Here is a 142,854-nt window from a genome sequence, read left to right as displayed (position 1 = left end):
AAATTAAAGTTTAATAGTCGTATATCTTTTACTAAATAATTTAAACTATTTAAGCCTTTTCACTATTGTTGAATATTTATTTAATTAACAGAACATAATTTAATGTTTATGATTTAATTTGTTGTTTTAAAGAAAAGACAAACGATAATAATGATTTTATATAATATTTGTATGTATTATAAGTATAAGTCGGACAGTTTAGCCTATTTCAGTCCATTACTAGATATACTCCCCACCTTAAGTTCGAGAAGACATCCGGGTTTTCCGCAATCTTCATCCAGCCCAAAGAATCGAGAACCTTCTTCTTTTTTCTAAGTCGGTTAGTAAAATCAAAATAGAACATAAAAAATGTTCAAATATCTATTAAAAATATTTATACATTCAATAATTGTTAATGAATTACTAACTATTTCATATCTTCATAATTTCATTATTATCCTTAAAAAAATTTGGATGTCTGTAAAGCTGGTTTACGGACGATAGTTTAACGTGACAAAATCGTAACAAAACATCTCCTCGGACGCATAGGCCAATCAAGTGGAAGAGAGATAGATGCGGCGCAAACGTAGAATGAGCGTAACGGGGCCATGAGCGTAACGCTACAATGAGTCATCCTTTTTCGTGCATGCAGCCGGCGACGTCATGTCAAAATGTTAACTAAAGTAAAATTCATTTTTGGCCATAATATTAATTAAAGAGCGGAAGAACGAAACGTGTTGACAAGCTAGCGCGTCACTCTTACCGACAGCGTCAGCGTCCGGTTGATAAAAAAACATTAATTTTAATGTACTCTGACGCCATTGACGCTCATTGTGTAAGATATTGATGTGATAAAAAGTGTCACGTTCCTCGTCAGCTTGAGCGTGTAAGCGAGAGCGCAGAACAAGTGATAGAGAGGCACGATCGGCCTAAGCGTTGGCTTGAGACATATTTATCTCTCTTCGCTCGTGACGTCAGAGCTAACAATTCGAAATAATTCAGTGACAATAATTCAATTTAATTCATATAAGTATGCATATTTTATCAATGTTTCTTTATGACGCTATCACGTGAAACTGTCTGTAGACCGATTTTACAGACAACCAATTTTTTTTATGTCACTAGGTCGGCAAACAAGCGTACGGCTCACCTGATGGTAAGCGATTATCGTAGCTTATAGACACCTGCAACACCAGAAGTATCGCAAGCGCGTTGCCAACCCAATCCCCAATCCCCCCAGGAGCTCTGGTCACCTTACTCACCAACAGGAACACAATAATGCTTGAAAACAGTATTATTTTGCTGTGATCTAAGATATTTGATCTAGATTATTTCTCAAAAATAGTGAAGCTTATTTATTCATCCCACAGCTGGGCGTAGGCCCCTTTCTCCGTGTAGAAGAAAGATCGAAGCTTAATCCACCACGCTATTCCACTGCGGGTTGACGAATCTATTCCGTACTATGAAGCTATCAAGTGTATATGACCACATAACACGATTACGTGACCGACACCTTAACATGCTCGTCGAAACACGGACGAGATGTTACATCTCTATATATGAAATAGCGGCACACGGTTAAAAGTCATATAATATAAAATCTAATCATTCTATGGTAAGGTATTATATATTTTACTTACTGGAATGGAAATAGAATCATTTGCAGGTATTACTTTTTTTTTACTCGCAACCGGTGCAGTTGTAACTGAAATATTGAAATTGCTACTTTTATGAGCGCACCGCGCCGAGAGGCAGAAAATTGCCGGCAATTTTTTATAAACGATGCTCTTATCAGCGCATACTACTAAGTTTTACCTGAAGATAACCTGAAAAATTGTAAAAAAATGCTATTACGATATTATATTTATATACTGCTGTTACTTCATTTGACTGTAATACATTCGTATTTTTTAACCGACTTCAAAAAAAGGAGGAGGTTACTCAATTCGACCGTATATATATATATATATTTTTTTATGTATGTTCGGAGATAACTTCTTCGTTTATGAACCGATTTTGATAATTCTTTTTTTGTTGGAAAGGAGATATTCATAGTTTGGTACCATGACAAGGAAACCAGGATCTGATGATGGGATCCCAGAGAAATCAAGGGAAACTTTCAAAAATCGTAAGGGTGACTAGTAAATTTAATAATGTTTTCATTAAGTACTATAAAGCACTACTATTTAATAAAGGTCTGGAGTTGATCTGATGATGGAGAAGAAAGATAGTCGAGGGAACTCTCCAACAATTTATAGCAATTACCTGCTTTTTGAACTTAATTCGTTTCTATTGATGAGAACTTTGCACCTGTATGGGTTATAAGTGCCATTACAGTCTGATGATGGAGACAAAAGTTAGTCGAGGGAACTCTTTAACGATTTATAGCAATTACCTGCTGTTTGAACTTAATTCGTTTCTATTGATGAGAACTTTGCATATATATGAGTTATAAGTGCCATTTCAGTCTGATGATGGAGACGAAAGATGGTCGAGGGTACTCTTCAACGACTTATAGCAATTACCTGCTGTTTGAACTTAATTCGTTTCTATTGATGAGAACTTTGCACCTATATGAGTTACAAGTGCAATTACAGTCTGATGATGGAGACGAAAGATAGTCGAGGGAACTTTTCAACGATTTATAGCAATTACCTGCTGTGTGATCATCCATGAACACTCGAGGGAATTTCTCAACAATTTACAGCAGTTACCTTTTGCTGTTTGACGACCGCTTTGATATAATGGTGCATGTGCCGTGTCAGCGGCGCCTAAACACCGACGGTCGCGGGTTCTATTCCCGCTCGGAGTGGATATTTATGTTTATACAAATATTTATTTTCGGTCTAGTTGTTAATCCTTGTGGTTCTCCCAACCTAGCCTCGGAGAACACGATAGGCTGTCAGTCCCGGTTGTTATTACGTACACCTGATAGCGAACTTTACTCATAGTATGTCGACGCGTTAGCGCAGCGATCACAGCACCGGCGCTGGCGTTAGTGGGTTCAATCCCCGCGCACGACAGACATTTTTATTGGCCATATAGATGTTTGTCGTGATCTGGGTGTTTGTGCTTGTGTATTGTGTATGTTTCCGAACCCCCGACATAAGAGAAAAAGCATCCTTGTTAGGTCTACCCATCACTAAAAATTGTAAAATAAAATAATTTTTAACAAAAAAAAAACCGACTTCAAAACTGAAACTAAAAGGTGAAAAATAAATTTACTTAGTACAAAGTAATTCGTATTTTGATTTAGTTAATCAGAAATGATTAAATAAATATTTTATAATTTTGAAGTTGGTGCCAAGTAAATACTACAACAACCTGGCTACAATAACAAATACAAACAACACACACACAACAAACAAGTACAAAAAATGTTATTAGATATGTCAAAACAATAACAGAATAATAACAGTATTCAACCTAATAGTCAATGAAACAAATTATGAAAGAAAACTGAATACAACTTATGAGTAGATACTAGAGTAGTTATTGTTTTACTTGGCACCGACTTCAAAATTATAAAATATTTATTTAATCATTTCTGATTAACTAAATCAAAATACGAATTACTTTGTACTAAGTAAATTTATTTTTCACTTTTTAGTTTCCGTTTTGAAGTCGGTTTTTTTTTGTTAAAAATTATTTTATATTTTAGAAATTTGGTTTTTAGGATACCCTGAAATTGATATAAATAAGGTAATGTACAAATATAGTTATAAGTAGCTGTGCCCGCGACTTTGTCCACATGGAATTTAACAAAATAATGACTATTTTGTTAAATTCCACGCGGAGTTAAGCGCGCTTAAGAGCCATTTCACAAAAATCGGTAACAATCCGCGAAATTGTAATATTTTGACGTCGTTAATCTCAGTGTTGGATGCAATAATGTAATTTATATTCTTGAAATATAATAGAGCAACCTTTGTTGTAGTCCATAGTTAGATCAGAATTTTGATTTATATTATGTGTATAAAATTATTAACCTTTTCATCAGCCTCCTCCCTGGGTAAACGGTCGCAATGTATACTTTGAAGTCCTACTTTTCAATAACCTCTACGTTGAAACCATTTAAAAAAAATATCATAATATGTGGAATATAATTTTGTTGTCCACTATCATAGATTTTTATTCCATTTGTATCCCTATTAAACGATAAAAAAAATTTAAAGTTACGAATATTTTCCAAATAAGTACAATTTTAAAAGCGATATTTCTCTTAGAAAACTAAGAAATTTTAACGAACTATCTTCATCAAAGTAAACTTACATCATTAAGGAATACAAAAAAAATAATTAAAAGATGTAATTATTTTTAATGCATTTTATATTAAATAATAAAAAGATAGTATATATTGCCACGCATCAAGCCCGGTAAATCAGTCGAGCGCTAGCGCTCTTAGAGGTAAGGTCCACGCCAAATTCTGCGCAGCCGTCTCTTTCGCTCACACGCGCCAAGCGCCTGTTGTTATAGCGGATAAAACGCATTTGATACTTTCATAATAAAATATAAATAAAATAAACATATTACGAAAATGACTGTAAAATAATATAATGATAATTTCTGTAAACAAATGTATAATTTAATTTTCTTTTCTCACACTATCAATACAAATAGGCATTTCAATCTGTTTGTCTTGTTATTTGTTAATTAATATGTTTGTCGGTGTCGATGTCATAAAATGCTATTTTATTCATATCGTAAATATTAGATTCATTCGTAAACTGAAAAAACTAAATCAATTTAAAAAAATTGTTTCATAAAATTGATTTTTTATTTTTATTCAAAATTTATTAACTGTTGTTATATAACATACTTGAAATTTTTAACAAATTAATTATATAAAAAACATTTTATACCATAGTTATTAATTTTTATTATACATTAGAAAATGATCATGATGGTCTTTTGGTTGTCACACTATACGTACTAGCACAAAGATCGCGCGGCTCGTACGACTCGCGCGATGCGACCAAATTTACCTAAACTTGCAGAGCGTAAAATTGTGAAATGGCTCTTAAGTTCGAGGAGTTATAAAATAAATTTAAAAAAATCTGCCGCCCAAAAGTTAGAATACTGAGTGTCTCCAGAACTTAAAGAAAACTAGAAGAAAATCGCCTTCAAATTTCAATCAGCTTCTCAATATCTCGGCCGCCATGAAGCAACACGTGGTAATAAAAAGCGCTTTTTGTACCGAATCGTCACGGGAGATGGAAAATAAACATGAAGCAAAAAAGAATGGGGAGCTCCAGGACGTATGCCAAAGCCGAGAGTTAAGTTTAATCTCCATCCAAAGAAGACCATGACCTGCGTTTGGAAGGACTGTAAGGGCATGGTCCACTGGGAAATTCTCGAAATGACTGTCACGGTCAACAAAGAGCTCTACATAGCCCAACTACGAGTACATCGCGTGAAAGAGGCTATTCGACTGAAAACCCAACCCTGTTTATCGACAAGTCGTTAAAGCCGTACTCCAAGAACTAGAATGGGAGATTCTTTAGCATTATCCGTATTCTCTTGAGCTTCCACTGACAGATTACCATCTTTTCTTTTCCCTGCTGAAAGGATTGATGGGTGCTACCCTCGACAATAAAGAGGACCTTAAAAACTGGCTCAACTACTTCTTCGATACCAGGCGGAATAATTTTTGGCGGAACGGCATCAACAATTTGGTCGAGAGGTGGGAGGGGATCGTAAACAGCAACGACGAATACATAAGTTATTAATTCATTTGTGTAACTGTTGACTTTTGTTTAAATAAAAGTCTTTAATGAAAACGCTACGAACTTATTACCCAACCCAATAAGTGTGATAGCTACTTTTGTTCAGAAATATCTAAATGTTCACCAAAAGTACACACGAGGCATTACAATCTGTTACATGACGTCAATGACGGAATGATCAAAACTATTAAAGGTTTTATATCACGATAATGTAAATAATACTACTTGCTCACGTCATCATCATTACTTCTTGAATCTCGTTTTATATTTGAATGACGTTTGAACGCTGTTTATGCCATTTTGTATTTTTGTTTTTTTTTCTTTCATTAAGTGTTAATTTTTTTTATTACTTTATCTCTATTTTCTTTGGTATTCGAAATTGAAATAAAATTTGGAAAAAAACCAAACTAATTTTAAAATTTCAGTGATAATTAATACTCGCATAATATTAAAACATTCCAAATTTACTAAATATTTATTAGAAACAGTTCGTTTCTCTTAACATTTCTTTGAACTCTCTAGTTCATTTTTGATAAAAACTTTGTTCTTATTATTTATCTTATTTAATTTCAAAATGTTCATTACTTTAGAACAAGCTAAAGACGCTGTAAGCATTCGTTGAATTCCAATACCGAAGTTTCGGAATCGAAACTATTTCGTTTGTACGAGTAATTACTTGTCTTCGTCCTCCGTACTCTAACAATGGGACGTAAAGTATTTAAGAAATGGTATAATATAAAAAAGGTCTAACCATATATATAATATGAATGTGTCATAAATTTCATCAGCTGATATTTAAATACCAAAACTGTAACACTTATGGACATATAATATATATATTAAAAAATACTAAAAGAATTCGCAATCTATACGCAGTATATAATTAAAAACGCTTCAAATTAAACGGCCCCTAATAGGATAAATACAAAATAACAAAGATCAGAAAACATACAGCACAGAGATAAACGCCATAATATGACAGAATCTATGGATTACCACTTGCCAAAAACGGAGATCGAACCTACGACCGCTTGTAAAATACTTCAGTTACTTGCTAACTCGTTGTCATTTCATATATAAAATCAAAATAATTTTATCGCCAATATTTTATCCATACTTTAGTATTTACAATTAAAGTATAATATTAATAATATGAACTGCATTTCTGCTAAATAATAAGATTAGTTTCGATAAAGAGAAAAAGGAGGTTGACTTTAATTTTGGTAGTTTGCTTGTTGGAATATCGGGCTTAAAATCTGGAGCAGCCCGTCTGGGGAAGTACCTCAACGTTACAGATCACAGCTAAATAACATTGCACTCAAGCAGTGTTGTGTTCCTCTTGTAAGTAAGGTGGCCAGAGCTCTGGGGAGACCGGTACGGTAACCGCTTACCATCAAGTGGGCCGTGGGCTTGTTTTCCGGCCTAATCGTATAAAAAAAGTGAATGAAGTAGTGTCGTATAAAAAAGTAGTAAATGAGGATTCGTTAGTGTAAACGCATATACATATTTATCATTTATTTTTATACTTAGGTAAAGTCGCTTGCTTCAAAGACCTGACTTCCAAGTATTAATCAATAAAAAATCATTTCATAAATGTCTAACTGTAGTACTGTAGTCAAGAAAACAAACATAAACACACACATACACACAACATTTTGATCTTTTTGTGGTCATGAATGTGTTTATCGATAATTATCTCAAATAATTCAAATATACACGATTCTGTTTTCATATGTAAAATACGAGAGACAGACGAGAGAATGACAATGACGATAAACATATCAACACGCACAGCTGACAAGATTTCCTTATCTTAAAGATGCCACAACGCGCCGCAATCGACGTCAACCATCAACTCAAATATCTGCTATTTACATGTAAAAGAATCTCCTTTTATCGTACGTATTCAGAGTAGTGGATAAAGCTCAAAGATTTCCAGCAACTTACGACCATCTCTGACCTAAATGGTTATTGTCAGAAACATATTATTAAAAACCTTTTATTTACAGATGATACATATTCGTATATACTTTTTAATACTTTCAATAAATTTATGTAATAACATGACAGCAAATAATGGTTTGCTTTTTAATATTATTCCTCTTAAATCTTATTTGTATTTTTGAATGCTTTAATTTTGTTTGCTTAAAGCTATTTTATCTATATTTTATTATACTGTATTATCATTTATATGCACTTTTCAATTTTTAGCAATCAACATTTGTTTTTATTTAATTTTTTATTATGGATATGTACTTGTGATCATGGTTTAAATTCAGCGTGGCCGAAATATCTGGAGTTTCACAATGACAATCGCGGTAGGTCCCGTATTAATTAATTAAGCGGAAGTGGCCTTAAAAATTAAAAAAACTTGTACTGTAAAATATTATATAATTGTAAGATTTTATGTTCAGTTAGCGATCTTTACATAAATAATTATATTTTGAATTAATATATCTTATAGCATCCAATAACAAGATTCAATCGCATATAAAATTTCTTCCGCGGTGAGATTCGGTTTCTCGTGCGGTCGACTCGACCCCCAACCCTCTTGTAGCCCGCGCTGCGTCATCTGCCATTGTTTCCACTTCGTATACTCGCAAACAGTTTGACATATTGATTATTTTGTATCTAAGGGTCTTCTTCTTCTTCAGGTTAAAATAGCTTTGGCCTTAGTGTGATCTACATGACAGATCCCTAGATTTACTTTTTCGAACTGATAGATTACTAACTTTTTAATTGTAGTTGTGTTAGGTTTTACATTAAATAATAACCATTTTACTCCGCCTCTTAATGTATTCATTTTCTTGAATGATTGATTGGTTCAGTCTATAACGTTCCACTGCTGTAAGCCTCTTTATCACTGTTGAACCTCCTTTCTCCTGCTTCTTAACAGAACGCAATAAAATTATAAATTTGTGTTTCCTCTTCACCCTCACACCTGATACTGTACATTAGTTGTCTGGCTCAAAATGTGGCTAATTACTTCTCCTAGACACGAACTCAGTTTACGTCGCAAGTTGACAATGCTATTTTAATAAAATATTAACTAAAAATGATAATATTTTACACAGGAGATACCATCCAACATGACTTAATACGAACTAACTATTATAAATTATAAAACCTAAACGAGCATAGTATATTTGATAAGAATAATAGAAATATAATAAAAATAATATTAAGAGAATTGTTATCTTATTTCTAAAATAATTAATAATACCGATTAATTTAATGAAAATTGTTTAGACTCACTTAAATTGTCATCATTTTCCTGTTTCGTCATCATACGATATATTAAGATTTTCAAAAGATTTCGATCCTAAATGACAGTGGAATTAATTAATACCAGACGAATATTGGTTCCAATCCAGTTAATGTGGCTTACCACAGCCAGTTTTCAAATCCTATTTTTTTTTTTTCTTAAAATTAGTGTTTTTAAATATATTGCCAATTTTTTAAGAAATACGAATAAAGTGTGTGAGTGAATAGATTGTCAAAAACGATTTGATAATATTTTAATGGCTGAACAGATTTTTTTTCATACCGAGTAGGTACAAATGTTAATCAAATTAACTTATGAGGAAAACAACTTGGAAAAATTTCAAAAATCGTTTGTAAACTTTAACATAGACAGAGATTCAGACCTTTACAAATAATAACAGTACCCATGGATTATAAAACCGAATTTAAAATCTAAATGTAATAATCATTTACTGTAAAAAGTTCATTTACGCAAACATATCCCTCAATTGATTTTCAGTTTAACTAAACTTGTTAAAACGTTTACAACTCACATATATGATTAAAATAACGTGATTTGCTTTACATGCTTCTATTTTTACGCTGGCAAGTCAATATAGGAAATTGTTTTTTAAGCCGACATCAAACAAGGAGAAGGAAGTTCTCAATTCAACTGTATTTTTATGTCTGTTACCTCATAACTTTTTACTGGATGTAACGATTTTCATGATTCTTTTTTAATTAGAAGTTGTCCCATGTCTTGTGGTCCCATTTAAATTTAATCGAGATCAAGTACTACTTACTAGTTAGTAGAAGTCGGTTTGTATTTTTCGTTTGCAAGCAAACAACAACAACATTTTTATTTTTTTTTCTGTACCTTTTTCATTTTGTTTAAAACGTAAAAAAACATATTTAAATACAATTTCAATCTAATCAAGTATTATTGTTTGCTTTGGAAACTAATTGGTGATTTTTAAAAAAACGTATATTTATCCGATTCGTTGAAATTAGTGAGTGTGTATTGGAACATATCAAATGTCACCGTACCTATCCTATGTGAAATGGATTATGGATAACCTATTATTTATTTTACCTAGCAAGCGTTATTTATGTTGAAAGAATATTTTTATTACTTACTTTAGAACTCAAATATAAACAAAGCTGAATTGTACTCTAATGTGTCGAAATAAGAATGAAATTCCTTTCAATGTCCAGAGCATTTCACTTTGCCGTATAATATATTAGTCCCATGTATACTTCACTATATCCATTTAATTTTCATGTTTCTTTTTCTGTATTCCGATTCTGTATGGTATGTGGTGTTGGTGCGACCGTGTTGTCACCCGACGGCTCAAGCGGAAGATCGGCGCTGACAGCTCTGCCAGCATATGCCGAGCTTGAGACCGGGTTTGCAATATCCTTATTGTATAATTTAAATGTTTAGCTTAATGCATATGTATTATTGATTTGTGTGGATGTTGCAAATAAAAAAGTATTATTATTATTATTATTATTATTATTATTATTATTATTATTATTATTATTATTATTATTATTATTATTAAACACAATTATTTTTCACGGAATGGACATTAAAACCGCGTAGTCGTGTTTACACTGAATTCTATGTTTCTTTCAAAATACATTACTGAGGCATCGTGGAGTATGTCATCACGGCCCTTATCATTTACAAAGGAAAAGAAAATAATGAACTGAAAATTGAACCCACAATTGTTTGTACGGCATTTAAAAATTATAATATTTATTGATTTTTAACCGACTTCCAAAAAAGGAGGAGGTTCTCAATTCGACTGTATTTTTTTTTTATGTATGTTACATCAGAACTTTTGACTGGGTGGAGCGATTTCGACAAATTTTCTTTTAATCGAAAGGTGGTGTGTGCCAATTGGTCCCATTTAAATTTATTTGAGATCTAACAACTACTTTTCGAGCTATATCTAATAATGCGTTTTTACTTGACGCTTTTTTCGTCGACCTACGTTGTATTATACCACATAACTTTCTTCGATTTTGATAATTCTTTTTTTGTTGGAAAGAAGATATCTCAAGTTTAGTACCATGATAAGGAAACCAGGATCTGATGATGGGATCCCAAAGAAATTGATGGGAATTCTTGAAAATCCGCAATAACTTTTTACTGGGTATACCGATTTTGATAATTCTTTTTTGTTGCAAAGGGGATATCCCTAGTTTGGTACCATGATAAGGAAACTAGGATCTGATGATGGGATCCCAGAGAAATCGAGGGAACTTCTGTTACTTGACTATTTTTTCGTCGATCTACGTTGTACTACTCGTCGATGTAATTGAAGTCGGTTTTTTTTCGTTTGCGAGCAAACACAATTATAAAATAAGCTAGAATGGTTGTAATATTAGCGGTCTTACACAAATAATCTTTTTATGTTAACATTAAACAATTTGCGCTGAATCTCACGTTAATACTTACAATTATTAATTCATTTACAGGAGTAGTGATGTGATAATTTTTAGTCTATGGTCTTTTAAAAAGGCCTATAAATTGATATGAAAATCCTATATCAGTAAGTTAAAACATCTCTTCAACTTTTCATATATACATATATATACAATGCAAATAGTAAATAGGGTACAAGATCTCAATAAAAAATATGAAATTAATAAATGAAAACATTAATTATATAATTTTAAAATTACATATATAAATATTGATTTTTATTTAAAATTTCGTCTGGCCGCATCTAGTTAAACATTTGAAGATATATATGTATATGTGTTTCGTCGCTTATCTTTTTGTTACTTTTTCGATGTAGTACGTTTCTACCCTCACTTTTTTGCTTTTTGTGACGATATCGTATAATGACTATTGTATATTACCGACACGCTTGGCTAGAATTATTGTAAACAAAAAAGGCGAGAGAGGAATAGGGTGTGAAGTCCCTCATCTACCATCGCAGAGGGAGGATCCTCCAAGCTCACAGGCTCGCCCAGACCTTTTAGAGATTTATGGACGAGCTTGAACAAGGTTCGGATTTCTTCTGTTTTCCATAAATCGATGACATTTTAGTCGCATCACGCAATGAAGAGAAGCATGGACAAAAATTACAGAAACTCTTCTCTAGACTGAAAGAACATCACGTCGGGGTCACCAGTTTGGGGGAGCGTAAGGAACAGAATGTGAAGTTCCTCATCGACCATCGCAAAAGGGAGGATCCTCCGACCTGACGGATTTTTGTGTCTGTGTCTACTGCCCCGACGGTTGTTGTCGGGTTCTTGTACAAATGTTAAATCTTCGGATGACTTTAATATCGCGATGTAGGATACGTCAGTTCTTAGTTCTGTAGTTCGAATGTCACGCGATAGATGTCGCCAAACATATAGCTATTTAAAAATGTATTCTTTCTAATGTATTTCTCATATAAGTGTATTGTTATTTCTTATGAGAATAAATCTTTGACCAAATGCCTGTGTTTTCGATATCAACCGGTTAATCTACAAAATAATGTATTTTAGCACACTTTGCGTATGTTATTGTGTTTAAAAAAACCCCTAAACCATTCATCGCTTGAATTAATTACATCATTGTCTATACTTATATTAAAATTCTGAGATATTTGTTTAAACGCGCTAATCTCAGGAACTACTACTTTGATTGAAAAATTATTTTTGTGTTGGATATCACATTTACCGAAGAAGGCTATAAGCCTTTTTTTTAAATAAATGCGTGTGAAACTGCGGAATACAGCTAGCTAAACATATTTGATTTACTTAAATACATAGAACGAGTAACAAAACTTTCTTCTTTTTTCTTCATGAAGTTATCTTTAGGTCGTGGTTATTTGGGAAAGTTAATGGAATAATCGTTCAAGCGAATATCCGATCAAAGTTATCTTATGTGTATCACATACGAGTACAAAATCAAATTACTAGCTTAGCTAGTTTGACTGGTCGAAGCACAAAAGGTGACCAGCAGACTAGTTGCGGACAAGCACCAGTTAAACGCATAGCTTCATGTTATAAATATACAGGAAGTGGTAATGAAATTTGTTGAATATGAAAATATATTTTATTTAATCATTTTTATTGAATTACTTATTATACTTATAATAAGAGGAAGAATAAATATACTAAAAATTCGTTTTAAGCCTATTTGAAGTTGACAGATTAAAAATTTAAAATTCAATAAGCAAAAACAAGTACGTTAATTTAATTATATTTTTTATTAAAATAACAGAAAAATCGTCGCTTCAATAAAATATCATTGAAAATCGGTTTCAATTAAAATCGATCTAAAGGTCGTCGAACTAGTTTCAAGCCATGATTGCCTTTTATTTCAATCCGTACACACACTTGTATGTAGTAACAGAAAACGTTTTGTAAATATTGCCAGACTCAGAAGCTGCGCTGCATATAAAAACGAAGGGCCTTTTCAATTTTGCAATTTACATGCGCATCAAATGCTACTCGTATCAAGAACAAAGTCACGTCTCTTCCAGTTAATATATTACGCTTATTTAGCACTACGCTCGTCCTACATTCACCCCCCTTCTTCGATCAACCGTCTGACATGACGGCCATTACCTAACCGGCTGCCTTACAAACTCCGCGCAACCGCATCAAAATATCAACCGTTAAATGTAAATAAGGCTTTAATACGCCGCATTACGGTTAAAAATAAAACAAATAAAATGCTAAGGTGTACGAATAAATTGGTATAACTAGTCCTCGCTGTTTGCTCGCCTGTCGACGATCATCATTTAATTAATTCGAAATTCGAAAACACGCGTTTGTCATAACGGAGTTTGTTTATCGTGTTTATTTTATATTTAATCAGTATATGGCTTCGGATTTTAAAATATGATAAAATATTGCGCGAAATTTTAAAAGCGTTGTAGAATAAACAATGCAATATCGAGCGAGTGCTCATCATATCGTTTTGTATTTGTAATGTGTGTGTGTAAACGTGCACTGTGAAGTACTTAGGAGTGAAATGACCTATAAAATGGAAGCAGTTTTAATTAAATATGATTAGAAAAAATGTTGGCCAGCGAAGAAGCTAGTATCGAAATAGTGAAATGGTGGTTACAGAGACGCAACAGTGATGAAATTGAAACAGGTGATGATAATTTAAAAAGCCTTTTTATTTTATTTTTTTTATTAAGAAATAAGGTTTTATAGTCCCTTTTTATAACATGAAAACGTTGCGAAATGAATTTTATGTGACCTTATTAATATTCGTTTACAGTCCTCAAAGAACAATGGCGAAAAAGTTGTTGATAGAATTCCTAAGCGTCTATAAATGTCTTAATGTCAAATGTAAATAAAATAATTTCTTACGTTTTTTCAATATATTTTTAAGATCTGTGTAAGTCTAGGAAAAATATCATTTTTAATGAAAAGAACATTCGATTATTGTAAAAATGATTTGACATGTCATTGGAATATGAGGTACCTAGCGATAGTTCCGTTGAATGTTGCCACATGGTAATAAATCTTCTCTTAGTAACATAAATGAACTTTTTGCCTTTAAATAAATAATACACTTTACACGTATTATATTGCATCAAGTTACACGATTTATATTGTATAAACCTGAAACATTGTTTTATTACAAAGAATAACGCGTTATTTACTTATTTGCTAAGCCCAATTATTTCATAAATACAATAATAATTCGAGAATGGCAAAGGTAAAATAGTATGATAGCCATGACAACACTTGAAAATCATAACTGTCATAATTGAGCGAAGGACTAGAATCCAGCTTTTAATAAAATATATAATTATAAAAATAATGTACCCGGTCGAGCAGGAATAGTAGAGTACTGTTGTAGTTGTTTAGTTGGAGGAAGGACTGTTGGATGTTGCGCGCATACAATGACTTTGGTATGGTACCTTGGTTGGGCGAGACATCAACAAAATATCACAGCACCGGCAGGGTTTCTGGGTGACATTGTTATTAGGGACGATGTAGAATATACGTAATAAGAAAATAGTGTTGTTTTATTTTATAAACAGGACTTTCTTCTATTAGAAAAAATGAGCAGATACTCTGACTGACTGTAGAGGACCACTGTCTTTATGCCACGCATCTGTATATAAGTGGTTTCTAGAGTTTGCTTTTTAACCTAGAGGCCGCACTTTCATTTTTTGCAGGGAATAACCATTTTGTGTGCCATTGTAAACTGTTTCTTATTTGGTTAAGACCTTGCAGGCTGCTCATCTGATTATCTGATAAAAAGATGATCCCATACTGCAAAGGGCACGATAAGTGGATGGTCCTGGTAACTATCTATGGTGATTATCATTAAAGATAAATCTAATCAGAAGCGTGGTCTAGAAATTCTAAGAGCAGGGTTTATTAGATCTGTTGACATACAGCGCTCATGATTTAAGAAGATGAACATCTTTGTCGATCGTCGATTTTATATCACCTACAGCTAACGTTGATGTACCTACGTAGGAAATACCTAAGGACAGGTAACAAAGAAAATCCCCGAATATGAAATATTTTAGTCCTAAGGTTTAAAACAAGCGTCTAAGAAAAATATTTTTCTTTATTTTATTTTTATTTTATACTTTATTGTACACCACAAATATATTACAAACAAAGCATAAAAATAGTTACAGACAGTGAAGTACAATGGGCGGACTTATGGCTAATTAGCCATTTATTATTTTGCTGTAAGTGCGTCGATAGTCTAAATATATCTACTACAAGGTTTTGTAATCAATCTATCTAGTTATTAAAAATGTAGTTTCTGACTATATTTAACATATATTTGACTAAGTTTTTGATCAGGTACCAACAAGTTGTTGACACATAACCTCTAAATGTTCAACCTGGAATATCTTCAATTCATTACTTCTTTCGGTGGTGCTTCTTTAAGCAAAAGTGATTAGGAATTTAAGTACTATTTTACTACATATTTTTCATTAGTAGACGCTAAAAATTTATGCCAACAAAAATTTGTTAGTGGATCTGCCATTGTCCTTTGTATAATTTTATTGCAGATTCCAAGAGATATTAAAAATACATTGGATCTATAAAATAAAATACTTAAAAACATAAGCTAACTTATAAAATGCACGGATAAATTAGAATATATATTTATTTATATGTCGTTTTTATAAAGAGGATATATACATTTTACTTACAATAATAGTATCTAAAAATCACTTAGGTTTCAGCCTGTAGTATTACGAGTTTATTTACAATTAAAATTTAATATTTATTTATCTATTTATATAAAAATTGTTTTTACTATAACTTAGCTATTTTAATAACATAATTATAAAAAAAAACTTGTAAAAATAAATTGACCTTATATTCACATCGATTGACATCAAAAAATTTGATTGAATATTCATAATGTTTAAATTTAATGTAGTAAGTAATAAAAAGCAATTTATTCCTAAAATATCCGTTATGTATCCCTCGAGCGGATATTAGACCTGTTTAGACAAGAAATTTGTTACAAAGTAGGTCAAACGAGCAAACAAAATGTGATATTTTAATAAAATAAATTAATCGAGATTTGAGAAATATTTTTTGAGATATATCTAGTAATGCGTGTTTACTTGACTAATTTTTCGGCGACCTCCGGCGACATACCTTATAACTTTTTACTGGGTGTACCGATTTTGATGATTCTTTTTTTAACCACAAGCTAGTTCTTGTCACGTGATCCCTTTTAAATTTCATCGAGATTTGATGCGAACTTTTTGAATTATCTGGAATAAAGCGTATTTGCTAGACTTTTTTTTTCGTCTACTTCGTTGATTTCTTTTCGGTGTAATCAAAGACGGTTTTTTTTTCTTTTGCGGACAAACACAATTATTATAAGATATAACGTGCTTGAAATTTTACTAAACCAATATTTACCGTAGCTTAATAATTTATTCGCTATCACAACATGGTTATGCAAGCAGATTATACTAAAGAATCTCCGTTTACACTCGCATATTTGTAATCAATCCATGAAGTGTTTATTGTCATGTTTTGTATTTAATCTAAATAAATAAAAAGTTTCTTTTTTATGGTAAAGTCCCATACAGTAAACTAATGATATGAATAGCTCCGCTTCTCACTTCACTTCAGCCTATCGCAGTCCACTGCTGGACATAGTCCTCCCCAAGTTCGCGCCACACATCCCGGTCTTCCGCAATTCTCATCCAGCCTACACCGGCAATCTTACACTGCGTTTGCCAAGACGCGGTCTCCACTCTAGGACCCGTCTACTCCAACGGCCATCGGTCCTGCGACACAGATGACCAGCCCACTGCCACTTCAACTTGCTAACTCTGTGGGCTATGTCGGTTACTTTCGTTCTCTCGCGGATAGTCTCATTTCTAATCCTGTCTTTGAGAGAGACCTCAAGCATAGCCCGTTCCATTGCACGTTGAGCGACTTTAAACTCGTGGACCAGTCCCTTCGTCAGTGTCCACGTCTCGGCTCCGTATGTTAACATTGGCAGGATGCATTGCTCGAAAACTTTTGTCTTCAAGCATTACGGAAAAAAAAAAGTTTTCGAGCAATGCGTCCTGCCTTTCATTTCAATAGCTCCGCTTATCTCGATAATAATCAACAGAATTGATTCCAATACCTACATATTGTTTTTTCTTTTTCAATTTGTTAAGATTTCCTTTTATTAAAATTTCCTGGTATCCCGTCCATGTATGACAGGAATGTACCATTGAGCCGTAATAGGTGGACATTCTATATTTACCGGTATATTACCACAACCGCTATTACGACAAATAATGAAAAATGAACATAAAAAACGAAGTGTATATTTGAGACCTAAAAGATATTGCTACGTTATTAGTTGAGTTTTAGTATTTTTACGTTGGTGGGGAAGTCTTCGTATGTAAATTCGACTCGAACTTTCTATATCCTTCAATGTCTCTAATCAAATTGGAAAGTTAAAACGACGCTTTTATCAAGACAGTATATTTTAAAGTAATATATTATTAAACTAAATTTAAGTTATTACTACTACTATATAAGCACTGCGCAGTTTCACGTGTATCTATACCTACTGATATATATGATTTCCTATTATAAAAAATAATTAAAAGTTTTACAAACAAACACCAATCAAAAATTATTCAACATATGATGATGATAAATTAAACATAGTTTATATCACACCTAATGTTTTAAAAATAAAGAAAACAGTAAAAGAAAAGAAAGTATTTCATGGAATTTTATCCGTCTGCGTTCTACTTTGAAACTGACTGGTCAGCCGACTTAGTTAATCGATGATTCTAAACCGTCGACGGACAGATCGAAGTCTAAAAAGTTGACACGATTAAACAATATTCTGTGATTGTTATTTATCTTTGTTGATAATTGAATAATATAAATTTGATAAAACTAATATTAGTTGACTTTAAGATATTGAATTGTAAAAGGTATTAGGTAATTAATAAATTAAGTAGTTAATGAAGGTATTATAAAGGTAAAGGAATAGAGACGCCGCTTCAAAAACCACACCCTGCTAAAATAAGTTGACTGAAGGATTTAAAACAATTTAAGGAGAAGCTAATTTATTATATTAGCTAATTAGCTGTTCTTTATCTTTATAAAAATACCTAAAGCCACAGAAAAGCAAAGAGGCACGTACATTAAAAAATAATTCTAAAAAAAGGAAAATCTTGATAAGTTATATTTTCAATAAATATTTTAATCTCATTTTTTTTTTAATTATGGATAGAACCATGCCATAACTTTAAACTGTCTCTAAAAAATTTTTAAAGGTTAATGAATACAATATCAAAAAACACTGTAAGATGAAACGATAAATAAGAGAGATTTGGAAAGACTTTATTTTAAAACTATTTTCCAGAACGGTGTAAAGGTTAAAAGCAAAAATGGTAAAATAAATGAGCATCGAAATTACTTTTATCTCTAGTTATTTAAAATTTCTACAAACAAAATAAGATTATATTATACAAAATGTATTTCGTTGACGTGTTTGAAAAATTGTTTGTTGGCTTACAAGTCTGCAATCTCATTGTTAACTGTTGTTATCTCTAAAAATTGTCGATAGATACGAGTTATTATTGAGTAGTTATTTCGTCGTTTGTTAATTGATTTCTGTCAAGTTACGAATGTTTGATTAGGTTGTAAAAATGTTATTTTAATAAAGAAAACCTAGTCAAAATTTAACCCATTAGCGTCGGATTTTTTTTTCTAAATTTTACCAATATTTTTGAAATACATGTTCATTGGAATATATTTAAACTTCATGTAATAGTAACTTTCATAAAAAAATAGGCTTTTGTAGGCATTTAAAAAAAGTTACGTTTTCTTGGTATGTTTTTTATTATACGTAAAAAAATACAAAAATTAAATAAATAGATATACGAATAAACGACAAAACGATATAACGAATATTATACATATAATATATCATACTTATATTTAGTATGAAAATGAACAAAACATTTGTCAAACAGCAAGCCCTACATGACACTTTTGAATGTAACTGAAAAACATCAACGCATCAAACACCATTGCAAAGCGTACCAAATGTCCAAAATTGTCAAGACGTAAATCTTAAGGCACCCACTTTTATCAGCTACACATTTTTCGAAGTAGGAGACCGACCAGACCCTATTAGTGGGTTTTTATACTTTTTCTTAATAGGCAGTAAGAATATAATGCCAAAATGCGTCCTGGGAAATGATATTTCCTTTTATTATCATTTAACTCAAAAATTTTTCATAACAACGGTCAAAATCACTTAAACATAGATGTACCACCACATATCTAAATCAACAAAATCACCTGTGCTTGATTCCATTGCTAATAAAAAACTAATTTCACACCCCAAGTCGTTATTAATCATATTGTTCATATTTCTAATCATATTTTAAGAAGTTCTCAATGTAAATCAATGTAAATGGGACGCGATTTATAGCAATAAACAAATACCCGTATTAGCCAGGATCATACAAACACGCACGGCGCTAATGGGTCAAATCGAAATCTATTTTTATTTCGATGCTGGCAGTTTTAACACTTGGTATTATTTTGTCTTACTTGTTAACTTTTTAATTATTGCAAAAAAAAATATTTAAAATGTTTTGTCTAAACTTTCCCTTGTCTATAAAATTTTTTGAACACTCCGTTCAAAAACAATTCAGTATATATTCCGTTTTTTTGGAAGAGTCTTATTTGGTAAACAAACCCCTGTCAATCGTAATTCACGTTTTTTCCGCATTTATCACTCACTTTCACAACATATTAGCTTACGGACACTTGTAAAACTCCATTTACTATTTATTTCACTAAAAACAAATATTAATTTATCATTTTAAACACATAAAAATTATTAAAATACGGATTTCGAGCGTACAGATAATTAATATTTTCGAAAATGACATTTTTATATCTTTTTTTGTGACGCAAATAGGGATGTGGTCATAATATTTTTAGAGGTGGATGAGTATAACAGAATGAACGGCATGAGCGATAAAATGGGCCATGTTTTTTACTTATATTTTAAATTTTCACGAATCATAATTTGATAGTTAGAAGTTATAAAACAATGTTACCGTAAAGTGATTTGTTATTATTTTTTAGATATTGTTTTTTTTATGTTGAGCGTAAAAAATGCTGACAAAATATTATAAATGTCAATCGTTTATAGTAGTGTTTATTGTAAAGGTTTTATTTTATATTATGAATATTTCTGAATATCAATTTCACTCTGAAAATTTTTAACGCTATCCCATATAATATAAAAGCACATAGCATTGGCATAAAAGTTTATTGTAGTTCACAGGAAAATTTTGTGGGACTTTAGTGTGAGACTTAGGATTACCCAATGAGAGCTACCTGAGCAACAGTGTTATCAATCCTTTTGTTTACATGTTATAGAGTGTGCCGCCGGCGCAAGGCTTTATATTTATTGTGAATACAAATAATGTGAAAATAATACTAAGTAATCTTTGACGGTTCGCAGGAAAGTGGACAAAAGGTGTCAATCAAACCACTAATTGCAAATTCATGCGACGTTTCGATCCTTTATTGGACCATCATCAGGCATCTAAAAATACATACAAACATTGAAGAAAGCCGTACAACTAATTAAACAAAACAAAGGGAACTAAACCATCAGTACCTTTACATGCAGCAGTCAATAGATATCTCCTTATTAAAGTTCTTTTATTATGTAAGATACCAAATCCAAATACATTATATATTATTTTTAAGTTATGTTTTAAGCTGTATTATATGAATTTTGAAAATTTCTACTAAAACATTTAAATTTGATAGGTAACAATATGCACAATTTTAAGTTATTAAGTTTTTTTTGGTTTGTACAATTTCAAGGCATCAAATTCTCCGAACTTGACTATTGAACTGCATCTAAAACATCAATCATATATGTACACACAAAATCATCAAAGACTGACAATGTCTACACAACGATCACAACTAGAATTTTTATATTACCTTTACGTATATTTTTTTATTTTTAAATTTATAATTTCTTTCTTCCTATTTTTAATTTTTTTTCCCACCCACATTTATTTTTCTTCAATGTTATATATCATTTTTCATTATTAATCATTGCAATTGTTAAGTTTTAAACAAATTTTAGTCATATCTTATAAAAATATGTCATTCTAAATTAGCTAGTTAAAAATTTTTTTACATTACAATTTCTATTTAATAATCATTACTTGTTGTATTTACATCATGTTTTCAAAAATTTTTTCTTCTATTATCGTGTCTACAACAACAAAAGTACGTACGTGTACAGGCGGTCCCCTATTTTGTTGTAAATTTTATTTTTGACGTCTTTTTTACCGACCATTTTACATAAATGAAATATAAATTTGTTGCCTTTTATGCTCGATGCTCGATTAATATATATATATTTTTTTTTTCGTAATTCTGTACCTCTACTAATTCTTAGAAAAAAAATTCCATATATTATTAGGTTTTGAAACAATTTTAGCAATATGTTAGCGTTAAATATTTGAACATAAAATGAATTTTACTTTCGTCTATGGCTTATTAATATTGTTCATTCATTTGCTCTTTATGTCACTTTACTATACTTAAAATGTTACTCTATTGTCTGTGGTCGGAAGTACGCCATATTTGTTTACTATTTAGGACTTCCAAAAAAATAGAATATACGTTTTATAACGTCGGGCAAGTACTCAATTAAATATAATGAATTTAAAAAGCCTATGAATAAAGTGGAAATCCACTGATTGCTTTTATAAATGAATTATTCTTTTACAGTATATGTCGACCTATTTAATAAACGAGTTTAATAATAATTAATTCATATGCTAACAATAAAAGCTCTTTTCTTTCATTTTAATGACAGTTACTTCTTTTAATTTTATCAAGAAATCTTAAAAAATGAATGCTTGTAGTAACCAATTAATGTGATAAGACTTGAATATCGAAACAGGTGCCATATTAACTGTTATCTATAATAAGTTTGTTTATTAAGGTTATTGTTTAAAACCAATAATAATGTAACGTGTCCATACAAAAAAACGTAAACATTACAAACGATCGTGTGATCTTATAACCAATTTTCAAGGCAATCTTTGAGGGTAAAGAAAAATGGTAGATCGTTTTAAGCGTGAATAAATTTGATCAGTTAAACATTCGAAATAAAAATAATTGTGTTTGCTCGCAAACGAAAAAAAAAACCGACTTCAATTACATCGACGACAACATACAACGTAGATCGACGAAAAAATAGTCAAGTAACTACGCGTTATCAAAGATTACTCAAAAAGTAGTTATCAGTTCTCAATAAAATTTATATGTGACCACATGACAAACATCAGCTTTCGATTAAATTAAAAATTATTAAAATCGGTACACCCAGTAAAAAGTTATTGCGGATTTTCAAGAGCTTTCCTCGATTTCTCTGGGATTCCATCATCAAATCCTGGTTTCCTTATCATGGTACTAAACTAGGGATATTTTCTTTCCAACAAAAAAAGAATTATCAAAATCGGTACACCCAGTAAAAAGTTATTTCGGATTTTCAAGAGTTTCCCTCGATTTCTCTAGGATCCCATCATCAGATCCTGGTTTCCTTATCATGGTACTAAACTAAGGATATCTCCTTTCTAATAAAAAAAGAATTATTAAAATCGGTACATCCAGTAGAAAGTTATGCGGTATAATACAACGTAGGTCGACGAAAAAAGCGTCAAGTAAAAACGCCTTATTAGATATAACTCGAAAAGTATTTCTTAGATCTCAAATAAATTTAAATGGGACCAATTGACACACACCACCTTTCGATTAAAAAAAATTATCGAAATCGGTTCACACGGTCAAACGTTCTGATGTAACATACACTAAAAAAAAAAAAAAAAAAAAAAAAAAAAAAAAAAAAAAAAAAAAAAATAAAAAATAACCGTCGAATTGAGAACCTGCTCCTTTTTTGGAAGTCGGTTAAAAAACCATCAAGTCAACATATATTGAAATTAACAGATTTGAAGGTCAATGTAGGAAAATTAATATAAATTGAAGTAAATAGATAATTCGATTAGATAAGATAAACTATAGATGACTATGATCGATAAACACGCTGTACCTACTAAAAAGTCAACTACCACTTCAATGTACAATAGTATAAATACATTACAATATTTTGGTAGTGACGAATCTAAATTTAATGTTTAGCGAAATAATTGGTTTACACGTAAAAATGAAATTGATAAAAATATTGTTTATATCGTTATATATATATATATTGCAAAAATATTATAAGCCTTGAAAGTTTATCAGTTTCAGAATAACTGAGAGTTAATAATTAATTGAAAGTTAAAAATACCTATATCTTAAAAAAATATAATGACAAGTGAACAGATATTAACTGAATGCGTACATATATATGTAATATAATTTAGGTCGTAGAAATATATTTACGATTATATGATGTATATACGATTATATATACGACTTTTTCTCACGTGGATCGTGATCTATAACACCCACAGAACCCCCCATTTGAAGGAAAACAGTTAGGAGTCGAACAATCTGTATAATAAAAATATTTATTTGAAACAAAACATAATGCAAGTATATTACTTGCAAACAGACATACTGTTCCAAACTTTATTTTTATAAATAAACAGTTTTATACAATTGTATTTTATAACTTTATAATTTATGTAGGTATATAGTTATCAAATGAAACTCCTAAGAAAGTTAAGTTAAAAAATAATAATGATATAAAATTACAGCTCAGATTTCCTCAATTATAAAAATTTATTTGAAATAACGCTTTGTAAGTTAAAAAAAAGAAGACTGCACTTGAGGTACGGTCACCAACCCACCTACCTACCCAGCGTGGTGATTATGGGCAAAACGCATGAGTTCACGCCTTTTGTGGCGCGATCTTGATGTATGTGTGTGTGTGTCTGTGTATGTTTTTGTGTTTGTGTGTGTGTGTGTGTGTGTGTGTGTGTGTGTGTGTGTATACTTGAGGTAAGTATCCTTACCTAAAACAGTTACCATCATAACAGGGTACCGTACACAAAACTTTTGTATTTTAAATAAATGTTGAGATGAATAGACGGACAGCGGAGTCATAATAATAAGATTATGTAAGCAACACTAACCATAAAATAAATCCCACAAAAGCCTATAGTAGCCTACTTCTTTACTCTCCCATTACTTTGAAGTGGACGGTCTTACTGCTCCGGGTGTTGTGAGGTCAGTTTACGTATGAGTTATCAGTGTATACATTTATTTCACAAAAATATGTATCTATAGCGACTAAAACAATTATTAGCCTTAGGAATTGACGACCGCATATAATAAAATCAACGCATTCGTTTATTTAAAAAATATATAAAAACTGGTTCATAATTGGCGAATATCATCGCTAAATTGACCCGAAACAAAAAAGAAAAAAAAAAAACAAAAACAAGAATCGAAAACGTTCGTTTTAAATCCGTTAAAAGCAGAAATAAGCAGAAATTTTTATTACGGTTAACAGTTATACCAATTAAATACCTCTGAGCAATTGCTAGTATTTTGCAAGTGTTGAGCGGTTCACAACTTGAATGCTCTGCCACTGGACGACCTCGGTTATCTAATATTGCTACATGCCTTGTGTTTAAACAAGTATTGAAGTGTTGGTACATGAGACATTTAATACAAACGGATTATACTTTGCACGGTGTAATGAACTCGATTTTACACAAATAAAACATTTTATATAATTACATATTTTGACGTTTTTACGTGCCATTCTAATATTATCAACAGCACGATTCAAGTTCTAAAGTATCGGAATTGTGCTGGTAAATATAAAAATTAAAAAGTGAATATCTATCTAAGATATTCATTCATACGTTGATATGCAAATTTATCGAAGTAAAAAGCTCGAATTCTTTTCTCTCTCAATAAACTTAAATTGTTTGAATACCAAGTAATGAAAATAGGGATAGCTGATTTAAAATTCCGCCATTTCCGAAGCCTAAGGTTTCAAGACTACCTAAATTCAATATCGAAGATACAAATGAGAGTCCTTATGGTTTAATGTTATTCTAACAAGTTGCTTCAAATAGGTACAGTAAGTTGCATTTAATATTAATCAAAAGCTAATTTAATTTTCTATCAATTGACATCTTATAAAATATAACAAATAATCAAATGATAAAGTGTAAAGCCAAGTAATATGTAATATAACTTAACACCCTATAATATAAATAGTTAAATAATAAATTCTAGGGACGGCAAGTAATGTCTTATTGTTTGTCTTGTTACAGGCAGTTCTAGCGGATCTCCAGGCGCTCGCGCTGGAAGACGCTCATCGCTTGCTCTCACGCCTGAAGATGAACCACTAGTCGACATCGCCGTAAGTACATTTTAGATTCACCAACAAAAAAATAGCTAGACATCTTCTGCTACTAACGATTGATCACGCTGCTCCACTGCAAGGTGATTGACGTGCAGATCGCGAGATTTTGCAAATGTCTTCTCACAAAGCAAATCAAAATTTTAGAATTATATATATATTATAAAAAAAAAAACTAAAAACTACGTAACCATCTCTTATCACTTATTTTTAATGAAGGGTGTATTGTTTTTACAACTGAACTTGATAGAGACGATGTACTTGATGTACCTGGGTGACCGAGCTTAGCTCGGTATTTTTAGTAAATCGCGTTTTTTGGAAATCATATTTAAATACGAATTACATATTTATAAAATATGAATATTTTTTTTTTCGATTTTACAGACAACAATAAAAAATATGAACTGGTTATTTCAATAAAAAATCACGAGTGCAATTAGAATTAAAAAAAAAAAATATATCGACCTGGAGACGTAGGGAATTGAACCGTAGTCTTCTCAATTGTTTGCGACCGGTCGATTTTACCGAGCTATTACAACTTTATTGACCATTGCAAAATTTACCTTCGTATTCTAACGATATTGTAGCCAATTCCATTGCTTAAAAACAGGGATAAAACGACATTTTCTAAAAATGAATCCTAGCTAGATGGATTTATCGCCCCCGAAACCTCCTATATACTAAATTTCATGAAATCATTATTTCATAAAATCTTTTAATCAAAAATTTCACTAAGTAAAATAATATACTCGAATACACAGCGATTCAACGGGGAAATGATGCCAGTACTCTTGGCACAATTCCACGCGGACATGATTTATACCATCGCTCGCTTCAGCCGGTAATATCCCACTACTGGGCTTAGGCCTCTTTCCCCGTGTAGAAGAAGGATCAGAGCTTAATTATTATTCACTAATATGAATAACGATCGCTATCAGGTGTACATGATAACAACCGGGACCGACGGCTTAACGTGCTCTCCGAGGCACGGTGGGGAGACCCACAAGGACTGCACAAACACCTAGACCACGGCAAACACCTGTATGACCAATACAAATATTTGTCATATGCGGGGATCGAACCCGCGACCGCCAGCGCAACAGGTACAATTCATGACACACGTAACCGTTGCGCCAACGCAGCGTCACCATAACTATCTGTAAATATTTAGTTTTTAAGTTGTGAATTGTAAATATGTATAATGTTTAGTGAACAAATAGAATAATATTATTATATATTTATATATAATAAATATATTAATTTATATATTATTGAAACGATTACCCCACATAAGCAGTTGACTGTAACTTTAAACAATGCATTAATAATAAAAACATTAGCAACGTGATATAATTTAAATTTTATTTCAATACAATAACGCATCCGTCGTATAATTGTTGACTACATTATTTGTAACTTTTTAATCAGCAATTCTTTTATAACAAACACGATATACTAAATATGTTAAAAAATATTTTGAACAATCATTTCCTTATGTTACAAGTGGCGGCGACACATATTTATTATTTATCAGACGTAGATATATTTAAAAATTCACATACTTGATTAAGCCTTATCAATGATCAAGAAATTATACTTTTTTGTTTATTTTTCTTTGTACAATTGCTTTCAAAGAATTTCGATTGGCAAATCTTGTGTTTTTATTTGTAGGATTCGATGTATTGTCGATAAAGTTAGATATTCTGAACTTATGATGCAAAACAGCGTGTTTCTTTCATAAAATAAATCATACACACACACACACAATAGTATGAAACAATCAAATCAAAAAGTAATTTAAAATAATCACTCGTACACTGATTGATATAACTTTAAAATAACGATTTGTTATCATTCCTATCTATGTAGGCGATACGACACCTATTGCCAGTATTGTTTTAGTTTCAGCAGAGTGTTTGTATGATCGTGAAGTGCGCAAAACATCGCGTTTTAGTTTTATCAGCGAGTAAATATCATTTCGTAGTACTGAACACATTTGCTGTAAATTTGCAATAATTATGACCAAATGTTAAGTAGGTGATTTTGGTCAAGAATAAAATTGTTAAAGTGAATATGTTTATAAATTTACATTACTTTAGTGTTTGTTTTTTAGAAACAGTAACAGTGACGTAGTATCGCAAGAAAACACAGAAATAGGAAGTATTATACTATCAGATAATTTCAACTTAGCCCCGTGATTTTATTGATTACTTTAATTTATCATAGTTAACGATGTCTCTAAACAGTCCATGATTAGACTAAAAAAGCGATAAAAACAATAAAGAATTGAAATGAATATGGATCTTAAAAGTACAACAGTAAGCGACAGAAGTGAGGTAGACGTGAGAAACGATGAAAAAGTAAAAAAAATTGGATGTTGGGCCAGATTTAGAAGTTTATTCGAGGATAGGGGTTTCGATTTGGAGTTTGAATATAATAATGCGACTCCTGGTGTTATAAAAGAGAATCAACGAGAAACAGAAGGATATAGAAAGCTTGATGACAGAAAATCTATTGGCAAAAAGCCTGAAGAAATTGATATAGACGGTGAGTTGTCTGGAGTTATACACTTTTATGAACAGTTCGCTACTTTGAACGATGATCCTAAAGAAGAAGTATTTGATACTAAAAGAAGATCGACTATACGTCATAGAGTATCGATGAGACCAAGTATGTTGTTGACTAACATTGCAGAAGAAACGGGCGACGGTGAAATCAATGACGTAGAGGAGGTAAGAATTTTCTGACAGATTGATATCATATACATATCTGTTAAGATATATTAATTTAAAGATTACTGTGAATTGCTTTTAAAACTGTGTCCTTTCACAGTAGATAATGAGAAAAAATTTGATTTATACGTTACGTCTTTACGCAATACGTCATGCTAATAAAATGATAATACTTACGATATTATTTTTACAAAGGCGTGATTAATTTACAGATAAATGAATCAATATAATTAATTTACAATAACTACAACTATTGAAAATAGTTTAATTGAAAACAGGTACCAAGCTTGAATCTATAATTTTAGAATATTGAATAATTTTAAATTATTTGTAGCTAGTTTTTTTTTCAAACTTACAGAAATTTTCCTATTTACTGCCTGTTATTTTTTATCGGAACGTTTCATAATATTACGATTAGCAATAATATATAAGATATTTTATAAACCGATGATAAACCATCTCATCTCTAAATTTTCATAACCTTATCACTTTATTGTAAATTTTAAGTCATATATGGGGGACTAAAGTTCTAGATTAAAATGAAATATATTATATTCTTAAATCATTCAGAACCTTGCATTTTAACGATTCTAGATCTTAGTCTAAAATAGACACATTGAGATATTACTACTCTTATTATATTTCAAAGACATGAATACGTTTATGAATTCATATTATTCTACAGAAAATCAATTCTATCAGCGATTTCACCTTTGCTCTGTAACAACACTTCAGATATTCATATCTGGCTCTGACGAACAATGCGTCCCGAACAAAGCCTTTACAGGACGTTCACGAATACGTGAATAACTCGTTACTTATGATTCCCTAGTACTTGAATGGTTGAAATGCCTTTTTAGTATCAATATTCTTTTTCATATTTTAAAACATTTTGTTTTCATATTTTATATCAGTATGTTAACAAACAATTTAAGGTATTGCAAACAGACATCAGAGATACGCTTTATATTTATATCATAATAAATTGTGTTAAAAAACATGCTAACTTCATTGTTTAAAAAATTACTTTTAAAAAAGTATTTTTTTTTTCTCTTTTTTTATATATAAGGCTATCCCTACAACTAAATTTACTTGTTTGATTCGTATAAATCAACGCGGTAAATTTTGTGATTTTTTTTTTTTGTAACTTTGAGAATATAATCTCTAGAACTACGAAACCGATTTAACGAAATCATTTACTAGTAGAAAGCTACATTATTCTTGTGTATTGTAGGCAATATTGCTTCCATAATGTAGAAATAACTGTCAAAAAATTATTAATATTTAGAACATTACTATTAACCGTGCCATATTAATTCTAATGATAAATAATGAATACTAAAAGTTACTTCGTTATCAAAACCTATACACAAAGATAAATTTGCCTTAAGTTGTATGTTGTTTGGACGCGTAGGTTTACAGATACGGGTAGATGAACCTTAACGTGCGTTAAATACACTGCCTTGGGGCGGAGAAAAAGTACAAGCATAGTGGCCAGTGACCTAATTTTAGTAATTTTTAATATAAGTAAATATACCAACATTCAAAAAATATTTATATATCCATCATAAACTAACTGCTGTTTAATACAGTAAACTGCTGTATAACAATAAAACGTAACATTTCAACGTGTCATACGTTTGTCACTACATAATTGCTTGGGAACATGTCAATTGAAATATCAAATGTGGGTATTATAGCAACGCCGTCTATGCCACGTAACTATGTGATCTGAATTAAATAATCAGTTCCTTAATAAATATAGAACAGACAATTCGGAAGTAGCATCAATAAATTTCTTATCATATGAATAAACATGAGGACCGTATTATTATCCTCTAACAAATTTTTACAATTAATCGTAACTATATATTATGAAAAATAGAACGTTTTTACGATTCAAATTGTAATTTGCGTACGATAAGATTATCCCCCAAACACGTACCATTTCTGCTATCTTTCCAAGCCCGCAGGCAGCCAACCAAATTGAAATTTATTTGCCGGTGGATTTCAGTGTCTTCACGATTTTTTCATTTTCTTGGACGAATTGTTTCTTTATAAATCAAATCTCTAATACCCAAGTAAACATCTCATTTACAAAACAGAAGGTTTTTTAATTTATTTATTTTGGTATTTATATAAAAAAGAAAAAGTTTTCATGACTAATAAAGTACTGTACCCGCCGCTTGTACCCTTTGGGACGCACTAGATACTAAGAGATTACTACTAAGCATTGGGATGCTAGTCTCTTACCCTGAGAAGGGCACACACATGTAAGTAAAACATAAAACGTACACGTAATAAATTCTGATAGTGAGTCAAGACGGCCTTTGGACCCACGGCGGGTTGTGTTATGAGGTACCGGGGCGTTAGCCAATTAACTGGAGCAGGACAATGCTTTCCATATCGATTTTAAATCACGTAGAGAAAAAAAATTAGCATAACTTTTCGTTTTCTAAAGTATTATATAAGTTACGACTTACGAGTAGATACAAGAAAAATTAAAAAAAATTAACTTCAATTCAGGTAAAACTAAAACCAGTACATTTGAAATTTTCGTCACAGACGCGAAAAATGTACAAGAAGCGAACACAATGTCTTAAAGAAAAAATTTCAAAATTGTAGGGTCAACGAGATCCCCTCATACATACCCTAAATTTTAAAATTATGTAATAACAATTTATTGTACAATTTTTAGACAATTTTCAATCAAACAAGGCAAATATGCGGTGAAATTTTTCCTTGGAATGTCATCAACATCTTAAAATGAACAAATATTCTGTTAAATTTTAAACATTGACACAAATTGTTTTCTTACTCATTTAACCCTGTGGGTATTTTCAAGTATTTTTCAAGTTTTTCCTCATTTTAGATGTAAAAGCTATGTACAGTAGCTGTATTCAAAGATTAACTTTTCAATTATGTATTCAAAGATAAATTTCCAATAACTAAAAGTTTAGTGTCAACCTGTCAATGTTTCCTGGACCAAGGCATCTTCTTTTTTTTAAGATTGGCTTCATAAGATTAATTAGATTCTTGAATTTTCCTATGCTTTCAACTATATTATGAATTCTAAACATTTTTGAATATCATATCAAAAATTGACCGCTCCAGCGGGATTCGACACGGTATGTCGAAGACGCGGGTTCGAATCCCGCTGGAGCGGTCAATTTTTGATATGATATTCAAAAATGTTTAGAATTCCTAATTGTGGGTAACACAAAAATAAAAATCGTACATATATTATGAATTTTCACATAAACTAATGTCCTTAATTTTCATCACTGGCAACCCGTGATTGAACCAGGGAATTCTAAGTGAAATATGTAGAATAGCAATCAGTTTATGATAGGATTTTATTAAGTCAGAACTATTGAGATAGGCAAGATGACCGAATGAATGTAATACTTAGGCAAAAAAAAGCCTTTTATTTAATTTTTTTCTAGAATTACTGACTTTTAAGTGAAAAAAATCTGACACTCGGGCCGTAGTATATATATATAGTGAGGAAATACATGTTCATTTCAACAGTGCCAAAGCGGTACGGATGATTTCGCCAATGTCAGGAAAAACATAATTTAAGAGAAGTTTTAAAACATATATGTACACTACATATGGAACTGGGATTAATCCATAATCAAATTCTAATTAGTACAATATAATACACACAGGCTACAGTTTTATTTACATAAGATATTTAATATTAAGGCACGAATACAAAATACACCCCTATAAGGGATAACTAGATGGAATCGTATCGAACGATTAGACACAAATTGAAATTATTAATACATTCCTAAGGTAACCCAAATTGAAATAACATTCGAGCGAGTACGCTCGATAGAGATCTTATCTGGTAGCATTTGCATTGTAATGTCGAGTACGCACAAGCACTCCACTCGTTGCACGTGCGTGATATGCGATAATAATACTTATCCCAATGGCATAAAGATAAAAATTGTTGACAACTGTAAGCAATAATATCATACCAATAACAGCTGATGAGGTATTATTATTTAATATTACTCGCTTGAACGAAAAAGGTTGTGTTATTCACTTACGTTAACTTTTTCTCCTTATGCCTATAAACGGTCTAATTCTGAAGTTAGATAGGTTAGGGTTATATTTTTTTATTCATGTCATGTTCATCACTTCAATATATTTTTATTTTCACTTATTTATTGTCATATAAAATAAACTGAATAATTAAATATTTTTCGTATATAACAGTAACTAAATAAAAATAAAATATATTTAAGTAAAAAACATAACATGAAACAAGGCTGTATGGTCTTAGACCTTTGCCTTTTACAACTATTTAGACAAAAACAATGAATTTATGCTTACATTGCTTTGGAGCGAAACGATAAGTGCCGCGCCATTTTTTTTAAAGCATCTAGGTATATCTCAGTCGCTAAACATCAGTTGTATCGTTTGTTACAAAACCGTGTGAAAACGATAAATTAACGTCTGAAATGTTAATATCACGTGCGAAATGTGAATATAACATGCGAAAGCTACGGAACTAAGTATGGTTACAGCAAGTAGTATCGTTTGTTGATCTTGCAGTCGTGATCGTTTTTAATTACTCCTGTTCGAAAACAACTTATTAAAGTTGCGAAACGGCGCATGGGTGGCTCCTCGCAGCGCCGGAGCTAAGGTGAAGTCAGACGCGAAGCTCAAAGGTATTATAATAGCTTTAAATTCTTCCTCTAATCTCAAAACTTTAACCATGGATATCTCCATAACCATGGAGTTTCGAAGTGTGGCAGTGTTACTACTAGTATAGTATAGTTTTGTTACTTACATTGATATCTACTTTAATTAACAATTTTTAAATAACAAACTCCTAAAATATAGCACAACAGATTTCAAATACCTTGTTTAGGAAACTAAATTGCTTTTCAAATACTAAACAAAGACAAATGCATTGATCTATGGCAGCTCCATAAACTTTTTGACAATAGATAATATATATATGTATATATATGTATATATGTTTATATATATGTGTATGTATTCAATATACATTATTTTATATTATTAATTTTGAATAAGTTTATAGATTTATAATTATTATATATTATTAATCACTCTTGCACTACTGTGCTCCGCGGTAACATCAATTCTCACCACCACGTGTAGACTGGTAAAGATCTCTTATAGAGATAAGTTCGCCCTTGCCAATTTTCTTTGTAAATATGATTTATACTTGTTTCTTTTTCTGAGTGCAATAAAGAATATAATAAATATTTTTAAATTGGCACAAAAATACAAAAAGGTGTTTTTTCCTATATTCTCAAATAATTACTGTAGTTCTACATTAACTCCTTTTGTTATTTAATTTTTTTATTGCATCTTCTCATCTCATCTTTCTGTATATTGCAACTTCAAAGAAAGATATTATCCTTGGTTCTGTCAAACTCACAAAGTGGCGGAAGGCAGCGGACTCTTAGTAAATATGACCTTTAATGAAACTTAGTTACACTTAAATAGTTTTATATAAAATTTAAAAGATTGCGTGTCGTGCAATCTTCCAATATTTTTTTGTTTCGGTGGGTTTTTTTTTTGTTAATTTAAATACTTTTCCTTTAAAAGTAATACAATCGATATATTATTCCATTATATCAACATTACCCACTCAAAGTGATACCGAGTATTCGTAATGAAAAAAAATATTCATAGAATTTCAGAACATTCAATTCGTATTGGCCACAGCATCTATAGTAGATGATTGTTGCAGCGCTAGCGGGTTAGTAGGATCCCACATCGTCGTTGATGGCTATAGAGCCCTATTGCGGCCCGGCATTTCATGCCACATCGATTGCACTCAAATCGCGAATCCGCTGGAGGACATGAGGCATAGCGCAGCTTTTTCTGCCTAATATTCTCGAGCCAGTCTTCATCGTGCTTGGCAACTCCGATTTTGATCACATGGCACCTTTCAGATCTCATTTCGGTCGGGATCCGAAAGCCGATCATATCCCGCCTGCAGGAGTCTTTAAACCCATAGATCAAGTAAAAATAATAGATAACGCACTTAGAACAAAAAAGTGAAGCCACTTTTTTAAATATGTGTGAGTGAGTGAAGTGTTGACACTTTTTAAAAAAAGTCCCTGAAAATTTTATTAAATGGGATTAAACACAATTAATTTAATATAGGTAAAATGGGTATGCGAAAATAAAAATCTGTTTATAGTTTTAAATATATTTACTCCTTTTTTGCTTCAAATTGTTAAATAAATCTATTGCAGCCATGTTTTGATTTAATGAATTATATAAATCTGTGTCAATGAAAATTGCGTTTTTAAGTAATTGATGATTCCTCTGAAGGGCAAGTTCCTGTTTTAAAGACGTCTAACTCTTTGCTGTAATGATTTAATTTTTTAAATTTTTTTTTTTAAATAAAGTTCCTGCTTTTTTAACTTTTCTCTTAGTTTATGTTTTCTAGGTGTATCAAAGATTGAATCTTGGTTAACGACTATTTTAAGACTCATCCGGTAGGTCCTAGAACAAAAAATTCAACATTAAAATACCTAGTAGTAAGTAGTAGTATATACGTGATGGTACTCTGCGAAGTCAACGTTTTGTACCGTACATGTCAGCTTTATCAAAATGGTTTGAACAAACCACACTAGATGAGGACGGCTGTCGTTGTAGTTCATTTCAGCTCAGTCGCACAGCAGCTACCTATTCTATCTGTCTCCTATTAAAATATTCGTAGGAAACCTAAAATCATGATATTTAGTAGTAAAATATGAGGAGTTAATTCACAAATTTAAACAGACAAAAACGAGTTAAAAATTCATATTGACTTCAATTTAGGTAAAACATAAAATCACACGATAAAAAAAAACACAATAATGATGTCTACTTTCTACTTAATTATTTTTCTATGATTGCCTACAATTTACTTACCCGCATTTTGGGCTAATGGAAATAAAAATTACTGGTAACACTCCCTCGGTACGTCATTTCGGGGCATAGAAATTATAAGTTCCGAATAACCTCAATATTATTTTGGAATAACAAAAAATATAAAGTTTTGTATGTATTTACATGTGAAACGATATTTCTTCAGACTTTTTGTTCACTTTGGTATTGTTTTTGCACCATTTAATTACAAAAGAACGGCATTTTATAGGCAAAGTTACTTAACGAAAATGAGCGTAGTTTGATGCATATGTGTGCGTGAGCGCGTGTGTTTACTTAAAGGAGCCGAGTTTTGTGGCTTCACTAACAACAAAGGCCGCGCATTATCTACTTTTTTTTTACTTCATCTATGTTTAAACCATAGCATTGGGCGTCCCGCGGGTCTCTTCGCGTTCGCTATCTGACCCAGCATTACTTGGCGTGGAAGTCTCTCAGGGGCCATTCGATGTACGTGGCTAAGCCAACGCAATCTACGTTGTTTCAGTATTGCGGTGATGCTACAGCAGCCTGTCTGAGAGAATTGCCTCGTTGCTCATTTTGTCTCTCCAAGTGACCCCAAGTATAGTCCTCAGACAGCACATATGCAAAGCATTAAGTTATTATTAGGAAAGATAATAAAAATATTTGCAATAAATTTCGATTTCCAGCTATATACCATAAGATATTTCATTAATTGTTGTTAATTTTTACATAAAGAAAAAAAAAAGAGTATGGTGACATTTCTCTTTGTGAATTACAATTTTATTAACTATTTTCACGTTACATTATTAGAGAGATTAGATTTATTTAGAGATTTTTTTTGTTTTTGTTAGTAAAAAATATTCTCCAAAGCCCTTTATCAATATATAGAGCCCTTTATAATATTAGATATCTTAAAATTGCATCTGTATATTATTTCAAAGTGATTATAAGATATTACTATATCGCTGTATCTGTTTCATCGATTGGCTAAGAATTGATTAGAGAAAATATACGCTTTGTGAAATAAACCTTATAATAAATTCATTTGCTTTGTCTGTTGCAAACTAGAATAAAATAAAATAAAATACACAATTACTTAACACAACAACCACAGATTCGAAATGTCTGTTTCTATCGAGACAGTTTAATTGAAAATTAAGCGAATTTTTTAAATATTTAAACATATAAAACGCTTTGTAGTAATTATTTATACTTTACCTATTTCTACACAAACGTAGAAACGAATTAATTAATGAGTGTGCATTTGTATAATACATGTAAATAAACTACGAGTGATGTATAAATACATATAAATTTCTTCTTTTTTATGTAATACTTTTTATTTATATTGTGTGGTTTCTGTTTTTATGTACATAGTGATTTATTTCAATTATTTTTATAAATAACTCTTTTCTAAGTCAGCCCTTATTTACTCTACTGCATTTTCTATCAAGTGAAGTTGTTGAACCTAATGAAGTTGTCATTATGTGAAAGATAGTACGAAATATTATAAATACACAATATATAAATAAATAATCAACGCTTCACACTCAACGGCCACCAGTAGGATTTTCTCCTCCTTCGTTATATAATAAAAAATTATATTGCAAATAGTCCTAAAATGAACTATTTAGGTTGCAGTTTTCTATTTATGAGAGAATGACTAATGATAATGAGCATTAATATATATTAACTAGCTGTGCCCGCGACTCCGTCTGCGTGGAATTTAACAACAAAGTTATTGTGGAGTTCGCACAGTTATAAAATAAATAAATTTCTAAAATAAAAGTAGCCTAACTTACTTCCTACTATATCAGCTATATGCCAGTGAAAGTTCCACCAAACTCGTTCCAGTTGTTTCAGAGATTAGCCGGAACAAACAGACACACAGACAGACAAAAATTGTAAAAAAATATATTTTGGTATATGTACCGTGCATACAATTAAAAATCACATTATTTTAATATCACAAACTAACACTTCAATTTTATTTATTTGTATAAATATACGAGTATACTACAATCGAACAAAATTGTCTTAATGGCATTATAAATGCAAAAATTTACTTTGATAGATGATTCACTTCAGCCTATCGCAGTCCAGTGCTGGACATAGGCCTCCCCAAGTTCGCGCCACACATCCCGGTCTTCCGCAATCCTCATCCAGCCGACATCGGCAATCTTACGTATATCGTCGGTCCAACGGGCCGGAGGACGTCCCACACTGCGTTTGCCAAGACGCGGTCTACACTCTAGGACCCGTCTACTCCAACGGCCATCGGTCCTGCGACACAAATGACCAGCCCACTGCCACTTCAACTTGCTAATTCTGTAGGCTACGTCGGTTACTTTCGTTCTCTCGCGGATAGTCTCATTTCTAATCCTATCTTTAAGAGAAACCCCAAGCATAGCCCGTTCTATTGCACGTTGAGCGACCCTAAACTTGTGGACCAGTCCCTTCGTCAGTGTCCACGTCTCGGCTGCGTATGTTAACACAGGCAGGACGCATTGTTCGAAGACTTTTGTTTTCAAGCATTGCGGAATCTTCGAAGTGAAGACTCGACGAAGCCTGCCAAACGCCGCCCAGCCCAACCGAATCCTCCTATCGGCCTCCCTCTCGAAGTTGTTGCGGCCCAGTTGGATAGTATGGCCTTGGTAAATATAATCCTGAACAACTTCGAGAAGGGTACCATCGACTGATACCGGTATCGGTATGACTTGGTTGTTAAACATGACTTTCGTCTTATCCAAGTTCATACAAAGACCGACACGTCGGGAGGACTCGTTTAGGCCGGCCAGCATTTGGCCTAACTCATCCAGCGTCTCAGCAAAGATGACAATATCGTCGGCGAAACGAAGGTGAGAGATGAATTCACCGTTGACGTTGATGCCTCGTTCCCCCCAATCTAAGGTCTTAAAAACATCCTCTAGCGCAGTGGTAAACAGTTTCGGTGATATTACATCCCCCTGTCTTACCCCGCGCCGGAGGGAAATAGGTCTTGTTCTTTGGTCATTGACATGAACGGTCATCGTCGCCGCGTCGTACATAGATTTCAGTACATCGATATATCGCCAGTCGACATGACATCTCTGCAGAGAGTCCAGGACAGCCCAGGTCTCGACAGAGTCGAAGGCTTTCTCGTAGTCCACAAATGCCATACACAGCGGTTGATTATATTCTTCCGTCTTTTGAATAATCTGCCGAACAGTATGGATGTGGTCTACGGTGCTGTAACCATTTCGAAACCCAGCCTGCTCCGGTGGTTGGAATTCGTCGAATCTTCTAGCGAGACGATTCGTAACAACCCTCGAAAACAGCTTATAGACGTGGCTCAGAAGTGAGATCGGTCTGTAATTCTTTAACAGAGACTTATCGCCTCTCTTAAAGAACAGCACCACCACACTCCTGGACCACGTCTCCGGCGTGGTACCTCGGTGGATGACGGCGTTAAATAGTCTTGCCAAGGCTTTCAGGACTGGTCGCCCTGCGGCTTTAAGGAGTTCAGTGGTAACTCCGTCATCCCCCGGGGCCCTCCCGTTTTTAAGCTGCCCGAGCGCTGCACCAATCTCATCCTCTTCGAAGTCCGGGATACACTCCGAATAATGGCGCAACAATGGTGCCCGTGGATCTTCGGTGTCCCAAGTCGCAGGCTTGCGTGCGCTCAATGAGTACAGCTGTCCATAAAATTTCTCAACCTCTCCTCGGATCTGAGGGCGAGAGCAGACGGTTCTGCCATCCGCTGTTTTTAGCTTCGCAAGAAGGCTTCTCCCCAATGGTCTTTGGAAAACTTTGGACCCCCTATTCTGCTCAATCAGAGTAGCAATCTCTCTCGTATTTGAGCAGCGGAGGTCTCGTCGTACAAGCTTCCGTATCATTTTGGAAAGAGCCCTCTGTTCTGGCGAAGCAGCCGGCAACTAAATGGCTTAACGGATCTGAATCTTTGGCACAGAAATACATTAATGTCTTGAATAAAATTCTAGTGAATGATCATGATATATGATAACATTAAAATCCACGTAAAATAACAGAAAGAAGAGCTGATCCTTATCACGTCAGAACATCTGAACGTATTTGGACCTATGTCACAAAGATAGGTTATAATATAGGATATCACAAACTACTTTTTATTGGAGAAAAATGCATAATCCAAAAAGGTACTTTCTTCCATTATAAAATATTAGTCCAGTACTACTCTACTATTTTTTAATCTTATTCTTATTAGGAGCTGTTATATTTATAGACACATAAACCCCGCCATACTCTGATTCTCACTATGTCTATTAAATGGAAAGAGATTATTATTATTATTATTATTATTTAAAAATCGATGACCATACCGATTAAAAATCAACATCAAAATACTCACACATCTTTATCAACTACTTCCTACTTATTATTTCTTGTAATACATATTCCTTCTAACATAAGATACTAAGTCAGTAAATATTAATATGCATGAAGACCATAAACCAATTAGAATAGGATATCTTACGCTCATGTATTTACTGATATTGCATGCAAGCCTCAGCTGAGAACAATTTATTTAACTTACAACATGAAGATGGGATACACATTGGGATTTATGTTGTAATATTTTCTAGACTCTAGACCGAGTTGTAAACTTAAAATAAAGATTTATTTTTACCTTACGCTTGTAAAGTTTTTACAGTAGTTGTAAAATTTTTAATGAGTATTTTTAAAATAAATTCGTTTCTCATTCCACCCCTTAGTTGAAGTTGTTGTTTTAATTACTGTGTATAGTGTAATTTTTTTGGCAAAGATCGTAAAATTATTCTTTATTAAAACAATGACTTTTCAACAGCATTTACTTTATTGTAAGAAAAACATTTTTGAAAATTGTAAATCATAGCTCAATGTTTTAAAATTACCATTTTTTAATAAAATAACCCCAAGCACAACGAACCCTAATTGAGAGTAGTGCGTATTATTTGGGATTCTTCCTGCCGCTCGATTTTTCCAATAATACTTATTCGTTAATTGATATAAAATAATGAATGATTAAGGAACGTTTATTTAAATTAATTAAAGTATAATATAATAAGTAAGTTATAAGTGACGCCGCGTTCGTGCAACGGTCACAGCCATGGACTGTGCCTGTTTCGATGGCGGTTGCGGGTTCGATCCCCGCACATGACAAACATTTGTATTGGCCATACAGGTGTTTCCGTGGAATGGGTGTTTGTGTAGTCCTTGTGGGTCTCCCTACCGCGCCTCGAAGAGCACGTTAAGCCGTCGGTCCCGGTTGTTATGTACACCTGATAGCGATCGTCACTCATAGTAGGAAATATATCCGCCAACCCGCATTGGAGTAGCGTGGTGGATTAAACTCTGGTCCTTCTCCTACACGGGGAAAGAGGCCTATGCCCAGTAGTGGAATGTTACAGGCTGAAGGGATAAGTAAGTTATTTTACATATAACTTATTTTGTTGTAAACACATTATTCTATTATCCAGAAATAAATTGTATTATTGTTATAATATTAATTGAGGAAGGATACAGCAAGAAATTTCCTGCTCAATATTGAGTAGCCCGACTGGGGTAGTACCTCGACCTTATGGAAGATCACCGCTAAATAATATGTACTACTCACGCAGTGTCCTGTCTTCCTGTTGGTGAGTAAGGTGACCAGAGCTCCTGGGGGAAATTGGAGCTATCCCCAACTAGGGTCAAATATAGGGTCGGCAACGCGCTTGCAATGCTTTTGGTATTGCAGACATCTATAAGCTACGATCATCGCTTACCATCAGGTGACCCGTAAGCTTGTTTGCCGACCTAGTTATATAAAAAATATATATAAAACAAAAATTAATTGCGTACTATTATTTGTTACGCAGTGTTATAATTATCTTGGTTTCGTCTGCTCCACATCTACGGGGCTCTTATTAAGAACTCAGCGTTACATGAGACTAAGAAACGGGTCATTACCCCTTCGTTAAATGTTTCCCTAAAGATTGTTAGGCTTTTAAAATTCGATTAAATCTACATTTCACACAAAATTTGCTTAGAATTATATTAACAATCTTATTTAGAACTACATTTAATTACATAATAAAAAAAATGTAAAATTTCATTAACTTTATACAATTTTTAAATTAATATTCTTCATACATAACTGCTATAAATAAATTTTTGTATATCTAATTAAGTATATAAAATTTATAGATACATTTTTAGTCTTAGTATTTAGCATTTTATTTAGTTTGCAAGAATTTTTTGTTATATATACATAATACGCCTAAATAAAAAGCATGTGGTGTATATCTGTAATTAATTGTACAAACAGCACAAATAATTTTTGCCGTAGATATAAGTAACATTGTAAATTGCAAACCTGGTGTCTGAGCCAAACATTATTGGAGTTACCAAATCCCATGGTTGCGGTGGCTCAGACATGTCGAACGCATGGGGGAGGATCGAGCAGTTAAGAGAGCGTATCTGGGTCGACCAACTGGACGTAGACCGATGGATCGCCCCTGATACCGCTGGAGGGACGTGGTTGAAGCAGACTTGAGTGAGATCCAAGCCAATAACTGGCGAGAAATCGCGCAGGATCGTGCGAGGTGGAGGGATCTTGTTTCGGAGGCCAAGACTCACTTCGGGTCACTGAGCCAGATGAGTTAGTTTAGTTAGTTAGTAACAATCGTTGGTGTACCAGATACATGAATAAAAAGAGGTCTACCGTTGCGCTCGCGGTGCAGCAAAAATATTGAATATAATTAACTTAATTTACTTAAGTTGTGTTTAATATGCCTTACCTGAAAAATATATCTCTCTAATTTAGTTTCGTTAAAAAGTTATTAAATATTTTAGGAAAAACGTTTTTAATAAGCATCTCGTGTCATTGAAAACAGGTGTTTTAACAAACTATATTATTACTGGCAATCGTTAAATAAATATATAAATATAAAAATTTAAACGACCCATAGTCAACAGCACCCGTTTTTCTCCGGTGTCGGGAGTCCAAAAACACATACAATACACAAACACAAACAACCAGACCACAGCAAACATCTGTATGGTGATATATCACATGTTTATATTGATAATGCAATAACGCTGACACTAATTATGTTATACATAATGCTATATAAACCAGAACGCAATTAAATTATCACGGCTACGATACACCCTGCGGTTCCATCGACCTGTATAAGTTCCTCTACACAGATGAGCAGAGACAAAAGGAATTTTCTGAGACATAACACATTTGTCAATATACAGCTAAAAAATAAAAAAAAAATACGAAAATGTAAAAAACACGTCATGATTCTAAATATTATTCTAAACTATATAATATTATATGTAAAATATACTCACAAATTAATAAATAAATAAAGTAAAATAAAGTCATAAGCTCACTGAATAATAGAAAATAATACACATGTAACGCGAAAAAAACGATAAATTACTTTTGAATCTAGTTTCAACGTCGAATAACTTTGAAATGAGTGAATTTAATTAAAAATATTGAGAATATTTTTTTTTTTTTTTTTTTTATTGTAAAGCATTAAATTTACTTTGAAAATAGGTATTGTAAACCATAAAAATATTGATATTTCTGGTCGTTACAAAACTCAATGTTTAAGACACTATTACAAAGAAACCACTTGTTTTACATTAATTTACTAAGAAAGTTTTCTAGGAAATTTAATTTCCTCTAAGAATACACATCGTTCAAAATTTTTAGACTAATAATTGATGAGGTTTGAGTAAAACAATGGGATAACTTTTAAAACCTAAAGTCGTAACGATACACCGCTTCATATTATTATTATGGGCTTAAACTTTCACAATAATCTTTGATCACCATGAATGATATTTTCACAGTATCGTTAAGAAAAAAAAATAGTCTCTTTTTTGGCCCAGTCTAATATAAATATATATTTAACTAGTTTTTTAATTTAAACAGCATAGAAATGGTATGATATTTTTAGTGTCGCTCGAATTTATCTATAATATCGCTGTGTGTATGGTATACATCGGTAAACCTATAAAATAAGTAAATTTTTCTCGTGTCTAATAACAGTCAAATACATATGATACAAATAACTTGACGTCCCTTGTGGTTTTGTTTCGAGTTCCGACCCTTATCACGTTCTTCAACCGAACTTTATGCCTGTCAAACGCACATACAAACAGTAATAAATATCTCTGTCTCTCTCACTCTTTATGATATAATCATAGATAAGGGCTTACATTTATAATAAACTAGCTGTGCCCGCGGCTTCGCCCGCGTTGAAATTAGTGTACAAAGTTTTTCCGGCAAACTTCCAGTGAAACTCTCATCAAAATCGGCTTAGGCGTTCCGTAAACCTTCCTCTTAAAGCCCTCTCTCCATTGGTGAAACCGCGTGAAAATCCGTTCAGTAGATTTTGAAGGAATCGATCACATACACTTTTGGGGACTTTGTTTTATAATACACTAACTCCCGTTTTACCCCCTTAGGGGTCGAATTTCGTAAAATCCGTTCTTAGCGGATATCTACGCCTTATAAGGAGCCATTCTGCCAAATTTCAAGTTTTTAGGTGTTATAGTTTCGGAGATTTCGTGATGAGTGAGTCAACCTACCATCCCCCGTTTTAACCCCAAAAGGGTATTGATTTCTAAAGATACATTATTTGGACACCTTCTCATCATCTATAGAGCATACATTTTAAATTTCAAGTCTCTTACTTCAAAAACATAGGACTTTCATACAAACTTGCAACCCCCGTTTTACCCCTTTAGGGGTCGAGTTTCGTAAAACCCGTTCTTAGCGGATGCCTACGTCTTATAAGGAGCCTACCTGCCAAATTTCAAGTTTGTAGGTGTTATAGTTTCGGAGATTTCGTGATGAATGACCTTTATTTTTAGTTTATATATTATTTTATATTTTTTTAGTTTATATATATTATAGATTATAAGTTATACTTCTTAACGCACGCTTGGGGAGTAGGCTGGTGTATGCGTGACGAGAGCGCTACTAAAAGTGAGATCGTACTAGCCGAACGGAAATTAGTGAGGATAGAAAGAGAGAGAGAGAGTTACGTTTCGTAAGTTTTACTATGTCTGGTGCAGATTTCATCTTGATACACACTTTGCTACTTGATAAACAATCTAAGTGAAATCGTAACAGTCATTTTATTACACACATAGCACACACACATACACAGATAAAGTCATCATATCAGCTGGTATTATATAAAAGAGAATATGTCTTTATTGGTCATATCATGCCTAGGTATACTAATAGCATTTTCTATTTGAACCATTTGCTGATAACCTAGAGCGGTCTGACTATGGAAATACCTCAGCCTTACAGAGAGAAGAAGTTTTTTTTAATACCCCCAAGGAGTACACTAAATATTTAAACCTCATTTTAACTAAAGTATGCCATTGGCTAAATTTGTAAAATCAATTCTCATATAATTTATAGATTCAACCCTAACTACGAGTATTTATCTAAAACCGCAATATAAATATTTAGAGTTTCGTAGAATACTCTTTTCCGCTTGTCCTTCACCAAGTACAATTATTCAAAAGGACGAATTTAGGGATAAAATTAATGATCTTATTCCGTCACCCTTCCGCGTTTACTTACAATAAGAACAATGGAAGCCTTCAAAATAACCCTTAATTGTCATCTAAGGTTAACAACTGGGAGAATTTACAAACTGAGTGCTTTGTACTTAATCCTACCTACTTATTGAAGTTATTCAGCTCATATTTAAACTTCTTAAGCTTACTATATAAGGTTGAGAAGTTTGAATTCTCACGTACAGATTCCGTTTTTATTTATTTAATATTTTATGTTGGCACTAGAAACAGATAAATACGCCTTCTTATATTAAAGCTCTTTATTATCCTTAATCTCAGCTACTTATCATTAATTTCACTGAAACAATGGATACAAATTCATTTAAACGAAATAACGGAATCCACTCAATTTCCTTTGATAGCGTTTGCCCGAAATTCTGAAATGATCCAATGCTCAAGGATTATAAACAACAATAAACATTACAAATTAATAAAGTTTTTAAATGAATTTTAGAAATGTAATTAATTTTAATGTATTAAATTAATTAAATAATTTGAAAGGATTTTCTCGCTATCTCAGTGTCAATCATCTTGTCATTAATTAATTAATTTGAAAAGTTATTTAACAAATGAATTTTGTTTTGTTTTATTTGATTATATTAAAATTTATTTTAATTATAAATAATCAAGTTTCAAGTTTAATAATTTTAATAAGTTTTCCTAAGAATTAAATGCTTTTTACCGTTATCCCTTACTCTTAGCGTTTCTGTGTTGAAAAAAATAACTTTATTTAGTAGTACGAGTATAACATAATAATAAAAAAATGTAATCTTTTATATAAACGCTATCATTAAACTGACGTTCTTTCGCTTAGGGCCTTATATAGAAATACGTGGAGGCATACCATAGCCGAAATTTTGCGTAAAAAAAGTATTAAGTACAGTTCATTACTACGTAACTTTAAATCGACAAATTGTAAAACTAAATATTTTTTTATAAATATACATAGAAATAAATACCCAGACTCAAGTGGGAGTCAAACACACAACTCACGAAGCAGAAAGCAGGGTCACTACAAACTACGCCAATGGGCTCGTCGACACGACTTGTGTTTAACGTACACGCGACAGTAATTTCAAAAATAATTCTTATTAAATAATTATTTTTATTATATATATTAAAGCGTTAGGGCAAGTAACTTGCATATATAGGTTATAATGTTGATTCTGATATCGCAACTAAATAGAAGGACACTAGTCTTTGTATAACCAAAAATTTCATGCATCTCGATTGGATTTTTACAACACATTCGTTATATTTAGTTAACAAAATAACTCGTCAATGTATTGATTTATAAATTTCACTCAGTCTACATACTAAGAAACTTGTACAGTGTCAAGGACGAAATTATTTAGGTCAGCAGTACGCTCATGTCCTTGAAAGCAGTCCGGATCAGGGTGTACGCTAGAATTTACATCTTTGAAATAGAACATTAAATCCCGGACCGCTAGTCTGGAAATAGTGGTTAGCTGTAGTACAGTATTATATTACAGGCTTATTATCTTAATGTAATCCTAGGTTTTAAGTAGTGGCATGGATAGTCGGTAATTATGGCGTCCTATTTTTTTATTAAAATTTAATGTGAAAATAAAAAAAATTACATGAGTAAGTATAACTAGATATGATATTTAGATTGTCAATAAGATTTTAATAATGTGTACATGTTTATTAACTAAGTTACATTATGTTACTACAAATAAGTTTAGCGACAAAGTCCAATGGCGCGAAATACAGGATTTATAAACGGCAATAGATTTAAATCCAGTTGTAGAATATTTAAAAAATTATAAAGCTATTTATCTTCTTAGTAATACACAACCCAAGTTAATATTCGACATAAGGTCAAATAATTTTTTGATTGATCTTGTGTATAATTTAAACTAGTAATGATAAATTGCATTAACGATTTTATTTCAAAACATATAATAAATAATATGTAAACGACCTCTGTAATATTAGAAATACTAAGCACTGCTTTTTCAGTACTAAAGGGGAAATATCCTCACGAGACAGTTGCCATTGACGTTGCCAAACCCGTGTCGTCCTTACAGTCTGTTTGAATATAAAGTATACCTACGTTTGTGTAAATGGATAGTCAATACAGAACTTAATTGACTCGTACTTTGTAATTATAATTTTATCAATATTTCTACTGACCAAGATCCATTTTATAAAATGTCTAGATTTTGTTGCTGTTCATAATATTATTGTCTATATATATATATATATATATATATATATATATATATATATATATATATATATATATATCCTATATATATATATATATATATATTGCTTCTACAGCAGGAAATCTAGGAACAAGATAGATAACTTTTGCGATTTTGAGCTTCTCCTGGTTTACTTTTTAATTTATTACAACACATAAATTCAGCAGTGTCAGTTAAAGTTTGAACTTCTGACAATCTGATGTTGTGCACTTGTCGGTCACGTGTTTTAAAAACTGGGCAATTCCAAACCTATGAAAATGAATTAAGTTAATGCATACTTTTCTTTATACAAACAATTATAAGCAACAAGGGTTTATGTCAACTCCGACGCACGACTGGAGTTTACGCCTTCAGATCGACTTTCTAGATAGACACAAAAAAGGCTTACTAGTCTAAAAAAATATTAATGCCAAAAAATATCAAATGGTAAATAAACGAATCAAACAACGCGTTATTAAAAAACGTCGTAACGCCATTTAAAGCCCTCCCCCCTATAACACTATTGGGTTACGATAAATGGTGTTAACAAAAACATAATTAGGTCATGCGTTCAGTAGATTTTACTCCTCATATTTTTTCCACACCGGGGGGGGGAGGCTTATATGAAAATCAATTCTTAAAGAGTAAACTCAAAAAAATTAAGTATCAAAATAAAACCCGTTTTTTTTATCGTGTAATTCTTACAAAATAGGGACTTAAAACCATACTCATACTGTTCGTATGAACACTTATAGATATAAAAAAATTACTTAAGCTTCAAAAGCACTGTACTTATTCAAAATTATATACATTTGTAACAAATTAATTCAAGTTAGGAAGAAGTTACCGCCGATTCGTAATGTAGATTCAGTGACTCAGTCGAGAAGAAACTCCGCAATTACTCTTTTTATTTACAATAATCGCAATGTAATTAGTGTCAATGTATATTACTCAGAGGCTTCTCTTTGCAGAACAGGTCGCCGCCGCCCTCAAACATCCCCTCCGCTCTGTTCTACGCGCCCCCGGAACCCTTAGAGGTAACCAGACTAATATTAAAATATTATTTTTACCTTTACCTTATGCTATGTTTGTACATTGTACATATGGATAGAACCCGTATATGTATATGTCATCTTATTTAACGTTGATCCAAGAATATAAAATAAGTTCACTATAATCTTTAAAAAAAATATTAGTTAATCTATGCTATGTCATTATATGTACAGAGCAAACATTTGATTTTTTGTATATACTAGACCGATTAAAAATTATTATTTAACCATGAGTAATGGAGTATACTTCGTTATCTCTGAGTAGCATTGGCTACGTTTTAGAGAAAAAGGAACAGCAAAAATATCTAGTAGATTATAAAAGTACGTGTGTCAAATCATAGTATGACATATCATATAAAAAAAATTTTAATGAGCTTTAGACCACACGACTGAAGTAAAACTTCTTCAGTTGCCCCTACAGTAATATACAAAACGTAACTCTCTTTCTTTCTATCTTCACTAACTTATATCTATCTCCCTCTCAACTTCCGGTCGCCTCGCCTAATTACGATTTTCGTAAAGCTCTCGTCACGCACCTGCGGTGAATTGTGTCGAGAGCTTGATGTTCTATGGGCGTAAAGAAGTTTTACCTCAAAAATATTTTTTTCCAGTTACTATGCGTTTTCCCGGAGCGAGCCTCGCGCGTTTGCGCCGCAGCTTGCAACGCGGCTGCGCGGGCCGGTGGCGAATCGCGTGCGGTTCGCGGACCGAGGGAAGCGCTGGACGCGTTCCGTCGCGACGCAGACACGCGGCTGCCTCACGTTGTCGTCATTGATGCCCGACAACCGCAAATTATGGATCCGACATTATTAGTACGGTGAGTTTCTAATGCGTATATTTTTGTATTTATTCGTCACAAGACTATTCGTGCTATATGTAAATACAACTTCTTTAAATCAAAATCACTTTTGAATCGTTGGTAAATAAGTTAGTTAAATAATACAAAGTACATCTTTGGAATATTGATTCAATCCACAATAATTTAGTTATGTAATAATTTATCTATTATATTTAATTGATGAAATATGAACTGAAGCCAAGCTATAGTTACATAATCACAAAACGTTTCCTTGCTATGTATTATTTCTAGAGTCGTACCTGTAATAATTTGCTATGGAAAATTTTTTTTTTACAAATTATGTCATTTTAAAAATCTAATCCAAACTGAATAAAACGTGAGTATCATTAATTACACCCATACATTAATCTAACAAACCATTAAAGCTACATTACGGTACTAAGCAACAATGCATTTGATTTATCAGAAACGAGTATAAAGGTCATCTTGACTCATGGAATAATTAATACAAAGCCATAAATCATATTCCAGTCGGAATATTTTAAAATCAAATCTTTTTAAAATGTAACTTGAAAGCAATTAAGGATCCAAGCATATTCAATGCGGTACCGGACAACGCGTAAACTCGTATGAACTTTAAGTATCTTTACTATAACGAACGCATTTTATGTTTTTTTATTTTTGTTATTGTTACTCGCCTGAATAAATAAAGGAAAATAAATTATACGCAAAACTCATTAAAAGAAGGATTAAAAAGTAAATATAATTTCTTAACAGCATAATACAAAATTATAATGTACGTATATTTCCTATGAAATTGGAAATTACGCAAGTAAAACCGCGGTGCAAATGCAAGGCAAAGCTATAGTAAAAATAAGTGCCATAAACGCAACACAGACTTCTTAAAATCTACCGATTCCATGAAACTGTTCTCATTTGGCTAACAGTCCGAACTGCGCCGAAACGCATTCGTTGTGTAGATCTCCTAATAAATAATCGAACCTAAGCGTAATACATCGTTAATATTCAGACAGATTAAGAAACTAACACCAACTGTAACCTGACCTTGTTTATGATTCAAAATAATTAAATATTACATATCGATATAAATGTTTGAGCAGGTTTTTAAGTATAATTAGTTAAAATGAGATTATTTTTTATGCGATATGAGCTGACACGATTTTGAACTGTCTAACAAATGATGAAATTCGTTAAATTGAATAATTGAAATTATTTTAACTTTTACAAAAGCAAAGTATAAAAATTTTTAAATTAAAAGATGAATGAAAGCAGTAAAACGATTCTCATGTTATATCGTGGCCAAAAGAAATAGGAATTCGTTTTTTACGAATATAGATTCTGCTAATGACCTATCCACAATTATTTCTAGATATAGTAAAAGCAATGAAAATACTAAAGTACATTTAAAATTAGTTTTATTCAATAAATAAATTTTAAAAAATACTTGTTCATATTTGGCTACTTAAAAATAGCTTAATATAAACAGCTGATAGAAACGGAAATAACAAAATTGACCAGACTTGATGAATAAATTATTTCCTTATTAAACTATAATTTTTACATAATACTGTCTAAATGGTAAGGCTTACTAAATGTATTATATTTTATTAAATTTTCAGAGAAAGAAATCTGATAAAACTTTTTTTTATATATTATGATTTACAAATTTATGTTAAACTAGCTGTGCCCGCGACTTCGTCCGCGTAGAATTTAACAAAAAAGTTATTGTTCAGTTCGCAGAGTTATAAAATAAGTAAATTTCTAAAAGGAAAGTAGCCTAAGTTACTCCTTACTACATCAGTTATCTGCCAGTAAAAATCCCGTCAAAATCGGTCCAGCTGTTTCAGAGATTAGCCGGAACAAACAGATAGATAGACAGACAGATAGACAAAAATTGTAAAAAATGCTATTTTGGTATATGTACCATGTACACACATCCATATCATTTAGTAAAAAGCGGTTATTTTCTTATTACAAACAGACAATCCAATTTTATTTATTTGTATAGATGTACAGATTTCGTTTGACATTAAAACTCTCCTTATTATTAATCTATGTAAATAAAAAATAATTTTAGTCTATATTCCATTTTACAATTACTTTTCCTAATTTAAGCATAGAACCTCTCGTAATAAACGTTTTTTGACACATTTTTGTTTCTAATGGCATTAAACAATTCTCTTATTTTCAAAAAAGTTGAAAAAATACACAAACGACATTTTCTACTTTATTTTATCAAAAACATTTCCAAATTAAAACAATTACATTATGTTTTCTTGCGAAAACAAATAACCTAACAACAAAATAAAAGATTGACCTCAGCAGTGAATTGATGACTCTAATCTAAATTGTTTGATCGTTCGTGAAAGCGATTCCGTACAAACAGGACAATAATGTTTTGTCGATAGCTCTGTTGTAGCAACAGCGAATCGAGCGATCAAAATAAAGTCCAACATACCCTTACCTAAGCAAATTTTAATAATAATGGTTTTCGTTAATGTTTGTACATAAATTTAAAAAACAATGTTATGTTGACGACAAATTTGCGAAGTGATCATTCAAATGCCATAATAGAGATCGTAAGACAAGTATTTACTCATGAATAAAAATTGTAACTAGAACAGTGATTTCTTCTAGAAAATCTTGGTTTGGGCATTTGTCGGTGTGTTGTGTTTTATGCGGAGAGATGTTTATCTTATTGAGGCTCATTAACACTAGAAAGACGGCTAGGGGTCTTTTGACCCTAGAATTATTCACCATGGTATTTGTTTTACTTTTTTGACAAATATTGTATATATCTGTAAGTGTACGAAATGCAAACTCAACCGGTCGACCATTTTGTAGTAAAACTGCTCCCAAGACGTCACGTGATGCGTCGACTGACATCAGAATTGGTTGGGCTAGATTATAGAGTAATAATACACTCGAATTCGTTACTGGTTACTGCCTTTTCCAAGATGTCGAATGTGTTGCGTGCGCTATCTTGCCAACGCCACGAATTATCCTTTTTCAAAAGATTCGTCAAAGGACTACTGTTTCATAATGATTAGGAATAAACTTTGATAGAAAATTAACTGCACCTAAATCTTTTCTATCCTTTGGAACCTGCATTTCTTTAATTGCTTTAATTTTTGACTATCTGGTCACATACCGTTTACATTAAATACGATAAATATTTAACTTCTTCAACAAAAAATCGACATTTATCTTTATTACACCTCAAATTGATTTTGCCTACCTCTATTTAAAAGTGCCTTTTATCGTGTATTTCTTTCGTCGTGTTTTCTATCGTGTATTTTTTACCCCACAGAATAATATCATCAATATAATTTTCAACATCATCAAGATTTTCTAAAAATTACTTTAATTTTCCATGAAAAACTTCTAATGCACAATTTATACTAAATGAAAGACAAATGTTTCAAAATTGGTGTCTACCGAAAGGTGTGCTAAACGTGCACAAACCTAAACTCTCGTCGTCTAACGCCACAGTCCAAAACCTCGCAGTACCATCGAGTACAGAGAAGAATCGTACTCCGTGCAACTGAGATTCCAGTTCAGATACGGTTGGTAGATAAAAGTGTAATCGTTTCACCACCTTATTTAATTTACGATGATCTGAACGTATACGAATACCCATTATTCTTTTAACGACTAAGACTAATGGGTGAACCCATTGGGTTTGATGAGTGACCTTTCTAATAACGTTCAGTTCTTTAATTTTTTCTAATTCAGCTTCCAAACGATCTCGTAAGCTGTGAGGTATTTTTCTACTAGCGCATATAACAGGTGCACTAGATTTATTAACAACTATGTGTTACTTGCTAGGTAAGCATCCCAATCCTTTAAAACCGTCATCATAATTCACATTTCAATATAATAAATACATTTTACTAATCCTAACATTTCACATGATTTATAACATAAAATACTATTACAGACTATGTCAGCTATTGCTAATACAAGGTTATAAATTACATTTTTTTAAGTCCAAGGAATAATACAAATGCCTTTAGGAGATAAATTCCTTTAAGGGATATATATATAGTTATGATTGTAAAGCTATTGCCTTTTTTATTATTATTTCGCCATTAAAACCTAACTCCTTAAACCTGTTATAAGATATTATGTTGTAATCCGCTCCTTATTCCGCTTAGTTATTGATTATTATTCATTTATAGTTAGGATTGAAGTCGTACGTTTTGAAAGAAAGTTTTGTGCTAGTAATACAGACATAAAAAAATTATCAGTCATCACATTTCTACATTTATTCATATGAATAAAGATACAAATATAATACATGGTTACATCAGTTTCATAACAATATGTTCACCAAGGCTAAAATTTTCTGGGCGAAATTCACCTATTTCAAGATATTGTAATGTATAAAATGGTTATTTTGATTTGACGTCTACAAATTTACTTATATAATCAAAATATATCAATCTACCCGATATTTCAAACATTTACGCTGCTTATTTATATCTTATTATCATATGACTATGACCTCGCTCGTTTTTACAGGTAGATTTTAGTTTATTAATTCATCAATCTTTATAATTCCACATCTTCTCTTCTGTTTATACATTGTGATATGTAAGCTTATGCTATTTTATTATTAATTCACGAAATATCAGGTTGTAAAAAAGCATCAGAACAATCGGCAACGAAATTTCAAAATGGGTCATTTGACCCCTTTCCGTCTTTTTAATGTTTTAGTGGCGCTTTACATATTTGTGTTTATTATTATTAAATAAATATATTTTATCATTTTTTTTAGAACAATTAAAAAAATAATTATCTTGTTAATGATCAATTTACTCGAATTCTTGTCGATTTCTTACAGGAATACACAAAGATATAGAAAAAGCGTTCTTAAAGAACATATTAAAGGAGACAATAACGCTCTCGTCTCCTTCAATATGTTCTTTTCTGTATACAAGTCCTTTGTTTTACTTCCGAGGGTCCTTCATGTGAGAGTATAACCAACAGAAATATTTCCAAAAGCGCTGACACAAGCACTAGATATAAACGACATGATTGAATAACGGTATAGTAAATAAGCCTTCATTGTTTATTGGTGAAGACCGACGGTGTGGGTAGAAAAATAAAGTAAAAAAATATTTATTGAATTGATGGACAGACTATTCTTAAAATTTATTATGAGATTAAAATATATTAAATACTATGAACATATTTTATTTTGAAAGCAATATATTTATATTTGATGTTATAAGACAGAAAGTACACGAGGCGTGTGTTTGAGGAGTCCAATTGTCATTTTTTTTTTTTAATTTTCTTGGTTTAAGCGCCACTAAAGCGTTATAAATTAAAATTATTTTAATTTAATAAATATAAATCAGCTCAGTCAGGTTTTATATAATTAAAATATTAATCATAATTGATATTAAAGTGAATAAGAGATTTATATTAAAACATTGAAATCGATTTAATGTTCACTAGAAGTTGATTGTTCTAACTTTTGCTGTCACAAACATGTCTATCGATAAAGCGATCAGAGGGTGATGTTAACAAATGTCATTACTTGTCAACGTAGCTATATTAATTATTGATCAAGTCACTAGGAACGGTTTCTACTTGTTCGATAGTCATTAGACGTTAACTATTTAAGTATAACATATGAAACATAAATATTGAAAGCAATTCAAAAACAGTATTTATTTAAGTATACTTCAAAGTTTGAAGGGATGTTAAAGATACGGCCCGCGATCGGGCGCTATTTTGAACTATTGTATATTATAAACAATTAATTAAATAAATAAAATATTATAATAATTCAGTATATTTTTTTTATTTGAATGTGGCCCGTCTACACATTCTAAATTTAATATATGGCCCTTTGCAAAGTTGAGTTTGACACCCCTGTTCAAACCATCACAACTACCAACCAGTACTCGTACACTTGACATCGATTTGCGATGTTAGATTCTTCTGTAAAAAACCGCTAACAAACTTAACTATTCCTTTTTTTAAAACATTATTCAACCATTATAAATTCAACCATACTTTTCTTGTGTATAATCTTTAAGTTTTTGTGTTGGCAACACTGTTTTTGTCGTCATTTGACAAGACTTTTGCACTTCTCGATTCAACATGTAGGAGTACATGCCACTGCTAGGCATAGGCCGTTTTCTCCTTGTAGGAGAAGGATCAGAGCTTAATCTACCACGCAGCTCCACTGTGAATTGGCGGATATATTCCCTACTATGAGTAACTATTGCTATCAGGTGTCTATGCTAACAACCGATACTAACTGCTTAACGTGCTCTCCGAGCGAGGCACGGCGGAGTAACACACATGACCACACCAGAATCCCGAGCTGGAATTAAACCGACAATCGCCGGTGTATGAGCGTCCAGACGGTACACGTACCACTACATCAGAGTGACGTCAACGTTTTTAGATTTGTAAACCACTAAACGGAAGAGAAAAGAAACCACTGAACTAATTATTGTTCCAAACAGGAACATTTTAAAATATTTTTTCGGTGTATTAAAAATAACTTACCTCCTAACACAAAACAAAATTGATTATCCAACCATTTCAAGACGGTCAATCTAGACCATCAACAAAGGCGTTATTAGGGTGAATTGTATTTGTAACAAATGAGACGTGGTCATTTGACGTTGATCGAGGGCTGACCCAAATAAACTCAGATCATTTGTGGCCATGTCAGCTCTTCCAACAAATTTGACGTACACTTTGACAAGTATTGACTTGTCCTTATCGACTAACAATACTACTCCAATTTTTCTGCTTTTTTAGTTAATTTAATTTTAATTGGAATTTACTTTGAAAAATGATTAAAATCTTGTGAAACAAAGAAATAGTAGTGACTCTGGGGAGTAAAACTTTACAGTGCTTTGAGCTGTAGTAAGATAAAGTAATGATTTAGGAAGGAATAGTATACCGGCTTTTACTGTGCAGATACGATATATGTATATTTTCTTTTACTTAATTTTTTAATAATTTTCATAATAAAGTTTTCATATAATATAAAAAGTCAGATAACTTAAAATACACCTACGCAGTTTCATTTTGTAAACAAATTCAATAAATTCCAAGAAATTTTGAGTTATACAATAGTCATTGTTACAAAAATTTGTTTCATGCCGAAGATATTTCTCTGACAAAAAAACTGAAAATAGCCTAAAGATTTTCTTTGGAAAATTCTTTCGCATAACTCCGGCAGTCACAATGGAGACTAATTTAATACCTATTAATATATAGAGGACTGTAAACATAACTCCTTTAAACTTAATTTCAAGAGGAGACTTTATAACTTCTATTAAACATCGAAATAAAGGTATTTAAAGTAAAATAAATCTCTATTTTATTTACATTTTAAATTTTATTAAACTCGTGACTCTTAACTTTATCATGCTAGCAATATTAACGACATTTAACTGCTTTCCACTATTTACGTAAAAAATTAGAAATAAATGTTAGAGTTTAGAGTTATGAATATAAAACTGAATATTTTCATCATTCATATTTTTTGTTGTTTTATGGGTCGAGTACTCGTAGATATACAAATACAAACATATCAGAACAAATATTTTCTAAATTCCCTACAGGATGATATAATGGAATCTCAAAGTTTACTTAGCCATTTCTTACATATAAACCGAATGAGACTATGAAAAGAATTATCAAATATATTTATTTTTTTGTTCAAACATATCAACTTGCGGTGCAGTTTTATAACGACCATTAATATACTTTAGTATACTAGCTACTATATTCGCGTGCTTATCTGAAGGGCTTACTTCAAGTGGTCCATATAAACAAGTTGTTCTAATTGTGAGTTTGATAAAGAGTCGAGGCTGAACTAATTTACAGCGATGAGTCGCTATTTTCTTCAAGACTAAAATAAGATTTCTTTAGGAGGAAATATTTTTTTTTTATTATTTATCGTTGTGTCCATTTGTTATAAGTATTCTTTGACGGTTCGTAGGAAAGTCGTTGTCCACTTTCCTGCGAACCGTCAAAGAATATTTTTTTTATTAAATTATACAACATAGAACATACACACACGGTCATATGTTCCTAAAGTAAGAAATTAATGCTCGTGTTATAGGTAACACCCGACTGGTATAGTACATCTTTTTTTTTCGATAAACATACATATAATACATATATAAATAAATATATATATTACACCCAGACTCGTGGTGAAAATCGAACCCACAACTCCCAGAGCAGATTCGGGGTCACTACAAACTGCGCCAACGGGCTAGTGGATATAAATTAATCGTGAAGTAATTACTATAAACTTAAAAAGAAGCTATTTCTTACAAAACACAGATATTATGAGTCAAAAAATAAATAAATCAGAAATTACTTTATTCAAGTAGGCTTCCAAGAACTTTTGATCAGTTATTTTACAAATAAAAAAAAAAAAACTTAAATCTACAATCTACAAATGTTTAATTTTACTAGGATTACGCTCTACCTACCTCAGCTCTTAGATCTTTTACATTAATGAATTCGTCATAAATATTGAAATATCCTCCAGATAGATAGATCCCTACGGCTGTTTGAACACCGCGCTCGCAAAAGGTTCACAATATGAAATTTGACTAGATATATATGATTATAGATTATATATGATAGATATGTGATTTTAATTTATTGTAATTATAATTTAAAAAAACATTGGAATCATTGTGTATAATATTTTAATTTTATATTTTACTTTATTTTTTGTAATTAAAAATAAGTTTGTACTTAAAAAAATTAATTTAATTTATTCTAAGTAAAATTTATAACGACAAATATCGTAACTGAAGTTAATAAAATGTTTTGACTTTACTACGGGTAGATTAATATCTAAAATTTTCCTATCCAGTCGTTGTGTTGTCTAACTTTCTTCCCGTTATCAAACTAAGTAACGTTTTGGTAGACCAAATGCCGTCACGGATCTCGGCTTAAAACTCAACGAAATAATCAATCTAACATCGTCCCACACAATACACCTCTTTTGCAAATCTATACGTATACATACTCGTATACCCGATGAACTAGCCGACTAGTTTCTGCTTTTTGTCATTGAGCTAGGAATACAGATGTTTTTTTAAACTATTTCCTTAGGTGTTCTAAATACAACTTCGTATTAGTTTTTACAAATTAGGTATGCCTCAACTCAAAAGTCAAAATCAAAAATTACCTTATTCAAGTTGGCTTTAAAAGCAGGTTGAAACCGTCAGTTTACTCATTAAAATTATATTCGTTTAAAAAAATTAATTACAGTTTCAGATATCTATTCGGAATGTAGATTCTCCAGCAAAGAATAGTCAAGAAACACCACAGTTACTTTTTTTTGTAAACTGTATTTTGTCATAAATTGAGTCATGTCTGCATGAAATACAATACCGCTATCCACAAATCTTAACCATCAATATAATTTTAAACCAAGCAAATTTATTTTCTAGCAATTGTAAAAATTGTTTGTGGTATTTTTTATATATTCGAATACTAAACATAAATTGGAGACATTTACTTTGCGAAACAAACAACTTTTACCTGTTGCAATGCATTTTAACGTCGATGCTCTCGATTGGGGATCGTTTTTGACTATTTACGATGAATTGAAAATAAAAACTCTATCTTCTTAATTTTAAGGAAATAATGGTGAAACGATTCATCACTAACAAAAATAGTATTATCGTCACAAGTAGAAAAATACATTACCACTGTATCGTTGCATGGTTTATTTTTATTTTTCGTTATTCGAAAGAAGTCGTACCATAAAAATCATCTAGTATTTATGAGTGACTGCCATATCTGGTATAAATACTATCATATTAAAAAAGGCCGACCGACAGGATAACCATCCAACTGCTACTTTCAAATACATAAGAAGTAAACAAGGCAAAAAGGGCAGCAGCGTCTTCGATACAACAAAGCCATAGCCAGCCCTGCGGTCACCAAACAGCCCTGCCCAACGAAAGCAGCCATTATGTCTGGCACGAACTTGGCGATGCCTATGTCCAGCAGTGGACTGCGGTAGGCTTAAATGATAATAATAAATGATAATAATAAATAATAATAATAAATATTCTTTGTTGCACACCAAAGAAAAATAGGAACAATATATTAAGATAAGTCTTAGCTTTGTACAATAGGCGGCCTTATCGCTAAAAAGTTTTTTTTTTGATGAGTGTTGATATAAAAAAAATACCTATTCCTTAGCTGGTGTGTCAAATTTTCTCGTTGTATTTTTAAGGATAATGTGACTTCCACTTTATTTACGTGGGTGTCCGATACACAGTTTTTGATTATGCCCTGAAAAACTGTTTTATTTTGTAGCCACCACAGAATTGGATTTTATTATATCCGTCCTCGTGTTTCCGGTGACATATATGGAAAAAAAATAAAGAAAAACAAAACCTACGTTTGGCACGTCTGTGGTTGATTGGTTCTTTCAAAGGCATTTTTATGTAAAACGTTATATTTTTATTATATTCTAAATAAATATTTTTATAATTTTAACACATTTAACAAATTCAACTTTTGACGTCTATTGTTCCATGGCGACGGTAGCATGTCTCTTTTATGTTTTATTTAGTTTTTATTTAAGATTGCATTTATAATAAAACTTCAAACAAACTTAACGTTACACAAATATGTTAATAAAATATTTTTCATACCATCTAAAAAACATCATTTAATTTACATATTTTATTACGTACCATTAACTAAAAGAAAACGAATGCTCTCGTTGTCGTAGAGGTTCTTTGAAGAATATTATTATATCTTATAGAATAAATAAATATAGAAACTCTTAAGATTTTCAAAATTTAATGACTAAAATCTTTTTCTTTATTCTTTCACAGGATTTAAATTTTTAGAAATAAATAAAATTAATGAATAATAAATTTTCAAATATGGAATTTATAGGCTTTCAAACTTTGATAAAAAAATTGAGCTCAGATAGGATAAATGTTTTAAAATACATTAGCAAGACTGCCCAAGTCTACGAAACAATGGTCGCTAGCCCTCAATTCCATGTGAAATAAAACCATGTAGAATCATATTTTCAATTTAATTTCAAACTTAGAATCATCTAAAATTCAAAAACTATCGTTAAAAATAAAATTAAATCTTGGAACCTCACCTTGTTCTTACGAAGTGAACGGAAAACATTGCGTAACGATTTTATTTAAACTTTACACATTGGATAGTTCTCAAGACAGAGCACCGTCTTTCGGTTCAGTTAGTTTTTATAAAATCCTAGTTGCTGTGGCTAATCGTAGTTTGCTATTAGTAATAATATAATTGGGTTTGTTATTTAAAATAAGTACTGTGTGGCTACGGTACTAAAGAATATAGCCACCCCCTCTCATCCCGTGGCTGTCGTAAGAGGCGACTAACAGATAACACAGTTCCGCTACCACCTTAAAACTTAAAAAGCCGACCAGTGGCGGGATAACCATCTAACAACTGCTGGCTTTGAAATACACAGACCGAAGACGGGCAGCAGCGTCTTCGGTGCGACAAAGCCAGTACTGCGGTCACCAACCCGTCTGCTTAGCGTGGTGACTATGGGCAAAACACATAAGTTCACGTTATTTTTGGCGTAAACTTGTGGAGGCCTATGTCCAACAGTGGACTGTATAGGCTGTAATGATTATTTAAAATAAAGCGGCTTCAATTAACATTGATAAATATAGTAAAATACACATCACTTATTAGGGATAACTTAAAAACCACTCGTAAGATCTCGCTCTTATGTGAATGAAATAACATGACAAGTACCTCCTATCAAATATAAAAAAAAACATCAAAATCGGTACTTCCAGTATAAAGTTATGAGGTGACATAGGTACAGCAGTACTAGTTTACACCCGCACAATTCCTATGTATGCCAAATAATTTTACATGCTACTGGGATTTCGTACCACTTCAAATGAGATCGGTCGATGCGATGTGTACTCCATTAGCCGCCGTATTGATTTTAACTCGATTTGACAGTGTTTTTATTGGATAGGGATTTAAGCGGACCGACACACGCGACTTGGGGATTACAAGCTGTTTCATTTAAACATTGTGTTTGATTACACAAAATACCACTAAATAATGTTTTGTTGTCTAATTTATTGTAAAGTAAATAAAAAATTAAACAACAAAATTTTACATTCATCTATAATTATTATAATACTGAATTACATGATTTTTTATGTGTGCGTGTGCGTTTGTATTTTTGGGAGGAGGTTACTCAATTCGACCGTATATATATATTACAGGAATATATATATATAATATATATATATATATATATATTACAGGAAAACTTACAAAATAACATGGATTTAAATATACAAATAGGTACATAAAGGCCAATTAAAAGTTTCCACATATAGGTATACAAGTGAACTTAAATATAGGACAGACACGTGCACTAATGCGCTAACAAAAGACTAGAGGACTAAAGTTTAAAAAAAAAATTGTTTCCCTATACCAACAGTCTATCTATGGTTAAAAAACTGATCAGCGATAAGACTTGTAGTGTTAAATAGGTCTAAATCCAGTTTATCTGCAGTCTCATTGAAAAATCAAATGTAACAAAAATATTATGTATGTTCCGGGATAACTTCGTCATTTATGAAGCGATTTTGATAATTCTTTTTTGTTGGAAAGAAGATATCCCTCGTGTGGCACCATGATAAGGAAACATGGACAAATCGAGGGAAACTCTCGAAAATCCGTATAACTTTTTACTAGGTGTACCGCTTTTAATGATTTTTAATTTAATCGAAAGCCGATGTTTATCATGTGGTCACATTTAAATTTCATTGAGATCTGATTACAAATTTTGGAGTAATCTTTGATAATTCGTATTTACTTGACTATTGTTCGTCTACCTACGTTGTTACTTGTCGATATAATTGAAGTTGGTCTTTTTTCATTTGCCTGCAAACACAATTATTATTGTATGTGTTATAAAAAGTGTAAATAAAATTGATTATAACTGACTGAATGTACGGAAACTGCAGAGTTTTGAGTGTGTATAATTTTATTAGTGTAAAAAAAGTTTTTTTTCTATCAATAACAATTATAGTTTAATTAGTTTGAAGCATTATATTCCTTATTGTCCTGTATGTGTATTTTACTGAATCCCTCAACCGCTGTAAATATGTGAATGAATATTTTGCATTTGCTAAACATTCTCTAAGTACCTAGATAAGATTTACAAAACAACTAAATATATAGGAAAGTACCATCAAATAGATTATGAATCTCTGTAACATGTTAAAAGCTGAACAATATTTAAGAGACTCGTGTGCCGTATAAATTAAATAAATCACGTTAAACGGGCCAACGGATAAATTAACTATGAATTGCTAACATGTGCTGCATTTTCCGCCACGTCCACCCTCGTTTGGTTAAAACACTTTCTCGTAATTTTAGCTAACGATGTTAGTGATTTATTTAATACTTTATAACACACTTTAAAAGTACATGAAAAAAAATACAATATACAAACTAAACAAAGTGCTAGCGGTTTTATTATTGATATTGATGTCTTAAACAACTCACGTATACAAAGCAAATAATGGTAACATGACATGTACATACCAACATAAATTCTGTAAACTATAAACATTCAGCAGTTTATAACAGCATTTCTGAGAAACATTTTGTATTAAACACATTTCTTTTAGCTAGCTTAATGGTTAGATGGTCCTGTGAATAGCAAAACAATGAAGTCACTTTACCGCATGACTTTTCTTGTTAAATTCGTAAAGCACACAATAAATCGTTACTTAAACATCATCATAATCATAATCATAATCATCAGAGTAAACAATTTTTATTTTTTACCTTTCTGAAGTAATTTTATATACCTAAAATATCTACAGAATATAAAATAATCATTTAAATTGTTTCATATTACGTTGAAGTGTGGCAAAAGATACCTAAGCAAAAAAAAATAGAAAGACAAAAAGACTAAAAACTTGCATCTTGGAAGTCGGTTAAGTAATGTAAATTTTGATTGAAAATAATATTATAGAGGTCTCAATACTGAAGACTGTGTGGAAGTATTATTAACTCAGCGGGGGCGATTCAGACCCATTGAAACGGCATGAGTTTCTAAATAACAATTTATAAGGTTAACAAACCTATTGATGTCTTATTTTTGTTGTTAACCTTTTTTATATAACCTCTATTTATCGTCTTAAAACATATATCGAATCGTTCTTAAAGGACGAAATCTTCTTTATATAAGTGTACAGACACTTAAGAATTTGTGACGTCTTGTAATGACGCATATTTTGTTACCCATATATTATAAAAAGTAAAACTTATTTTTTTATTTGTAATGGAGAACCCTATGACATTACTAGTGAAAGCTTATATTTTAACAGGAGAAAACGGAACAATCAACGTGTAGTCCAAGCTGGTCAAGCCGTAACGTACAGCTAGTGCTAAACTTATAAAATAAAGCCATATAAAAAAAAATATGTGGAGATTGGAACGTTGATATTACAAAAATGTATGTTTAACAAATACGAAAATCGAAAATAAAATTTCTATTCGACCTATCAAGAAAATGGCTATGGGGTATTTCAGGGAAGTGTTCTGGGGCCTCTATTGTTTCTTATGTACATAAATTAATTGTTTTTTAAGATAATTTTAATTCACGATTTAGCAAATAAATTGGATCATGAGTGTATATTGTTTGCTGATAACACGACGATAAACATTAAAAGTACTCATAGACAAAATATTGAGAAAGAAATTAACTTGACTACTGCTAATATTTGCACACTAAAAAATCCGTAGAATATGTTGGTTAAACCTTTTTAATTTGACACCCTACCATACCATATTCTGGCAAAATAAATGAATTAATCATAAAAACATGAACTGTCATTTCTATACTTTTTATAATAGCTCAGTTGTTGTCATGAATAATTATTTTCTAAAAATATAAGGAAAAAGATTTTGTGCTATTCATGAAAATCCCCTTAATAAATGCCGTAAAGGACAAATGACAAGAAAATTCCTTATTCATTATGTATCATTTCCCGTTTTTTCGAATCACTTGACTTACGATTAATTGTAGGAAATGTGATTATAAATGAGGTCAAGATTCGTTATGTTACTTATTAAAAAATTACACTATTTTTATCGCAGCTATTTATTTTTTTATCCTAATGTTTTCGGTCACGTTACGATTAAAATCTAAATGAAAATATACTTTTTGTGAACCAATCAGTCTCTCCAAATATACATCTATTTATGGTTTAAAAACTAATAATAAAATTTTTATAAATACAAATAAATTGCTGAAATATATACATATATAATACGCATAACTTCCGAACTGCTGCGCCAAATTGTATATTTTTTATGTACGTTATTGACGGGACTAGATTTATTTAAAAATAATTTATAAAGAAATACAATATAATCACGAATAAAAAGTAATATGGCGCTACAAATTTCGTCGGGTCATCTAGGGAAAAGTAATTATTGATATTAGATTTTTTTTAAATATAACTAAGCATGAAAATGGGTTTTATTCGATAAGCCACGTTATCCGTAATAAAACGTTTTATAAAATAAAACCTTTTTTCTTGAAGCTTAAGCAAGCGTGAGAGGCATTAGCTATGCATTAGATCTGTGTCGAGACAAACTCATTTGTATACTAACATGTTGCAACAGAATATTCTAAGATACATTTTAAGATAAAAGCTAACTTACTAAACTTAATTAGATAATAGCGAATAATTTAAAATTTCTGACTTAATATAGGCCTACCTTACACAGCTACATATATTTATTATCCAAGCTCATTTACACAGCGAATTATAATGAGTACCTGTAGTTAATGTTCCACGGGCTCAAAAGAACGACCGTATCATAATTAATTAATTATGTTTACAAAAATACCGTTTTCCTTTGTTTATTGAGTCTAAAACAAACTTTAAACGAAATATGTATACATTTAAGACAAACTTGTCACGATTTCAACCTTTAATAAGCATATTATTTTAAATAAATGGGTTAAAATTATAGATTAAGCAAATGAAATACATTTTTGTAAGTATATAATAAAATATATTTACGCATATAAATTATGTACCTCAACGAAGACCGGTTAATAAATTGTACCAGATTTCACTTATTCAAATGATTTTAGTTTCATTCTAAAATTAATGTAGGTAATAAAAAGAAACGTTGTAAAGTATACAAATTACTACTACTTCTTCTGTTTATTTTCCACGCTGCTTTGATGTATATTGGTTTACGGTATCGTATTTTAAAATTTGTATTGATCAGTTTTAGGTGCTAATCAAAATTATTAGACAATGAATTAAAATGGTTTTCATGAATTTGAAGTCTTACATTTGTATCACAAAAGCAAATGTAGCACTAGAAAATTGAGTATACACTTGTGGATTACAACTGAACATACATGTTTCATTATTGCTACTAGCATATCTAATATATAAAATTCTCGTGTCGCTGTGTTTGTAGTTAAACTCCTCCGAAACGGCTTGACCGATTCTCATTAAATTTTGTGTGCATATTGGGTAGGTCTGAGAATCGAACATCATCTATTTTTCATCCCCTAAACGTTAAGAGTAGTCAGTTAAATTATTTATTTTTTATTTTATTATGATTTGGCGTTGAAAAATACATACAACCCTAAATTTTGACCCATCTACTACCAACCCCTATTTTTAAATAGCGTTTAGCGGCAAGACAACGCTTGCCGAGTCAGCTAGTAAAATTATAAAAGCGTCGTCCATATGTTCATCTCATCAGTACTATACGAGAAAGGACATAACCGTATCCCTTTTCTGAGTTTTACGCTAAAAGGAATCAATCTTCCTGAACGAGATTCACTGTCCCAAAGTTATGCGAGGTGTCTGAAACTGTGTTACGAGCTCAATACACTGAGCTCGTTATTGAGAAAAGCCTAAAAGCATTAAGATTGATGCAGATACACGTGGTTGTACGTTTACAACAATGAAAATAAATATTTATTTATACTTAATCAGTTGACCTGCGAATTTCGTACTTTTTATATTGAAATTATTTTTTTCTTTTTTTTTGGATTTATCGTTAGAACAGGCTTTCAGACTCCTTGTGAATCTAAAAACTTTCATTAAAATCCATTCGGTAGTTTTTGCGTGAAAGAGAAACAAACGTCCATACATCCATACATACAAACATTCGCGTTTATAACGTTAGTAGGATTTATATATTGATTTTATCCGAGGCTTTATCCATAGTGAATAGCTGGTCAAACTAAATTATCGCAGTGAGCAGTGCTGCTCTTGCTGTGTCATAAACGTGAAATATGTGTCATAGTACATACTAAAGTCTACTTTGAGTATATTCACTGTATAAATAAAAACTTTAAAATATGTCATTGTAAACAAATGGAATTATTTGTCTTTTTGAATACTAATGCGGGTAACATCCGTTGCTTGCTTTTGTGTAAGCGAGAAACTGCATAGGGAAATGAAATCAATAAAATAAACTAAGGCTTAACTTCAAAGACGACAGGTTTAAATAACAAGCAATTAATTGTTAACCTGTCGCTTACAAGTCTTTACTTTTAAAACTAATTCCAATAAGATTACTACTACACATACGAGTACGTACAATATAATAATTGTGTTTGCTCGCAAACGAAAAAAAAAACGACTTCAATTACATCGACAAGTAATACAACGTAGATCGACGAAAAAATAGTCAAGCAACTACGCGTCATCAAAGATTATTCAAAAAGTAGTCATCAGATTTCGATAAAATTTATATGTGACCACATGATAAACATCAGCTTTCGATTAAATTAAAAATTATTAAAATCGGTACACCCAGTAAAAAGTTATTGCGGATTTTCGAGAGTTTCCCTCGATTTCTCTGGGATCCCATCATCAGATCCTGGTTTCCTTATCATGGTACCAAACTAGGGATATCCCCTTTCCAACAAAAAAAAATATTAAAATCGGTACATCCAGTAGAAAGTTATGCGGTATAATACAACGTAGGTCGACGAAAAAAGCGTCAAGTAAAAACGCATTATTAGATATAACTCGAAAAGTAGTTGTTAGATCTCAAATAAATTTAAATGGGACCAATTGACTCACACCACCTTTCGATTAAAACAAAATTTTTCGAAATCGGTCTACTCGGTCAAAAGTTCTGATGTTAACATACATTTAAAAAAAATCCAGTCGAATTGAGAATCTCCTCCTTTTTTGGAAGTCGGTTAACAAAACTGTGACCGGAAAATAATTGATATTAAAAGCTACAAATATTAATTATCTTTGTAAACGCAAATAAACTAAAAACATATTTTTTAATACAGTTGCTCAAAAAGTGGCGTATTGCAGGGACGTATAGCGTTCGGGATGTGGGCTATTACATACTCGTGCTTTTTTTTTACCTTTCCCGAACTCGTGCGTTCTCTTTCTCAACTGTCAAAATAATGTCTATTAAAAAGAAAAACCAACCATGCAGTTTTTACAAAAAAAATCATAGAAGTTTTCATGATTTATGCAAATACGTATAGTTCTAAAAAGAAGCTACTAATTTGATTCAATATCAGATTTAATGATTTGATTGAATGAGTTTGGTTAGGTTTCATTTCATTTCATCTCATTAAATTTCATTTTCATTTCATATTTCAATATCAGATTTATTAATTTGATTGAATGAGTTTGGTTAGGTTTCATTTCATTTCATCTCATTAAATTTCATTTTCATTTCATATCAATAAAAAACTTCTACTGAAGACTTGGCTGTATGGGCATAGTTCCCTTTGTCTACCAGAATGGGTGAAGGAAAAAAAACTCTGCTCATATTCTACGGTTGGCGCCATTTTTCAGAAATTTGCGAGTTTAGTTGTTTGTTGCACAAAATGAGTAATTTCGACCATAGTTTTTTTGAATAAGTTTATTGTGTTTTTATTATTTTATTAAATTGCTTCATTTTTTCGCAACTGTATAAAAATAGTCGTTCAGTACATGTGCGGAACCGTCATTGCAACTTGTTCCGACTGTCAACCCTCGCCTTCGGCTGCGCCTCGGCTCGGGTAGACATTTATCGGAACTCTTTGCAATGACAGCCTTTCCACACTTGTAATGAAATATACTATTTAGATTTTTCCTGTAGAAACAAAGTTTTTTTTTATAATTCAAAAACTGCTACATGAGATTGAATACGGTATGTTATTTCTTTAGATCTCTTTGTTGTTTGTTGTCGAGTAATATGTGTTTTAATTCAGCATCTTCTATCTTCTCAATTATTCACATAAAAGATTTTTTCGTTTCGCTTTTCTCTCTGACACTGAATAATCCCAGAAGTACTCGTATTATTATTTTATATAGTAGTTATAATTAATAAATTATGTAGTGATAAAAATATTTATTTTATTTTAACGTCCACGTATAAATAAATAGGCAAAATCTATCTTACTAATTTATTTATTGAATTTTTTACACAACTTAGTTGAGTAACTTTAGTTCATTTAGCTGGCTTTGCTTTTGCCACTAGAAGGTCCCACAGGTCGTTTAGTTGATGTACAGCTCGGTCTACGACTCATAGTTCGAGATATATGAAAACAGCTCAAGCTTGTTGTATTTTTATTACATACTAACTGTCCCTTTAATATTTCATTGCGTGTAATAAACTTCGCTCTACACTAAGTAGTCCTTCGCAAAAGATTAACGAGAAATATGAGAGCCTTCTATTGTTGCCTTATTTCAAGAGTTAGCGGAATCAAGAACTGTTTTTATTGTTGTTAAGTGAAAAATAAATAAAAACTTTTTTAAACATATAAAAATTAAATATTACGTGGAGACATAAAATGATGATATAAAATGTTTTGTAAACTAAATTTAGATTCATAAATAATCTCTTATTAATTTAAATGTTCTAAAGAACAAGAAAATCGTATAATGATAATAATGAAATAAGAATCCTTACTAATATATCATTATTTTTATTGTTTCAGTGCTATTCGAGGCTTAAAAAACACTCAACATATTGTTGTAATCGCCGTGGTAAAAAAGAGGTAAGTACTTATTTTATAAACTTCAAGTAATAATGCCATTAATATGTAATAGTTGTGTTTGTTTGCATAGGATAAGAACAGACTTCAAAAGTTATGTAACGTTTATAGTCAAAACAATAGTCAATTTAAAAGGTATAACTCAACAATTACTGGTCAAATTATGATCAAATTCAAACGGAGTCACGCGAAAAGCACCAGCTTTCGAATAATAAAAAAGAATCATAAAAATCGGTACTCTAAGTAAAAAGTTATGAGGTAACACACATAAAAAATAACGTCAACTTGAGAACCTTGCCTTTATTAAGTCTGTTAAATACATTGCTAAAGTATATAAATTTAGATGTCTATGTACAAAAATGTTTTGGTGAAAGGCTGGTTTAATTTTAATTTAAGCACAATATAATATTGAGACTGGCCACAAAGTATTCTATATACAATGACACATTTTATACATACATTCATTACCTATATACAATTGTATCTACATTTTCATTTGTAAAACGAAATCCGATCAAACAAAGGAATCTCTTTCAGGAGAACCCTTTTCCTCAAATTTAAATAACAATATTATTACATAAAGAAACCTTAACAAATAGGTTTATTAAGTATGACAAATTTTTGCTATACTCAACAAAATAGAATTTTTGAGAGAAAAGAAGACCTCTTAATGTCGAAAAATAACAAATATATATTTGTGTTTTTTTTTATACATAATTTTGACCTTAGGCAAATTTCTAGTATTCTTACATAAAATCACGTTAAATATAAAAACGTAGTGAATTACTATTGTAATATCTGACCTGTAGGTATGTTACATAATTTTTTACATTTGTAATTTGCAGAGGTCAATTTTCAAGTCGATATAAGAAACATAGTTTTTACTTAATAATCTAAAGAATAATCGTTTTGAAAACAATAATTACCTGCATCAAAAACTCTACTATGATTACTGGAAAAGAGAGGCACTGATGATTTTTACATATTTGATACATTTTATGAGGATAAAAAATCGTATGCTTGAATGAAAATCATAATCGTTTGAGAGTTAGATTCTTTTTAAATGAAAGATGTTAACTACATATCATTTTAGTACTCAAAATATACAGAATTTTTCTTTCTCTTACCTTATACCGTTCATATTTGATGAAATATTCAACTTTATCAAAATACTGTGAAACCTCGGCTCTTATCTCTCAACTACTACTCAAACTACTAATTGAACTATGTGAACTTGGTTGACATAGCAAAATTTAATATTCATATAACAACCACAACTACTACGTCTATATTTTAAATCTATTCCTACAGAAAGTCGATCGAGCTCTATGATATGACATATTGTAATTCATTAATTAATTAATTACAATACGCCCAGAGAATCGGCATAGCGATTCAACGGGGAAATGCTGCCAGCATTCTTGGCACAATTCAACGCGGACATGATTTATACCAAAACTATCTGTAAATATTTAGTTCTTAAGTTGTGAATTGTAAATATGTATAATGTTTTCTGAAAAAAAAAAGTTGTGGTCTGTGTATTGGAGGAGATAAAAATAAATTAATTAATTATTATGCTCAACACAACAATTTAGAGAATCCTATTATTTTCACGTATCTATTAGAGGTCGCCCAGTGGTCGAAATTCGATCATAACTAATTTAAATTATAAGTTTGAACATTTTCAAGGTTCTGATTTCAAAGACTATAGTTCTAAAATAATAAACAAAAGAGTATACATGCGTGTGTGTGTCAAATACATGATAGTGTGTGTAATATTTTTTTTTATCAATTTAATCTATTTTTTATTTTGCACAATTTTAAAAAATTAACAGTATTCTGCACTCATCTGTACAAACTATAAGTGTGCTAATATTCATACTCCTCTCTTTCGCGCAATTTTCGTAAAAAGGGATATAAAGTTTTAGCTTCACGTATTAATATATAGATTTTAGGAGACAAAATAATAACATGATTAAAAAAATTGTAATTTCTTGTTGTTTTTGTGTTACATAGTGTTTTTTTTTTCGAATATAAAAACATAAATAAACAAGAGACTAGAGAATAGTGGCGTGGCAACCTTGGAGCCATGTCATGAAACGGCATTTCGCAAGAATGTGAGGGCGTTGAACCACTGCATATCTTTACGCTGTGGGCATCTGGAATTGTATCGCTACTAGAAGTCTGTGGTGGTATAACAGTGATAACTTTACTAAAGGTTAAATGGTAGAGAAACATCAAATTAAAACGTTAAAAGTAAAAATAAACTTTTATTTTGTCTACAAACGCAATATAGGATAAACAATAATTAATTTTGTTGCCTTATAAATGTATTTACTTACCGTAGATATTTTATTTTAATTTTATTTTATAACAAACAATTATTACAACACGTATTTAATAAAAATAATTGTGTATGTATATATCTGATCTCGATCAAATTTAAATTGGAATACAAGACAAGCATCAGCTTTCGATTAAATTCAGAATCATCGAAATCGATTCACCCAGTAAAAAGCTCTGCGGTAACATACATAAAAAAATAATTAAAAAAATACAGTAGTATTGAGAACCGCCTCCTTATTTGTAGTCGCCTTAAAAATAAGTAAAACATAAATAAATCAATCAAGTTTTCGCATAGAAATAACGATATCAATATAAATAAAAATGAATGTTACTAGCGCATAACTCGAGAATGGCTCGACCAATTCGGCTAATTTTTTTTCTATGTTCATTAAGGTCCACGGAGAGTTTTAATACTAAAAAAAAAATATATACTTATAAAAAAATATGCTGTTTTTTTTTATTATGCCAGGAATTTATTAACTAAGAAACCTATTGAATATGAAGACTGAAAAATTACTTCGATTTTTTACAATAAATATTTTTACGTTTCTATCATAATAATATAGAATCAGATCTTTGATTATCTGCAAGAACCAAATAAACTAATCGAACTTATTATCGTTGTATGGTCGATCAATTGTTTCTAAACAAGCTACTAGAAGGCGCTGCTTGGTATAACCTACAAATAATACTTTTAAAGGATTGGATTTCCAAATTTTTCTTTGGTCTGTATCCATAAAATGTTGAAGTTGAAGGTCGACGCTTACTATTATTCAGCGTGTGAAGATATAAAAGTATATTCAAAGATACTAACAACAAGTTAATCACTCAGTTTGGATGTTCCTTTAATTATCTCATTTAATGACCTCCAGCCCACATAATTAACTCGACATATGGAGCCGCAAATTACTTACGTGGTTAAACAAACACTTCAAACAAAGGACGAATCTCCTTGATTTCATTATGTCGAACAAAGACGCTATGGGTATTTGTGTAAACATACGAGTAATTTGTATATAAGATCGAAGTAAATTAAAATTCCTTATACGAGTATTAGTATATCAGACCGTCGACCAGTTTTGACTTCGTCCGATTTGTGTCGTAATGCACGCTTACGTACAATAAATATGTACGCTTACGTACCTTTTTTTACACAAAAACAAGATAGAAATTATACAACAACAACACTTCAGCCTATCGCAGTCCACTGCTGGACATAGGCCTCCCCAAGTTCGCGCCACACATCCCGGTCTTCCGCAATCCCCATGCAGCCTACACCGGCAATCTTACGTAGATCGTCGGTCCAACGGACCGGAGGACGTCCCACACTGCGTTTGCCAAGACGCGGTCTCCACTCTAGGACCCGTCTACTCCAACGGCCATCGGTCCTGCGACACAGATGACCAGCCCACTGCCACTTCAACTTGCTAATTCTGTGGGCTATGTCGGTTACTTTCGTTCTCTCGCGGATAGTCTCATTTCTAATCCTGTCTTTGAGAGAGACCCCAAGCATAGCCCGTTCCATTGCACGTTGAGCGACTTTAAACTTGTGGACCAGTCCCTTCCACGTCCACGTCTCAGCTCCGTATGTTAACCTAGGCAGGACGCATTGCTCGAAAACTTTTGTCTTCAAGCCTTGTGGAATCTTCGAAGTGAAGACTCGACGGAGCCTGCCAAACGCCGCCCAGCCCAACCGAATCCTCCTATCGGCCTCCTTCTCGAAGTTGTTGCGGCCTAGTTGGATAGTATGGCCTAGGTAAATATAATCCTGAACAACTTCGAGAAGGGTACCATCGACCGATGCTGGTATCGGTATGACTTGGTTGTTAAACATAACTTTCGTCTTATCCAAGTTCATACAGAGACCGACACGTCGGGAGGACTCGTTTAGGCCGGTCAGCATTTGGCCTAACTCATCCAGCGTCTCCGCAAAGATGACAATATCGTCGGCGAAACGAAGGTGAGAGATGAATTCACCGTTGATGTTGATGCCTCGTTCCCCCCAATCCAAGGTCTTAAAAACATCCTCTAGCGCAGTGGTAAACAGTTTCGGTGATATTACATCCCCCTGTCTTACCCCACGCCGGAGGGAAATAGGTCTTGTTCTTTGGTCATTGACATGAACGGTCATCGTCGCCGCGTCGTACATAGATTTCAGTACCTCGATATATCGCCAGTCGATATGACATCTCTGCAGAGAGTCGAGGACAGCCCAGGTCTCGACAGAGTCGAAGGCTTTCTCGTAGTCCACAAATGCCATACACAGCGGTTGATTATATTCTTCCGTCTTTTGGATAATCTGCCGAACAGTATGGATGTGGTCCACGGTGCTGTAGCCATTTCGAAACCCAACCTGCTCTGGTGGTTGGAATTCGTCGAGTCTTCTGGCGAGACGATTCGTAACAACCCTCGAAAACAGCTTATAGACGTGGCTCAGAAGTGAGATCGGTCTGTAATTCTTTAACAGAGACTTATCGCCTCTCTTAAAGAACAGCACCACCACACTCCTGGACCACGCCTCCGGCGTGGTACCTCGGTGGATGACGGCGTTAAATAGTCTTGCCAAGGCTTTCAGGACAGGTCGCCCTGCGGCTTTAAGGAGTTCAGTGGTAACTCCGTCATCCCCCGGGGCCTTCCCGTTTTTAAGCTGCCCGAGCGCTGCACTAATCTCGCCCTCTTCGAAATCCGGGATACTCTCCGAATAATGGCGCAACAATGGTGCCCGTGGATCTTCGGTGTCCCAAGTCGCAGGCTTGCGTACGCTCGACGAGTACAGCTGTCCATAAAAATTCTCAACCTCTTCTCGGATCTGAGGGCGAGAGCAGACGGTTCTGCCATCTGCTGTTTTAAGCTTCGCAAGAAGGCTTCTCCCCAATGGTCTTTGGAAAACTTTGGACCCCCTATTCTGCTCAATCAGAGTAGTAAACTCTCTCGTATTTGAGCAGCGGAGGTCTCAGCGAATAAGTTTCCGTATCCTCTTGGAAAGAGCCCTCTGTTCTGGCAAAGCAGCCGGCAACTCGTGCCTCTGCCGCATCAGATCTAAGGCTTCGGGAGAAAGTTTGGACTGCTTCGTTGGCTTTGTTGGAGGAAAGTACCTGCGACTCAGTGTACACACCGTCTTCACCACGTTGTCGGTTATCTCGTCCACGTCGCTAGTAGTTTCCAGCGAATCGAATCGGTTTTGGAGTTCCAATTGGAACTGCTCGGAGCCACATAGTATTTGGGGCAGCGTAGGTTGGAGAGTAGATTTCATCAAGCGGGTCCGCTCCTTTCGGAGACATATATTCAGAGTGCCCCGTACTAGCCGGTGGTCGCTGCCGGTGTTAAACCTGTTAACCACTGAGACATCTCTGAATATATGCCTTTTATCCGCTATGATGAAATCTATCTCGTTCCTCGTCACAGTATCGGGGCTTTACCATGTTCACCTTCTTTGGGGCTTCTTCTCAAAAAATGAGTTCATCAAGAAGAGCCCCTCCGATTCGAGAAAGTTGACAAGCATCTGCCCCCTGCGATTCCTGTGCCCCAATCCGTGTAGTCCAATGCTCGATCCGTCGCGGTCTTGTACTCCCACTTTAGCGTTGAAGTCTCCCATAACAACCTAACCGTGTTTTAAAAAAAAATTGGAAAGTGAAATCGTGTGAAACAACTTACACTAACGCTTAGTGACGCAGACCATTAGTTACACTGACGCTTAGTTCGCTGAAATTTTTTTTTTTTTTTTTAATATAATTAGGTCGGCAAACAGGCTTACTTGATTGTAAGCGATTATAGACGCCTGCAACATTATAAACATCGCAAGCGCGTTGCCGACCACTATTTTTCCAGGAGTTCTGGTCACATTTTTCGCCAACAGGCAAACAACACTGCTTAAAACAGTATTATTTAGCTGTGATCTTCTATAAGATCGAGACCCCAGTGGGACTGCTACATATTTTGAGCAGAAAATAACCAACTGTGTCCTACCTCATTTTACAGCTCTTTTAGCTGTTTGTGTGAAATATAGGTATAATATAATAAGCAAAAGTATTTACTGTACTAATACTGACGAATGACAAGCGTCAGTTTTTATTTTGATTTTAGAGTTTCATTTACAATTTAATTCATTTAATAAAACAATTTAATATTTAAATATAACAGTAACCGTTCTTAAAGACTTAAAGAATAATTTTCAGTCGTATGTTATTTCTTTTTATTTTAAATTTGGAACAAAAACTATATAGTACTCATAGTTCTAAAACTTATACTAAAAATAAATTTTACATAGTACAATGAAGATAAATATACTTTCAAGCTTGATACAAAATAATCTCGTCAAAGTCATTCATCAAAATGTACAGAAACCCCTTTCAAAGGTTCAAACCGTAGGACAATTACGGATGGAAGGGACATCTGGGTGGAACGATCGATCACATTTCGTACTTCTCGGGATGACACATGCTTAAATGCGATCAAGGAGGATATTTATTGAGAGTCATTGTTATTTTTCCTGCTACGAACAATGTGTAACATTGTAGATATTGTTTTATTATTAAATATTGACGTTCTATTACCGTCGCTCAAAACGTATATTGACATATTAAAAGTATATTCATAATTTAGTATAGAACATCATTATTATAGAAGGGCAACATATGCAGGTTCAGTTATTCTTAAAATCAATATATAATTTGTGCAGTATTGAGAAAAAAATGTAATTATAATCAATGCTTATTTTGACCGTGACTATTTTTGACAACCATTTTTCAATAGAATGGAACCCTTAATTGAATTTAAGGTGTCTTTCGTCTATATCTGTATTGATATTATAAAGAGGAAAACTTGACCTTTTGTTTGATTGTATTAGATAAACTCAAAAACTACTAGATCAATTTTAAAATTCTTGCACAACACTAATACTATACCAGTGAGTGATATCCGCTATATTTTACTGTAGTAAACGTAACTGCCAAATTATCTAATCACAGACAAAGCCGTGGGCGGAAAGCTAGTAATCAATATCAAACAGTAACAAAGAGTACTTTCACCAATATAAAGCGATAAGAAATAAACGAATACCTCTATAAAAGTTTATGTTTATAATACACTTCGTTATTACAAAGATATATAGCAGTATCTTGTTCATAATATTATACGACATTAGTAGCTCGACGAAATTTAATAACGATAGGCGAACTGTAGGTAAATAAATACAAGCTTACGGCTTTATTGGGCCATTAACGAAATTATTAATTTTTGCTCGAAAAACGAAAACGAAAGGGTTGACACAAAAGATCAAATAACAAAAGAGGATCTTATGTAACTCTGTACTGTTATGTTTTATTTGATACATACTGTACAATTTGAAAATCATTATATTATTTAGTTATAATTGTTAGAATAGTTCTATAAGGTAAAACTAGATGGCGCTGCCCTGTGTTTAAACATGCTATCGTTTCGTTTTCTGAATTACATATAGTTTAAGAATATTTTTAATAAATTGCTATGCGTTTTCCGGGTATACGGTAGTTTTACTGGCCCTGGCTCTATCGACTGAGAAACAAAGGTCCATACGAGTCGGAACGCTTTTTGAAAAGTATATTGGTACACCTAAATATTACTTCTAATCGAGTAAAAAAAAAAAATAGTTCAGTGTTAGTTGACGAATTAAAAAAGGTTGCCGTGATTGTGCAAAGTTTACAAATTAAGAAGTCGGTGCAGCAGTGGCGCCACCTGGTGGAGAAATTTGAAACTAACTGGAGGAGGCAAATTTACAATCTGGTGAAGTGGTAAAGTGCAACAAACTGTGAGTACGCTATAATTTGAATCTTATTAACAGTGATAAAATAACTTAGAAAATATATTATGAAAAGTGGACTTGTAAAATTTTAAAGTGTTAGTTAGGACTTAGAATAATTCGCGAAAAAACGACAAGACGAGGAATCTATGCCCGATTTTATTTTGACCGTGCTATGTCCAAAACACTTAGAATAATTCGGCTTAAACTAGACTTAGAAATTTTTTGAATAAGTTGGACTTGTAAAAGTTTTTAATACATATATAAATTCAAACGAAAATGGAAGCCGACTTTAGACTAATGGACGATTTTATAAACCAAATGGAAAGAGGAAGAAACAATTTTAAAAAATCACCTAAAGATAGAATAACTGAAACATATATCAGTGCGAGATTGGAAAGCTTGGAAGGCACAATGCTTAAGTTCAATCAGAAGCACGAAGAGATTATATGTGCATACAAAAAGGAGAAATTAGACGAAAGTTATTATGTCAAAAATGACATATTTAATACTGGTTATGAAATTTACTTAACTTACAAGAGTGAGCTTAAGACAGTGTTAAACTCCATAGAGAAATCGTCGTCTATAAGCCGGGAACCTTCTACATCTCACGGAAATAAAGACTCTATTGTTCGATTACCGAAAATATCTATTCCAGTGTTTGGGGGTAGCTATGCAGAATGGACTTCATTTAAGGATCTCTTTACGTCGTTAGTACATAACAATGCTGCTTTAGATGATGTTCAGAGGTTACATTACTTAAAAACTCAAGTAAAAGGAGAAGCAGAACAATTAATAAAGCACATTCCAGTTACACGTGACAATTACCAGAAATGTTGGGAACTATTAAAAAATAGATATAGTAATAAGCGGTTTATGTCAAATTGTATTTTAAAGCGTTTGTTTGCTCAACGTACTATGTCTTTTGAATCGCCTAATGCTCTCAAGGATTTACTTGATACCACAACGGATTGTATACATGAATTGTCTAATTTAGGTATTCAGGTAGAGTCTTGGGACGTTATTATCATTTATATTGTTAGTATGAAATTGGACGATGAAACGAGGAAGCAGTGGGAATTGTACGTTAATAGCTTATCCGTAGAGTTACCTAAATTTAATAATTTTAAACAATTTTTAGAAGAACGTTTCCGTGCGCTAGAATTTGTAGAGTCTTCAAAAAATAAATTTAAGCCAGTAAAACAAACTACTTATCAGCCTAAATCTTTGCACGTCGCTTCCAAACCAATTTGTCCTCATTGCGCTGAAAATCATAAACTGTTTTCCTGTAGTAAGTTTGCCAAGCAGGATCTTGATAGCCGTCAGTCTATAGTTAAGACATTAGGTCTTTGTTATAATTGTTTGGGAACCAATCATACAGGTAAGATGTGTCGTGTACCAATAACGTGTCGTATATGTAGAAGGAAGCATCATACGCTTCTTCACGGTAGAGCCAGTTCGAAGACTGATGACTCAGAAGAGCCAAAACCGGAATCGTCTTTAAAGACGAATGAAGCCACTAACAATAATAATATTGTTAGTCATTTTGTGACAGATCGAATACAGAGCCAAACCTTATTAGCAACAGCTTTGATAAAAGCTGAGTCCAGCAACGGTTCGTCTCAGATATTGAGAGCGTTGTTAGACCAGGGATCGCAAGCGTCTTTTATTTCGGAAGCAGCTGTTCAATACTTATGTTTAAATAAAACAGCATCAAAGATTTGCATTTCAGGTTTAGGTGGCGGTCAGAGTGACTTAACCTCAAAATATGTGGTTATGGTAAACATGCAGTCCCTTCATGACCCCACGTTTACATTACAGGTAAAGGCTCATGTATTACGGAAGGTAACTTCAGTGTTGCCAGAGAGAAAATTTCACTTACCTAATTGGGAAGACATAGGTCGAATTAGGTTGGCAGATCCTCAATACAATTCACCTAATAGGATTGATATTTTATTAGGGGCCGAGGTATATTGTAAGATCCTGAAAAATGGGGTCCTAAAACACCCTACTGGTTCTATGATTGCGCAGGATACTTACCTTGGATGGGTATTGTCAGGATTGAAAATGGTCGCTATGTAGTCGAATTGCCTTTCCGACCCAAGACGAATGTTGAAAATATTTATGGAGATACAAGAACAATTGCAGTAAAGAGATTGTTTAGTCTGGAAAAGAGATTGTCAAAAAATTTAGAAGTAAAGAAGGATTATACAGAAGTATTAAAGGAATACATTACTCTTGGTCATATGGAAGAAATAATAGAAAAGGTAGAAGAAACGGGGGAAAAAGTATGGTTACCGCATCATGCAGTTTTGAGACCGGATAAAAGTACGACCAAAACTAGAGTTGTATTTAACGCTTCAGATCGAAGTGCCAATGGCGTGTCATTAAATGACACTTTAATGGTTGGGCCGACTTTGCAGCCGGAATTGCGACATATTATAATGCGATGGCGAATGCATCCTATCTGTCTTACTGCTGATATCATAAAAATGTACAGACAGGTAAAGATAGCTAGAAAACATGTTGATTATCAGAGAATAGTTTGGCGTGAAGAGACTGACTCAGAAATTAAGGATTACAGATTGTTGAGGGTAACCTTTGGTACATCTTGCGCACCATACTTAGCTGTAAAGGCCATGCATCAACTTAGCATTGATGAAGGTCATAATTTTCCCTTAGCTGCTAATAGAGTCAGAACGGACTTCTACATGGATGATCTCATGACAGGTTGTCAAACTGAAATAGAAGCGATTAAAGTATACAAAGAAATGAATGAATTAATGAAGAAGGGAGGATTCAATTTACAGAAATGGTCTAGTGACAGAAAGTTGTGGCAAGAAGATAACGGAAAGGATATGGAGATCAGAGAAGACGATACTATAAAAATTTTGGGTCTTACTTGGAATCGTTTTACAGATGAATTTGAATACACAGTTATGTTATCTTCTGAAATTGCAGTTGAAACTAAACGAGAAATTATATCGGAAATCAGTCGTTTATATGATCCTCTTGGGTGGCTTGCTCCATGTATTGTTACCGCGAAGATATTTATTCAAAAAATGTGGTTAACGGGATTTGATTGGGACGACCGATTACCGATTGCACTCGTAAATGAATGGGAACTCTATCGACAAGAATTAAGTAAGTTGGTAAATTTTCATTTACCTAGATGGGTTCAGACGTCGGATGATGACGCTATTGTGGAGCTGCATGGCTTTAGCGACGCCTCTAGTGTAGCTTATGCTGCAGTAGTGTATATCAGATGTATTAAGTTAGACGGTAGTGTCGAATCCCGCCTCGTCACAGCAAAAACTAAGGTTGCTCCTATCAAACAAATCTCGATACCAAGGCTCGAGTTGTGTGGAGCTGTTTTAGTCACAAAGCTGCTGGTTGAAGTGGCAAAAGCCTTAAACATCCATAAAGCTAGATTACATGCTTGGACAGATTCGACAATTGTTTTGGCTTGGCTAAGCGATCATCCCAGTCGATGGAAAACTTTCGTTGCTAATCGGACTTCGGAAATCCTTATGCATCTAGATTCGTCACAGTGGTCCTATGTAAGTACTAAGGATAATCCCGCTGATTATGCGTCGAGGGGTATCAAACCAGCTGCATTGTTGGATAATCAAGTGTGGAAGTGCGGTCCAAGCTGGTTGTTTGATAATGTTATTAAATATGAAAAACCTGCTTCCATATACACTAAAACTGAACTAGAATTAAGACCTACTAAAGTACATGCAGCTGCGATGACAGACCCAGGTACGGACTTGTCTACTCGATTCTCATCATTAACAAAATATATACGCGTAATCGCTTTCTGTCGAAGATTTCTTCAACTCAAATCTCCCAAAACGAGTGTAAAGAATTCGCCTTACCTGACAGCGAAAGAAATCCAGGACGCACTTGACTGTTGCATTCGACATCACCAATCCGAGGCATTCGCGGTAGAAATGGCAAGTCTTACTAAAACTAAAAATATAAGTAAAAAGAGCAGACTGTCAATGCTCAATCCATTTCTGGACAATTTTGGAATTATGAGAGTCGGGGGTCGCATGGAGAAGTCGAACTTATCATATAAAAGTAAGCATCCCATTATAATAGATGGCGCATCTCATTTAGCAAGGCTTATAGTAGCTGATGCCCATAATAAAACGATGCATGGTGGACAACAATTAACTTGTAATTATATAAGAAGTAGCTATTGGGTGACCAAATTAAAAAATATAGTCAAAAGTCACATTCATCATTGTGTCCCATGCATTAGACATGCAGCTACTTTTCGGACTCCTTTGATGGGTCAAATGCCCTCCTGTCGAGTCACCCCTAGCAAACCGTTTTCAAATGCAGGTGTTGATTATGCAGGCCCTATAAACATACGTGTTTCCAAGGGTAGAGGCCAAAGGTCTTACAAAGGCTATATTTGCCTTTTCATTTGTATGTCCACACGAGCCGTTCATATCGAAGCTGTTTCAGATCTAACCACTGAAGGCTTTTTAGCTGCGTTTAAACGTTTTATAGCACGCAGGGGTCGATGTAACCATTTATGGAGTGACAACGGAACAAATTTTGTAGGGGCTTCGCGAGAACTGAAAAAACTATTTGCAAATGAAAAATCTACCCTGGCCTCTGAGATTGCATCGGCACTGGCAACTAATAACACCGAATGGCATTTTATTCCTCCACATGCTCCAAACTTTGGTGGATTATGGGAGGCAGGAATAAAAAGTGTAAAGTATCATCTGCGTAGAGTAATAGGTGACTCTACTCTTACATATGAAGAACTGTCAACGGTACTGGCTCAAATTGAGGCGTGTCTCAATTCGAGGCCACTGTCAAATGGTAGTTCTGACCCTGATGATTGTGTTCCTTTGACGCCAGGTCACTTTTTAGTGGGCGAACCCTTAGTATTAGCACCTGATCATAATTTAGAACCTAGCTTGGTAAGTAATTTAAGACGTTGGCAACTAACACAGCGCATGGTTCAGATTTTTTGGAAGCGATGGTCGCAAGAGTACTTAACTCAGTTTTTTCAAAGATATAAATGGAAAACGAAAACCCCTGAATTAAAAAAAGGTGACATGGTTTTAGTCAAGGATGAGAATTTACCCCCAGCTAAGTGGCTTTACGGTATAGTTGTAGATGTTCATCCGGGTAGCGATAACATCACTCGTGTAGTTACTCTTCGTTACAAAAATTCAACGATTCAACGTCCAACCTCTAAGCTATGTCTCTTGCCTATTGATGTGAATGAAACCTAAATTGTTATTTTAAAATAGGTTTAAGATTACTGGTGGTCATATTAACGTAAATTTAAGAGTTATTGTTCAGTATTCAATTTAAGTGTTAAGTTTGTTAATGTTATTAATAAGGATTTTACTTTTATTTCTTATCTTAAACTTGTAAAACTCGTTGTTAAGAATGTTAATTATTTAGAAATTATTTAACAGTGTTTTTTTTTTTATCTTACTAGTTTTTATCCTATGAGGGGTATTGTATTATTTTCTTTAATTTTACCTACAGTCCACATTTGCAATACATTTTAGCAATAAGTATTAATGGCAAGTGTTTCATAGAAAACCATTTACTATAAGTTTTTTTTATTCTTCATAGAGATGTATAAATGTAATGTAATAATAAATGTGTGTTACGAAGGACTAGTTAGTCCTTGGCGGGCGGTATGTACAATTTGAAAATCATTATATTATTTAGTTATAATTGTTAGAATAGTTCTATAAGGTAAAACTAGATGGCGCTGCCCTGTGTTTAAACATGCTAACGTTTCGTTTTCTGAATTACATATAGTTTAAGAATATTTTTAATAAATTGCTATGCGTTTTCCGGGTATACGGTAGTTTTACTGGCCCTGGCTCTATCGACTGAGAAACACATACATATAATGTGTTATGTATAATGACATACATATAACTGTAACACGATACGTTACTGGAACACTTTTTCGACAAAATCGAAAAAACGTTCCAACAACGTACCTATCCATACAGTCTTGATATTGCTGGCCTATTTCATACCCACAGTTGAAACCGCCAAGGGGACGCACTTAACGTTATTAGCAGATGCCGATAGCCGCTTTAATCGAGACCCAATTTTAATAATTGATTGCAGAACCTTCTATCGATTGTGGAATACCAGTTCTAGCGACTTTATGATTATGATTGAGCTGTTGCACTTGTTGATTCAGTAGATAGAATAAATGAATTGCTACCACACCGCTGACATTTTGTACACTCCTGGGATAAACGCTTCTGTATTATTATCTCGAGCTTGATGATAAAATAATATCTTATGGGGAAACCTACAAGGCAAAAATTCCAAATTTCGATAAACAGGGTTTTTTTCACAAGCTCTCAGATACTCCAGAGACAATACTCCAATTGTAGTAGATTAAACTTCAACATTATTGTTTCATATAATGCCTTATGCCCAAAATTGGTACGTTTACCGCCTTTTATTATACAGCAATGATCCATTAAAACAGTCAAAACTGCTAGTTATTCATGAAACTAAATACAAAATCTCTTTATTCCAAAATTAAGTAGAGAAGCCTTAAGACATTAACAATTTTTAATAGATTATTAAAAAGTTATAGAGAAAGTATAGTAAAGTTTATGAAATTGTCACTAATGTTTACATAAACAAAGTAATAACTAGTAAGTGTGTTAAATGACTCAAGCGTAAAACTTTAAATTTGATTCTTGTGAAGGGCAAATGCAATTTTCGCGAGATTGATCTCAACCCTTACTGCCATTCCGGCCGTAACTTTAGCTTAACTTAATAACAAAGCTAGGTTGGACGATACAATAAGAGCTGTTCGTCTCGAAACAGTATTGCTGATGTAAAAAACTCAATACTAAGTAAGAGAGCTAATCTACTTAGCTTGTACTGCTCGTATTATTTTTATAGTTTAATATCTTGAGCTGGAGTTTTTTCAATAAAAAAGTATAAATACATGTAAGCAGAAATACCGAAAGATCTATGTTATTGTTAATAGAAATTTGAGAAGAGAGACTCAGGATCTTAACAAACGCGTAAATGTCCAAAAGTAAATAGCTATGAATGAAGAAAAGGAAGAAACACTCTCTGGATAGTAAGGGTCCTACTATGAAACTATGATTGTATTAATTCCCACTCCAATTTTCGGGAGAATTTGTTACTAGCTTGAGAAATGTACATCAACGAGAAATGTAAAGAAATATAAATGATTTGAATCAATCACTCATTTTCAGCTATCACACAATTACTCAGTTTTCAAATGAAAATCATTAACAATACTGGTAGAGAATGCTTTTAGCATTAAGCCCGCCTTTTGTACAATTCTATAATGTATTGTGCGATAAAGTGCGATCAATAAATAAATAAATAAGATGTAATCCAGTTCCAATATTGTACGAACATCCTTTGTGCCTTCAATTATACTGGTTCATAATACCCCAATATTATATTACATTGTTAGTAGGTATACGTTAGCGAAACAGTTGGTAAAGCGGTGGAGCTATTTCGGACAACCATAGAAATGCGTATTGTTAACTTTTGGTTGCGATAATTAATACCTATAATATTATTAAAAATATATTGAACAGTTTAACACTTAATGGTCTAAGATCCGAACTTAAGTCGATCTTCACCGAGCTGATAATAGAATGAAACATATATTATAATAAATTTAGCATATTAGATAATATATTAAAAATGGGTTTAGAATTCCTAATGTGAGGGTAACACAAAAATAAAATCGTACATATTAAAAATAGCATGGTGTCGTCTCCTGTCAAAGATTTTCATTGTAATATGAAACTTTGAATAGTTACGGGTCTCTGTAAAGAACTCACTATAGACGGCGCCACGGTTCGCTTAAACCGAAAATAAAAATCATCATATCAAAAATTTCGCTCTAGCGGGTACATCGTTCCATAGCTTAATTGACTAGAGCGCCGACACGGTCAGTCGGAGACGCGGGTTCGAATCCCGCTGGAGCGGTCAATTTTTGATATGATATTCAAAAATGTTTAGAATTCCTAATGTGAGGGTATCACAAAAATAAAATCGTACATATAAAAATGGGTTGCCTAAAAAATCCTGAACTGACTATTTGAGTTAGAAAGCGGGACATCAGAACAGGTGACGCAATTTGAATAGACAAATTTTGCATAGATTATATATAGGTTTGTTTACAATATTATTACTACCCTATGCATTCGTTCGTTACAGAAAGGAAGGGACGGAAGAAAGAAGAAACGGAAAAGTGACAAATTAAGGCATGAATACTTTTTTTCAAGTATGACTGATATCTCTTTATTTAAGACCTAAAAACGTATTGAACAAAATAACATTTATTTGTTAATTATTAGTGTCGGCTTACAATAATATTATATCAAAACAAAGTAAAAATGTAATATTAATAATAATAATGTAATAATTTTAATAATAATAAAAATGTAATTTTAAAATAGCCACTTGTTTTTATTTGTAATATATAGTATATTAAACTTTTACTTTTTGAAATAGAACTAGACATTTATTTCAGATTATTATTTTTTAAAATTAATAATTGCATGTAAGGGTAGCTTCGTGATAGGAATGGCAAACATTTCTGCGCCCAAACAAACGTCGCGCTCATTTTTCGGAGTATGTGATAATTTTCTCTTCATTCGGAGTCTAGTCGAAATTCCTCTTGATAGCGAATTCTTCAAAAATCCAATAAGAGCATCAGCGAAATGTATAAGATGTCCACAGTCTATACAGACATCCAACAATTACTAGGCAAAAATTTTATTTAAAACTTGTTGAAACAAAAATATCTCATATTGTTACATAGTATATAAATATTATTTATAGTCTATGTCTTGTCAACTGTCCGTCGTCTCTCTCCCACTTAACTGTCAGACCGTTATTAATAAATGTCGCGTCCACATTACAATAAAAAGAATCCGAAGTCATCAGCTGTTTTATTTAAAATTATAAACGCAACATGGTGTCAGAAGTGGGATCTTGAGACTCTTCCTATAAAGTGTAGTGATGCATCCTCCAAAGCTTTAGTTTGTTTAGGATTCTATCATTACAAAAGTTAATATTTTTATAATTTTATATCGAATTAGAAATTCTAAAAATAATATAGGCATGAAAAAGTTTGCTTATTTTTAACAATGTCCACGCAAATGCACTTTCATATATTTATGTATATTTTATATCACACGTTAATTTAAACTTTTGGCTAAAGATTTCATACTGATAAGTGTGCTACTCTGTTTAGATGATCTGTTAACCATTTATTCGAATGGCGCCAACTCTCCTAAATTCATCACGTCTGTTTGCATTCAATCATATGTGTAAATGTTTACATAAAGAGAATAAATATGATTTATATTATGTATTTTACTTTTATATAAATAATATTTACTGTTTTTAAATAAGTATCTTGAGAATGATTACAGCAAAATATTTTAACAAAACTGTTAACGTAAATAACGAAGAAGGATGGTACGTAGGTACGTACACCATTCACAGATTTCTTCGGCATTTTATCTTTTATTCGCACACATCTGTGAACTTGTGATTTTTGTCTGCGTAACTGAGTAAACACAATGGTCTTACTATTGCACACATACATTAACATAACACAATGGCTATGAATGGATACTATATTATTGATTATTATATAATTTAATATACATATATTAAACGGGGATTTCGTGGTTTTATTTATTTTGGTGTTTAGAGTTATTACTTCGCCTCTAGAAGGCTTCACGTAGTTTTGTGTGAATTCTTAATGGCCTCAACAAACATATTCCAATAAACTTCTAAAATTCGACCAGTAACAAATAAAGTCTTAAACTCCAGCGCTGCTGTAACTTACCCAATAAAAATCGTTTATGTCCTGTGTGTGTATGTATCGAATAAAGCGATAAAATTAAAGAAACTTTTAATGTTTATTTATTGACAAGATTTCCTCGAAAAATATGTTCACAATAATTACATAACATCTCTAACAATCAAACAAACTCTTAAGTTTACAATACTACTGTATATAACTTAACAAAAATCAATGATACTCAAACAACCTCATAAAAAGTTAAGAAACTTTTAATGTTCATTTCTACGAGTATATAAAACTTCCTTGGAAAATATATTCACAATAAACATATACCTTAACGACTCGACTAAAGCTCAGAAACGACGCTCTCAATTGTAGAAAACTTGGCCATTTTGTCGTCCACATTTCACGTGATACGTCTCCATAAAGCGACCAACTCTAAGAGCGTCGTTCCTTGATTATTACCTTCCAACTAATAGAGCTGAAAGATTAGATGTCTATTTATTGAAATGTCAGCGTTCTTTAATGATAACAATTGAGTAAATGCAATATAATAGACGTGGGTAGATTGAATCCGTAACTCTAAATACGGTAGTAATCTACCGAAATCCGTATTGTATGATATACAAGTGTATGTTCCGTTATATTTTCCCTTCGTTATCAATGTGACCTGAGCTTTGAAAATTTCTATTTGTTTAGTTTTAAAGTCTTATTATATTTCTCTTCTAATTTTTTTACGATTGAAATTATAAACTAAATGCGATTTAACTACATAGTCATACTATAAGGTAATATAAGGTAACGACACTCAAATTTTTTTTACTGATTCAACATGTTTTTCTTTTCAAATAATAACGAGTATATCTCATAATATAAAGTAGGTTGTAAGAGTCCAACGTCAACATAACCTTTTTGTTTAAAAGGTCGTATAGTTAGTAATTGTTTCAACACTAAAAAGCTTTTAAGGAAAACTTTGTTGACAGCTTACGTAAATTAAATAAAAATCACGAATCTGAATATAATTATAGGTATTGTAGCGAAACATTACATTTCTAATGTTATTATTATGTAACGTAAAAAAACATCCTAAAAGCTTTTTTTCTCAGAATTTTAAAGATTATACACATACCATTACATTTTTGTCAAAAACTTGAGGAATCTTTTGAATATATTATAAAAAAGACAATCTTATCATAAGTAGTAAAGAATGCAAAATTTCTGTAAAAACAAAACCCGTGTACATTCTAAAACGTTTATTATTACAGATAACGCTATCTTATGCAAGTATGTTAGATGCAATTAGTAAACAACTACTTACAACACTTCAATTATACTCACGTGATTATCTCCATATCTCATTAATAAAGATAATGTTTTGTACTGAAAAGTACTTAGTTCGATCCCTTTATGAATATTGGAGAAATCAAAAATGATTTGGGGAATAGCTATTTTTTACACAATTAAAATATACACAACAACTTAATTATATTCTATTCCGCTAACTTTTTAGTTCTTATTTATTATATATCTCTTTAAGCTCATAAGGCTAATAAGGCAGCTATTTGTATTGTTACAATTATTATGTTCTCATGTGAGTGAAATCTAAAAGAATCAGTCTTTTTGAGGATAAATTCTTTAAACCTCAATTAAAAGAACCGCTCTGGTAATGGTGCGTGTGCCGTGTCGGCGGCGCTTAAACTCCGACAGTCACGGGTTCGATTCCCACTCGGAGTGGATATTTGTGTTTATACAAAAATTTATTTCCCGTCTGGTTGTTCTCGTGGGTCTCCCCACCGTGCCTTGAACAGCACGTTAAGCTGTCGGTCCCGGTTGTTATCATGTACACCTGATAGCGATCGTTACTCGTAGTAGGGAATATATCCGTCAACGCGCATTGGAGTAGCGTGGTGGATTAAGCTCTGATCCTACTCCTACATGGGGAAAGAGGCCCATGCCTAGCAGCGGGATGTTAGAGGCTGAAGTGTAAATTAACTGTAAAACAGAGTTAACTCGGAATAACCACGAATTAAGCGAATGTCGCAAACTTCAGTTACCAGTAAAGCGATCGATAATTTTTGCATATTTTAAAATGCATGTAATCATTACCTTAATAGTGTGTTTCTCAATTTACGTTAAAACGCTTTGAATACAAACTGCCTCGGGTATTTATAACGCTATTGTTTTTTTATTGAACCCTTTCATCGATAAGGGTCAAAAGCAATTACATACAATGGACCGGTAATCTTTGAATCATACATAATGTTTGTAATTTATCCAGTAAGAAATATTTATACTGTTTTTTGTTAAAGAGAAATTTTTAATTAATTAAAATTGTTTTCACACTTGAAATTACAACACGCTTGGAATATTTATATAATGACTAACTGCCCATACAGACTTCATTCCGTCAAAATTTAATAGTAATTTTTTTTCAGTATTTAAACCTTCCGTAGGCCTTAAGGAACGTACAAAAAAATAAATTAGCCGAATTGGTCGAGCCATTCTCAAGTTATGCGCTTAGCAACATTCATTTTTATTTATATAAGATAGATTAATGAATTTTGTATTTAAATCTCACATTCTATAAATTGTTAGCGTTTTTGAAGAGTTTTGTCATTTTACAGTTCACATTAATCTTTCTGAAATATCTAGCGTATTTTGTACAAATTAATCAAAATCGTTCAGAAAAGAAATCGTCTTCAACCCGACCCGACTAATTTGTAACTTTAGTGCGAGTCTTAATTAACTTAATACTTCTGTAGATCTATTTGCATCTCAAAGAGATATGCGATTGCGAAACTTTTTATTTTTTGTAATTTTTATTTTAACTTGTAACAAAAAAAAAATAAACATATAAAAATGATATTTAAAAAATTAGCTCTTTTGTTGCGATATACCATTGCAATCTGCATATCCAATTTGCATTTATATTAGTATAGTTTAAAAAAATATATTACTTTTATCTAGTTGTATATGAAATCAATTATAAAAACACGCCAAGTGCGAGTGGGACTTGCAAACAAAGGTTTCCGTATGAAAACTTCGTAGAAAATTTTATAAAATATATATTTCTTAAATTAAAGCTAAAAACAAAGGCTTAAACTTGATAATTCCGAAGAGACGGTCCTGAGACTAATGGTTTAAAGGATAACGAAATCTTAGTCAATGGATCTCGTTGGCACCACTTTTGTACGGAACCCAAAAAACAAACGATAACGATCTCACTAGTCTAATCACTTGTCGACATTTCATAAAAAAATCATAGTAATTTATTTGATTATATATGTCTGCTTTAATTTCACCAGATTGAAGACTAACGTTTGCGGTTTTATACAGATGGTGATTAAGATAATTGAAAAATAAAATCACAGATAATTTTGTAGATTTATAATTAGTTTCTAATATTTTTTATTTTTATTTTTATACTTATATTTACTAACTGCACTTTTAAAAAGTCTTTTTAGTTACAATAAAAATCTTAAAAAAGAATTAATTAATAATTAATTTAATCTTAGCCAGACTACGGCAAAAAAAATTAGTACGTCTCTTTAAGTCCTATAGAGGGTACCACATTCTATATAATGTGACACCATATGACCTATAGCCAGCAGACAATTAAGACGCTTCTAATGATAGATATATGTAAAATTTCGTGTTTTATGATTTCAAACTCGTATAACACGATGTGCTGTGTGGTTACGGCATTAAATAATATAGCCACCCCCTCTCTTCCCGTGGGTGTCGTAAGAAGCGACTAAGGGATAACACAGTTCCACTACTAGTACCTTGGAACTTAAAAAGCTGATGACCGATGGCGGGATAACCATCCAACTTCTGGCTTTGAAATACACAGGCCGAAGATGGGCAGCAGCGTCTTCGGTGCGACAAAGCCAGCCCTGCGGTCACCAGCCCGCCTACCCAGCGTGGTGACTATGGGCAAAATACATGAGTTCATGCCATTTTTGGCGTGAACTTGTGAAGGTCTATGTCCAGTAGTGGACTGCAAAATGCTGATTTAGGTGTGTGTGTGCATAATAATACCTTATTTGTCTAAATATGACAATTAGTTTGGGATATATGATGGGAAAAACTTACATAAATACATACATAGACTACTAAAATTATAACTCTCCTTTGTTTGACTTTGAAATTCAAATGAAGACTGAAGTCGATATCGCAAAATGTATTGATTTTCATGTAACGAAGTAGCTTCTCATATTATGACGAGTTTATGTTATACTATGAAGAATTTATTATTTCTTATACGCCGTGATTTTAACGAGACTCGAGACGTAAAACGAATCCCTGAAGCTTCATAACAAAGTAATTATTTATCACATAAAACTTCTGACGCAAAACAAGTACCGTATTTCAAATGTGGCCGTAAAAATGCTTTATACGCTATAAACTGGTACGAATTCTGATTCCTGTCCGGTACCCCGTATCCAATAAACGAAGTACGAGTACGTAATGGAAATTTGTTTTAGGTCGAGAACTCGCCATTTAACTGTACATACAAATTTTCCGCCCGCGTCTTCGCCCGCGAAGTTTACACAATTTTGGATTATGGACAACACACATTGTTGCCCATAGGATTTATTTAACCAAAATCAAACTCATGTGTGCTGTGTGGCTACGGCACTAAGGAATTTAGCCACCCCCTCTCTTCCCGTGGGTGTCGTAAGAGGCGACTAAGGGATAACAAGGTTCCACGACCACCTTGGAACTTAAGAAGCCGACCGATGGCGGGATAACCATCCAACTGCTGGCTTTGAAATACACAGGCCGAAGACGGGCAGCAGCGTCTTCGGTGCGACAAAGCCAGTACTGCGGTCACCAACCCGCCTGCCCAGCGTGGTGACTATGGGCAAAACACATGAGTTCACGTTATTTTTGGCGTAAACTTGTGGAGGCCTATGTCCAGCAGTGGACTGTATAGGCTGTAATGATGAAACTCATGTGAGCCCACGCTATTTTTGGCACGAACTTGTAGAAGACTATGTCCAGGAGTCGACTGCGATAGGCTGAAGTGATGATGATGATGATGATGATGATGAAATCCTATGTCACTCGGTAATAACGTATCGTTATCCTTGTGAAAGGTTTTCAATATCGGTCCAGTATTTTTAAAATTTAACATGTCTAACATAAAAATACACACATTTTCTCTTTATAATATTGTGTATACATTATTATGTATATATTTAATCGCTACATACATATATGTGTGTAAAATTTCGTATTTTATGATTTCAAACTCGTATTACACGAAGTAAATTAAGTGGAATGATTTATGTGGAATGGTTGCAAATTATAGTTAACGATAAATTTAAGTTTTGTCTCGTCTGGAAAATAACAGATATTTAAAAATGTACATTAAATATATTTATCATGATTAAAATGTAGAGTATTAAAAAAAATGATTAATTACTGTATTTACATCAATAAGACTTGCAGTTGCAATTTTTTATGATATACGAGAGGTTTCAGTAAAGCAAGACACAAGTCTTATAAACACGTATTTGACAATGATCTATACTTATCAATTTGTAAATAACTACTCAGGTATTTTATGAACCGCTAGATTTGTCTAAAACGATGTGAAAAGTTGTAAACCTTATCCCTATATGGTTTTAAATTATGAAAATTAAGGACACGGAAATAGTAAAGCTGCAACTAATCTTATATGTTGCTCTCACTTACTAAAAAATTTTTTTAAAGGTTACTGATTTGATATCGAAAAATTATATTTATTATTATAAAAAAAAAGAAATATGCAAATACTATAAAGGACTCTACACGAATCTTATATATAAAATTTTCGTGTCACAATGTTAGTTATACTCCTAATCATACGCATCCGAAACGGCTTGACCGATTTTTATGAAATTTTGTGTGCATATCAAATAGTTCTGAGAATCGGCAAACATCTATTTTTGATACTCCTAAGCTATAAGTGGGGGGGGATGAAGGTGGTCAATAACATATATGGCAAAACAACGTTTGCGGGGTCAACTAGTACAATATAAATGTAACTGCAGTTGTCATTAATTAAGTTATATATAGCAGTATGTGTACAATGATTTTAAATTTCAATAATTCGAAACATTATAACCATCGAAATTATAATACGAATAAGCCCTACGTACGGTACCCTTACGTTTTGTACTATTTATTAATAGAATAAATAGTTATAAACTTAATAGTTGTAATATTTCAGGAACAAAAAATTGTGTACAAAAATGTTCACTTAATCTTTTAACAAAACATTCCTTTCTCAATAAAATAATCAAAAAGATAGTGAGAGAGATAAAAAGAGATGTGTGTATTCACGTTCTTACTTCCAGTGCTACCTGAAACATGAAACGATCACATTTACAGATTACACGGACAAAACGAATTATGTTACAACATGGTACGCCGCCGTACCATTAATGGAGCTTTCTCTTTTACAGCCCATCAAGCTTTACAGACCGATTCCAGTTTTTGAAAGCTGAAAGGTCATTCACACCTATCGGTTCAATGGCATAATATACTTTATTTGAACGATTAAATACTTTATATCTTCATTGGAATCGATTCATTTAGATTGAAATAATTAAATTAAAAGTTATGTCTGTGTTATGAAAATGAAGTCCAGCTTTTGTCGTTTATTAAAATTTTACCTTAGTTTCTGACTTCGCTATTTCCTTTGTAATATAAATTACATGTTCAATAGTTATTTATGAAAATTACAATGTATGAAATAAATGTTACATTGGCAAATACTACTTATAAATCCAACTATATGACTGATGATAAAAATATTTATTCTTATTATGTATAATTAAATTAAGTTTATTATAAATTACATCTGTTATAATTACCTAATAAATTAAATAAAAAAGCGTAAATGTTCATTAAGTTTAAAAATAAACCTTTTACGTCATTACTGTAAATTATTTTAAAAAAAAATTATAAATAAGTAATTGAAAAATTTACAGAAAAAAGTCTTTGCTAACTTGTAAATCTAAAATATGTTTGCAATCAAAACTTTAAGAATATTTATCTACACTAATGTTGTAACATTCTACTTATGTTTCCAATACTTGACTTATAATTACTACTGTTATAGCACAGACAACAAAACACTCAATTTAAGCAATTTCACATGATGGTATAATATCCACATCGATATCGTAAAATCTCATTATAACATCGCGCGCATGCGCGCAGCTGCGCTCTCATTGGTTAGATTTTAATGGCGGCAAAATCACTGTGACAATACACGTACGCGTGAATTTAATTTAATAAATTAAAAGTTAAAAATGGATAGCGACGATGATATTTGTACGCCTCCGGATATTCTAGAATTGGCAACAAAATTAACTCACAATCTTTTGCCAGAAAAATCTAGAAAATTATATGAAAAAGAATATAATAACTTATTCCGACTCCGTCTACGAGCTCTACTGCTTGCCCCATAATCAATAATTAACATTAACTTTCAAAATTGTACCATCCAAAATTTGAACAATTATTATAAATAAACTATTGTCAGCTTTTACTCTTGTTGTTTGATTAATTGCATTAGTGAAGATAAAGTAGTGTATGCAACTGCATATAACACGGGTATTAAAACACTCGTTACTATTATGAAACTCGCTGCGCTCGTTTCATAAACTCACACTCGTGTTTTAATACCCTTCATTATATGACAGTTGCATAAACTACTATTAACCAAGCTACTTAATTGAAGTTCCAATACTGAAAATGCCTGAACTTGCAAAATAAAGAGATTAGCACCGAACCGAAATGCCTTCAAGTAAAATATATGAAGTTAAAGTTTTAAACAAATATAGCAGACCATATTACAGTTCAGCCGGCCTAGCATGCATACAACGAGATATCTCTTGACGAGAGAGAGAGGTAATGTCTACATCGAGTATTTTCTCGATTACCCTAACATGCGCACTACGAGAGACAAAATTCTCTTCCGAAGACTTCGCCTTGTCGAGTAGAGAAACATTATCAACCATAATCACAACTGAATATCATTCTTATTTCTTATGTCGTAAAGTTGAATTTACAAGGTTATTGACCAATCGTGCCAAACCGGGATGAGCCAACGTTTGTATAATTTCAAACGAGTGTTTTATTTAACAATGTTCTCGGCCTTTTGGTTAAGATAAAAAGTGTATATCTAATTTAAAAAATCTAATATGGAAAATAAAACGGCGTAAGTAAATGAATTTAATTATATATGTAAAACAATATGCTCGTGTTGTGCTTTATATCTTGTCGCACATTAGATAATTGTAATTCTATCACGCATTGTTTTATTTATTTATTAATTTTTTTTAATTTTTAAAATTTTTTGAATTTTTGATTTTTTTTTTTTTGATTATTGATTTTACTTTTATTCTATTTAATTTTATTTTTACTTATTGATTTTTTTAATATAATTTTGTTTTGTTTTTTATTCTGAATGTTGTCTTGTCTTGTTGTACTAACCCAATATGGACTTATACTTTGGTCTGAAATAAAGTATTATTATTATTATTATTTAGAATAAGAAGCAACAGGGCGCAAATACGTTTTTTGTGTCATTATATGGCACACTTCACTCGACTTTTCGCATTTCCCGCTCTTCGTATACCGAAATTATATAATTATAATAAGGAAACGCCATGGTATACAAAAAATAGGCACCCGGTTTTATTTATTTTTTATTTATCGTCTTTCTCGTCGATAATATTGAAAACGAGAAGTTTCTCTTCCTAAAACGACAAAATTCGACAAAATTACGATGTCATGTTAGCTTCCGTAGAGATAAATATCACAGATCACTAAAATTTAATGATTATCTCTTCTATTGACGTAACGAGAAGAGTATCGCGTGCACGCATGTTAGCTACTGTAGACATAGAGAGATAATACGAGAAAAGGGGTAGACAAAATTTTGTCGTGGCGCGCATGCTAGGCCGGCTGGAAACATTAACTTATTATTAGTTAGCTAAACTATTAAATTGACATAACTTTTATATTATGATATACGAGTATATAGCTATGATTTATTTTTTGATTGACTTGCAACTATTTTTCTTTTTAACTTTAGTCACTAGTGCTAATTTATTTCATAATAAAATTTTATACATATATATATATATATATAATGGTACTGCTCATGTGGATCTGCAACATCAAAGGTGTAGTTTTTGTGATTTGATTTATTTTTATCAAATAGTAGCAAAAAATATTAGTGAAAAGGACGAAGTTGTACTAGAAAAAAATCCATATGACATAGACTTGGAATAAAATAAATATATATGACCTATTTGATACACATAATGGTGTACGTATGTATGGCTCTTGGTACTAAAAATAAATTAACCTACATCCGCTACGTTTGAAATTGTTAAAGTATTTAAACGACAAACACGAACACTGCGGATCAAGCTCGTAACCCCAAGCCCGGCGACCACAAACGTTATTGACATGACATGACAAGCTTTACAAAACTTTTTAAACGTTTGCTATCAACTTTCAATCAAGTTAACCTCGGTGGAACTATGTTTAGAATGTTAGATACATATTGAATTAAATTGTAGAAAGACCAATACAAAGCCATTAAAACCTTTTTTATTGTAAAGCGTGTCCTAGAATTTGGTTTAAGATTCTGTTCAGCGCTAACGGCAATAAAGACCTATATAATGAGTCGTTCACTTCAATAACTGACTTCAATAACTTCACTACTAATACACTGAGTTGGTACAAAGCTGGTGCTTAATTAACATCATCAGATTTATTTTGTTAATTTTACCAAATGGTTGACGAATAATAACGTATTTTTACCCGACTGCCAAGGAAGGGTTATGTTTTTCGCGCGTATCTTGTATGTATGTATGTATATTTGTATGTAATATTCTTTACTACCTCATATTTCCAGAACCACTGAACGGATTTACATAATTGAGGTATCGTTAGGTTCGTCTTAGCTGCCCAAGTGTTCTTAGATAGGTGACATTAAAAAAAAATCAAACATGGCGGCTGCGCGAAGCCATTGTAGTTAATGAAAAAAAAAATTTTTTCTCGAATACTACAATATGGGTATCAAATTGAAGGGCACAATACAAGGATTTTAAGGAGGTATATCATGATTATTACTATTTATAATGATACACGAAATACATAGGTAATGCCTACGATTAATTACGTTTTCTTTTATGAAAATAGGTAGCCAGTAATATAATAGGTAGTTTAGTTTATCTTAAGCAACCACCATCAACCCCAAAAATATAACACAAGAGAGATGGAGAGAGCTGAAAGTTACAAATGTATTGCTCGCTACAAGGGGCCTTGTTACAATTCCGATTATTACTCGAGGAAACTTGACTTTATTGTCTTTAGTATCTTCACGGTGATTTTATGGGAAAGTGTGGGTTCAGCTGAGCTGTATACAAGCTGTATTCCTTATTATTACTTGAATAAGGATTGAAGCTCGGTATTATCACTGTACAAAAATAGTATTATGGTGTTATTGTTTATTATTACCTACTTCAAATTCTTCAAGTATTCTACACGAATCCACTTTACTTCAACTCTTGAAAAAAAGTCATTTCGAATTTACAAATAATATTTAATGTGAAATGAATGAAAATAAATAATATAATTGTGTTTGCAGGCAAACAAAGAAAAACCGCCTTCAATTATATCGACAAGGAATACAACGTAGGTAGACAAAAAAATTGTCGAGTAAAGACGCTTTATCAAAGATTACTCCAAAAGTTGTAATCAGATCTCGATGAAATTTAAATGTGACCACATGATAAACATCGGCTTTCGATTAAATTAAAAATCATCAAAATCAGTACACCTAGTAAAAAGTTATGCGGCTTTTCGAGAGTTTCCCGCGATTTCTCTGGGATCCTATCATCACAGATCCTGGTTTCCTTATCATGGTACTAAACTAGAGATATCTCCTTTCCAACAAAACAAGAATTATCACAATCGGTTTATAAACGATGGAGTTATCCCCGAACATACATAAAAAAATAAAATATATATATATATATATAATGTGTATATGTATATATATACAGTCGAATTGAGTAACCTCCTCCTTTTTTTGAAGTCGGTTAAAAATATGGTGTAAAATAAAAATACATTAATCAATAAACACTTATAAATAATTTTTAATTTAATATCTAAATATTATAACGAATATATCTTTTATAACCAAAATTGATGAACAGATATTTAAAAACAAGTCGGTTTCGGTACTTTAAGTGATAGGAATGAAAAGTGTTATTTTAAACAAGATAACACAGTAGAACGCTATCTGAACATCTTATTAATTGCGTCGGCCAACTGATCCGTGGATTCATTTTCCATTACAGAGTGGTTTTACGTTATTTAGAGGCGGAGTGGTGTTTCGTTTCCTGTAAACGCTGTACAAAGTACTATAGCAACAATTTTTATATACAGGTCGTTACAAATACATGTATTTCAAACTAATTTATATCCGCGGCTTCGCCTGCGTGGATTACAAGATTTTGACTATTTCGTATTCTTTTATCTTTTATCAATTTTATTTCTATTCTATTTTTATAATTTTCTATTATATTAAGAATTTTCAAAATCAGTTCATTGGATTTTGAGTTTATAGATTAGGAATAAACAAAAAACAAGGTCTCCTCTTTACAATATTCTTTTAAACGAGTGTGCTTTAGACCACACGACTGATGTAAAACTTACCAAACGTAACTCTCTCTCTTTCTCTACACATCTTTACTAACTTATATTTACCTAACTGAGGTAGGGCACAGCTGGAATTTCCTGCTCAAAATATGGAGCAGCCCGACTGTGGTAGTACCTCGACCTTACAGAAGATCACAGCAAAATAATACTGTTTTCAAGCAGTATTGTGCTCCTGTTGGTGAGTAAGGTGACCAGAGCTCCTGGGGGGATTGGAGATTGGGTCGGCAACGTTCTTGCGATGCTTCTGGTGTTGCAGGTGTCTATAAGCTACGGTAATCGCTTACCATCAGGTGAGCCGTACGCTTGTTTGCCGACCTAGCGACATAAAAAAAAAGTTACCTCTCAACTTCCGTTCGCCTCCCCCGATTAGACTTTTCGTAACATTCTCGTCACGCATTCACCAGCTTACTCCTCAAGTCAAGCGTACATAAAGAAGTTTTACTTACTTTTTTTTTGTTTTTGTTATGTCGTTATATTATACCATAATTGAAAAAAAAAGGTTTTTAAACAATAAAACAATACATTAATTAATTATTAATATGAACTAATAGATGCCTTGTATTTTCCGCGTCAAATTATGAGCTCGTCAGAACAATTGACATTTATGTTTACTATTCCGGTCGTGTCAGTTATAATATTTTATAGTCTATAACCTTTCCCAACAAATAGACTAACGTAAAATCAATAACTCAAAACAAACGAACAATTTTCATGTTAATTCATCAACAATTTTTATGTTCGTTCATCTCTCAGATAAGTAAATACAGATGTAGTAAAATAGTAATTACTCGTCTGTGTTCGTGAGTGTCGTCTGTAATGTGAAATCTTTTCTGTGAGCGACTAAAGTATCGCCGAGAGCAATCCGAAATACTTTAAGAGTTAAAAAACGTTAAAAGTTAGAAAAGAGAATCGACGAAGCGAAACTTATTGTAATATATTTATGACTGGATCTTTGCCGCTCACAGCTCGGTGACTCGGAAACGAACCGACAGCACGCTTATTTTCCGTTTATCATCGCTAGACAAACTCTTAATAATTATTTTTCTTAAGTATTGTTGATCAATTTATAATCGGTATCCACAGAACAGAGTCATTTCTGAAAATACTTGCTCTCTGATTATGCGCGCTAGTTAAGATTACAAAGGTTGTTTTTTTTTTCATCACTTCTTTTGTTAAGAAATTGCATTACATATTCGATTTTCTTGAAATCGAAAAATAATATACCTTTTAATGTTATATCTGGTCAGTTTTCCTTTTGGATTGTCTTTATTTTTCTATTTTATTTATTTCTCGTCTTAGTTTATGTCTGAGTAAACTATTCTACGCACAGTAAAATACAATAATATACTTCAGTTAATCGAATTATTTTTAGTTTCCTGTGCAACAAATATTTATAAGTTTTACAAGTTAAATAAAATGTTAAATATAAAGTATAGTAAAGTAAGCTCAGCCATACAGGAGCGGTGGTCTGGCCGTCTAGTTGTCTGCAGTCTAGACGGTTGATTAGCAAAGCTATTGTATAAATTAAATGAGTTCTATTCATTGCAAATGTTTCCTAGTGTTTGGACGTTTGAACGACGCACGAGACGCGACGTCTGCCGTGGAAGGAAATGGCGACATTGTCACGACATTGTGTATGTACCCTTAATGTCGTAAAAGTACGTAATCTTTTAACTTTATAAACTGGCTGCGCCTTGTGGTTTCACCCGTTAATTTCCGATTACGTGAATTGTCGGGATAAAAAGTATCTAGCCTATGTGTTATTCTGTATCTCCAGCTAAACCTAGACATACCAAAATTAATTACTTTTGTAGTGTTTTTGTTAATGAGTAATACACAATTCATCCACCTTCACAAATTTTTAGTGTCCGACCGAAAGTTCGGTTTCCGTTTCGGTTTCGGCCAAAATTGGCCGAAACTTTTGTCGTGCACGCTCACCTTACTTCGTTACTAGCGGAAACGCTTTAGATTAATGATTCTTCTAAGTACAAATACAAACCAAAGTATTAATTAATAAGTTTTCAAAATACCAATTGTGTATGAATTATTTATGACATATGAATGAAACAGTAACAATTAGTGATTTGATTATTATTGATAACTGATAAACATTTTGCTATGAGAACTTAATTTGAAAAAATAATAAAAATATTTTTATATTATATTAAATTAATGATTACAACAAAATAAATATACTGTGTTTTCATGTCATGTCCTAATTAAAGCAGAATAATGGGTAGAATGCACAAAATTTCAATATTTTAAGGAATTTTATACTTGAACACGTGAGTTTCGGTTTCGGTTTCGCCCTGAAACCTAACTTTCGGTCGAACACTACAAATTTTCCTATTTATAGTATCAGTAAGACAATAAAAGAACGATATTAAGAAAAACGACGTATAGACGACATTATTATCCAAAAGCGTTAGGATACAGTTCTTACTGTTTTACTCCGCAACGCTTTTACAACACCCCTGCAAGAGTTATAAAAGTAACAACCTATAAAAAGCACCGATTTAATTAAAGGTGAAGTTTTTTTTACGAATAAAGCTAAATTTGTATAGTTTTTATACGAATCTCTTAAACAGCTGTCGTAATTTTTATAATACTTTCTTTAAAATCTTTTAAAAAGTACATACAGTGTGTGTATCAAAACATTTTATACACACACATTTCGTCCTTTTTCAAAACTGAAATATTGTCAAGGAAAGTTAGTGTAAGTAGGTAATACGTTTTTATTATTTCTAAGAAACTTAATAATAAAATTAAATAAAAGTAGCTTCTAATGAAAACGAATTGACAGAATTTAATTAATATACATATCAAATTCCAGGAGAAAAATGGCAATTATTGTCTCTGTGTGAGGATGACTACAATTCGTCTTGAAGCTAACTACCAAAGTTTTAATTATATCGAGAATTACTTCGCTTTCGCTTAAACCGAAAATAAAATCATCATATCAAAAATTTCGATCTAGCGGGTACATCGTTCGTCAATTTTTGATATGATATTCAAAAATGTTGAGAATTACTTCATTTTAGGCTTTTATTTTAAAATATTACACATCTTGTATATTTGCACGATGACTCAATTGATAAAGTCCGGATGCATGTACAAAACAATCACTACTTATTTGTTGGATAATCACACTAATTTTTCTTTGTTTGTCGAAAGTTTTTTTTTTATATATATATATAAAACTTAACTTTTTAATAACTTTTATCTTTCACTATTTTAAACTCTTCTTCTCGAGATGTTTTTAAATAAAGATTTATGTATTATTTATTCTAAAACGTCTTTTAAACTAAAAGAGACTGAATTTTAGTGCACTATTTGGAACTATTTTAATGAAACGTTACACGTTTACGTTGGTTAAGCCCAATAAGCTCGTTTATACATTCTACACTAGATTACATGTCTGAAATAGTTTACGGATATTGTTGACGGCAAACGAACGACCGTAGTAACTTTAGTAGTATTCCTATCCGCATACAATTACTGACGGATCTCGGAACTCATCGTCAGACAAGTTGGATGTACGAAATATCGCGTATCGTGTGTTGAATATCACAAAAGTTGCGCTACGAATTGTTTGCTATGAATATACAAAGATGTAGTTTTCATTGCTATGTGTTTACATTGTTAATATGACACATCAAAATATGTCAGCTAATATTTGTTTTGAAATAAAGTCTTCCAGGTTCTTTATTTCATTTAGATGAAATCAAATCCCTTAGGAGATCCTTTTACCCTTTTCCTTTAAGATCCAGATAAATCATTAAGTTTTTTTTATTAGCATTTAAGGTTTGTTTTTAAGCTTTTTAACCTTTGTACGATAACGGTTATTAGCTGTTGCGATAGCAAACTTGATATCGATACCTATTCTTGACATAATTATGTCATTTATATGTTTGTTTAGTACCTACCAATCTTTGGCGGGGTTAAAAAATAATAAATATATATGACGTATATATGTATATGTTCTATATCATATTATAAAAAACGTGTTTGTTTCAGTGCATACCTCAAAGATGACTTCGCGGTCATACCATATTTGGAAGCCGGTTTCAACAGGGTGAGAATATTCATTAAATATAGCCATTAACATGAAGTACTTAAATAAAAAATTTGCACAAAATTATCTCAATTTAAATATTGTATTTTGTGAGCTTTTAGCGTGAATGAGAGATTAAAACGAAACTCGTAATTTTACCTAGCATCATTTAATTAACACTCTTCGTAATCGTTTCGTATAACGTAATAAAAACTTAAAACATTAATTTTATAATTACGCCTCTGTATAATATAACCTAGCTAACACAAATTTACTTATCTACTTAATTAAATCTAGCGAATAATTCTGCAATTTAATTAGGAGTAAAGATAAAATTGATCAATATAAATACTGGACCAGCAACTTTGTTTGCGTTTTTCAAATTGTGACTTTCATCTTACAAGAGAATCGAACGTAACTTCATTATAATAAGTAGGTAGGTACGCAGTATCTCAGCTTGTATATGTAGTCAAATTGTGCTAAGTTTTATTCAAATCCATTCACTATTTTAGGTGTGATTCTTGACGTATTTTGATACTGATAAACACAATAATTTTAGTTTTGATTTCCATCATCAGAGAACCTCGTAAAGATGCCAAAATTTTACAAAATATCTTAAATGTTCACTAACTAAAATGTTAATAAATATTTTAAACCACAATTATTTCCTAATAATTTTATTATAAGTAGAGAGCAAGTAATATAATGAAATTTTGATATATCTTGTTATATAAAAATGTGACAATAGATACTTGACCGACTTCTCTATGCCGATATAAGAGCTTTCGATGTTAACTAATAATAAATTACTGAACATTATATTGAAATATCGAGATTCAAATCATTATATATTTGTAATAATGGTATAAAAGAAACCTGTAAGTTTAATTAGTCTAATTTAAGTAGTTTTATAATGTTTTCTTTTGACATATTAGTATACATTGAATATAAATGTATACTGATAACTCACAAAAAGGGGATTTACCTGTTTGTAAATATTTTAAAATTGCTTTGATAAAAATAAGCCATTTAGATGGTATTAAGACTTGATGAGCTTATGACTAATATATTTGAAACATTCGTCATAAATTCGAATAAAAAAAAAAGATGAAAATGTTATATGGCCTTTATAAGTAAATTTAAACATAAGCCTTGAGCGGTAAACTTTATATATGTGTAATAGTTTCATATTTGAGTTTTAGGACTTCTTAATGAAGCACTAAATTTAATTTGCTTTGGAAGTACAATCTATAGTTGAAAGCCTTCGGCGATAGAAAATTTTCTAAATTTGATATGACGCTTCGGTATTGTCTGATACGCTAATACAGATGTTTGTTGTTAAAATGTATCATAAATTAGTAAGTATGTAGATGCATGTATTCGGGGTCTGAATTACTCAACACAGGTATTTGACATTTAAACAATTTCTATTCAACACTTTTGATCGCTTTAATTGAAATTCAAAGGTATGTCATGTTTGCAAATGCCAAATTGTCTTGAAAACTGTTTTTGATAACAAACATTTGAACTTTCCTTTTTCATATTTATATTTCATTAAATTCGATGTTGAATCGATTTTTTCGACCAGTGTATAATCCTTGTAGCGTTCCTTCCAGAATATGCCATTTTATATAGATGTTTTCATTTAATATATCGCTTAGAAGTTGTAAATAAACTTCCTGCTACTCTTTGGGCTTAATTTATAGCGACGGTTTAAACTTTTAACTCAATTACGTCAAAAGACCAGCACCGCGTCAAAGACGATGAGCTATCGAATCACAATTAGTTTAGAAAGACTTCTCTAAACTTTATCTTATTTACGTTTTTATTATATAAGATATACTAACATCATTAATTATATAAAACGTTAGGTATTTGCTCCATTTTAAAGTTATATGAGGCATTAAATTTAATTGATATAATATTATTCCAATTAAATTTATTATATTTATTATATAATTATCTGTGTTCATGAGAATAAGGTTCAAATTGTGTAGAAGTTTTTTTGAAGGGTCGAATGAAAGATGCGTGTGTCCAGCTTAGAGGTTTATTTCTGACTAACTTGACGTTTGTAAGTAAAGTGACATTAATTGACATATTCACATAGACATTCCGCCCCCCAAAGGACGGCGTTCTTTTATAACACAAACACAATTATATTTTATAACACAAATAACATCAAATCAACGGATCTACCATGAGCTGTTCAATTTTTATGCAGGCCAATCTACAAGTCTTATTAACAACGTTATAAATTTGTTAATATTATTCAAATATCAGAAAAAGAAAAAGGAAACAGCAGTTTAATTTCAATTCATTATAGGTGCTCATAGTATATCCCCAGGTAAGTATCACTTAATTTTTTTTTTTTTACAAACTTATTATTATTTTTACAAACTTATTATTCTTTACATCCAATGATATTCAGTTTCAATTTCTATAAAATGTTTTACTATATATATATTTTTTTTTTCAGAAGTATGACATATAATGGAACTATATTCTTACTTAAATATAACTTAATATAGTTAGTTAGCTCTAATTTTACTGAACCCTGAAAATGACATTACAAATCATTTTCCTCTTTTGAAGATATAAATTGATGTGACTGTTTATTTCAAAATTAGTCCCTAAATATCCAACCACTTAAGTACATCATACAATCATTTTACAGGTAAATAACTTAACTTAGATAAATGCAGTGTTTATACAATACAGTAACAAAAAAGTAACAGTACAAATAAAGTAAACTCTAAATTTATAATGTAAATAAAATTTGAAAAATGTTAAGTTGTTTTATTTATGTTAATTAATGGCCAGTTAAATAAAGTATGTATGGTACCTATTAGTTAAACTGTAAATTTTAATTATTTTGTTTCTCATTATTGTTTTGTTTCAAAAGCATACATATTTTATTTAAAGGTCGCTTAAAAATACCATTTTTACATTTGATTGACACTACACGAGTAATATTGTCTGGACCGACATGTTTATGAATTATTTTACCTAATACCCACTTACTAGGTGGAATATTATCCTCCTTTAATATTACAATATCATCGATTTCTGGTTCAGTGTTTTTACTATGCCATTTATATCTTTGATTAAGATTTACTAAATATTCCTTGGACCATCTGTTCCAGAAATCATTTACCATTTTTTGTGTTAATTTCCACCTTTCATGACACGGTATTTTACATAGACTATAATTTTCATCAGTTAAGTTAAGTAAGGGCTCACCAATCAAAAAATGACCAGGTGTCAGGGGTAAGGGATCATTAGGGTCGTCGCTCAAAATTGTTAAAGGTCGCGAATTTAAACATGCTTCTACTTGCGTTAGCACTGTAGTTAGTTCCTCGTATGTAAGTGTTGTATCCCCAATGACTCTTCTAAGATGTACCTTCATACTGCGAACCCCCGCTTCCCATAAGCCACCGAAATTTGGTGCGTGAGGAGGAATGAAATGCCATGTAGTACGCTCTAATGTTAACAACTCTGCTAATTCACCTGGTGTTGAAGATTTTGCACTCTTAAACATATTTTGCAATTGTTTGTCGGCTCCTACAAAATTAGTACCATTATCACTGTATATGTTTGAACAATGTCCTCTCCTCGCTGTGAAACGCCTAAATGCTGCGACAAATCCATTTGTTGTTAAATCCGTTACTGCCTCTAGATGTATGGCACGAGTTACCATACATATAAACACACATATGTATCCTTTGTAGGCCTTAGCACCTCTGCCAGGTGAAAATCTAATGTTGATAGGTCCTGTATAGTCCACGCCAGCTGAACTAAAAGGTCGACTTGGTTTCAGTCGTACCTCTGGCAACTGACCCATCAATTGCTGAGTAGTTTTCTTCGAGTATCTAATACATGTTACACACTCACGGTAATATTTCTTTACTTGACCTTTAGCTCGTAAGATCCAATATTTTGATCTGATATAGTTTAACATCATCTGTGGTCCGCCATGTAAAGTTTTCTTGTGAGCATTCATAATTAAAAGTCTGCTAAGATGACTCTTAGCAGGTAAAATTATGGGATGCTGAGTATCATAGGGCACCTTTGATTGCTGAATCCGACCTCCAACTCTTAGTATTCCTATTTCATCAAAAATAGGACAAAGATTACGGATTTTACTTCCCTTAGAAACACATCCACGAGACTTTAACTGTTTTATTTCATTTTTAAATTCTATACCTTGAACTTGTTTTATACAATTTTCCAAAGTTTTATTAATTTCATCTAATGTAACAAATTTAGACTCACTTTGCTTTTTATCTTTTCTTCGAATAACATTTAACCATCTCTTACAGTATGATATGATTCTCAGCATTTTTGATAAATCAGAAAATTTTGTCCAAATCAAATCTTGTTCACTTTCTACTAAAACAGTTAAAATCTTGACCTTCTCTTCTTCTTGTGTGTCATCTATCTCTAAGTAATTTAATTTCATGCTCCTTGTAGACAACCAGGTAGGGCCTTTCCACCACAATGTATGATTCACCAATTCTGAAGCTTGTAAACCTCTTGAGGCACAGTCGGCTGGGTTTACTTCTGAAGCAACATGACCCCACTGTTCATAGTCTAAGATATTTAATATATCAGAAACTCTGTTGCTTACAAAGGTATTCCATCGACCTGGTCCTCCCTTCAGCCACGCCAACACAATTGTGGAATCAGACCACGCATGTAAGTTAACTTTAGGTATATTCATTACTTGAGCTGTCTCAAAAATTAGTTTAGCTGCCAGAGCCGCGGAACAGAGTTCCAGCCTAGGTATGGAAATTTGTTTATCAATTGGAGCTACTTTAGTCTTGGCTGTTATTAAGTTTACAAAGACCTTTTCATCCTTGACTACACGAATATAAACAACTGCCCCATATGCTAATAGAGAAGCATCTGCAAAAACATGTAATTCTACGGAAGACATTCTAGAGAAATGTAATGATCTAGGTATAGTAATCTCTTTTATATGTATCAAATTTTCTCTGAAATTTAGCCACTCAGCCAATAAACTTCCTTGCACAGTATCATCCCATTCTAGGCCTGATTTCCATAGCTTCTGCATGATCATCTTTGCTATCACAACAACCGGAGCCAACCAACCTAAAGGATCATAAAGCTTTGCTATATTAGAAAGAATTTGTCGCTTTGTTATAGGTTGTTTAGTTTCTGCTAGATTTAAGGTATATTCAAAATTATCTGTATCACGATTCCAAATTACTCCTAACACCTTCACCAGACTATTGATTTTAAGAGGGAGTTCATGATCATCTCGCTTATTTTCTCCGATGTATTTTAGTACATTTTGATTATTACTACTCCACTTTTGGAGATCAAATCCTCCTGAGTTCAACAATTTGTTCATATTATTATAAATTTCTATGGCTTCATCTTCTGTTTCACATCCTGTTAAAAGGTCATCCATGTAGAAATCATTTTTTATTATTTTTGCAGCCTCTGGATATTTAAATTCTGCATCATCTGCTAATCTTTGTAGTGACTTCACAGCAAGATATGGAGCGCATGCAGTCCCAAAAGTCAGTCTCAACAGCTTGTAATGTCTTAATTGCTCATCGGGTGTGGATCTCCAAAGTAGCCTCTGAAAATCTGTGTCTTCTTCTGCTACACGTACCATCCTGTACATTTTTATAATATCTGCAGTTATACAGATCTTATGAGTCCTCCATCTCATCAAAATATGTCGTAGATCCTGCTGGAGCTTTGGGCCCACCAGCAGATCATCATTTAAAGAAATCCCATTAACTCCTTTGCACGAAGCGTCGAAAACAATTCGCAGCTTCGTTGTTGTTTTGTCTTCTCTAAGCACACCGTGGTGTGGTAGGTAGACAGCATTTTGATTGTCAATGTGTTGCGAATCAACTTCGACCATATGTTTCAAATCTATGTACTCTTGCATTACCTTTATATATTCTTTTTGAAAATCTTGATTACTTTGTAACTTCTTCTCTAAGCTCATAAATCTTCTAGCAGCTATCTCATATAATTTGCCATTTTGACAGCTAGGGTGTTCGGTTCTAAATGGTAACTTAACTATAAATCTCCCTTCCTTATCCCTCGTAGTTGTAGCATCATAGATTTTTTCACATCTTTCTTCTTCCTTTGACAATCTTCTTTTAATTATGTTCGGTTCATTTTCTTGCTCCCAGAAAAGCTTAAGAATGTCATCATCCTTAAGTTGTATATGCAAGCTAGATACCGTATTCCTTGCCGAGTTGCGTGGACTACAAACCTTACCAGACAATACCCAACCAAAAATAGTATTTTGTGCAAGTAAATTAATTGTAGGATGTTTCATGATACCATTTAATAATACATCACTATAAACCTCGGCTCCAAGAAGAATATCTATTCTTCCTGGTGTTGTATATCCTGGATCAGCCAACTCTAATTTTTCTATGTCTGACCACTCAGGTGAATGTAGCTTAGTGGTAGGTAGCAGTGTTGTTAATGTACGCAATACATAAGCATTCACACAAACTCTAGACTCGGGATTGTGGCGTGATTTCAAACATAATGAAACCATGTATTTAATTCTCATTTGCCCTTCTCCCACACCTGACACCCAACCACTTACTGACTTACGTGAAAGTTTAAGTAACTGAACTGTTGCTTCTGTCACAAATGACGCCTGCGACCCTTGGTCTAACAAAGCCCTAATAACATGATTATTACCATTTTTACTCTCAACTAAAACTTGAACTGTAGCTAATAAAGTACTATTTGAATCAATATGTTCACAAAAATTTGTTATAATGTTGTTATCATTTGACAAAATATTAGGCTTACCTCTAGACTTATTCTCTATACCTGTATCATCATCATTATCAACTTTAGGCTCGCGTTCAACATGAATCATTGAATGATGACGGCGTCCGCACCTTTTACAACATGAAGATTGACGACAATTTATTACAGAGTGTGACGGCGCAAGACAGTTAAAGCACAATCTAGATTTCTTTATTAAATTTTGTCTGTCTTGCACTGACATATTCGAAAACATTTTACAATTATAAATATAATGATCACTACTACATAAAATACATTTAATTTGGTTATTCATATTGGTATGAAAAGATTTCGTTTTCGGAATGGATTTAGCTAACAAAGATTTATTTTTATTATTATTACACTCGATCATTTCCAAGGATCTAAATCTTGACTCTAAATAAAGTTGTAATTCGGACCACGTAGGTAACTCAGATTTGACACTTACATGTTGTTCCCACTGTCGCATCGACTCGGAGTCCAGTTTTGAAATGACTAAATAGTTGATAATTATATCCCACGAACGCGTATCTATTCCCATATTCGATAACGCTTTTAAACAGGTAACCGTTGTGTCTAGAAGTTGCTTTATATGACTCGCAGACTCTGCAGTAATCATCTTTTGTGTAAACAGAATTTTCAAAATGGCGTTGCAATTAAACCTCTTGTTATTATATCTCTTCACAAGTTGGCACCACGCTTCTTCATAATTGGCGTCAGTTATGGAAAAATTACGTAACATTGTTTCAGGTTCACCCGATAAATTACTTTTTAAATAATGGAGTTTTTGCACCGGTGACAAAGCTTCATTGTTATGTATGAGAGAATAGAATAAATCGTAAAACGTTTGCCACTCCTCGTACTTACCGGTAAAGGTTGGAATTTTAATAATCGGCAACTTAATATCACAGTTTCTATTAGAATCGTTAACATCGGGAACGCCGGTAGTTTGAGAATTATTCGAAGATTTTAAAAAAGGCATTATCATTTCCTTTAACATAGATTTAGTACTGATATACATCTCCTCAAACGCTTCAAACACTTCATTTTTAAAATATGGAAGTTTTCTATCTTCCTCTTTCGAAATTTTCAAAATAATATTTTTATGTCCTTCTTTAAAATCGTTCCATAATGTTTCTAATTGCTCCAATCTAGTTTCTAAATATGCTTTTTTAATTCTCTCCTTCGGTGTCTTTCTTAAATTTTTCTCACAATTTTTTAGGTTGTCAAATAACTCCATTTGATATAAAATGTATTTCTCCATTGTATATAATCCAAAATTCTTCAATACTAACGCCAAACACTGTATTTAACTTCGTAAAAACTTCTTAAAAACGTTGTAATATCTTTGTAATAAATAACCTTTGAACCAAACGTTTTTTACACACTTGTTGCTGTGGAATGTACTTCCTTTGTTCTCGAAATCTCGACGCACGCTCGACGCACGCCGTCCGCTCGATAGGACCAAACTTATGTTCATGAGAATAAGGTTCAAATTGTGTAGAAGTTTTTTTGAAGGGTCGAATGAAAGATGCGTGTGTCCAGCTTAGAGGTTTATTTCTGACTAACTTGACGTTTGTAAGTAAAGTGACATTAATTGACATATTCACATAGACAATCTGCTTTGTGGTTACGGCAGTAAGAATATAATCACCCCCTCTCTTCCCGTGGGTGTCGTAAGAGGCAACTAAAGGATAACACAGTTCCACTACCACCTTGGAACTTAAAAAGCCGAGCGATGGTGGGATAACCATCCAACTGCTTGACTTTGAAATACACAGGCCGAAGACGGGCAGCAGCGCCGTGTCGGTGTGACAAAGTCAGCCCTGCGGTCACTAACCCGCCTGCCCAGCGTGATGACTATGGGCAAAACACATTTTTGGCGCCAACTTGTAGAGGCCTATGTCCAGCAGTGGACTGTATTAGGCTGAAATGATGATATTATAATTATGTAAATATTACTCAAATTAACACAAACAACATGAGCAAAGTATCTAAATTCGGTCCGCAAATTACGAAATACTTTAAAAATACGAAGTGATTGTTTGATAAAAACAAGGCTCTTCATTGTTTGAGATCCACTCTTCCATTTATTAAGCCATCCTTGCTTATTATAACATTCATTATAAAATGAAAATATTTATAAAGCTCTTTTTTAAAATTAATTCAGTAACAAACACAACATTCTTAATTTGTCAAGAATAATTCGTTTACTTTTAAGATAGTTCATCAATTTAGAATTTATTATGTTATTCATTTGTTTTATGTATGAAGGAACACACCTATTATTATTTTATATTGTTATATTCATATGTTAAAGTCATTAGCCTATAGTTTATAAGTTGTTAAAAACGTTTTTTAATGGCCAATAAATATTTTTACTACTGTTTAAAAAAGTGGCATATTGCAGGGACGTATAGCGTTCGGGATGTGGGCTATTACATACTCGTGCTTTTTTTTTACCTTTCGCGAACTCGTGCGTTCTCTTTCCCAACTGTCAAAATAATGTCTATTAAAAAGAAAAACCAACCATGAAGTTTTTACTAAAAAAATTCATAGAAGTTTTTATGATTCGTGCAAATACGTATATTTCTAAAAAAAGCTACTAATTTGTTTCAATATCAGATTTAATGATTTGATTGAATGAGTTTGGTTAGGTTTCATTTCATTTCATCTCATTAAATTTCATTTTCATTTCATATCAATAAAAAACTTCTACTGAAGACTTGGCTGTATGAGCATAGTTCCCTTTGCCTACCAAAATAGGTAAAGGAAAAAAAAACTCTGCTCATATTCTACGGTTGGCGCCATTTTTCAGAAATTTTCTTTTTATTATTTTATTAAATAGCTTCATTTTTTCGCAACTGTATTAAAAATAGTCGTTCAGTACACGTGCGGAACCGTCATTGCAACTTGTTCCGACTGTCAACCCTCGCCTTCGGCTGCGCCTCGGCTCGGGTAGACATTTGTCGGAACTCTTTGCAATGACAGCCTTTCCACACCTGTAATAAAATATACTATTGTTTATTCTTTTACTTTTTTCCGATAGGTAATGGTAGAAACGTTGGGTGCAACAGCCTGGTGTGCGGAAATGTTACAAGCGCGTGCTGCGGCCGCATCTATGCGCGCTCAAGTTGGGGCCGTCGCAGCTCTGGCGGCGGCAGCAGATCGCTGTCGAGACCTAATTGCTATTACTGATGACCAACAAAGGATACTCGTTAGTTTTAATAACGTTTAATTCATGAGCTAATAATCAAAATACAAGTGACGGTAATGCGAACCGAACTAGACACTATTTTCACCCATCAATTTAATAGATAAAAAATTATTTATATCTATTTTTTATATTAAAAATTAATTGCGAATGGGTTAGCTGAGGAGTTCTAAGCAGGCCTGGCATATTCAACCAACCCGTTAGCGATTTATTTTTTATATACGAAAGTAAATATAAAATAATTTTCATTCAATAAACATACGGGTGAAGGTCGTCTCCAATTTAGATCTTTTACTATATACTAAGTTTTATTTTCAGGACCCAATAGATAAGATATATCACTTTTTTTTCATTATTAAAGTTTCTATGTTTCGCAGCTCACAAATAAGTCATGGTGTCGGGTGGTTGGCTGGAGACCTGAAGATGGACCGCGGCCTTTGACTGAAGCAGTAAGCGGTGAAGCCCTCCGATTAGCAGCTAGCGGGGTCCGAGATTGGGAGGCGCCTGTGTTAATAAGAAGACGTGCTGCTCCCGACCCCGTGTTGCTTCCTTGCCGTGGATCGGCTGTTTCATTGAATAAGTAAGAATATTACATTACCTATTGATCAGTAATAAGTATGTATGGTAATCTAGTAGAATACTATACGTTTCGACCTGTAATATTCCACTACTGGGCATAGGCCTCTTTCCCCATGTAGGAGAAGGATCAGAGCTTAATCCACCACGCTGCTCCAATGCGGGTTGGAGGATATATTCCTTACTATGAGTAACGATCGCTATCAGGTGTACATGATAACAACCGGGACCGACGGCTTAACGTGCTCTCCGAGGCACGGTGGGGAGATCCACAAGGACTGCACAAACACCCAGACCACGGCAAACACCTGTATGGCCAATACAAATGTTTGTCATGTGCGGGGATCGAACCCGCAACCGCCAGCGCAACGGATACAATCCATGACTGTAACCGTTGCGCCAACGCGGCATAGAACAGTATAAGATATTACATTCTTAAGAGTGTATGCTACCTCAAATTGCTTATTTTCCACTCGGCAGGATGTCCATATCTTCCAAACTACTGAATATTTTAGTTTGAAAGTTATGTATGGTAAAGTTCAGGACATAAACTATCTTTCATATGTTTCGAAAACACGATTCCATAAAATTTTCTCGATACAAAAAAATCGCAAATTTACCTCTATTTTTGTATTAAAACCTTAATATCTGAGTAAATATAGAAGTTATGGACTTGAGATTAAGCATGGTAATTGAAATAAGTATGAAGAACATTTTATATGTTGCGTTTTTTAAAAAATAACTATTGATAATGTTTGTGGGGAGAAAATACATATAATTCGCGCGATGAACAACCAAGCGCTCTCAATTCTCGTGTGTATTTAGTACGGGTGAAATCTGAATTCGAGCTGAGGTAGTGTAGCCCCTTAACAACTCGTTGTAATCAATGTAATGAAGGGCAACTTTAGATCACATAATCTTTACGTACATTACACATAAACCTTTATCTTTACGTACATTACACATTACCCAAAAACCTTTTTCCAGGAGCACATCACACGTCGTGTTCGTCTGTGAACCAAGCAACGCTATAGAATGCGATCGTGCACGTGGTTCCCTGCATTCTATCCGACGAGGATCGTTAGACGTGCGCTCGGTGGCGTCTGACGGCTTGCGTCGTACTTCATTGGCTAAGTTGCAGGGATTACCGCTCGAAGCTCCAATTACCAAGGTACTTCATAATTAAAACCTTTTGGCCTCGTTAATGTCTGAAATATGACGTCTAACGCCCTTGATAACAGAGATAACTTTACTTCAATATTCCTTTATCCTGTAATGTATCTGTAATGCTTACGTAAGCTTACCCTGACACTAAAAATATCGCTTAGTGTCCTTAATGATCGAGTATATTTTCTAATGAAAGTGGGATATGTGCGATCGTTGTTTGCTAGGTAGTTAATAACTTACGACCGTTTTTATGTCAACTTATAAAGGTTGATAAAGATTAATTTTATATCTTTAAGTATATCAGTCTCCAAGACATATTAAAAATGTTATTTTATACAAAGTTACATTTTCTTTCGATTTCAAATTTTTGTGTTTTAGAGAAACTACTGACAAACCGAATTGAAAATTATAAAAGTAATTATCAAAAATAATTTTAATAAAGATTTAAGTACATTGATTTAATAAAATATAAAATACGCAAGTTTCTTTAAATTAAAGAATAATGAAATGAAATATCACACTTAATTTAGCGCACCTATGTGACCAAATAACCTCTGTAGTTTTTGGTTTTTATGTTTGTTGTATTGTTTTACTGTTACGTAAAAGTTTCACAACCATCTCTTATTTCGTTTTCATATGTCAGACTATTGTATAGTTATTTTATTTATTTATTTTATACTTTATTGTACACCACAAATATATTACAAACAAAGCATAAAGATAGTTACAGACAGTGAAGTACAATGGGCGGACTTATGGCTAATTAGCCATTTCTTCCAGACAACCCATAATAACTTATTGTACTTTTCAGGTGATATCCCTCTTATCCGCGGCGACAGAGGGTGCACCGCCCTCCACCGTAGCTTGCATAGATCGCGCCGTAGATATGCTGCGTACCTCTGAACTGTACTCGCCGCAAATGAGGGAAGATCCGAAGATGAGAGCCGAAGACCCTATTGCTACTGACCTTATTGGCGCCTTGCTATCGGTGACTACCATTTAAACTACGTATTTTTTATATTAAAAATGTGTTCTTTGGTTACGATAAAAGCAAAAACAACCACTATTTGTGTTTTATATTATTACTATTACATAGGTTTTATGTTATATTATACACTTAACGTATATTTTATTTTTCGTGTTTATATAATTATAATGTACCTATCTGTATACAATAAAGTACCTACTTATACGATTACGTAATAAAAACCTACTAACAATTATTTATCTGTTTATGAACCTGTTCGGCCTGGGAAAGCGGGAGCAAGTGAACTCAAACCTTTTCTATATGGTAGGAGGTTTGAAATTACAAAACAAACTATTACTCTCCTGTGGTCGTCTTTTTCTTTTCTGATGCTTCAATGACATAGTTTCAGAAAAATCGCGCCTTGACTTTTATTATCTTATATTTTGCTAATACGAAAGAATTCATTTTGATTACAAATTAAACAAAATAATAATTAGCTTATTATTATCACACGTAAAATAAATATATCATATATTAATTATTTTTTCAAAATTATTTTAATTCACAATAACAATGGATTAAATATTTATTTATTAGGTATTTTTCAATAACAAAAAACATTAGTATTTTTTATAAAAATTTCATAATTATTGGCTATATATTTTTACCTTTGGTTCTAGTCTCTAGAGAAGTGTTTAAGATTTGCAAATAATTCACTCGTTTTAACCGACTTCAAAAAAGTAGGTCGCTTTACATTTATTTTTCATATTATTTTTTTTCTTACTTAGGAAATTTATGAATCAACAAAAATCAAGAAATATATAAATTTAATCTGAGTATATTTTGTTTGATCTTGATAAAAAAATACGACGTTAAAGTTTAAAAATAGTGTATAATATTTTCTTGGCTCTAATTTTAACTGTAAGTAAAATCTTTGAAGTCGGTTATTTTTAGTTAAGACTTTTACGATATTATAATTATTCGTCTATCGAGAAGCCGCAGTTGGCTGCTAAAACAAATGACGCCGGATCTGTCCTGTCAATCTGTCAAAGGAAAGAACAAACGCTGCGTGATGGCGCGTAATAGCTTTAAAAGCGAACTTAAAAAAACTAAAACTGTTGTATAATAAATATTAAAAAAGTAAGTCATTTTTATTGCAAAGTAAATACAGACAAATTTTAGCTTTTACCAGTCCAGCAAATATTGTCGTTGCTGCCGGTGATAGACATTTCGGGGTGGCGAATGCTAGCGCCACCCCATCTCGCCCCACCCAGGGGACTGCTCACACGTGGTGGTTTTTTAGTCAGTAGGAGTCTGACATAACCCTCTGGCGCCCCCGCGCTGTACCTATGTGTAAAAAAAAATACATTTTGTGCATTATTAAATAAAAAATTGTTTAATGTATGACCAAAAAATATATAATTAAATAAAAAAATTAAAAAAAAAATAAAAAATTATCAAACATAAAAAATGTATTATAGTAAGTAGTAAATATATGTATAATTTTTGTTTAGACTATATACATTTATTTTATTTAAATAATCTGTTTTCACAAAATTGTTGTTGCACAAAAATATTTCGACTATCCACCAGACTACTGACAGACGGGTCATTTTGTTTCAGTAACCATTTGTAAAAGATATAGGTAACATTTAATAGTTGCTTACCGTATACTTAGCTTATCAATGTATGCTTAAGTTAATTTTGACTACAAACTATAAAAATTTTCAAAATACCTGACAGTATTGCTTTTCTATGTAACACCAATGTCTTTTTTGTTGTTGTGATAACCATAATTAATAGAGAATAGAACCAAAAACTATAAAAAAAAATTAAATATTTATAATTTAAATATTTATAATATAATTTAATAATAATCAAAATGATTTCTCAACTAAATGTTTCTTATTGCAGATTTGTTTGCAAGTTCTACGTTTTCCTTTTGGCTCTTGTAGCTCTAACAAGTTGGTCTTAGCCTACAGTACTAATCGAAATATAGTTTGAACTAATATAACATTATATTAGATAAGTAACTCAACATCTGCAACTAAACTTAACATACTTATTATGTATTCAAAATAATGTGTTTTATTTTATAGTATTTATCTATTTATATAGGTATATAATATTTTATTTTAACACACGTTTGTATGTATTATATAAAATATTTAAAAACTATCTTTACTTATAAAACCGCATTAAAAAGTTATGAAAGTCAAACTATTGTTTTCATTTATGTTTAAAGCAAGGAGCAACCAATGTCCTGTCGTCGCGAAGAAGCAGCAATGATTCCACCGTAGTCAGATCCCAAGCCAACAGAACAAATATGAAGCACAAGGTATGTTTGTAAAATAATTACTAAAAACCTTATACACAAAAAGAATTAAAGAAAGCATAAAAAATATATACATTTAAGGTTTAATTTAAATCATATTTACAATTATTTACCATAAAGCACTTTCTTTTCAACATCAACTACTGCTCAAAAATAATGGACCAAACACAGATATGCATAGATTATCCTCAAAATCCTAATACAAAAATATTCAACGTCATTTGCCTTTGCCATAAAAAATAAACGTAGTCTATTTTTATCACTAAAATAAACAGTAATACGTAAATCAAACAGATTATGCGTATGTTACTAAAAAGCGTTAATGATATTACAATCTCGTTAAACATCACATATCACAGCAAAATAATACTGTTTTCAAGTAGTATTGTGTTCCTGTTGGTGAGTAAGGTGACCAGAGCTCCTGGGGGGATCGGGGATTGGGTCGGCAACGCGTTTGCGATGCTTCTGGTGTTGCAGGTGTCTATAAGCTACGGTAATGTTACGGTATTGTTTACCATCAGGTGAGCCGTACGCTTGTTTGCCGACCTAGTGACATAAAAAAAAATCAATACGTTTTATAACAGACAACAGGCCAGCTACGCGAAGTTCTAGATACAGCACTAAGCTGGGACTTCGAGATATTCCGCCTGGAGGACCTCACCCGCGGTCGGCCGCTGACACACCTCGGCCTCACGCTGATGGGCGGCCGCTTCGACGTCTGCTCGACCCTGGAGTGCGACGAGAGGACTCTCCTGCACTGGCTGACCGTCATAGAAACGAACTACCACGCGGTCAACACCTACCACAACTCTACGCATGCCGCTGATGTTTTGCAGGTAATTTTGTGTATGTTGTTGTTGAGGTAGGCCATCGTTGGAGCAGCTCGACTGAGGAAGCATCTAAACCTTCCAAAAGGTTACAGCTGAATATAATTGTTTTAAATAGTGTGGTGTTTCTGTGGTGTACTCCAGGGGAGGGGCGGAAATGTCGGAAATGCATTAGCTTTTGTTGTTGCTGATATCCATAATCTATGGTATCCGTTTACCACCAGGTGGATCATACGCTTGTTTCCCACCATATAAAATATTTTTGTTAGTATAATACAAAGTTATATATAGTATAACATACATATTGTACACTATAACAGATAAAATTAAAATTAATACATATCAAGAAACATATACTATATGATGAATATATTATATTATATATATTTTTATTCTTCTTTTTATTTATTTATGTATTTTTATGATAGTGCTAATGATAATAATAAATTCTTTATTTTATTATAAGTATTTGAATGTAGACATTTGTCTGTAAGTTTATTATACATCTACACTACCTACACAATTTAGATAATAAGTTTCCTTTCTATGTATGGGTTGTCTAGAAGAAATGGTTAATTAGCCATAAGTCCCATTGTACTTTACGGTCTGTAACTATCTTTATGCTTTGTTTGTAATATATTTGTGGTGTACAATAAAGTATAAAATAAATAAATAAATAAAGTTCCGACCCTTTTTCTACATGGAGAAAGAGGCCAGCAGGAGCGAATCAACCAATAAAAAAAATATGTACAATGGCGATGTTATCGCTGCAAGCGATATCTTCCTTTAGTTGAAGCAGTCAGCCATAGCCGTATAAGTGTACTGTTACGCGGCACCTCCCGGTAGTCTTTTTAAAATAAACAAACAAGTTGTTCAAATATTGATTTAGTTTATTATATCGTCCAAACACTAACAGCACGGAAAATGGAATATTTAAAAGGAATTAAAATAGCGGCGCCAGCACCAACCGCGAATAAAACGTAGGTATAACAGTCCGTCGCACTATGGGAAAATCGCGTATGTTTCGTCTCATAATTGTGTTTGCTTGCAAACGAAAAAAAAACCGACTTCAATTACATCGACGTGTAATACAACGTAGATCGACGAAAAAATAGTTAAGTAACTACGCGTTATCAAAGATTACTCAAAAAGTAGTTATCAGATCTCGATAAAATTTATATGTGACCACATGATAAACATCAGCTTTCGATTAAATTAAAAATTATCAAAATCGGTACACCCAGTAAAAAGTTATTGCGGATTTTCGAGAGTTTCCCTCGATTTCTCTAGGATCCCATCATCAGTGCCTAATTTCTTTATCATGGTATCAAACTACGAATATCCCCTTTACAGCAAAAAAAGAATTATCAAAATCGGTACATCCAGTAGAAAGTTATGCGGTATAATACAACGTAGATCGACGAAAAAAGCGTCAAGTAAAAACGCATTATTAGATATAACTCGAAAAGTAGATGTTAGATCTTAAATAAATTTAAATGGGACCAATTGGCACACACCACCTTTCGATTAAAAAAAAAATTTGTCGAAATCGGTCCACTCGGTCAAAAGTTCTGATGTAACATACATAAAAAAAAAATACAGTCGAATTGAGAACCTCCTCCTTTTTTTGAAGTCGGTTAAAAATTCCGTATCTCAGTTGTTTCAAAACTAAATGAGCTGTAATTTTGCACACATATATTTGTATTTACAAAGTTTAATGGAAATAATTTTGATTTTGAAAATTCTATTTATTAATTAATTTAAGAAATAAAACTTAGAAAATAACTTGCATTCATATCATATTCATTCATTCATATTGAAAAATAAACAAAATTTGTCTTTTTTTGTAATTTCCATAAAATGGAATAATAGTAACAAACGAGAAAAAAAATATGTACAAAATTCAGGAAGCTCCTACAGATTTTCGCTGATAGCAAGAAGGGCCTTGGCTTCATCTAAAAGTTCTTTCGATATTGTTTCTAAGGTGTTTCTCAAACTTGATATGTATGGATCAGAAGTGTACATTAAGGTATGGAACGCGTCTTCATTGGTAGTTACTCTTGAACACTTTTTAGAATGATGAAGTCTAAACTTTTTGTAATCCTTATTTCGGGATTCTTGCGCGTCTTCCAACAACTGTCCTATAGGTAAAATAGCATAGTACTCAATCATTTTTTCTCCGTGCATAAGTATTTTATGGACGGACGAAGGCATATAATACCAATTATAAATATTTACGTACAGTTGGGCTGTACTATATGCGTATTCACCGAACTTTTTTGAATTAATGGCCATTCTAGATGACATAGTTTGTAGTATTATGTACATTCGTTTTATAAATTCTACGCCTACACCTGTAATGTCTGCAGAGCAAGAGTAATTCTGAAAAAATCTCCGAGTTGTGTTTCAGTCATTACTGTTTCCAATGCCTAGACCGTAACTCCTGAGCATATGCGTTGAGCACACAGTCCAATCCGTACTCTTGTATTAATTCCATGTTTTTTTGTTTCTTTGTTTTTTCTGAAGATGCTTCGTATGGTTTTGAAGGTCTGCCACCACTACTTTCAGACGTATTAGGGTCATTAACCATGACTCGACAATCTAGTAGAACACGAAATTGACCATCTAACCAATTGACGTTCTTATTTTCAAAGCGTTCTTGTCTTTGCTATGCATCTGGTTTATATATAATAATCAATAATAATAAGTAATCTTCGCAATTTGTCTTCTTTTTAACCGACTTCAAAAAAAGAAGGAGGTTACTCAATTCGACCGTATATATATATATTTTTTTTTTTTTTGTATGTTCGGAGATAACTTTTTCGTTTATGATGCGATTTTGATAATTCTTTTTTTGTTGGAAAGGAGATATCCCTAGTTTGGTACCATGATAAGTAAACCAGGATCTGATCATGGGATCCCAGAGAAATCGAGGGAAACTTTCAAAAATCGTACGGCTGACTAGTAAATTTAATCATGTTTTCATTAAGTACTATAAAGCAGTACTATTTAATAAAAGTCTGGAGTCGATCTGATGATGGAGAAGAAAGATAGTCAAGGGAACTCTTCAACAATTTATAGCAATTACCTGCTGTGTGGTCATCTGTGTCGCAGGACCAGGTTTGATGATGGAGCCCATAAACACTCGAGAGAATTTCTCAACAATTTATAGCAGTTACCTTTTGCTGTTTGACGACCGCTTTGATATAATGGTGCATGTGCCGTGTCGGCGGCGCCTAAACACCGACGGTCGCGGGTTCAATTCCCGCTCGGAGTATCCACTCCGAGCGGGAATTGAACATAAATATCCATTTATGTTTATAAAAATATTTATTTTCGGTCTAGTTGTTAATCTTTGTGGTTCTCCCAACCTAGCCTCAGAGAACACGCTAGGCTGTCATTCCCGGTTGTTATTACGTACACCTGATAGCGAACTTTACTCATAGTATGTCGACGCGTTAGCGCAGCGGTCACAGCACTGGCTGTTGCGCTAGCGTTGGTGGGTTCAATCTTCGCGCAGGACAGACATTTGTATTGGCCATATAAGATGTTTGTCATATCAACAACACACACACAACAAACAAGTACAAAAAATATTTTTAGATATATCAATACAATAACAATAATAACAGTATTCAAACTAATTTATAGTCAATGAAACAAATTATGAAAGAAAACTGAATACAACTTACGAGTAGATACTAGAGTAGTTATTTTTTTACTTGGCACCGACTTCAAAATTATAAAATATTTATTAAATCATTTCTGATTAACTAAATCAAAATACGAATTACTTTGTACTAAGTAAATTTATTTTTCACTTTTTAGTTTCCTGTTGGAGTCGGTTTTTTTTGTTAAAAATTCTTTTATTTTAAATTTACATTCATCATCATCATCATCATTGTTCCGTTTGCAGAGTTATACAATAAATAAATTTCTAAAATAAAAGTAGCCTAAGTTATTTCATATTGCATAAGATATATCCCAGTGAAAGTACCGTCAAAATCGGTCCACCCGTTTCAGAGATTAGCCGGAACATACAGACAGACAGACAAACAAAAATTGGAAAAAATGTTATTTTGGTATATGGACCATGTATACATCCGTATGCATTTAGTAAAAAGCAGTATTTTAATATAACAAAAGGACACTCCAATTTTATCTATTTGTATAGATTGTTTACGTAAAATATGTTATGTTTAAATTATTATAATGTTAAAACTATAATTATATAGCTTAAAATTGTATGTGATTTTGAATTATAAAAATAAGCGTATTATTATTATCTATTATATTTTATTGTATAGTACGACGAACGAGTAGTAGATACCCTGACGCCTTAAGACATCGTCATAAACAGAGTAGGGTTAGGGTTAGTTTAGTAGGGTTCCGTGAATAGTAGGTACTTAGTAACAGTTACCAAGTTCGACTTTAAACTTACAACTAAATTTACTAATCAATACCAGTAAAATTAAAAATTAATACTTTCAAGTACCAAGTTTAGTTACGTCGGTACAAAATCAAGCAGATAGCGGTATCAATGTGTGCGTACGCGTAATGTTATTGTGTTGCGATTTAAATACCTAAACTTGAGCGAGTTAAAAATGTAATAGCGTCCTTAACTGCTTTTTAGGGCAACTGAGTGTCTGACCAACAACTGTGAATTTTTCAGGGCTCGCCTTCCTTTTATAGGCCAATGAAATAGTGCTATGTGCTTTTGCAAGATAAGATAATAATATAGATAAGAAAATAATAATTTGCACTCTTCCCATAACCAACCTGTTTTTAATTCGACCCTAATAGATAAGTGACCATATTTTATTAAGTAAGGTGGTCAAAACTGTATCAAAACCAGAAAAAACTATTAATAATACTCATCACTGTAATGAACTTTTTATCAATTTGACCTAAATAGATAACAAATGATTTTATGAGAAATAAAAAGAAATTGGAAAAAAAATGATTTTTACCTCGCGATATGTTTTGACACCGTGACAAAAAAAGTGCAAATATGTGCAATTTTATTTTCTCTCCTTGTGTTAGCTAATCTATAAAGATCTTAATACAACAAATATCGACAGCGGCAAGCAGCGGTAATGGGTAAACTTCTCGTTAAAAAAAATTAACCCTAAAAACATACCATATTAAACTATATTGGTTAATTTTATTTTATCAAACTAATATATATAATACTAATTACAAAACGTTAAGAGGAGATTATAAGCATAGAAAAATGTATAATACTTATACATTTATATCAAAAACTTCCGAGTAATGTGGCGTTGAATTGTAGTAACGCATTGTGTCAAAATTACGTTATTGAGCATGAGTTAGCTTTGAAGCCTATTTATATACATTATAACAAAAAAAATAGGATAAATAAAGCTTATTTATTAGACTATATTAATTTATTATTTTTATTCTATAACAACGACTTTCTCGTGAAACGGTTTTGAGACAGCTTTGTATGGGGCTTTACCATAGTGCGTCGCCCGCAGGCCGTGGCGCACTTCATGGAGAAGGAGCGGCTGCGGGCGCTGCTGGAGCCGCTGGAGGCGGCGGCGGCGCTGCTGGCGGCCGCGGCGCACGACGTGGACCACCCCGGCACGTCGTCCGCCTTCCTCTGCAACTCGCGCCACGCGCTGGCGCTGCTCTACAACGACGTCAGCGTGCTCGAGTCGCACCACGCCGCGCTCACCTTCAAGCTCACGCTCAGTTAGTACCACACGTCTATCATTTATGTTTGCTGGAGCCGCTGGAGGCGGCGGCGGCGCTGCTGGCGGCCGCGGCGCACGACGTGGACCACCCCGGCACGTCGTCCGCCTTCCTCTGCAACTCGCGCCACGCGCTGGCGCTGCTCTACAACGACGTCAGCGTGCTCGAGTCGCACCACGCCGCGCTCACCTTCAAGCTCACGCTCAGTTAGTACCACACGTCTATCATTTATGTTTACTGGAGCCGCTGGAGGCGGCGGCGGCGCTGCTGGCGGCCGCGGCGCACGACGTGGACCACCCCGGCACGTCGTCCGCCTTCCTCTGCAACTCGCGCCACGCGCTGGCGCTGCTCTACAACGACGTCAGCGTGCTCGAGTCGCACCACGCCGCGCTCACCTTCAAGCTCACGCTCAGTTAGTACCACACGTCTATCATTTATGTTTACTGGAGCCGCTGGAGGCGGCGGCGGCGCTGCTGGCGGCCGCGGCGCACGACGTGGACCACCCCGGCACGTCGTCCGCCTTCCTCTGCAACTCGCGCCACGCGCTGGCGCTGCTCTACAACGACGTCAGCGTGCTCGAGTCGCACCACGCCGCGCTCACCTTCAAGCTCACGCTCAGTTAGTACCACACGTCTATCATTTATGTTTACTGGAGCCGCTGGAGGCGGCGGCGGCGCTGCTGGCGGCCGCGGCGCACGACGTGGACCACCCCGGCACGTCGTCCGCCTTCCTCTGCAACTCGCGCCACGCGCTGGCGCTGCTCTACAACGACGTCAGCGTGCTCGAGTCGCACCACGCCGCGCTCACCTTCAAGCTCACGCTCAGTTAGTACCACACGTCTATCATTTATGTTTACTGGAGCCGCTGGAGGCGGCGGCGGCGCTGCTGGCGGCCGCGGCGCACGACGTGGACCACCCCGGCACGTCGTCCGCCTTCCTCTGCAACTCGCGCCACGCGCTGGCGCTGCTCTACAACGACGTCAGCGTGCTCGAGTCGCACCACGCCGCGCTCACCTTCAAGCTCACGCTCAGTTAGTACCACACGTCTATCATTTATGTTTACTGGAGCCGCTGGAGGCGGCGGCGGCGCTGCTGGCGGCCGCGGCGCACGACGTGGACCACCCCGGCACGTCGTCCGCCTTCCTCTGCAACTCGCGCCACGCGCTGGCGCTGCTCTACAACGACGTCAGCGTGCTCGAGTCGCACCACGCCGCGCTCACCTTCAAGCTCACGCTCAGTTAGTACCACACGTCTATCATTTATGTTTACTGGAGCCGCTGGAGGCGGCGGCGGCGCTGCTGGCGGCCGCGGCGCACGACGTGGACCACCCCGGCACGTCGTCCGCCTTCCTCTGCAACTCGCGCCACGCGCTGGCGCTGCTCTACAACGACGTCAGCGTGCTCGAGTCGCACCACGCCGCGCTCACCTTCAAGCTCACGCTCAGTTAGTACCACACGTCTATCATTTATGTTTACTGGAGCCGCTGGAGGCGGCGGCGGCGCTGCTGGCGGCCGCGGCGCACGACGTGGACCACCCCGGCACGTCGTCCGCCTTCCTCTGCAACTCGCGCCACGCGCTGGCGCTGCTCTACAACGACGTCAGCGTGCTCGAGTCGCACCACGCCGCGCTCACCTTCAAGCTCACGCTCAGTTAGTACCACACGTCTATCATTTATGTTTACTGGAGCCGCTGGAGGCGGCGGCGGCGCTGCTGGCGGCCGCGGCGCACGACGTGGACCACCCCGGCACGTCGTCCGCCTTCCTCTGCAACTCGCGCCACGCGCTGGCGCTGCTCTACAACGACGTCAGCGTGCTCGAGTCGCACCACGCCGCGCTCACCTTCAAGCTCACGCTCAGTTAGTACCACACGTCTATCATTTATGTTTACTGGAGCCGCTGGAGGCGGCGGCGGCGCTGCTGGCGGCCGCGGCGCACGACGTGGACCACCCCGGCACGTCGTCCGCCTTCCTCTGCAACTCGCGCCACGCGCTGGCGCTGCTCTACAACGACGTCAGCGTGCTCGAGTCGCACCACGCCGCGCTCACCTTCAAGCTCACGCTCAGTTAGTACCACACGTCTATCATTTATGTTTACTGGAGCCGCTGGAGGCGGCGGCGGCGCTGCTGGCGGCCGCGGCGCACGACGTGGACCACCCCGGCACGTCGTCCGCCTTCCTCTGCAACTCGCGCCACGCGCTGGCGCTGCTCTACAACGACGTCAGCGTGCTCGAGTCGCACCACGCCGCGCTCACCTTCAAGCTCACGCTCAGTTAGTACCACACGTCTATCATTTATGTTTACTGGAGCCGCTGGAGGCGGCGGCGGCGCTGCTGGCGGCCGCGGCGCACGACGTGGACCACCCCGGCACGTCGTCCGCCTTCCTCTGCAACTCGCGCCACGCGCTGGCGCTGCTCTACAACGACGTCAGCGTGCTCGAGTCGCACCACGCCGCGCTCACCTTCAAGCTCACGCTCAGTTAGTACCACACGTCTATCATTTATGTTTACTGGAGCCGCTGGAGGCGGCGGCGGCGCTGCTGGCGGCCGCGGCGCACGACGTGGACCACCCCGGCACGTCGTCCGCCTTCCTCTGCAACTCGCGCCACGCGCTGGCGCTGCTCTACAACGACGTCAGCGTGCTCGAGTCGCACCACGCCGCGCTCACCTTCAAGCTCACGCTCAGTTAGTACCACACGTCTATCATTTATGTTTACTGGAGCCGCTGGAGGCGGCGGCGGCGCTGCTGGCGGCCGCGGCGCACGACGTGGACCACCCCGGCACGTCGTCCGCCTTCCTCTGCAACTCGCGCCACGCGCTGGCGCTGCTCTACAACGACGTCAGCGTGCTCGAGTCGCACCACGCCGCGCTCACCTTCAAGCTCACGCTCAGTTAGTACCACACGTCTATCATTTATGTTTACTGGAGCCGCTGGAGGCGGCGGCGGCGCTGCTGGCGGCCGCGGCGCACGACGTGGACCACCCCGGCACGTCGTCCGCCTTCCTCTGCAACTCGCGCCACGCGCTGGCGCTGCTCTACAACGACGTCAGCGTGCTCGAGTCGCACCACGCCGCGCTCACCTTCAAGCTCACGCTCAGTTAGTACCACACGTCTATCATTTATGTTTACTGGAGCCGCTGGAGGCGGCGGCGGCGCTGCTGGCGGCCGCGGCGCACGACGTGGACCACCCCGGCACGTCGTCCGCCTTCCTCTGCAACTCGCGCCACGCGCTGGCGCTGCTCTACAACGACGTCAGCGTGCTCGAGTCGCACCACGCCGCGCTCACCTTCAAGCTCACGCTCAGTTAGTACCACACGTCTATCATTTATGTTTACTGGAGCCGCTGGAGGCGGCGGCGGCGCTGCTGGCGGCCGCGGCGCACGACGTGGACCACCCCGGCACGTCGTCCGCCTTCCTCTGCAACTCGCGCCACGCGCTGGCGCTGCTCTACAACGACGTCAGCGTGCTCGAGTCGCACCACGCCGCGCTCACCTTCAAGCTCACGCTCAGTTAGTACCACACGTCTATCATTTATGTTTACTGGAGCCGCTGGAGGCGGCGGCGGCGCTGCTGGCGGCCGCGGCGCACGACGTGGACCACCCCGGCACGTCGTCCGCCTTCCTCTGCAACTCGCGCCACGCGCTGGCGCTGCTCTACAACGACGTCAGCGTGCTCGAGTCGCACCACGCCGCGCTCACCTTCAAGCTCACGCTCAGTTAGTACCACACGTCTATCATTTATGTTTACTGGAGCCGCTGGAGGCGGCGGCGGCGCTGCTGGCGGCCGCGGCGCACGACGTGGACCACCCCGGCACGTCGTCCGCCTTCCTCTGCAACTCGCGCCACGCGCTGGCGCTGCTCTACAACGACGTCAGCGTGCTCGAGTCGCACCACGCCGCGCTCACCTTCAAGCTCACGCTCAGTTAGTACCACACGTCTATCATTTATGTTTACTGGAGCCGCTGGAGGCGGCGGCGGCGCTGCTGGCGGCCGCGGCGCACGACGTGGACCACCCCGGCACGTCGTCCGCCTTCCTCTGCAACTCGCGCCACGCGCTGGCGCTGCTCTACAACGACGTCAGCGTGCTCGAGTCGCACCACGCCGCGCTCACCTTCAAGCTCACGCTCAGTTAGTACCACACGTCTATCATTTATGTTTACTGGAGCCGCTGGAGGCGGCGGCGGCGCTGCTGGCGGCCGCGGCGCACGACGTGGACCACCCCGGCACGTCGTCCGCCTTCCTCTGCAACTCGCGCCACGCGCTGGCGCTGCTCTACAACGACGTCAGCGTGCTCGAGTCGCACCACGCCGCGCTCACCTTCAAGCTCACGCTCAGTTAGTACCACACGTCTATCATTTATGTTTACTGGAGCCGCTGGAGGCGGCGGCGGCGCTGCTGGCGGCCGCGGCGCACGACGTGGACCACCCCGGCACGTCGTCCGCCTTCCTCTGCAACTCGCGCCACGCGCTGGCGCTGCTCTACAACGACGTCAGCGTGCTCGAGTCGCACCACGCCGCGCTCACCTTCAAGCTCACGCTCAGTTAGTACCACACGTCTATCATTTATGTTTACTGGAGCCGCTGGAGGCGGCGGCGGCGCTGCTGGCGGCCGCGGCGCACGACGTGGACCACCCCGGCACGTCGTCCGCCTTCCTCTGCAACTCGCGCCACGCGCTGGCGCTGCTCTACAACGACGTCAGCGTGCTCGAGTCGCACCACGCCGCGCTCACCTTCAAGCTCACGCTCAGTTAGTACCACACGTCTATCATTTATGTTTACTGGAGCCGCTGGAGGCGGCGGCGGCGCTGCTGGCGACCGCGGCGCACGACGTGGACCACCCCGGCACGTCGTCCGCCTTCCTCTGCAACTCGCGCCACGCGCTGGCGCTGCTCTACAACGACGTCAGCGTGCTCGAGTCGCACCACGCCGCGCTCACCTTCAAGCTCACGCTCAGTTAGTACCACACGTCTATCATTTATGTTTACTGGAGCCGCTGGAGGCGGCGGCGGCGCTGCTGGCGGCCGCGGCGCACGACGTGGACCACCCCGGCACGTCGTCCGCCTTCCTCTGCAACTCGCGCCACGCGCTGGCGCTGCTCTACAACGACGTCAGCGTGCTCGAGTCGCACCACGCCGCGCTCACCTTCAAGCTCACGCTCAGTTAGTACCACACGTCTATCATTTATGTTTACTGGAGCCGCTGGAGGCGGCGGCGGCGCTGCTGGCGGCCGCGGCGCACGACGTGGACCACCCCGGCACGTCGTCCGCCTTCCTCTGCAACTCGCGCCACGCGCTGGCGCTGCTCTACAACGACGTCAGCGTGCTCGAGTCGCACCACGCCGCGCTCACCTTCAAGCTCACGCTCAGTTAGTACCACACGTCTATCATTTATGTTTACTGGAGCCGCTGGAGGCGGCGGCGGCGCTGCTGGCGGCCGCGGCGCACGACGTGGACCACCCCGGCACGTCGTCCGCCTTCCTCTGCAACTCGCGCCACGCGCTGGCGCTGCTCTACAACGACGTCAGCGTGCTCGAGTCGCACCACGCCGCGCTCACCTTCAAGCTCACGCTCAGTTAGTACCACACGTCTATCATTTATGTTTACTGGAGCCGCTGGAGGCGGCGGCGGCGCTGCTGGCGGCCGCGGCGCACGACGTGGACCACCCCGGCACGTCGTCCGCCTTCCTCTGCAACTCGCGCCACGCGCTGGCGCTGCTCTACAACGACGTCAGCGTGCTCGAGTCGCACCACGCCGCGCTCACCTTCAAGCTCACGCTCAGTTAGTACCACACGTCTATCATTTATGTTTACTGGAGCCGCTGGAGGCGGCGGCGGCGCTGCTGGCGGCCGCGGCGCACGACGTGGACCACCCCGGCACGTCGTCCGCCTTCCTCTGCAACTCGCGCCACGCGCTGGCGCTGCTCTACAACGACGTCAGCGTGCTCGAGTCGCACCACGCCGCGCTCACCTTCAAGCTCACGCTCAGTTAGTACCACACGTCTATCATTTATGTTTACTGGAGCCGCTGGAGGCGGCGGCGGCGCTGCTGGCGGCCGCGGCGCACGACGTGGACCACCCCGGCACGTCGTCCGCCTTCCTCTGCAACTCGCGCCACGCGCTGGCGCTGCTCTACAACGACGTCAGCGTGCTCGAGTCGCACCACGCCGCGCTCACCTTCAAGCTCACGCTCAGTTAGTACCACACGTCTATCATTTATGTTTACTGGAGCCGCTGGAGGCGGCGGCGGCGCTGCTGGCGGCCGCGGCGCACGACGTGGACCACCCCGGCACGTCGTCCGCCTTCCTCTGCAACTCGCGCCACGCGCTGGCGCTGCTCTACAACGACGTCAGCGTGCTCGAGTCGCACCACGCCGCGCTCACCTTCAAGCTCACGCTCAGTTAGTACCACACGTCTATCATTTATGTTTACTGGAGCCGCTGGAGGCGGCGGCGGCGCTGCTGGCGGCCGCGGCGCACGACGTGGACCACCCCGGCACGTCGTCCGCCTTCCTCTGCAACTCGCGCCACGCGCTGGCGCTGCTCTACAACGACGTCAGCGTGCTCGAGTCGCACCACGCCGCGCTCACCTTCAAGCTCACGCTCAGTTAGTACCACACGTCTATCATTTATGTTTACTGGAGCCGCTGGAGGCGGCGGCGGCGCTGCTGGCGGCCGCGGCGCACGACGTGGACCACCCCGGCACGTCGTCCGCCTTCCTCTGCAACTCGCGCCACGCGCTGGCGCTGCTCTACAACGACGTCAGCGTGCTCGAGTCGCACCACGCCGCGCTCACCTTCAAGCTCACGCTCAGTTAGTACCACACGTCTATCATTTATGTTTACTGGAGCCGCTGGAGGCGGCGGCGGCGCTGCTGGCGGCCGCGGCGCACGACGTGGACCACCCCGGCACGTCGTCCGCCTTCCTCTGCAACTCGCGCCACGCGCTGGCGCTGCTCTACAACGACGTCAGCGTGCTCGAGTCGCACCACGCCGCGCTCACCTTCAAGCTCACGCTCAGTTAGTACCACACGTCTATCATTTATGTTTACTGGAGCCGCTGGAGGCGGCGGCGGCGCTGCTGGCGGCCGCGGCGCACGACGTGGACCACCCCGGCACGTCGTCCGCCTTCCTCTGCAACTCGCGCCACGCGCTGGCGCTGCTCTACAACGACGTCAGCGTGCTCGAGTCGCACCACGCCGCGCTCACCTTCAAGCTCACGCTCAGTTAGTACCCACTCTCAGTTAGTACCGCGCGTGTTCATACTCATCATTACAGCCTATACACTCCACTGCTGGACATGGGCCTCCACAAGTTTACGCCAAAAATAACGTGATCTCATGTGTGCCGCCCATAGTCACCACGCTGGGCAGGCGGGCTGGTGACCGCAGGGCTGGCTTTGTCGCACCGAAGGCGCTGCTGCCCGTCTTCGGCCTGTGTATTTCAAAGTCAAGCAATTGGATGATTATCCCGCCACCAGTCGGCTTTTTAAGTTCCAAGGTGGTAGTGGAACCTTGTTATCCCTTAGTCGCCTCTTACGACACCCACGGGTAGAGAGAAGGTCGCTATATTCTTTAGTACTGTAGCCACACAGTACATATTCATACTATTTTGATTATTTATCTATGGATATTTGTACTTGTATATGTATGAATTAATGAATCTATCATACACTATTTTTATTCATCCTTGAAAATATTGTACACTTCCTATCCGTCACTACTATATCATGTCCTATGCCCAAAAGGTTAACTGGAAAAAATCGCTCTTCAGCGATAAGATCGCCTTTGTACATCTTTTTTTTGTAATTACTACTGTTTGTTTATATTTTGGTGTACAATAAAAAATTTATTATTATTATTACCACATCCACATCTATCATTTACTTTTACTCATCCCTAAAAGATTAATCACTCCACTAGATAATGCTTTATTTATTTAGTTTTATTATAGATCGTAATCCAATACTAACTCCGTCTCAGTTAGTATCAATTCTTACATCACCTAATATAAGTAGAAATATAAAATATCAAGTGTCGATCAGTGTTATTGTTGAAATAAATGTCGTTACAAATCTATGTCAGAAGAACTACTATAAAGTTTCTTATCTTATTCTACTTATTTTTATACTTTACTAACTGACTCGGCAAACGTTGTCTTGCCGCTAAACGCTATTTAAAAATATAAGTTGGTGGTAGAAACGTGAAAATTTAGGGTTGTATGTATTTTTAACGCCAAATCATAATAAAATTAAATATAAATAATTTATCTACAAATAAATATAAAACATTTAAGGGTGGACTACCCTTAACATTCAGGGGGATGAAAAATAGATATTGTTTGATTCTCAGACCCAATATGCACACGAAATTTCATGAGCATCGGTCAAGCCGCTTCGGAGGAGTTTAACTACAAACACCGCGACACGAGAATTTTATATATTAGATTAAATAGTAAATAAATATTAGGATTACAACACTGAAATGTACCAGTTAGATGAACAGGAAGAAGGACAGCGTACACTCATTATTGCAGCATAAATACTCTAATTAATGGAATTACATTGGTTACCCTTTGAGAATTGAAGCCTCTTAGTGAACGCAACTTATCTTCTTTTCAAATCTCTTGTAGATGATGACCGCGTGAACATATTCAAGAATCTCGACCGCGAAACGTACAAGACGCTACGGCACAACATCATCGACATGATCCTGGCGACGGAGATGACGAAGCACTTCGAGCATCTCGCCAAGTTCGTGAACGTCTTCTACGCTAAGTCCAGTGGAAGTAAAGAGGATGGAATGCACACAGATGTACATACCTACTTACCTATATTTATCTATATTTATAAAATGATTCTCTAGCGATCCCTTATACTGCATGGAGAAAAAATCAATTTGCTCTTCCGTTCTGCCTACGTCATGGAAAAACTAATAGATAGATTCACTTGACTCTTATCAAAAGAAAAACAAAACATATATCATGTTAAATATATAAAGTATTTAAAAAAAAACTTATTTTTTAAATATTTCTTTCTTCAAAAAAAAGTTTGTTATATTTTTAAATAACCTTTTTTTCAAATCTTAAACCGAATGATGGCAAAAATAGTTTTCAAATAAACAAAAATAACAAAGTCTCTAATACTATCATAATATTATCTTAATATCAAGATATTGTGTAGTCGAAGATTTTAATCAGAAGGTTTTTTTTAAGGAACCTCTGTCATTGGATACAACAGCCCTAACGTCACCGGAAAACGTCGTTCTAGTGAAGAGAATGATGATCAAATGCGCTGACGTGTCAAATGCCTCAAGACCACAAAAGTTCGCCTTTGAATGGGCTAGAAGGTACATATTAACTAAAATAAAATAAATAAATAAATATCATATAACATACACACACGGTCGTCTGTTCCTATTGTAAGCAACTTAATGCTTGTGATGTAGATAACAGCCGACTGTTATAACTATTTTTTTTTTTGATAAACATATATAGAAATAATACATATATAAATACAAATATTATATTACACCCAGACTCAGGCGGGAATCGAACCCGCAACCCGCAGGACAGAAAGCAGGGCCACTACAAACTGCGCCAACGAGCTAGTCGAAATCTTATCCGTATTATCTTAAGACCAAACTAAAAGACAAATGTTATCCCATTTATTAAATAAAGAAACCAAACAACAAGCTTAACATTTTCTAATAATTCTATGAAATTAAAAATCCTATTAAACTTTTTGGAACTGCTCTATAAAATTACTGAAGGCTGAAAGTAGAGCGATTTTTTTCGTAATCGACGGATATAGGGAACATGGCTGAAAAACCTTCGTCTTTCGAAAAAAAATAAGCTTAAACGAGTAGGTATGTCTACTCCTAAATGTATGTGTACAGCGTTTCTACTAATCTCAAATTCCTTTAGTATTCCTAATAGTTAAGTGAACAAGCGTGTGCCAAATGGTCCTATTGCTTGAGTATACTTGTATAAAGGTGTAACAATATAGTAAAATGAAATCCATCTGAAATCATCATCATGCACCCTTATAGGGAATAGAGCCTATTCAAATCTAAAGCAATTCTAAAGCGTCGTATGCAATTTGTTTAAAAGTTCTGAGGCCACAATAATTTTTAAATATTGACCAGGCAGGAGAGGATCTATGGACTTAAACAACAATCTATGGAATTATCGTTAATTATTAAAAGAATCATTTCAATTTAACCAGAATCGCGGAAGAGTACTTCCTACAGACGGACGAGGAGAAGGCCAAAGACCTGCCAGTCGTGATGCCGATGTTCGACCGCGCGACCTGCTCCATACCACGCTCGCAGATCGGCTTTATCGACTACATCATCATCGACATGATGGAAGCTTGGGCTGGTTAGTAAACACTTGATCATGTCTCCATTTCAGTCTTCACACAGATGACGTGTTATCTTCTCACGAATATCAAAAAAATAACAAGAATACCTTTACTCTCTCATTACTGTCTTTTCTTCTGGCTGTCATTATCATGTCATAATGATTTGCTTCGCAACAAAAATTATTGCAACAACAAAGAGAAATTATTTGTCGAATTTGAGAAAACATCAGCAACAACAGACACAATCAACATTCAAATATAAACTACAAATGTCCAAGAACTGATTTTTATTGTTACTATAGTTAATTTATCTCCACAGATGAGCTGGTGGTACGTGGGCAAATGTTTTCTAATATTAATAACCTTAATTACTTTTTACCTTAATCATATTGAGTATTATAAAATTTATTTTAAAATATAACTTTTCCGTTCCAGCGTTCATCGACATGCCAGAACTGGTCACACACGCAAGGAATAACCACCAGCGTTGGAGGGAGCTCGACGAAGCCGGTGTTACCACAATCGCAGATGTGAAACGAGCACAACGTCAGAACGCCATACAGTCGTCACCAAATACGACCTCGCAACCCACTGCTGAAGAGTAAGCCTTGAGACCAAGAATTTCAGTCATAATTTATTGAAATGACGTATAGTTCCAAATTTAAATAAAAACAGTGAATTATCCTCGAGAGATATTTGGATAAAAGTAACAAGCATAACACCCGCCGATGTGAAACAAGCACAACAACAATAGCAAGATGACGCACAATATTACCATCAGCTTAGTGTAAAAGTCCCATGCCCACCACACATAAGTTTCCTATGAATTATGTGATCCTAAATCGCTTTTCCAGTGTGGACTCTTCCAACCCACAACATAGTGAACTGAATTTCTTTTAAATAAATGTCAGTGTCACCAAGGATCTACAGGAGGAATGTTTTGAACAGCGACACGTTTACTTTTATAATGAAATTAAATATAGCAATGATATGTTCTACTATTGAACTAGATGTTAGACAAATTGTTACGGTTTTGTGTGTATAGATTATAATATTAATATCACATTTATCTAACATGCTGTGGTCCGTAAGAGAAGACACACTTTTGTGGTCAAATTCCTAAAGCAATGGACATAATTTGAAAAACATTATGGACAAAAAAAAAGTTATTGGACAAAATTTGAAGGCCATATGTTTTAGAGACTAAGTCTTAAATCTATTTTACTCTATAAGCTTATATATGTGTGGTGTGCTGTTACGAATGTACTGACCCTATTCAAGTTTGATATTTGACATCAATTTGAAAGATATCCATTTTAAATTAACGAATTATTTTACCTAAATTTGCCAAAGTACCTTAATTTAAATTGGGCCGGTTGTAAAATTACCACAAATCTTTCCGTTTTTCATGGTGTGGAATACAGATAAAAATCGAATGTGACGTAACAGTGGCAGATTAATCTTCCATGAAGGCATTTGGATATAAAATAAAATTAAAAGTCTGAAACGGATCATCGGCACAACGCCTCAACTGATGTGTCCGAAAATACGCTTATTTTATACCTATATCGTGTTAGTGTGGGTATCAAATTGTATTATTAATATCTACTTAAATAGCAGTAGATACTGATATCAATGTTTATTAGTGTGTTTTATTGATATATATGTGTATAAATATATCGTTGTATTACCGATATATTGAATTTTGTGTAATGCAGTTGCCATTTAGACGGGTATTTAATTTTTTGTAGATAAATACGTAATATATAAATCCGTGATAGAGTGCCATATGTGTAGTTGGCAAGCTGTCATTTTATCATTGTTTTTTCATTGCATGCCATGACACCATTCCCCTTCAACTACTATCAGTATAAACTCAAATTTGAATTAAAATAATAAAAGAAGCAAAATTATATAGAACTAAAACATTACAACTGTACATTTGAATAACGAAAAAAACACGAAATGACAAGAACAGAAACATTTTATAAATGTAACAAAATCATTTTTAAACCTTTTATTCACAGTTAGCACTGTCTAATCTCATCTACGTTACAACGCTTGACAATCGTGAAAAATTCCTGAAAAAAAAAAACATTATATCCCTACATAAAATGAATATAGCGGTAGAAAATCAAAAACTCTTACTATAAAATTGGTCCACAATATACACTTGAGCTTTGAGAAAATTCCTATTTTTATATATAACTTTTATAATACCTTATACGCCGAAATCATTCGGTATTGTCATATCAAACAAATTTCAAATTTTCGAACGTTTTAAAAACCTTTTCTATCTGTAAAAGTTTTACACTGTATTTTACGTTTCATTTCACGGACGAGTCCGTTTTACATAACTTTTATATATTCATATGAAAGATTTAAAACAATCGTTTTTATAAAAACCTACTTAATTATTCTTCGGTCGCTTAAACATTTCGTGTTACTATTCATATAATTTATTATAATCGAATAAGGTTTAAGCTGTTTATACTAATTATAATAATGTAGAGATTTATTCGTCTACGTGACGCTGGTATTATAAGTAATTTATACCTGTTGTATAGGAAATGAATACAATTATTGAAGTTATGATGGTACGCTTCCTTGTGCTCAATGTCAATACATAACGGTCTAAATAAAAGGACATAGATATAGTCGTGTAACTTTAAAATGTTTTAATACGTATCTGTGTAAAGATTTTATCCCTTATAAATTATTTAACGTAGATCGTGGTGTTCAATCTCATCTGGTATTGACTGTATTTAAAATGTACCAAATTTGGGTTCCGATATCGGTATAATACTTAACGCCTAATAAACTATATATTAAATAAAATCCTAAATGAAGTTATTAGTCTTAATTTAATTACTAAATTATTCTTCTAGTTATCTCGATTTGTTTGAAAGTATAGAAACTTCGATATTGATTTTATTATAATTTAATAGATTTTCTCCTCAACATTAAATAAAGGAAGTAATCTCAGAATCTTAATGCTACTAATTAATTGTTAAAACAGGAGCGTTGTGCTCATCTTAACAGTAGCAAAATATAATACCATGAGGAAACAATTTAAAAAATCTAAGTTAATTTTGTATTAATAACCTAAAAGTGTTATATTATTTTTTACTTTTAACTTATTTACTTTATAATTACCTTTTTTAAATATGCCTAATATAAATAAATATTAAACTTTGTGTTATAGTAAGTTGGAAGTTTGAAAATTATATAAGGTTACGGGGGCTGGTTCCCATGTGTAATAGGAGTTATAGTTAACATTGTTGTGGATTTTATATGCAAAATAGCGCTATATAAATATCAAAGTTATTAATGTTATAACGAGTTAAGACGCTATAAAGCTTCTTAAATTTATATTTATAAATTAATATACATACTTGAAAGAATAATCATGTTTAATAAAAATTGTGTACTAATTTCAGTATTCAATATAATTTTAACTTAAATTTTGAGCTTAACGTTATTTTTTAACCAACATGTTTTATTTATAAACCTGATTGTGAGTAGATAAATTGTAATGCAACATTCATCCAATACTCAAAATCAAAATGTTAGATTTTTTTCAAGTGAAAACGTTTGTAACTATATTAGTTATCTGTGTAATGTTCAACTATACCAATGAAAATTTTCTTTAGATAATCGCAATGGCTATTATTATAATTGCTAATTTATTATCTATGTGTCAATAAATAATAAGAATTTAGACGAATTATCCACTGAATTTTCTAAATGTGTCCTGTTAACATGAATGACATTGTTAAGTGTTGTGTAAATAAAGAAATACTTATATACTTAGTTTTTTTTTACCATACCACACCACATTACGAAGAGAAAAGTGTGGGGGCATTTTTTTATTTGAAGTTTTAAGATCCTTTTAGTGTTCGTTTTATAAGCCCGTCTGCCATCCTAACGAAGAGTACAATAAGTCGAGTTTTTGGGAAAACTGACTTAATACTATATCCGTAATCAGGAAAATGAGCTCTATATTTTCGCCCTAGAGGTCTTTTATGTATCTTCAGTTATTTCGGTTCTGTTGGTTATCATAACTGCAATATCTAATACTACGATTTGTAAGTAGCTAATCATAACCGAAATATCTTGAGTTATGACTTGGATAGCTTTGATATTTTGTAATATTACATAAAATAACCGCAATAAGTCCAGTTATTGCAATTATAACTCTACCTACGTTTTATAAATTTTTGGCTCATTTACTAGTTATAAACGCAACAAGTAAGAGTTATTGCAGTTACCATAAGGAAACTTATTACTTAAAATGTAGGTACTTAAAATGTCTAGTAAGTTGCTTTACAAGGACACACGAAAAGAATACCAGATCGACAAGGCAGCATTTTTTACTGACGAGGACTGCATTTAATATTGTGTAGATTTACAGAAAGTAATAATGCTCTCAAGAATAGATCAGTTCAAGTCTGCCATATTTTGCCTACGCCTTATTACTTTCAACAAATGTTTTGTACCCCTTGGAAGTAGTTCTGTCACAAATGTGCCTTTTGCTTTATTGTGGAACGAGACTGCCTCCGAACGGAATCAAGAAGACATCATTTCTACATACCAGTCATTTTTTGTATACGTTCGTGATGTCATTCTTAGAATTTAAGTAGTTAAATACGGTGACAATAACTAAATAACGTAACGTAATAACGGTGAGTAAGGTTCCCAGAGCAGAGCTCCTGCGGAGAGTCGGGAGTAGGGTCAGCAATCCACTTGTGATGTATCTATCATATCATATCATACTTTCATATCATATCATATATATCATACTTTCATATCATATCATACTTTCATATCATATCATACTTACATATCATATCATACTTTGTTTTATGGGTTGATAATTATGCGGCTTAGAATAAAAATTTGTCGTTCATGTCTTTCTTAATAAACATAGTTAACCGTTAGTTATCTGATTGCAGCAGAATCTATTACAATAAAATATTTCGTTCCCGTTCACACATTCATGTCAGTTGACCATTTTCACCACCAAGTTTAAAAATTAATTAAAAAATAAACAAAAAGTTTATGATTTTGATGACTTTGTGGATGTTGTAAAATTGTCAAATTTGAAGAAAAACGTGGTAAAAGTAATGACTACATTAGATTTTTACTTTTATCAAGACCTATCTATATCTATCGTCTCAGCACAAAATTAGAAACACACAACCAAGGATATACTCGAAGAATATTTTGGCAGTTAATGCTAAAAAGCGACAATTTTCATTGAAAGTCAAAGAAAAACATGCAGATTTCCTACAAATGAAAATTGTCAAAAAAATCCAGATATTAAAAATAAAACTGTATTCAGAGGTACCTATAACAAAAGATCGAAAAGAAAGAATAATATTAGAATTGTCGCCTCTGATGCCAGAGACGAGAAGGAGATTTTGAAACTTACTAGAATCTTCACAAGTGTCAAACAGAGTACCTGAATTAAGATTACAAACTGCTTTTTAAGTTGAGATTTAGGTTACTTTAATTGAATTAAGACTGATTCAAAGAATGGTTTCATTATGTGCCTTATTAGATTAAGTGTTAATATTTTTGATATAAGCAAAGGGGAAAGTATTCTAAAAAATTGTTTAGTTTGTTATCTATATATTAATACGTGAAGCAAAAACTTTGTACCCATTTTTAAGAAAATTGCGCGGACGGAGGAGTATGAAATTTCGCACATTTATAGTTTATATAGAGAAGGATTACAGAATGCTAATATTTTTTTTAACTATGCATAAAAATATATTAAATCAATGAAAAAACAGTACACACAACCATGTCTTTGACACACACACGCATATTATACTCAAATTGAAAAATGTAAAAAAAGATTCCTTATTTTCATATTTTTTTGGTTTTCTTTTACTTTAAATTTTTAATTATAGTCGAATTTCGATCTCTGGGCGACCACTAGTTACTATTAAATATGTGTAAATACAAAGATTCTAAGTTGTAATTTGCTTAAGTAACAGCTGTTGAAATGAATAGGAAAGAATAGACTTATATTGATTTTATTTTTAAGGGTTAATTTTTTCGATTTTAATATTTTCTGCAATAAGTATTAATAAATAATTATTAATAAATATTTCCTTACTTAACTCTTTCTTTGTTAAGTAAGTATCTACGTAGGTACTTTAATTGAATTAAGATTGCTTTAAAGATTTGCCTTTTTAACCGACTTCAAAAAAAGGAGGTTACTGAATTCGACCGTATATATATATATATATATATATATATATATATATATATATATTATGTATGTTCGGAGATAACGTCTTCGTTTATGAACCGATTTTGATAATTCTTTTTTTGTTGGAAAGGAGATATCCATAGTTTGGTACCATGATAAGAAAACCAGGATCTGATGATGGGATCCCAGAGAAATCGAGGGAAACTTTCAAAAATCGTAAGGGCGACTAGTAAATTTAATCATGTTTTCATTAAGTACTATAAAGCACTACTATTTAATAAGAGTCGATCTGATAATGGAGAAGAAAGATAGTCGAGGGAACTCTTCAACAATTTATAGCAATTACCTGCTTTTTGAACTTAATTCGTTTCTATTGATGAGAACTTTGCACCTGTATGAGTTATAAGTGCCATTACAGTCTGAAATATGTTAGTGTCATTTGCTTATGTTTTACTTACTGTATTATAAGTAAGGGAACAACCCATCCTACGTCACGCCTTACAATTTTTTAGTCCCCCTGGAGACCACCCGTATCTATTATTTGCTAATGCCCCCCTCTCATCCTTGAGTTTTTACATATTAATTCAGAAGTATGGTTTAAATAAATTTTTGCAAACAAAGTTTAAAAAAATATATTTTGTTTCACATTAGTCTTTAATAATACAAAAATGCGCGAGAATTTCTAGAGATTATTGACTACGCGACGAAAACCTAAGACCTCCTGTGATTGGTCACGTTGGTTGGCGTGGTATTTTTAAAGACCCCCTCTCCCCCATGAATGGGTCACGTAGTATGGGTAAGTTCCCTAAGGATTGCAATCCGGAAAACAGGATCTGTGATCCAGTGGATCCGAAATAATTTTACAACTACCGGATCCGGTTCGCAATGCTGATTACGCTGATGGCACTTTTGACTAAATAACCGCTCTATTCAAAGAAAGTGTGGTTATTAATTGTACGATTCCCTTGAAGCTGAGATAAAAGACTTGATTGATAGTTTTCACCCATTTAAATTAGCTATAGACTTATTGTGCGAGAATTAAAGAACTTCGCGTTGTAGTTATTTGCAAAATACCAAGAAATATTAATATACAAACTAGATGCTATGGAGAAACATATAAAAATTTCGGATAATTTCGCAAAGATCTATCGTAATTTTTCCCTGTCAAATAGCACAAGTCGTGCACGTCCTTTACTATTAAATATCTCTGTAATATCTCTGATTCAAACCAAAGAAAAAGACATAATTGTGTGACTAGAATTTAAAAAAAAATCTCAAATATTTTGTTTTCTATCTCAAATATTTTACCAAATAATAACTCGAAAAAGAGCGTACAACTCGTGAAAGAAAAAGTAGAGACGAAGATCTAAAAGTAGACAAAAACTAAAAAATTGAACATTACCAGAAAAATTAAAATTGCAAATTCCATACTCTTTGGTCCGTCTGTCCACGCATTAACACATGTTCGAAATTGAACTGTGTAATTGTTTTTTGAATGAAGAAATTCAGCTTAATTTGACCAATGGAGAAGCTGAGATATCTTTACCACATTTGTAGCTCTAGTAAAAGTTATTTTGAATATTATTAACTTTTAATTTGGTATATAATTTGTTTGAAATAAAATTCTCATTGTTAACTCATTTTAAAATTTGTCTAAAATTAATATTTAAAAAATTCATATTGTCATGTACTAATTTTTACACTTCATTAACGGTCTCCTTATATTGGAATAAAAAAGAAAGATCGGCTGTTACGGTTTGGC

General features: G+C 34.1%; 1 protein-coding gene and 1 long non-coding RNA gene across 2 annotated transcripts; one reads left to right on the top strand and one right to left on the bottom strand.

The window, feature by feature from the left end:
* Nucleotides 1-28,109: 28,109 nt before the first annotated feature.
* LOC123661828 (high affinity cAMP-specific and IBMX-insensitive 3',5'-cyclic phosphodiesterase 8-like) lies at nt 28,110-135,522 on the top strand. Its single transcript, XM_045596768.1, has 17 exons — nt 28,110-28,544; nt 48,217-48,282; nt 48,909-49,114; nt 69,123-69,182; nt 102,890-102,947; nt 112,771-112,938; nt 113,313-113,515; nt 114,499-114,682; nt 115,490-115,666; nt 115,937-115,969; nt 117,891-117,983; nt 118,565-118,816; nt 124,306-124,522; nt 133,138-133,319; nt 133,720-133,853; nt 134,732-134,886; nt 135,305-135,522. Exons 1-17 carry the CDS (start codon nt 28,110-28,112, stop codon nt 135,472-135,474), a joined length of 2,793 nt encoding a protein of 930 aa, XP_045452724.1. The 3' UTR covers nt 135,475-135,522.
* LOC123661514 lies at nt 109,802-110,694 on the bottom strand. Its single transcript, XR_006744345.1, has 2 exons — nt 110,170-110,694; nt 109,802-109,834 (listed from the first exon to the last, which is right to left on the bottom strand). It is a non-coding gene; the product is annotated as an uncharacterized LOC123661514 (long non-coding RNA).
* Nucleotides 135,523-142,854: the final 7,332 nt, after the last annotated feature.

The sequence above is a fragment of the Melitaea cinxia genome, chromosome 17 (genome assembly GCF_905220565.1).
Source record: "Melitaea cinxia chromosome 17, ilMelCinx1.1, whole genome shotgun sequence".
Taxonomy (NCBI): Eukaryota; Metazoa; Arthropoda; class Insecta; order Lepidoptera; family Nymphalidae; genus Melitaea; species Melitaea cinxia.
Note: the sequence above shows the minus strand (reverse complement) of the source record. Positions and strands in the feature narration are given on the sequence as shown.

Coding starts and splice junctions, on each gene's coding strand:
- LOC123661828 (XM_045596768.1), top strand. CDS start 28,110: ATGGATCTTAAAAGTACAACAGTAAGCGACAGAAGTGAGGTAGACGTG. Junction 112,939..113,312: donor ATGACCAACAAAGGATACTC/GTTAGTTTTAAT, acceptor TATGTTTCGCAG/CTCACAAATAAGTCATGGTG. Junction 124,523..133,137: donor CACCTTCAAGCTCACGCTCA/GTTAGTACCACA, acceptor AATCTCTTGTAG/ATGATGACCGCGTGAACATA.